At 46.3% G+C, this 144,179-nt stretch overlaps 1 protein-coding gene across 2 annotated transcripts; it reads right to left on the bottom strand.

Annotated features, from left to right (window-relative positions):
• Nucleotides 1-38,720: 38,720 nt before the first annotated feature.
• Nucleotides 38,721-97,578, bottom strand: RNF19B (ring finger protein 19B). 2 transcript variants are annotated; one of them, XM_063954128.1, is made up of 9 exons: nt 96,938-97,578; nt 84,508-84,713; nt 84,030-84,174; nt 83,785-83,947; nt 83,561-83,675; nt 83,345-83,482; nt 82,892-83,114; nt 81,757-81,888; nt 38,721-39,464 (listed from the first exon to the last, which is right to left on the bottom strand). In XM_063954128.1, exons 1-9 carry the CDS (start codon nt 97,486-97,488, stop codon nt 39,071-39,073), a joined length of 2,067 nt encoding a protein of 688 aa, XP_063810198.1. In that variant the 5' UTR covers nt 97,489-97,578; the 3' UTR covers nt 38,721-39,070. The 2 variants fall into 2 exon arrangements, with proteins under 2 accessions (XP_063810198.1, XP_063810199.1); XM_063954129.1 differs by lacking the exon at nt 38,721-39,464 and adding an exon at nt 49,491-49,556 and having other exon boundaries at nt 96,938-97,526.
• Between the last annotated feature and the right edge of the window lie 46,601 nt (nt 97,579-144,179).

The raw sequence follows: 144,179 nt of genomic DNA, 5'->3' as shown, positions 1-144,179 counted from the left end.
CTCAGATCCGTCGTCCACATTGATAATCCTGAGGCAGGCGTCATTGCTGCTTGGGAAAGGTTAGAACGAAGCTTTGGAAGTCCTGAAGCCATAGAGAATGCTCTGTTCAAACGGCTGCGGGATTTTCCAAAAATATCCGGCAAGGACAATGAGAAATTCCAAGAACTCAGTGACCTACTCTTTGAACTCCAGCTGGCCAAAATGGACACTCACTTACCTGGCCTCAGTTACCTGGACACAGCTCATGGGGTAAACCCAATAGTTTCCAAGCTGCCATACGGTATTCAAGAAAGGTGGACTACACTTGGGTCAAGATATAAAAGAGAAAATCGAGGCTCCTTTCCCCCCTTTTCTTACTTCTGTGAGTTTGTCAAGAACATTGCGGAATCCAAGAATGACCCAAGCTTCTCCTACAGTGAGTCAAGTCATCCTGGTTCACCTACCCCAAAGTTTGACAGCCCACGCTCTAACTACAAGAACCACAGAGATCCAGTATCAGTGAAAAATACTGAAATCCTTCACACACCAGCATCAGCTCCTGCCAAGAGCAACCAAGGTGATAGGATCGAAAACCCCAACCGCATGTGTCCCATTCATAAGAAGCCACATCCCCTCAAGAAATGCATTGGTTTCAGAAAGAAACCCCTCCAGGAACGCAAGGAACTTCTAAAGAATTTTGGGGTATGTTTCAGATGTTGTGCTTCTACTGAACATTTTGCTAAGGACTGTAAAACTGCTATTAAGTGCATAGAGTGCAGCTGTGAGGACCATGTGCAGGCACTGCACCCATCTCAACCCAATACTACACCCCCTGCACATTTCCCCTCTGCACCAAGGCATGGCGGGGAGAATGCAGATCAAACAGCAAGTCCTACTACTGTATCTTCTTCATGCACCAGAGTCTGTGGGGAAGATCTCCGGGACAAGTCTTGTGCAAAGATATGTCTAGTCAAAGTATACCCCAAGGGACAGCCAGAAAAGACTCTAAGGGTGTACACCATCTTGGACGACCAGAGCAACCAATCACTTGCAAGATCAGAACTCTTTGATCTGTTAAACTTAAAGGGAGATGCTTACCCTTACACCTTGGGTACCTGTAGTGGAATTACAGAGGAATCTGGAAGAAGAGCCAGTGGACTGGTTGTAGCTTCTCTCAAGGACAATCTTGAGATACCCTTACCCACACTTGTTGAATGTGATGAGATACCATCCAACAAAGAGGAGATTCCTACGCCAGAGACCGCTCTTCATCACACTCACCTAAGGCCTATATCCAATGAAATACCAACCCTTGACAAAAATGCAAAGATCTTACTTCTGCTCGGTAGAGACATTCTCAGGGTACATAAAGTACGTCAACACACCAATGGACCAAATGATGCTCCATTTGCCCAACGTCTTGATCTAGGCTGGGTTATCATAGGCAATGTCTGTATAGACAAGATGAAGACGCCTACCAAGATTTCCTCATTCAAGACAAACATCTTGCTTAATGGTCGCAGCACCTGTTTTCAGCCATGCCCACATCATTACTGGGTGAAAGAGAAGCTGGGCAGCAGTAATTTGCAGCATAGCCATCAAGATAACATGAACATGGTCCTGTCTTGGGACGACAGTCTCGGATCGACAGTGTTCAATTCAACAAGTGAGGACAACAAGTTAGCATCTGCGAGAGAAGATAAAGAATTTCTCAAGATAATGGACAAAGATTTCACTCAAGATGATTCCAACAGCTGGGTAGCACCTTTACCCTTCCGCTTTCCAAGAGTTAAACTACCAAACAATCTACAGCAAGCAGTTGCTAGATTTTCCTCTCTAAAACGAACCCTAAAGAGGAAACCAGAGATGGAAAAACATTTTGTGGATTTTATGCAAAACATATTTGACAGAGATCATGCAGAACCTGCACCACCAGTAAAGGAAGGAGAAGAATGCTGGTACCTTCCATCCTTTGGCGTGTATTACCCACGGAAACCCAATCAAATTAGAGTGGTTTTTGATTCCAGCGCTCAGTGTGATGACGTCTCCCTCAACAATCTGCTCCTTACTGGGCCAAACCTAAACAACAGCCTCATAGGAGTGCTAATTCACTTTAGAGAAGAGCCTGTGGCAGTAGTAGCTGACATCCAGCAAATGTTCCATTGCTTCATAGTCAGGGAAGACAATCGGAACTACCTGAGGTTCCTGTGGCATAAAGACAACAACGTCAATAATGAAGTCATAGATTACCGAATGAAGGTACATGTATTTGGCAACAGCCCTTCTCCTGCTGTAGCAATCTATGGACTCAGGAGAACAGCCCAGGAAGGTGAGAAGGACTATGGATCTGACGCTCGTCATTTTGTTGAAAAGAACTTCTATGGTGATGACGGACTTAAATCCCTACCCACAAGTGAAGAGGCAATCGATCTCCTCACCAGAACACAAGAAATGCTTTCTGTAGCAAACCTCAGGCTCCACAAGATTATCTCCAACAGCCAGAAAGTAATGGAAGCATTTCCTTCTGATGATCATGCCACCAACTTGAAAGATCTTAATCTTGGTTCTGATGTTCCTCCCATACAACGCAGCCTAGGCTTGCTCTGGGACATTAAACAAGACATATTTACATTCCAAGTATCAGGCTATGATAAACCTTTCACCAAACGAGGAGTTTTATCTGTCATAAACAGTATCTATGATCCTCTTGGATTTGTAGCTCCAGTCACCATTCATGGCAAGATGTGGCTGAGACAGTTAACCAAGGTGAACTTAGACTGGGACACTCCATTACCTATTGAGCAACAACAAAGGTGGGAGACGTGGAAGAAGTCGTTGAAGATATTAGAACAACTCCAAATACCACGTTGTTACACTCCCAGCTCCCTTTCAGCTGCCACCAGGAGAGAAATCCACATTTTCTCAGATGCATCGATGGAAGCCATAGCCGCAGTAGCCTACCTGAGGATCTTTGAAACCAACAACAAACTACACTGTGGATTTGTCCTGGGTAAAGCCAAATTAACCCCAAAACCTGCTCACTCTGTGCCAAAACTCGAGCTTTGTGCAGCTGTGCTAGCAGTAGAAATTGCTGAAGTTATAAAGGATGAACTGGACGTTCCAATTGATTCATTTGCATTCTACACAGATAGCAAAGTCGTGCTTGGTTATATACACAACCAAACAAAACAATTCTATGTATACATCAGCAACAGAGTGGAGCGCATCAGAAGTTTCTCCACTCCTGAGCACTGGCATCACATCACCACTAGCCTTAATCCAGCTGATCGTGGAACAAGACATGTGGTTGTCACCTCCAAGATTCTTATATGATGATCCCTGCTTACCTCCTACCAATACCAACTATGGGCTGGTCGATCCTGAGTCCGACAAAGAAATTAGGCCTACAAGCTCCACTCTCTACACTACCGTGACTACAAAACTGAAGCTGAAGTCACACCGTTTTGAGCGCTTCTCAAGTTGGTCATCCTTAGTACGAGCTGCTGCTCGCCTAATCCACATTGCTCACTGCTTTTCAAAGGTAAAATCCCCAGAGTGTCATGGTTGGCATGTCTGTAAAGAACACCCTACAGTTGCAGACCTCGAACATGCAGAGGAGGTTCTCATTCGGTGTGTACAACAGGAACTATACTGTCAAGAAATTGATGGAATCGCAAAAGGAGTCAATCTGTCCAAGAACAGTGCACTCTTTGAACTGAACCCAGTAATGGATCAGCACAAATTGCTCAGGGTGGGCGGCCGTATAATGAGATCCGATCTATCTAGCAAGGAACACAATCCTGTCATCATACCAGGTTGACATTATATTGTTACGCTGCTAGTTCGACACCATCATGAACGAGTACAGCATCAAGGCAGACAGTTTACTGAAGGTGCCATCAGGTCAGCCGGCTTGTGGATCATAGGGATGAAGAGATGTATCTCCTCTGTGCTCCACAGATGTGTGAAGTGCCATAGGTTAAGAGGGAGACACCAACAGCAACAAATGGCAGATCTTCCAGCAGATCGTCTAAGTACAGATCCGCCCTTTACCTACGTTGGAGTGGATGTCTTTGGTCCATGGTCGGTCATTACATGAAAGACCCGTGGTGGAGCCGCAAACAGCAAACGGTGGGCCGTGTTGTTCACCTGTCTTAGCATCCGTGCAGTACACATAGAAGTAATTGAATCTATGGATTCTTCTTGTTTCATCAATGCCCTCCGAAGATTCTTCTCTATCCGTGGACCTGTCAAACAACTGAGGTCTGACTGTGGCACTAACTTTGTGGGGGCCTGCAAGAAACTGCAATTATACAATTTCTTATTTAACAATGGGTGCACTTGGATTTTTAATCCCCCGCATTCTTCCCACATGGGAGTATCTTGGGAACGTATGATTGGAATCGGACGTAGAATCCTCGATTCAATGTTGCTGGACTACAAATCATCTCTTACCCATGAAGTTTTAGTTACCTTTCTTGCAGAAGTATCTGCCATAATCAATGCAAGACCACTCGTCCCAGTATCCTCAGACCCGGAGTCTCCAACCATTCTTACTCCAGTTACTCTTCTTACCCAGAAGATTGGAGCTGCTTTAATTCCTCCTGAAATCTTAGACCACAAGAACATTTACAGACATCAGTGGAAACAGGTTCAACACCTGTCCAATGTGTTTTGGCATCGTTGGAAGACAGAGTATTTACATATGCTTCAAAGTCGTCACAAATGGCAGATGTCAAAACCCAACCTCCAGATCGGTGACCTTGTTCTTTTAAAGGATAAAGAGGCCCATCGCAATGAATGGCCAATGGGACTTATCACCAAGGTTGTTCCCAGCGACGATGGAAAGACTCGTAAGGTAGAGATTAAAGTGACCAAAGGAGGCTCTGCCAAAGTTTTCTTCCGTCCAATCACCGAACTAGTACTTCTTCTTCCAAAGGAAGATATCACATAAAGGACATGGTTACTAGATTCACCTCATGATGGGAAGTATTCTACCTCAAACTTCCAGTTATGATATACCATCGACACCTTATTATTTGGATCATACTGTAGGTTGGTGGAAGTGTTTGCAAGTTGCAGCTTCCCCAATCCGAAGATGGGTTTATCACTTGGAACTTGATCTAACATTTTCGTACTGTTATGGATTACAAGCTTCAAGACCTTCAGTCACAAGACTTCGACTGAACTTATTTCTTGTTATCGTTGTTTATAGTTACAGGTTTTCTCTCTGTCTTACAGGTCGCAAGATTAGTTCTGGACTTCATCTAAGGACATTACTATAATGTTTGATTTATCGTGAAATCTAAAGATTTCAGACGGGAGTGTCATGTCCCACGATATATGTGTTTCATGTGTTGTCATGTTTTTTTTTTTGTATAATCTGTTTTTATTTAGAACAGCATAGCAGTACAAAGATTGCATCACATTTCAACAGATGAGGAAGAAAGTCGTCAGGACACAAATGAAGGTCTAATACATCATAGCCTTGAAAAGTAGGAAGGCGCATCTTTCCCATTGCTGGGGGGTTAATGTAGGCATTAGCGTAAGTAGGTGTTTCTATAACATTTATCTGGTATCCCTTCGCCAGCTATCCATGTTATGGTGTAATTGCAATCTTAAATGGCATTGTATAGAAGCTGTAGAAAGAAGAGAGGAAAGAAATGAGGGGAATAGTAGAGAGAAAACATAATGTGACCAAACTAGTGGGGAAACAGTTGAATTGGGGAGGGAATGTGGTACAATCTATCCATTTGATCGATTGTGCGTTGAGATCATTTGGCAGCATAGACATAGTCCTTGTAATCTTCAGAGGACACATACTCTAACCAGGGCATCCACATGGTCATAAACTCCGAGAGTTTATCTCTGGAGACCAGGAGAATGTTTTCCATATTCATATAATGATTAATTCTGTTAAACCATAGTTTCCTAGTGGGTGGGAGTTGTGATCTCCATAGTGTGGGGATGACTGCCCTCGCTGCATTAGACAGGTGTCGAAGTAACGACGTGTTATATTGAGCCAGTGAGATTGGGGAATGGGAAAGTAACCAGAATGCTGGGTCTGTGGGGACGGGTGTGTGAAGTATATCTTGAGAAGTGGATATAACATCCTTCCAGAATGGTTTTAGAAGGGGGCAGTTCCACCAGATATGCATCAGGGAGCCTGTAGCACCGAGACATCGCCAGCATCTGTCGATCACTCCAGGATACATGAAGTGGAGGAGAGAGGGATGTCTGTACCATCTCATTAAGAGCTTATATTGGGTTTCCCTGACTTGTATGCAGACTGAGCTCTTGTGGGATTTAAGAAATATCGTCTGCCAGTCTTTATCTGTCAGGGAGATCCCGAGATCTCTTTCCCAGGCCAGCTTGAAGGGTGTGGGCATCTGGGCGTTTGGGGACTGTAGTAGTTTATAAAGTGAGGAAACAGTGTGCTGGGGGGGGGCATATGGCGACACACATCCTCTCAAACTGTGTTAACTCGCGTGAGGCTCGGGGGTACCTATGCTCTAAAAGTAAAAAGTGTCTAAGCTGTGGGTACTTCCAAAAGTCGCGTTGCGGGACTTCCCATTTTAACCGTATTTCTGAAAATTGTTTAACGCCTGTGGAGGTTGTCATCTGGCCTACTCTAAAGAGGCCTTCGAGGGCCTATTCACGGAAGTGGGAGGGAGTCAAACCGGGCTGAAAGTCGGGGTTTGCTAAGAAGGAGGTCAATGGGCCAAAATCGGAAGAGAGAAAGGGCCAGCGGCGCGCCTTTTTCCAAAACGATTGAGTCGCCGTAATAGTTGGGTGGGGGGAAGGGGGTTTAGGCAGGGAGGGGAGCCAGGGAAAGATCTCTGGGAATTGTTGCATATATAGCCCCTCTATATCCACCCATTGCTTTGTTTCTCGACTCCTCGTCCAGTCCAGAACCCGATTGAGCATTATTGCCCAATAGTAGCCTCTGATGTCAGGCAATTGGAAGCCGCCATTTCGGGTGGAGCGGATCATAATGGATCGGCTTATTCTTGGCCGTCTCCGAGACCAGATAAACTGTTGTATTAACAGTTGGATGGACCTGAACCAGGAGTCTGGGATCTGTATGGGAAGGGTCTGTAGTTTGTAGAGTAGTTTGGGGAGGGTATTCATCTTTACGACATTAACCCTTCCCAGCCAAGAGAGTGGTTTGAGGTACCATCTGCTATAGTCAGCTCTGAGTGTTCGAAGGAGGGGGGTAAAGTTTAAGGCATATAGATGAGATAGATCGTTTGGCAACTGTATTCCTAGGTAAGACAGATGAAAAGTGTTCCAATTAAAGGGGAAGGATCGTTTAAGTTTAGCTACGGTGTCGGGGGGAGAGGAAATGTTTAAGGCGCATGATTTGGACATGTTGATTTTAAAATTGGAGAATGAACCGAAGTGGGATAGCTCTCGCATAAAGTGGGGGAGGGAGGAGATCGGGTGTGTTATTGTGGCTAGCAGGTCATCCGCGAACAGGGAAAGTTTGTGTTCCGTATCGCCAATCATCAAGCCCGTTATGCCGTCATTGGCTCTAATGGCTCTAGCGAAAGCTTCGATACAGAGGACAAATAGTAGAGGGGATAATGGACAGCCTTGTCGTGTCCCATTACCTATGGGGAAGGAATCAGATAAGGATCCATTTACGCGGACCCGTGCTGTGGGAGATCTATAAAGGCCCATTATCCTATTAAGCATCCGGGGACCCAATCCGATATGCTCCAGCACAGACCTCATAAAGCCCCAACCAACCCGGTCAAAAGCCTTTTCGGCATCAGTGGATAATAGCACTGTGGGTGGGCCGCCCCGGGACGCGATATGAATCAGGCTCAGTACCTTAGTGGTATTATCTTTGGCCTCACGGCCCGGAACAAACCCCACTTGGTCGTTATGGATCAGGGAAGGCAGGAATGCGTTCAGTCTGTTTGCCATTAATTTTGCAAAGAGCTTGACATCGACATTTAGGAGAGATATGGGTCTATAGCTGGAGCATACCGAGGGATCTTTGCCGGGCTTAGGCAACACGGAGATGTGCGCCTCTAAGGATTGGTTGGAGAAATGGGTGCTTGCGGATATTGAATTAAAGGCCTGGAGGAGATAAGAGGATGTGAGGTCCTTAAATTGTTTATAATAGGTGAGGGTGTAGCCGTCTGGTCCTGGGCTCTTACCGGGCGGGGTCGAGGCCAGGGCAGTCTCCAGTTCTTGTTGGGTGAAGGGTTGTTCCAAAGCCTCCCTGTCCAAAGGTGACAGGACGGGGTAGGACACTTTTTCTAGGTACGCCTTTGCCCGTGATATGTCATTTGGAGAAGCGGGATTATCCGGTTGATTTTCTAGATTATATAAAAGGGAGTAGTATTGTTTAAAGCTTGCCTCAATTTCTGGGGTTTTGAACCGGGGGATATTCCCAAGGTCTTTTACCGTGTTAATATACAGGGAGGAACGCTGGGCCTTGAGGGCCTGGGCCAGAAGGCGACCAGGTTTATTACCCCACTGGTAGTATTTAGAGTTACATTTTCGGATAGACAGTTGTATACTATCGGTGAGGGTTTTCTTTAGTTGGGCCCGTGTATCTAATAGAGCTAGGTAATCAGTCTCCGAGAGGGTCGATTTGTGTAGGGATTCGAGGTGGTGTAGTTGGTCTAATAATTTAGTGATTAGTGCTGACTTCTGTTTCTTCACAAATGTCCCCAACTGTATGAGTTTACCTCGTATGGTGCATTTATGCGCTTCCCATAGGGTAATTTTTGAGACGTCTGCAGTGTCATTTATGGAGAAGAAATCAGCCAGAGCTTTTTCTATTTCGCCCCTGCAATACTGGTCTTGCAACAATGATTCATTGAGACGCCAGGTCCATTGACCAGGGGTAGTTTGCGGGGTCGAGAGTGTCATGTGTACAGGGGCATGGTCGGACCAGGTTATCGGGCCGATGGAGGAGTCTATCAATAAGGGAAGATGTCTGTGACCCAGAAATAGATAATCAAGACGGGAATATGCTTTGTGTGGGGGGGAGAAGAAGGAATAGTCTCTGGTTGAGGGGTGGAGGACCCGCCAGGAGTCAGCCAGTTGGAGGTCATGAAACAATCGTCTAACCTGTCGGTACTGGCGTTGAGAGGTCCGGGGGGCGTTGGAAGATGAATCCAATGATGGATCCATTATCCAATTCAGGTCACCTCCAAGAACAGTCACACCTGAAAGGAGTGGTTCTATTTGGGAGAGCGCGGCGCGGAAGAATGGGACCTGATCCTTGTTTGGGGCGTAAAGTGCGATAAATGTATATGGACAGGAACCTATTTTACAACGCACCATCAGAAGACGGCCCGGGACCAATTTATGGACTGACATGTCTGACAGCTGGAGGGTCCTGGAGAACACTATCGCCACGCCCTTTGATTTAGAGTCTGGATTGTTATTATAAAAAGCCTGGGGATAGCGGTAGTTGGTCAAAGGGGGGTTTTTAGCTGAAATTTTAAAATGCGTCTCCTGGACCATTGCTACATCTACTCTATCAGCCCACAGGGACCTCAAAAGGGATGATCTTTTCTCCGGAACATTAAGACCCTTCGCATTGATCGAAGTGACTTTAATTTTGCCTGCGGACGTCATGGAGGGTAAGTATTATGGTGGAATGCGGTGAGTCTAGAATGGTCAGTGAAAGGGAAGAAAGAGAGACAGGGAGGAAAAAGAAGGGGACAGGGCATGGAGAGAAAAAGATCAGTTAGAACATTCAAAAAACATTAAAAAAAAACCCGCGTTGGGATAACCATTCCGTCTAAGGGTTGGGCATCCAAGAGGCTAAACAGCCAGGGGCGGGTGTGGGGCGGACAAGGGAGCCACCACCAAAGGCATAATGAAAATGAAAGAAGACATTATATTAAGCGATATACTTATATAAGCTAAACTGAGTGTACATAATAAACTGTAAACCTTATACCTCATCAACAAGAGGAAATCTTCAAATAGTGAAATATGCGAGAAATCTCGTATTATATGAACAAGAAATAGTAATGATAATCAACGACCCAAAACGTGTGGGGGGGGGGAGAAGCCAGAGCCTCTGTTACAACGAAAGTTCACATGTTAGTTCTTCAGTAGCGTGTAATGATATTGTGCTGCAATCTATGAACAGTGACACTTTGTAACCTGTAGAGGTATTTAAAGTATAACTTGGACGAACAAGGGGTCCAGGATATTCGGTCAGGTGACAAGTGATTCTTTGTTGGGGGGAGGACTTTTAGCGCCCTTCCCTCCACCTTTCCGCGCCACCTGCCAAGGTGGTCCTAGGTTCAGGGGCTGGATAGATGGTAGCTCTGGAATAGGGAAGTCCCAATCGCGTAAGTCAGGTTTCGGTATGCCAAGTCCCGTGCAGAACTCTGGAAGGTCCAAGTAGGAGTTGAGGGTGTGGGTTTTTCCAGCTGAGGAGACCTGGAGGCTGAAGGGGAAGCCCCACCGATATTTCAACTGACGTTTGCGGAATTCTTCCGTCAGGGGTTTAAGGGCTTTTCGTTGTTGTAATGTGTGCCAAGACAAGTCTTGGTAAATTTGTATCACGGAGCCGTTGAAGTCTACTCCATCAAGTTGGCGGACTTTGCGCATGATATCCTCTTTTTGGGAGAAATAATGCAACCTGCATATGACATCACGTGGTCTATCCGCGGAGATGCCTCTTGGTTTCAGGGCTCGATGGGCCCTATCAAAGGTGATGATATCATTGGGGTCGTTTCCCAGGATCTCGTTAAAGATCTTCGTAAGGGCGTCGATCAGCCCTGTTGGAGGAACCTCTTCTGGTAGGCCTCGCACGCGGATATTGTTTCGTCTCCCTCTGTTGTCCAAATCTGTCAGCCGTAGTTGTAGGGAGCGGATCTCCGATGATTGGGTTTCGATTACAGTCGCCAATGATTTTAGAATTGTATCAGAGGAGGTTTGGTGATCTTCCAGGTTCGATACTCGTTCAGATATGTGTGAAATGTCCTGTCTCATGGCAGCCAGCTCGCGTCTCACCGTATCTTGTAAGTCTTGTTTAGTGGGTAGGGTCTTCATATATGCCAATATATCTTGTAGATCCTTGCCACTCGATGAGGGGGCTTGCGATACATTTGCGTTTGAGGGAGATGAGTGGGGGGTTAGTGAGAGAGAGGGGGGGGTTGCTGCAGGGGGGTTGTCAGTTGGAGCAGGAGAAGTGGGTTGTAGGAAGGGCCTCATTGCAGATTGTGACATGTTCCCCCTAAGGGTCGGTTTGCCAGTCTTCTGAGAAGATTTCTTGTTCTTGGGCATCACTCAAGTAGCTTAATTTCCCTGTTTCAAGTTGACGAGGTGAGATATGATCACATGTTTAGCATGAGAGTGCCTTCAGCGGTATGGCTCCCCGTGGGTTGGCTTCAGCAGCACATTACGGCATCAATGGTCGCGGTAGCCAATTCAGGTGCATATCTTATAGCGTCATAGGCTCTGAGATATCGAGGTGAGACCATTTAATTTCTTTTGTATAAGCAGAGGTATATTTCACCAGTAATTTGCCCCAGGTTAGCCACTAGAGGGAGCCTGTGGCTTGGGCTATACTATAGAGCCTGTGGTTTGTGGAGTCCTGATGCCTGCCGGGCAGAGTGTTTAAAGGGAGTCCCCGGACTCTGGATGGGAACTAGGCCGAGGCCTGCAGAAAGGCAGTGGGGGTCTCTTCCAGTCCTGAGGTCACGAGGCAGAGGGGTAATTAGACCCCTTTAACAGCTATGCGGGAGTATAGTAGTAGGGAGAGAGCGTGTTAGCATGTGTCCGACGGGGCAGTGATCCTCGGCCGGGACCCTTCAAGGGCAGGTGTTTAGGAGTGCAGCGGGCCCCGGGGTCCGCGCGGCGTGTGGCGGGTTAGGACGGCGTGTCTCCCCTCTGAGGCAGTCAAGCAGTCAGGCGGTTCGGGCGGGTGGAGCCGCCGCGTCTCGGAGCTGCAGGCGGGAGGCGGCCAGCACGCGAGGGACCTAGCGGCTCAGAGCAGGCAGCAGTGCGACGATCGCGGGGTGAGCTCCAGACATGGAGCGAACTCACCGCTCCGGGAGGGTCCGTCTTCAGGTCTCACGAGCGGGTCCCGGTGGGTACAGGGGGGGAAGCTCGGTCTCAGCAGGGTCTCCGTGTACGCCGCGCGGACTCGTTCGGCTTCCGCTCCACTCCAGCCCCCGGCTTCCGTCCGGGGAGGTAGGCCGCAGTCCGCAGGAGCGCTGAAAAGCGCTCCCCGACTCCGCGGGCTCCCCAGGTGTTGGGAGCAGGGCCGGGCAAGCCTCTGGAGTATCCTTTGGCTGGGTAGGGATGGGGATATAGGGAGTTGTAAGGCTTTATAAGTGCCGTTTGGGGAGAGCTGAGCTGCCGCACTTCTTCTCCAGTTGCCAGCCAAGCCACGCCCCTCGTTGTCATGTTTTTATTGCAGAGCTTTGCATTTTGTTAAAATTTGTCCCTCCTGATTTCCTGTAGCCAGGTTCTGATGTCATTAGTCCTGCCCACATCCTGTCCTCAGCTCTGTGTATGTCTGCCATTTTAGATTCTGACCAGCTCTGGTAAATCATCATCTTTTCACCTACTGCTGTTTTGTGCATAACTACAATAATATCAGCTTGAAATAAACCCTCATCTGGATTATTCTCACATGTCTCGGGAGTTGAGTTGACACTATCTGATAAAGTCTCTTGGTGTGAGTACTGGTTAATGTAGACATATACCTAGAGTAACTGTCTGAAGAACACTACACTTACAGCCTAGTTATTGAGTCAGAATAGCCTCCCTAGCTGTTTTTAAAGTACATGGGGCCCCCTGAAATAAGAGGCCTGGAGGTACTTGCCCCGTGCGCCATCCCAATTAATCCAACTATGGGCCTAATTCACTAAGGATTGCAATTGCAAAAGCTGTTTGCAGCAGCTTTGCAATTGCAATCCTTAGCAATGCAAATGCAGGAGGAGGTGATTACATCTGAGATGAACATTGTGACGCTGTTCATCTGTGATAGCAGGCTGAGTAAGCTTAAGCGGCTTCCAAGACAAGGAAACTTCAACACAAGACGCAGTCCTTGGCCTTATCACTCCCGGAAAATGGGGATGCCCCCGTCCCTCCCTTTGAAATGCCTCTGTCTGTAAACCAGGCAGAGGCATTCTCATACCTGTTTGTGAAACTTTCAGGGTTCTAGACCCAGGAAGGGGGGAGGTTGATGCATATGTCCCCAGGCAGAGACCTGCTCTTGGCAGGAAGGGATATGTGTGGGAGTAGTGGTGTGGTGGTATCTTGCTATGGCTTAAACCTGCATGATACCAATTATAATGAAATTACTTTTTTACAGAAGACTCAGTGTAGTTTGTTTCTGAGATCCCGCAGCAGACTACAGAGGATATGCAATGATTCGTGGATCCTGCTTGTGTGGGTTGCCTTTTCACCCCACTACATGCTTACCAAACCCAGTCCCCGGTATTGCCCTTCACAGGCTTCTGAGGCCGCCACGGTGAGAAAGGACATACAGTATTCTCAGGGCCGGTGCTAGAGTATTCGGCGCTTCCATCCCCCCACCGCAACTATAATTTTTTTCCGTACCTCCCTTTGACGCGTGTTTCAAAGAGGGGTGTGGTCTCACAAGGAAGGTGTGTTGCCACATAATAGTACCAAATTACGCCACTCAATAGCACAATCTTATTCAGTTTACACCGCACATAGGGGGTCATTCCGAGTTGATCGTAGCTGTGCTAAATTTAGCACAGCTACGATCAGGCACTCAGACATGCAGGGGGATACCCAGCACAGGGCTAGCCCCCCCCCCGAAATGCAAAAGCATCGCACAGCGGCAATGCTTTTGCATTTGAGGAGTAACTCCCGGCCAGCGCAGCTCCTGTGGCTGGCCGGGAGAACCTCTTTGCTGCCCGGGTCGCAGCAGCTGCGTGACGCCACGCAGCCGCCGCGGCCCGCCCCCCCCCAATGGTCCGGCCAGGCCTGCGTTAGCCAGACCGCGCCTCCGTCCAGCCCCCTCCCACCCAGCGACCGCCTCTGCCTGTCAATTAGGCAGAGGCGATAGCTAGGCAACGACGGCCTTCAGCCATCTGGCATGCGCCGGCGCACTGCGGTGCTGGCGGATGCGCAGTTCCGACCCGATCGCTGCGCTGCGATAAACTGCAGCGAGCGATCGGGTCGGAATGACCCCCATAGTTCCCTTGATTCACAATTCACCACATAAAAGTGTCCCATTTTACACAAAGTAAAGCCTCTTATTCACGTTATGCTATACAGCAGTACCCCTCATACACAATGCCTATAGTAGTGTCCCTTATACACATTGCCCACAGCAGTACCCCTTATACACATAATGCCTCCAGTAGTAGGTCCGCTTATACCGCAGAAATTACCGGTAGAGCGATCACTTTACTCTTCACTGATCACAGGGATGGGATACTATCAAAGCCCCTGTCTCTGTGATGCAGAAATGTTACATCTTGGTGAATATGGATCCCTTATTATTGGTGGCAGACTACAAATTATAACAAATATGCCCTAATTTATAATTTTATATTTTTTGTTAAAAATTCCTCTGAAATGTAAAATGCTATTCCATAAAATGATAACCTAAAACAAAGTGGCAGGCTACAAGAACCTGGCTGAAAGCTATCCGTTACCACGGTTTGAATACTAAGATCACCTCCAATGATAACTCATATCCTCCACAATTTTAAGGACTACCATGGCAACAACAATAACACAATGGGCACCAGAGGATCCAAAATGTACCCAAGCTCTGTCCCCACTGTAACATCCTATCCTCCCTCTCCCCCTCTTTGACCCCAAATCAACGTGCACTCTGCATAGTGGAAGTGGAACAGTGAAAGGGATACTGTAGAAGGTGTACAAGAGAAGGGGTACAGTGGTGGTACAGTAGAAGGAGTAAAAGGGAAAGGGCAAAGTGGTGGTACAGTAGAAGGGGTAGGCATACAGTGAAGTGTTATAGTGGAAGGGGTACAGTGGTGACACAATGGAAGGGGTACAGAGGTGGTACAGTAGAAGGGATACAGTGGAAGTACTCACCCAGTATGCTGATGAGGAATTTGGAATTCCCTTGGAATCTCAGTGATATCCTGACCCAGGTGCTCTTCAACTGTACCAGCAGCAGCACCCAACTCTCCAGTCAGCCTTAAAAGTTCACTCCAGTCAGCCTTAAAAGTTCACACAGCCTGCCTCAACCGTCTTGCTACCTTCATGCACTTCACATTGGCAGCCTGGAAGTCTTCTGGAAGTCCTGGTAGTGCTGGCTGCCCTTTTCCACCTCCCCTCTCATGTCATCCAGTCAGCAAAGCAGAACTAAGGAAGGAGAGGTGGAGCCAGCCAGGGTCAGGCAGTTGAAAGGGAGCCGGGGACAGCCGTGGCCGGGCTCCACATCACATAACACAGCGGACACCAAGCTATTCGGGTATTGGCCTTTGGCGGCAGCTGAGTTTGGCGGGCTGCGGGCAGAGCGGGCATACCTCTCTGCCTAAGGTCTTGAGAGGGGCCGCGGAGCACAGTCAGCCTGGCTGCAGCGCACGCATGTGAAATAGGAGGAGGGAGGATCTAGCTGCCTGGGGAGGAGGGAGAGGACTATGCTGCTATTGCTGCTGCCTACCCTTCCAGGTCAGACTTCAGTCCGAGGCAGCAGCAGTCCACTACATGCAGCTACTAATAAACAAGTTGAAGCGGCTCTTAATAACAGTGGGGGTCATTCCGAGTTGTTCGCTCGCAAGTGGATTTTAGCAGATTTGCTCATGCTAAGCCGCCGCCTACTGGGAGTGAATCTTAGCATCTTAAAATTGCGAACGATGTATTCGCAATATTGCGATTACACACCTCGTAGCAGTTTCTGAGTAGCTCCAGACTTACTCGGCATCTGCGATCATTTCACTGCTTGTCGTTCCTGGTTTGACGTCACAAACACACCCAGCGTTCGCCCAGACACTCCCCCGTTTCTCCGGCCACTCCTGCGTTTTTTCCGGAAACGGTAGCATTTTTTCCCACACGCCTATAAAACGGCCTGTTTCCGCCCAGTAACACCCATTTCCTGTCAATCACATTACGATCGCCAGAACGATGAAAATGCAGTGAGTAAAATTCCTAAGTGCATAGCAAATTTACTTGGTGCAGTCGCAGTGCGGACATTGCGCATGCGCATTAAGCGGAAAATCGCTGCGATGCGAAGATTTTTACCGAGCGAACAACTCGGAATGACCCCCAGTGGCCGCATGGGTGCACTAGGGATGGAAGAGCCGCCTGTGGTGTTTCAAGCTGCTGGCGCTGTTGCCTCTAATACAGTGTGATAGGTGCAGCGGCAGCTGGCAGCAACAGCGCACAGCACAGGAATGTACAGCAGAGAGAGCGCCTCTCCAGCCTGGCGCCTACCTGCTTTGCATCCCTTTGCTGAGCGGGTAGCGCCAGGCCTGAGTATTCTGCTGCACCCACTTTCTCCACCCCATTTTGCTCTCTTCATCCCTTTCATTCCTACTCCTCTGCTACAGAAGTTTCTAGACTGCTGCTAGCAGCTGATTAGAAGCAATGTGGTCAAACCTGGGGATGGCAAGCTAGTGCTATGTCCTGATTTTAATCATTTTTGCCCTTTAATCCTCTTGTCGCTGGCAATAACCCTTAAGATTTTAATCTATTTCCAGTGCACACATCCCATGCAAAATGCACAAGTATTATGGAGCTGAAGTAATGCTGTAAATAGATTAAAATCATATTGAAAAGGGCGTGGCCTGGATAAGGAGCTGAGGGGACGCACATTGTGAGGGCTCTTGCATTCCTGTCTCCTAAAGCTGGATGTTATCCTTTAATTCTGGTCCCAACAGCTGCACTTTGTGTTGACTCCATGTGGGGACCCTTGCTGCCTATTCTGGCTGCTGTCGCGGAGCCGGAGGACTGAGAGATCTGTCCCTGCAGGTTGCGGCTTACCTGGCACGGGAATCTGTAACATCCAGGACCTGGATTCTGTGCTCCTTGTGACGGCGGAGCTCCCTGATCATGATCGTGGGTGACCGGGAAGGCGCACTGCACTGAGACACCGCCGGAGCACTGCCGCTGTCTATGTAAAGTGGAGTGGCCTCTCCCCCCTGCTGTTCCCAGGTGCTGGCTCGGAGGGAGACTGTGGCAGCTGCCACTTCTGAGTCTGCTCTCGGCGGCCATCTTTGATGCGGTAAGATGCTGCTGAGCGCTGACAGCTGTAGGTGCCCAACCTGGATTGATTAGAGGATTTAGGGCATACTTGCCTACCCTCCCGGAATGGCCGGGAGACTCCCGAAAATCGTGTGACCCTCCCGGCCCCCCGGAAAGGTGGGCAAGCCTCCCGCTTTCCCCCTCGGCCGCCCGCAGCAGTGAACAAGTAGGCGGGCCGAGGGGGTCCGATGACGCGATTCGCGCTGAATCGCGTCATCGTAGCTCCGCCCCCCGCTATGCAGCGCCTCGTTTCTCGGCACAGCACAGCGGGGGGTGGAGTCACGATGACGCAACCCTGATGCAACGCCCCCGGACCGCCCATCCTGCTGCCGGCCACGCCCCCGAACCACCCGTCCTGCTGCCGGCCACGCCCCCCATTCACCTACAACGCTGCCTCCTCCCGGAGGAGGAGGCAGCAAAGTAGGTAAGCCTGATTTAGGGGGACATTTACTAAGCAGTGATAGGAGTGGAGAAGTGAGCCAGTGGAGAAGTTGCCCCATCAACCAATCAGCAGCTCTGTATAATGTTATAGTATGCAAATTATAGATGTTACTTCAGTGCTGATTGGTTGCCATGGGCACCTCTCCACTGTCTCACTTCTCCGCTCTTATCACTGCTTAGTAAATGTCCCCCTTAATGTGGAGGAGCTGCCATGCTCACAGACAGCCATACTACTTGAGTGCCCATTGTGGCTCCTGTTAACACCTGCCGCAGCTTGGCCGAGGTGGGTGGTGCCCTGGAGTCCCCTTTATCCACCCTATGTTACCGGAGGTCACCGGAGCTGGATCCAGCGCTGTGAGGTCCCAGACCCGCGTGGAGGCCCTCCTACTGCCACCCGGAGGTCCCGCTGCCGCTCCGGCTGCTCCCGACTACCTGGACACCAAAATAGAGCTGTTATATTCACACTTGTCTATATAGCTGATCCAGAAGCATATACTGGTAGCTCCTGTGGTATGAACGCCTACAAACCCTGGGGAACGTGGCCACTCCCTGACCTTTGCACAAAGTTCCGTACTGGTTTAACTGTGCTGCCCATGTCTCACTGACAAGACCTGTGTCCTGCCCTGCAGTGGTATATCTTTTTTGGGCCTTTTGATTTTTACTTTGAATCCACCAGCCACTTGTATATGTCTGATTCTTTGTGTACTTGACTCTCACAAGGAGTCCCACCATGAGTAAATCCAACACCGCTGCTAAAACTTGAGCACGTGGCGACATTTTCCAACATTTTTCTATAAATGATAAAAGCGTCAAATTGTCTTTGTCGCAGGATCCTCCCTCGCCTTGCTTTTCGCAGCCGGACAAGGACGACCTGCCTCCTTCACCTGTCCCTGCTGGCAAGGAAGACATTATGGTTCTATGATCCCTTATAAGGACTTTTAGCAGTACCTAGAATCTACCGTAATTCATCTGGGGGTCGAGCTTTTAGTCATGCGGCTCCGACTCTATGGAACTCACTTCCCCGCACAGTGCGAGAGGCCCCAACTATAGAATCCTTCAAAAGTAGACTCAAGACTTTTCTGTTTACTCAAGCATTTCCATAATGTCCCTTTTAGTATCTTCATGCTTCTGTATTTTATGAAAATGTACTTCATTATTTTCTGTACTATATTATGCTATGTATCTGTTAAGCGCCTTGGGTCCTATTGGAGAAAGAGCGCTATATAAATAAAATTATTATTATTATTATAATGGATTTCAAGGATTCTATGGAGTCCAAGTTGTCAAGGCGGTCACTTCCATTAGATCGGACTTATCCTCACTGTCTTCCAGAACCTCAAAACTAGAATCCTGTCAGGACTCACTCCAAAAAGTGCAGAACGAGACCTCCAGAGACATGGGGCCTAATTCAGAGTTGATCGCAGCAGCAAATTTGTTAGCAGTTGGGCAAAACCATGTGCAGTGCAGGGGGGGGGGGGGGGGGGGGGGGGCGATATAACACGTGCAGAGAGAGTTAGATTTGGGTGTGATGTGTTCAAACTGAAATCTAAATTGCAGTGTAAAAATAAAGCAGCCATTATTTACTCTGCACAGAAATAAAATAACCCACCCAAATCTAACTCTCTCTGCAAATGTTATATCTGCCACACCTGTAGTGCAAATTGGACCTAATTCAGATCTGATCGCAGCAGCAAATTTGTTAGCTAATGGGCAAAACCATGTGCACTGCAGGGGGGGGGCAGATATAACATATGCAGAGAGAGATAGATTTGGGTGGGTTATGTTGTTTCTGTGCAGGGTAAATACTGGCTGCTTTATTTTTACACTGCAATTTAGATTTCAGCTTGAATACACCCCACCCAAATCTAACTCTCTCTGCACATGTTACATCTGCCCCCCTGCAGTGCACATGGTTTTGCCCATTAGCTAATGTTAAAGCTGAATAATGATGATAATAATAATAATTGAGAGTTCTCCGTTGTGAAGATATTCAGCATATAGAATTTATTATAAAAGAGGGAACTACACCCAATATTCTGAGCAGAGGAGTGTGGACCAAGACAGAATTTACCATGAGCCTGTGTCTTTAGAACACTGACTTTACATTATTTATACCATAATATTATACAGTTATTCATAGCTTATTTACAAACAAGGCGTACATATAGATTAAATCATGGAGATACATTGGTTGATGAACAATAAGGGGAAATGTCAAATATGGTCAGATTAGCTAATTAAAGAGAGTGGTTCTATCCATAATATGGCAGACTTGTCCATGAATCTTGAATCTCCTATACATAACAATTAGGTTCTCTAATAGGCTTAGTTGTCATAAAGGTAATTCTTGTTCATAATAACGTGTTGTTGTCCAAAGTGAAGGTTCATCAGATCTTCCATAATATGTCCTTCTTGTTCTGCCACAAAGTCTCGTACAATGGGGGTAATTCCAAGTTGATCGCAGCAGGAAATTTTTTAGCAATTGGGCAAAACCATGTGCACTGCAGGGGAGGCAGCTATAACATTTGCAGAGAGAGTTAGATTTGGGTGTGGTGTGTTCAATCTGCAATCTAATTTGCAGTGTAAAAATAAAGCAGCCAGTATTTACCCTGCACAGAAAAAAAATAACCCACCCAAATCTAACTCTTTCTGCACATGTTATATCTGCCCCCCCTGCAGTGCACATGGTTTTGCCCAATTGCTAACTTTCTTGCTGCTGCGATCAACTCAGAATTACCCCCAATATCATTGAGCACTCGTTATCTACACAAAAGGCCTTGCTTCTAGCCACGTAAACACCTAATCAAATGTTGTTCAAGGGTTGAGGAAGAATATTACTCTGCATATTAACTTAATAACTAGAATATAATGCTGGTTAAGGGAACATAGAATATCAAGAAGAATCATAGCACAGTAATGAGACAATACAGGGTATTTGATTTAACTTCAACACTAACAAATTTGCTGCTGCGATCAGATCTGAATTACCCCCATTGAGAATATTATTCAGATAAAATAGAAAACTATTTAGATGGTGCTTAATAATGCATATACAATATAAATGACAAATATTGTTTAATATACAATACAGACAATAAAATCACAAATGACACAAATTAATAATATATGAATACGGAAAGGTTTTGCTGCTGGAGAAAGGCACCAGGCAGCACAACAACAGCGGGCTGATGCGCAGGTAGGACTTCTTAAAAGAAGCTTTCCCTGTGCATCAGCACTCTGTGAATCGTTCCTGCAGATCTGCATAGCGCCACCTATATGTAAAGTCACGATGTGTGACATCACATAGGGGTGGAGCGGTGCGGCAGAATCTTTATTTTTGAGGGGGGCCCTGTCTATTTTGTCAGTCCAAGGCCCCACAATTTCTGATGGCAGCCCTGTATTGAGGTTCTGAAATTAGACCACTAATTAATTGTGCAGATCAGGAATGCTGAATAGTGGGTATATGTATATTTACCAGTTCCTCAGACGGGCAGAGATTCTCAGTTCTTAGGCAGTCAGTCTCAATGCCCATACAGTCCCGCTTGGTTGTTGTTTGTGCTTTAGTTAGACTGTAAGTAGCATTCACACTACAGCGTATTATCACAAATGAGGAGGATGGTGTACTGTACCAAGTAACAGATTTAGATGGTTGTGTCTGTAATGCAGGTAAGGTGTATGTAAATTAAAGCTGTAGTTTTCAAGCAATCAGCGCCAGGCAGCGTTCAGATAGTGGGGTCCCCAGCGCACACAGCCCCGCTCACCGACGCTTGCTGCACGGCCGGGATCGAATGGACATCTCTGTAGTGCAGGTGTGAAAATGCGAAACGGTCGGCGTCGTGCAGCGTTACGATTCAAGAGATCACCAGCGCACACTGTCCTGCTCACCGGTGCTTCATGAGTAGTCGGAGTTAGGCATTAATCATCAATCACTCCTCAGAAGAATGCTTGCAGGTAAGCAGGAAACACAGTCAACGGCTCCAGACCTTCAATACTCCGTATCGCTGGGGATTTGCCTTTAAACTCCTAGTCTATCTTCATGGCAAAACAATTGTTATTAGGGATCCGAGAGAAGGCAGGGACCTCCTGATGCAGTTGGAAGATTTGGGCCCCGCGCCTACGCCAACTTCCGCCTCTTCGCAGGACTAACTCTAATTAAGCTTTGCTAACGTATAGAACATTCCTCTCATGACTTTGTTACGGATGCCGCAAGTATATGCCACATTGTTTTGATTCATAGTTTGAGTAGATTGTGTTATGCGACTGTTTGCCCCCTGATATATGCCGTGTACTGTTTCATTTCTTTCTCCAGGTGCCCTAGCGATATTGACAATCCCCCCCCCCCCCCCCCTATTTTTGTAGCGCTTGTTTTTTTTCCACTCACCTAGGGCCTTCGGCTGATAATTGCTGTTTACCCCACACCTTGATTAGCAGTGTGCTTTACAAGTGTATAGGCCTAGATTCATCCTCTCCCTGCTAGGCCCGCTCTCTTGATGATATGGTACTTGTTTAGAGTTCGCTACTCACCCGTACCACTGCTTATTTAGACTTTAGCGTATATTATCTTTTACTGTGTAGGTACATCTCCTTGTGGATGCCTTGGACACGTTGGGGACTTTCCATCTCTCCCATCCTGGAATATTGGATTGTTAAATTGTACCCACTGGGAATTGGTCGTCAGCCTACTCCGGGGCATCCCGGCACAATTTACAGTGCCTTCTTACCCTTATTCATACCGATATGACATATAAGTTAATAATTATGTCTTTCTATCTTAAAATTAAACGTTTCTCATTCCCCCCCCCCCCCCCCCCTATTGTTTGTTATCTAGTATTTTACTGTACTTCTGCAGCATTTTCTGATTTTTTTTTATGGCCTCCATTTTTTGGCCTTTATCCATACCTTTCTGTTTTACGGAACCACTGGAGGGTCTAGACCCTCTACTCTGTAACTTTTCTCCTTACGTTTGCTACTTTTGCACTCTTAACTCCAAGCTCGACCCCTCAATATTCTCCTTCCCCTTCCCATGAGGAAGTACGGAAGTTCTCTGGCATTCTCATTTCGAACCGTAAGGGCCTAAGATTAGTATTTTCCTCCACAGGTCGTGAGTAATTTCCACAGAGTCCCCTCCTCTCTCCTCCTTCTTTCTCTTTCCCTCGCCCCTGATTGATCAGGCACCCCCCCCCCCCCCCCACAATGCCCCTAGTCTTGGCTTCTATGAATGTGAAGGGTTTAAATACCCCGCAGAAGCATTCCTCTTTGTTTCACTCTCTGCTAACTCTTAAGGCTGGGATTGCTTTCCTACAGGAGACCCACTTTAAAGCTCCCCTCCATTCCACATTAATTTCTAAGCGATATCCCACTGTTCATCACTCTTCTAGCCAATCCAAACACAATGGGGTGGCAATCATGATTAATAGTAAAGTTCCATTTATTCTCCACTGTGCCCACAATGACTCTGGCGGCCGCTATATCATTCTTACGGGTAAACTGGGACACCTCGATTGCACGATAGCCAATATCTATGCCCTCAACTCCTGCCAGGTCTCCTTTTTCAAGGTCTATTTATTATTGGGGGGAGATTTCAATGCCGTGCTAGACAACCATTTAGACAGGTCCTCCTCCCCTTCCCACACACAACACAATGCTTCAACACGCTCCTTAAACAGACATCTTAAGGAATTTGGAGTCTTCGATGTCTGGCGAGCCCTAAACCCTTCATCTAGAGACTACACCTTCTATTCAATTCTGCATCAATCTTATTCCCGGATAGACCTTTTTTGCTGTACCTTGGCCTCTAAGTATATCTCGGGTTCATCTATCATCACTAATAACACATGGTCGGACCACTCTATTCTCACTGCCACTTTTGACTCCTTGGACACGTAAACGTCCCGCCCCTCTTGGCATTTAAACAAAACTCTGCTGAAAATCCCACAGTTCCAAGAAAAAATTACATCAACTATCACTGACTATTTCTCTTTGAATATTTCTGACTCCTCATGTACTCCGCTAGTATAAGAAGCACATAAAGCAGTTATCAGGGGCCTCATTATCAGTTATGCCTCCCATAGAAATAAAGAACACAAGCTCAAATTGGCTTCTCTCACAGAAGAGGTCCATGCTCTGGAAACTCGCCATAAACAACACCCCTCGCACACTCTTCACGCTCAATTTACAACCGCTAGGGAAGCTCTTAACGCCCTTTTCTCTGATAAGACCAAGAAGGCTCTTCGTTGGTTTAAACAGAGATTTTATGAAAAGAGCAACAAGGCTGACACCCTACTAGCCAATAGATTGAAAGCTCAGAGAGCATTGACGCCCATTTCAGCTATTAAGGACTAATCAGGGTATTTGCAATATAACCCGGTCACTATCAACACTTTGTTTAAAGAATATTATAATAGGTTCTATAATCTCTCAGGCTCCTCAGTCCCGGCAGCTCCCACTGACCCCACTTATCTCTCTTCCTGCAATCTCTCTCATATAGACTCCAAGACATTTCTTGGTCTGAATAGGCCCATTACTGAAGAAGAAATACATTTAGCTCTTCGAACACAAAAGCCCTCTAAGGCACCAGGTCCGGATGGCTGCCTTATGTCGTACTATAAACCTTCCAATCTTCTTTACTTCCTCATCTCTGTACAGTATTTAACCTTATTCTTGAGGGCACACCTTTTCATTCCCAAACTACTAAGGCCACTATTACCACTATTACTGTCATCCCAAACCCCACAACTTCTGTCTAACTATCGGCCCATATCACTTTTGAACACGGACCTAAACATTTTCGCTAAAATTTTGTCCAATAGACTCAATCCTACACTCCCCTCCCTGATCCACCCGGGTCAAGTGGGGTTTGTCCCGTCCAGACAAGCACTTGACAACACCAGATGCACTATTGACATTATCCATTATATCATTGTTCATAGAACTCCTTCTCTGGTGCTTGCTCTGGACGCAGAGAAAGCCTTTGATAGGGTCTCTTGGCCATTTATGCTCTAGGTTCTCCAGCACTTTGGTTTCTGAGGTAAATTCCTTCAAGCCATACAATCCTTATATCACAATCCCTCAGCTATGGTACTTACTAATGGCCTTTTATCCGAACATTTTCTAGTTGCTAATGGGACAAGACGGGTACCCGCTATCCCCCCTCATTTTCGTGCTCATAATTGAACCTCTCACATGTCGCATACGAGCCAACCCGGATATTACTGATATCTCTGTTAACCACTCCCAATATACCTTGTCTCTGTTTGCCGATGATATACTCCTTACATTAACTAACCCGCTCATCTCCCTCCCTAACCTGTTCCGCAAACTTTCAACATACGGTAATCTTTCGGGGTACAAAATTAATCGGACAAAATCAGAAGCCTTACCTATTCCTGGGACCACTAAAACTCTATTGCAATCGAATTTTGACTTCTCTTGGCGTAAAAACTTGCTTATATATTTGGGAGTCCTTCTGACCAAATCTTATGATTCTCTTTACCGTACTAATTATCCCCCTCTTTTTAAATCTATCCTCCAAGATCTTCAACACTGAGAATCCTATTTTTTATCATGGATTAGTCGTATCAATGCCATAAAAATGAACGCGCTCCCTAAGCTTTTGTATTTGTCCCAAACCCTCCCAATTCAAATCCCCTCCCACACTCTCCATACCCTTCGAACTGAATTTTGTAAATTTATTTGGAACCACAAAAAGCCACAAATTAGGCATGATATTTTAGCTAAACACTCTCAGAATGGGGGGTCTCGGGCTTCCCATCCTGCAACGCTATTTTCACACTACTCAGTTAAGTCAGTTAATAGTCTGGCATGCTCCGCGTTACACCAAGTGATGGGTCGATCTGGAGAGTGATTTAATAGGCGTCCACTCAATTTCCTTTCTGCCATGGTTACCACATAAATTCTATCCACAATCTAACTCTCCTTCCCCTACAGTCGAGTTGACGCTTCACAGTTGGGAATCTCTTAACTTGAAACTAAAGCTGTCTTCAAATCTGTCTCTCCTTACTCCCCTTTGGAATAATCCCACTTTTGCCCTGGGGCTCTCCACTGGATCTCTGCAGGCATTACTAGAGATTGTCATGTCATAAGCACTCATGCCATCCGATCATTTGCCGAATTGCAGGATAAACATGGTATCCCTAATTCCCTACACTTTCAATACTTGCAAATCCATCATTTTATTCACTCATTACGTCTCTCATACCCGCTGCCTGTTCCTTCCCAAATGGTAAGAGTATGCTTATATAACCCTACTGATAGGGGTGTAATCTCTGTCCTCTATAAATCTGTTCTGGCATTGGAATCTCCACACTGGAGCCTCACGAACGGGCTCGCAAAATAGACTTCGGGCGACGGCTAGAGGAGGAAGTTTGGGACACGATTCGCTCGGCAGTATCTAAATGCTCTATCTAGTGTCACCATACGTGAAAACTCATACAAAGTTTACATATGATAACATCTGGTACCGGAGCGGCTACACCATATCTACCCTAATACCTCTGACCTATGTTGGAGAAATTGCGGGCAGATAGGTTAGGTACAATCCCCGTGATTGTACGCTACTGGAACATGGTCCGTCGCCTTCTAGCCCACTTGGTTGATGTCTCGGAGTGCCTTTCCCCTGTTAACCTACTCCTTTGTGCTCCTGTGAACCACGCCTCTAAGGATTCCAATAAACTGGTTTCTCATGTGTCTTGCACAGCTAGATACCAAATTGTCTGTAACTGGAAAATAGACGTTATGGTAAGAACTTACCGTTGATAACGTAATTTCTCTTATGTCCACAGGTATCCACAGGATAACATTGGGATATGCCGGAGCGACAGCGGAAATGGCACCAAACGGTCACGAGCTTTCTGGCCTCCCAGGATGCATCGGGGCTTCACCATATAATCCCGCCCACTGACTCAGTCAAATCAGTTCTTTCCACAGCAATTAGGCAGGAGCATCAGGTAGAAACCTATTTAGGCGATAAGAACACACATGCACACCCTTCCATACAAGAGGGAAGAGGTTTAGTGATTGTCAAGATCCTCAAATCAGGTGCATCAGGGTGGGACCCCTGTGGATACCTGTGGACATAACAGAAATTATGTTATCAACGGTACGTTCTTACCATAACATCTATTTCTCTGGCTGGGTCCACAGGTCATCCACAGGATAACATTGGGATTCCCAAAGCCAGTTTTAGTGGTGGGGACGCTCCTGATTACACAGGAGGACCTTTCGTCCGAAGTCTGCGTCATGAGAGGCAAAAGTATCCAAGGCATAATGTCTGATGAATGTGTTTATGGAAGACCATGGGGCTGCCTTTAAAATCTGTTCTGCTGAAGCACCCTGTTGTGCTGCCCATGAAGGACCTACCTTACGTGTAGAGTGAGCAGAGACATTAGCCGGAGTAGGGAGATCTGCATGAGAATAAGTTTCTGATATTACCATTCGGAGCCATCTTGCGAGAGTCTGTTTACTAGCAGGCCATCCTCTTCTATGAAATCCGTAGAGGATGAAGAGAGAATCTGTTTTTCTGATGGCACTAGTACGATCTATGTAGATTCTTAATGCTCGGACTACGTCCAGCGACGCTTCTCCAGCAGATAGTCCCGATACCTGAAAAGCTGGGACTACAATCTCCTCATTAAGGTGAAACTTTGAAACCACCTTCGGAAGATAACCAGATCTATTTCTGAGAACTGCTCTATCTGGAAAAAAAACTTAGGAAAGGAGACTTACACGATAACGCTCCTAAATCTGACACTCTTCTGGCTGACACCATTGCCAGTAGAAAAAGTACTTTAGCCGTTAACCATTTAAGATCTGCTTTATTAAGTGGTTCAAACGGAGGTCCCTGGAGGAATTTAAGAACTAGGTTCAAATCCCAGGGAGCTGCAGGAGGAACAAATGGAGGTTAAATATGCACAACTCCCTGAAAGAAAGTACGTACATCCTGTAAATCAGCAATCTTTCGCTGAAACCATACAGTTAACGCTGATACTTGAACTCTCAAGGAAGCTACTTTCAAACCCTTATCCAATCCTACTTGAAGGAAATCCAAAATCCTTGATACTTTAAATGATCATGGATTCAAACTTTTTTCAGTACACCAATGAATATAGGCTTGCCATATTCGATGATAAAACACGAGCTGAAGAAGGCTTTCTTGCTCTAAGCATAGTTTGGATTACTTGTTTTGAAAATTCTCTAGCTTCTAAGATAGAGGTTTCAACAGCCACGCCGTCAAAGACAGACGATCCAGATGGCTGTGACAACAAGGACCCTGCATTAGCAGATCTGGACGCTGAGGGAGCAGTATCGGTGCTTCCACGGACATTCCCAGTAGATCTGACTACCAATGCCTTCTTGGCCAAGCTGGAGCTATTAAAATTATGGCTCCCTTTGCTTGCTTTATTTTTTTTCATCATGAGATCTATCTCCGTTAGACCCCATCTGTTCACTATTGTCTGAAACACAAATTACGTCGGGTGTAATGCCCATTCGGTTTCCTGATTGGTGTGACGACTGAGAAAGCTTCCCAGTTAAGTACACCTGGGACAAACACTGCTGACAATGCTTGAAGATGAAGTTCTGCCCATCTTAGAATGGGAGTTACTTCCTCCATCAATCTTTTGCTGTGAGTTCCTCCCTGATGATTGAGGTACGCTACTGCTGTCGCATTGTCTGAGCGAATCTGGACCGGTCTTCTTTGCAGACTGTCCTTTGCCTGAACTAGAGCCATATAAATGGCCCTTATTTCCAACAGATTTATTGGCAGGCGACTTTCCCTTATGGTCCATTTTCCCTGGAACCAAAGGCTTCCGAGTACCGCACCCCAGCCTTGAAGACTGGCATCTGTTGTCAGGACTTGCCATTCTTTTATCCAAAAGGGTCTGCCCTTGTTTAAATGGTCTGTCTGTAGCCACTACGCTAGAGACCTTTTTACGTTTACTGGAAACTTTATCATCTGCTTTTTTATTGTATGATGATTTCCGTTCCATTTGGTCGGAATAGGGTGCTGTAATGGTCTGGAGTGGAATTGCGCATATTCCACCATGTTGAAGGTTGATACCATCAGACCCAAAGGTCGCATTGCTGCATGGACTGACATTGTCTGGGTGTGCAACGCTTCCTGAGTCATGACCTGCACCTTGACTATCTTTTTCTCTGGTAAGAAAACTTTCTGTAGACCTGAATCCAATATGGCCCCCAAATGAACCATCCGCTGTGACGGATTCACAGACGACTTTTCCCAATTATGAGCCACCCGTGTCTCTGTAAACAAACTACTGTCTGTTGAAGATGGCTCAAAAGTAACTCCTGCGAATGTGCTAGGATTAACAGGTCGTCGAGGTATGGGAATATTCTTATCCCCTGTTTGCGGAGATAAGCTGCCATACCCACCATAATTTTGGTAAAACACCCTGGGTGCTGTAGCTAGCCCGAAGGGCAAGGCTTGGAACTGAAAATGTTCCTGAAGGATGGCAAACCTGAGGTAACACTGATGAGACCGTGCTATAGGCACATGTAGGTAAGCATCCTGTACATCCAGAGATACCATGTAATCTCCTGGTTCCATAGCCAACATTATGGAGCGTAATGTCTCCATGTGGAACCTTGGAATCCAAATGTATTTGTTTAACATTTTGAGATTGAGAATTGGTCGAAATGACCCATTTGGCTTCTGAATCAAAAATAGGTTGGAGTATAACCCCTGTCCCTTTTGTGATGGAGGTACTGGGACAATCACACCTGACTGCAGTAATTTTTGGACTGCTTCTTGCAGGGCATTGGCCTTCGACTCTATATGAGACAGGCTGGTGCAAAAACATCTTTGAGGAGGCTGCCTCCCGAATGGGAACCCATACCCCTGAGATACCACCTTCTGCACCCAAGCATCTGTTGTCGACTGTTGCCATATGTGTGCAAAATGAAGGAGTCGGACCCCCAACCCTGGAATCCTCCAGGTGGAGGCCCGTCTCTTCAGGCTGATGGTGTCTGTTCAGGCTTGGAACCTGGCTTTCTACTAGCCCATTGCTTCCTACTCCTGGCCGATCTATTGGACTGGGGTTGCTTAGTCTCCTCTTTAGCTTTCGCTTTGCCTTGCCATTGAAATGGCCGAAACTTTGAACCCTTAGTCTTAGGGTTATAACTAGCCGGAAATCTGACCTTCTTCGATTCAGCTTCCGATTCTAGAATATCAGACAATTGTTTTCCAAACAATATATTACCAATGAAAGGCAATGCTTCCAATTCTTTCTTGGATTCAGCATCTGCTTTCCAGGTACGTAGCCAAACTGCTCTATGAGCGGCTACTGTCAAGGCTGAAGCTTTAGAAGCAATTGTACCCATATCAATAGCTGCTTCTTCCAAATATTGGGCGGCTTGTCTCAAACAGCTCAAATGATACTCTTGCTCCCTATTAGGAGGAGAGAGGCCATTCTCTAGTTCCTCTATCCATTCGTCCATTGCCTTTGCTATCCAGGCCGAAGCCATAGCAGGTCTTACCACTGCTCCTGAGAGAGAAAATATATTTTTCAAGAAGCTATCTACCCTTCTGTCTGTGACATCATTTAATGAGGTAGATGACAGTGGTAAAGCAGATTTATGCACAAGTCGCAGTAGATGTGCATCTACTTTCGGAGGAACTTCTCTTTTCGAACAATCCGCAGCTGGAAATGGATAATAAGAATCCCATTTTTTCTGAATCTTATACTTTTTACTGGGCGTCGGCCAAGATTCATCCATCATTTCCATCAGCTCATCTGACGCTGGGAATTCAGTTTTAACTGTCTTTGTTCGTTTAAACACAGGTGCTTTAGATTTTGACACTGTTTTGGCTGAATCTTCCAAAGAGAGAACAGCCTTCACAGCATCAATAAGTTCAGCTACATCCTCTGAACTAAAACTCTGCGACTGATCATCATACGGAGTATTTGAATATACTGTATCATCATCTGTTGTATCATCTTGTGTAGTCTGCCACATAGACGCATCTGTCTTAGTCTTACCTGTCCCTTGGTTACTTGATGAGGCTACTGGAACCAACCCGTAGGAAGGGAGCTGCATGTATGGGTTAATAGTGTTACCTAACCCCTGGGGTGGTGCTGCCGGAGTTAACCTCTCCGCTATTGAAGACAAAGTCTGTGCGAACATACTCCATGGAGGCTCTGCTGGTTGTTGAACCAAATCCTGTTTTTTACTTTGCTGAAAAGCAAAACAGTTCGCACACAACCCCTCATAAGTGACCAGCTGGCCTATACCAATTAACCCTGGTTTACAAGATAAACATGTTAGGGATGTAGGAGTGCCTGATAAATTCTCCTTGTCACTTTTGCCGCTCACAGACATGGTAATATTCTGTTAATAACTACACAATTTATGACTGAAAATCACCTATATATGGATACATAGAAGTGAGATCAATATGACCACAACCGTGCACCTGAATTGAGGGTCAGAACAGGACTGACGACATAAAAAAGTCAGCACACATACTAGCAGTCAGTCACATGTTAAGGCATTAAACATTGTCATATGAGAATACAACCCCCATAACAACTTACAAGTAAGTAGGAAAATTGTACTTCTGTTTTTAACTGTTTTTTTCAAATATAACATGCAGAAACAACAGTAATATACAGGTCTCATATGCAATATGTACTAAAATTAACAATTCATACTAACAAGTAGAGAGAATTTTTAGTACTGTATACCCTTCCTCCATAGAGCGGGATACAGAGAGACTCACCACACTTCCATATCCAAACAAATACGCTCGCAAGACGCTGAGTGGATTCAGACGCTACTGGTGTACACTGCCGTTCTGATAACTGATGCAAGATACGGACGCTCACTAACGGACACGGACGCTCAGTGAAATGCCACGTGTATGCAGACGCTAAGGCCTGCGACTCGGTCCGGCAATCTCTAGTGTACACAACTGCGGCGTCTAAGCTGCGACTGAGTACCCTCGTGGTAGCGTCTGAGACGGAAGTGAGGTCATTCAGTTCATGGACAGGAGACGCGCGGAAACTGGTCATGAACTCGGGGGAGGGGCGGCCAGGAGAGCGTCTGAATCCCCCTGTTGACTTAAACTCTAAGGATCGCGGCCTCTACCGAGTCCTGGCGCCTATGATCCCTAGAGTGTAGCGCTGTCGCACCAGAGAGTGTTCGGCATCAACACACTGTTTGTAGTCTCCACCAAAAGCAGTGTAGCTGTGTCCGTACCCCCCTAGTAAGAGGAAATCCATAGACTTACCTTCCTCCCATGCTCCGGCCACAGCCTGGTTACGTCTGCTGGACATGCTAGAACATCCGACACAAGACGCCCGTCGAGACAGCACTGTACCGCGAAGGTAAGCGTTGTTTTGACCCGGTGGGGAGTTGTTGAAGCGACTCTTTCTAATATGCATTTAAGACGCTGTTAAGAAAAGTCAATCAAAAACATAGTAAGACTAAAAATAACATAAAAAAAGTCAGTGGGCGGGATTATATGGTGAAGCCCCGATGCATCCTGGGAGGCCAGAAAGCTCGTGACCGTTTGGTGCCATTTCCGCTGTCGCTCCGGCATATCCCAATGTTATCCTGTGGATAACCTGTGGACCCAGCCAGAGAAATATCTGTTGCGCCCAGTTGTCAGGAACTAATAAATAGACTATGGTTCATTAACAAAATGGAATACATTACCAGTCTACAACACAATACAGTTAAACAATTCCACTCCGTCTGGCGCCCCTGGTTTAGATTTCATAATGCTCCTCTCCCAGGTCTAATTTTATACCTGAACCTGTAAGCATTTGCTTTATTACCCTTTTTTTTTTGTGTGTTTCCCGATTCGTTAGGGGGTTCTTACCACCCTCCACTCCCTTTCCCCCCATATTCCAATCTTTTTCCCATCTCTCCTCTCTTCACCATGCTATCTTTTTTTGCACATCTGGTAATACTCAGATTTATATTCATGTTTATATATCTATGCGTTTCCTTGTTAGATGTCTCAGACGTCTCGCTGAGTTTGTGTAACCGCCGCTGACTCTCATTACAGTTTTGTTTCTGCTTACTGTTCTTTGTTTTATATATCTCTCTCTCTTTTGCTTCACGGTTACTATCGTACATTATCTCCCACCTCTTTTCTGTATTGGTTTGGTACTTGCTTTTTCTTGTATTGTTCTTTCTTTATGTGTATTTCCAACTCAACACAATAAAAATGTACATAACTTTAAACAAAAAAAATCATATAAATTTTTTTTTTATTCCTTGGATAAAGCATTTTTACTGTATAAATGTATTTTTGCTTTTTATCAAATTTAAAATTATTTCCACTATAGTGAAAATGAAAGAGAAATCTGGCACTCTAGCTGGATTGTCAAAGCCTCAAGTCAGTAACACTGAAGTATCTGAGTATCACTAAGTTACCCCAACAATAATTTATTGATAAATTGTGTGATTAGGGATTTTTTTTTTTTTTTTTATTAAAAGTGCTTCAGATCTCTTATAGAAGATGTGTTACTGGTGACAATTCTTGCTGACCCTGTAGTTGCACTATTTCATTATTCTACGCAGCGGCTTCTTGGCGGTGATGCCTATCTTTTAGGGCACATCCTGATATATACTAAGGCTGCTATAGCACAATTATGGAAATCAGCTTCCGCGCCATGTATAAAGGATATTGAGACTAAAGTCCACAAACATCTGTTTGAAACAGCTGCTTGTAAATATTCTTCCTCTGCCTTTTCTATACACATGAAGTGGTCCAAGTGGAGGGAATACCAAGAGAGTAGGGGTCAGTCCACTATATATAGTGGCCCTGTGGATCTGACGGTTTTACATTCACCAGATCAGGGCCGTAACTAGGTGTGTGCCGATGGTGCCTTGCCAACAGCGCAAATGCACTGCAGGCGCACCATCTGGCAGCACCATCCCGTACGGCCGTTGTACCCAGTGAGGCACTAGTGAAAGTCCCGCTCCGCCGGCGTCTGTCTGCTACCTCTGCAGCTGCCTGTGCCATTCTCCCGTCTATGAGTCCTGTCGCCGCCTGTGAAAGGGATGAGGAGTGGTGCCGCAGCTGCCATGTACCTCACAGCCCCTGCTCCGTTCTCCCATCTGTGAGTTCCGTCGCAGCCTGTGGAAGGGACGGGTAGCGGTGCTGCAGCTGCCATGTAGCTCACACCCCCTGCTCCGTTCTCCCATCTGTGAGTCCCGTTGTCGCCTGTGGAAGGGATAGGGAGTGGTGCCGCAGCTGCCATGTAGCACACAGCTCCCAGTGTGTGAGTCCCTCCGCCGCCACTGTAATGGAGCTAGGAGTGTCTGTGCCTGAAATCGCTCCAACAGGTGAATAACACACACACTCACACACACACACACACACACACACTTGCTCACTCACTCACACTCTCTTATGGGTAAAAAAGGGTCTATGTTGCTCTAATATGTAAAAAAAACGGGGACTCTGCTGCCTAATGTGTAAAGAAGGGGGACTCTGCCTGCCTAATGTGTAAAAAAGGGGGACTCTGCCTACCTAATGTGTGAAAAAGGGGGACTCTGCCTACCTAATGTGTGAAAAAGGGGGACTCTGCCTACCTAATGTGTGAAAAAGGGGGACTCTGCCTGCCATACTGTGTAAAAGGGGACTCTACCTGCCATACTGTATAAAAGGGGACTCTACCTGCCATACTGTATAAAAGGGGACTCTACCTGCCATACTGTATAAAAGGGGACTCTACCGTGCAAATGCAAAAGGAGACTCTGCCGTACTGTTTAAAAGGGGACTGTCTGCCGTACTGTGCAAAAGGGGACTCTGCCTGCTGTACTGTGCAAAAGGGGACTACCTGCTGTACTGTGTAAAAGGGGGACTCTACCTGCCTAATGTGTACAAGGGGGACTCTACCTGCTATACTGTGTAAAAGGGAGCTCTGCCTGCTGTAATGTGTAAAAGGGAGCTCTGTGGCTACGCCCATTCCCCATGAAGCCACACCCCTATATTACGATGAGCGTTGGCACTGTTTTGTATATTGGGGGGGCGCCGATGCTGTTTCTTGCACACAGTGCTAAAATGTCTAGTTACGGCACTGCACCAGATCGTTCTGTCCCATAATTTTCCCTAAACCCACTCTACTGTACAAACCTTAACTGACATGCACAATGTACTGTCTATGTTTGTTCCCTTGTCTACCCATTTGTCTTTGTGTAGCCCTCGTTTCCCTTCCTTAATCGATTACTTGATTAATGGATGGTTCCATTTCATGCACTGCACAATGCAATATGTTACTGTCTCTGTACCTATGACCCTGTGAAATTTGACCTTACCATTGCTTGTATTCTGCTTCTAAATTATGCAGTGTTTCTGTTTTTATTAATAAAAAAAAAAGAAAGTGCTTCAGATCACCACAAAGGGCAAAGGGGGGATTTGATATGACGGCTGTCGGAATCCCGACGTCTGCGTGCTGGTGCCGGGATCCCGACAGCCAGCATACCGCCAATTATTCCCCCTCTTGAGGTGTCCACGACACCCCTGGAGGGAGAATAAATACTGTGGTGCTGTTTTGCGCTCGACCCGCTGCCGGCATTCTGGCGGTCGGGATCGCGGCGTTGGTATGCTGGGAGCTGGGATCTCGATCGTCTGTAGAACATAGTACACCCCACAAAGGAGCTGTTTATGGTAAAACCCCTATAACTTTGAATTGGATCTCTTGCTGTAATAGGAAAAAGTGGAATTTCTACCATGGCTTGGTCTACAACTGCTATGTAGATGATACACAACTGTACCTGTCCTTTGCTCCGGGTACTGAGAACCCTATAACAACCCTAAATGGCTGTCTAGCTGAGCTCCAGGAGTGGGTGAGTGCCAAGTGGCTGCAACTGAATCCTGATAAAACGGATCCTTATGATGGGACCTCAACATCAAAAGACAAGACTACAGCATAACCAAGCTATGCTTGGGGGTTCAAAATTTCAAAACACTGATTATGTGCAGAATCTTGGTGTTGTCCTGGATGGTGACCACATAAACATCAGATATCAGCCACAATCAAATCCTCATTCTTTCATCTGAGGAACATATGCAGAATCAAGCACTTAATTCCCTCTGAGGATGTGCCAAAAGTCATACATGCATTTGTATCATCTTGATTAGACTACTGCAATGCCCTCTACCTTGGTCTCACAGCAAAATAATTGCACCACTTACAGCTGGTACAAAACACAGCTGCCAGGCAGATTAGCTTACCAACTTCCAAACACTGCATGACCAGGGCCCAATGTGCCTGAAGCAGCTTCTGACCCCATACTGCCCCGCTCGATCACTGCGATCTGTAGATGAAGGATTTAGCAATACCTAGACTCTCCCGTAATTCATCTGGGGGTTGAGCTTTTAGCCATGCGGCTCCAACTCCCCGATGAATACGTGCTGGTGACAAATTAAGGGTCCAATAAAGAAGACATGCATGTTTATTATTTTTTGATCCTTTATGATCCACCTCCTATGGTATAATATTCATATTGTATGATGATGATGCAATTGCATATGAAATCAATATATGGGTGTTAATATTTGTATTGCTTAATTGTAATAATATAAAAAAATAATCCAACTAGCTTTCATTGTGAATTTGGAGATCTTAGGGGTGGCTCCAGGTAAGTTATCTCTCAATTTGGATATATTTTTAAGGTGCCATTACCATGTGGCATTATATTATTAGCTGACCCGGAAGGGCTGTTATTATTATTAGTGCTGAGGATGGGACTGGTGTGGGTGGTTCCCCCTGGATTGGAGTGGCCGGGCTGCTGTGGGGTAGCACACTATAATATTTATTTAGCACCCCCTTTCACAGTTTCATTAATCCTTTAGGTCTTTTAATCACACCTTCACTAATGTATCCCTTTTTGTATACAGATTTTGCTTTCCTTTTATTAAAAAATATATATTTATTGAATATTTTCAGAATTTTTACAAAAGGAAAACGACATTGTGAAAATACACAACAGGTGTACATGCTTACATATAAAGGCAAGTACTATGGAAGAAATCAGTCGCTACCATAAGATGACTTTCCAGAAGGCGAAAGTGTCAAACGTAATTAATAATGGGAGGTGACATATCATGAAAATTTGCACATTAATAAAACATTGTGAGCCATGAAAACGGACGTGTGACATGGTTTTACCCATTAGCTAACAAATTTGCTGCTACGATGAGATCTGAATTAGGCCCATTGTGAAAACACTACTCTCCATGAACCAATCCGTAATATATCGAAAGATGAGTGCTCGGGAATATTTAAGAGATCTGGAAAACCCAATCCACCCTCACGTCTGGGTAGTTGGAGTCTAATCTTCGAAATTTTGGGTTTATTGGTTTGCCAGATAAACTTCCTAAACAATTTTGTGGCTTCAGTAATACTCGAAAAGGAAAGAGTAATGGGCAACATTTGCTTTATATAGGTGAGTTTTGGTAACATGGACCTCCACTCTACCAGAAGAGAAATAGGCAGGTTTTGCCAATTATCCAGTGATTTCACTAAGGAAAGTAGCACTGCTGTGTAATTAAGTTTATGCAAAAGTGAAGTTGTGCGGGGAACATTAAATACCTAGATATTTTAAATACGTTGGCATTATTTTGATAGCGTCCAGTTGGTCTTGCGGCGGCAAAGAAGGGGGAGGGCATTTAAGGATCAACATTTCAGATTTGTTAACGTTTATTTTATATCCCGAGAACATACTAAATTGTTTTATGATATCAAAGACTATAGGAATGGAGTGACTAGGGTTAGATAAAAACAGTAACATATCGTCTGTGAATAAAGCAAGATGGAGAGCAATATTCCCAATTTGAATTCCCTTTGCTTTCCTTTTATTAACACATACTAACACTTTACCCTCTCACATATGTGCTGCCCTGTGGTGGCTGGCCTGCGCCAGCTTCTGGGGTCCTGCATCTCAGATGTAGATACAGTATTAGAAACCACCAGTAATCAGAGGAGCCTTGTTGGGGCCTGGTGGCTTGCCATATATTTGCAAATACATGTAACTAAGACTTCTGGATTTCTATTATATATAGTTTTCAAGTCATGTTACCAATATATATTTTGGTGTGCTGGGGGACACCAGGGGTTAATACCCATTCTGTCTATTGCATTCATCATGTCCATACAGATGACATTTTGACATGATAGAATATTGACGTAACGTCCTTGTGGCCAGCAGTCACTTACCTGGTACTGACATATGCAGTGGCTCTAGCGCAGCTTCCGGCAGTCATGTGACCATTACTTCTGGCGCAGACCTCAGAGTGGTAGTTTCTGTATTTTCTGCCTATCCCTAACCTCTTGACATTCTGAGCATGTTAACAGTGTTAATATTAACATTTTAGTTTCAATATTATGAAAGTCGACATGGTAACTGTCAACAATGTGACTGAATCCCCTTAGTAAGACACAGCAAATGGAATATTGTGCCATTGACTTCTTACAATTAGTACTGTGAAGTTACAATACAGAGGGCTGTATCCAATTACTAGCTGTAATTTACTGTGGTAATTGATCCCCTGGGGGCTATCCAATTAGCCCCACAACACCAGCAGTTACCAGGGATTTTTTTATACACCTGCCAGAGGCAGGCGGGAAAAAACATCTGCAATGACGACACCCATCAGCACAGTTTTTTTTGCAAAAAATCCTGGATCCTATGTGTTTTCTGGTGAAAATAGAATATTTTTTTGGTCGATTAAAAAAATAAAATAAAATAAAAATTACAAAAAAAATGGAAAAATGGAATTGGATAGGTCTAAATAAATAAACAGCAGAGAATGCAAAAAGAAATACGAAAATTGCAGGCAAAATGTTTTCATGGATAATTGGTCCGCCCCAGGTGCTACGGAGGAAAAAGCAAGCACTGGACACTTGCTCTACTGTAGCTAGCTCATTTAAATCCTTGTGTACTGCACCTATGAAGTTGCACACTGCATAGTGAAACAACGCACTATTAGCTTACTACTTTTCTGCATGTTTTGCGTTTTCAGTCATCTAGTACTGATCAAATCAATACAATTTGATTTCCCCAAAAAATAAATAAAATATTGAAACCTCTGACTTCAAAGCAAAAATCAGCAGAAATTAAAAGATTTTTAAGAAGTTTTATTTTTATCAACAATTCCTTACAAAGGAAAAAAAAAAAAAAAATCTGATTCACCAAATCCCTTTGTAAATGTTCCACAAAACCAAAATTAATTCTCTATACATCCAGTCAAAGTCAATAAATTAAAGGAATTTACAGGAGCGAGACACAGGCCTTTCACAGTGACGGGCAAAATAGAATATAAAGGTCCAAGACAAAGCATTTATGGAGCACAGCAGGAGGGTGCATTGATTGGCCCTGTCCACTTATAGCAGTGTAACGAATTTCCCTTCCTGGGAAAAGAAGAAAGAAAAGTTGGAAACTCTAATGACGGTAGAAGCTGCTTTCTTCAGACTCTCACTTCTATGAATTCCAGTTTGGAGAGGCCCCCCTCTCGTGCACACAGACCTTCTTGGTGTGCACACATGCGTGGTGGGGGGCTTTCATGACGCTGTTCAGGAGGAGATGGTGGGAGAAGATGGGGGGAATCATACTCCTCGGATGCCAGGTCAGGCACATCATCAGATTGCGCATCGGAACTTTCCAAGTCACTGCGAATGCTCTCGGGTTGAGCTAGCGTAATGTCACGAGGAGCTATTTGGCCTCTGTAAGCATCATCTTCCTCCCCTTCCACAAGAGGGGCTGCAGCATGAAGCGATTCCTCAGTGCTGCTCTCGCTCATCAACTGGTATCGGGAAGGTTTGGCCTCTATGTGAACTTGAATTTCCAGGTTATTGACCTCCCTACACAGAACAAATAGTGGGAAAGCAAAAAAGCAAACAAAAAAAAATTAAGACACAATGGCAAGAAGAGTTATGCAAGCAACACAAACCAGTAAACTGGATTACAAGTAAATGAAATATAAATATCTGGTTTAATATAATGGGGGAGATTTACCAAAGCCTGGAGAGAGAGATAAAGTAACATCCATGCAAACTGTGGGGTTGATCTTATACCCACCTTTAAAGCTTCGTGCTTCACCTCTTTACCGAGGCGAAGCATGAAGCAGCAGCGCAGATATGTAGTAACATACTCAGATGCCGAAGTGGGGCAGTAAAACCCCCCCACCTTCGGCGATCTCTGCCAGTGTCTCACAGTACACCAGCCTAACCTGATGCGCTGTGTCTCTCACCCAGCTGGTTCCAGCACGCATGCATGAGATCTCGCTACTCTTGCGAGATATCACATGCAGGCCAGATCCAGCAGCCACCACAGCCAGGAACGGTGTTCCTGGCTGTGGTGTATGGACAACTACACCTGCCGAAATGGATAGCTACAGGTGTTGGAACGGTCAGTCCAACTGACCGTTCATACATTGCCCCTCATATCGGCGTGCTATCTTGTAGACAGCGGCGCCTAGTGCCCCTTGTCACTGAGCACAGTTCCCTGCATTTGTACATGGGAGAGTAGCGGTGCTAGTGCACATTATGGCGCGGATACTGCTTCTCCTCCATAACGAGCCTACATACATCTACCCCCTTGTTTGAAAAGGGACAGTTAGAAGCTGAATGGTTGGTACTTTATCTTTCTCTAAGGTTTGATAAATCTCCCCCAATATCTTAATATCAAGTAATGTTCTCCTTGTCCTATCTATTCATCCCCTTTGTATGTACTAATAGTTTCTACAACATATGAATAGACCCGTATGTCTCACTATGCAATATCTTTTATTTGCCATATTAAACTTCAAATTGTCCTCCCCCCGATTCTCTTTTGTGAACGTCTGTCCTTGTCTGGTTTTTACACCAGAAAGAGGCAGCAAGGAATACAAGCACAATGCTACAGGATGTAACCGATAGTAATTATACTGTTGTAGAATTCTATCACGCAATGTGAAATTTTCAAAAGCATGCAGCTGTCACCCTGCTGGGACACTATCAGCAGCTCACAATCACTTACCCTTTAGTTGCCCCTGGCAGCTAATCAGTAAAAACACAGCTAGCCACAAGCAAAATAAAACCTCAGCAGAACTTCATCTTTTATGGACAATATTTGTGTAGTTGCAAAGTTCTTAAATGTCCCTCTAAATATCTGAATTGAGCGCTCCTGATGAAAGCAAAAGCCGACTTTGGCTATGATGATAAGGTTACATGCTTGTGGAGCATATTTTGTTACATTATATCAAGACAGGTTAAAGGTATGGGTATGAGGTACCGTATGTAGTCAATTGTGCATTAATCCAGCACATAGGCTCAGAATAACTTTACAAGCTACACTGGCATTTTAGCTGTGGCATACTGCTAACCACTTCATGACCAGACTAATTTACATGTATTCCAATAGGGAGGAAATCAATTAAAATTAGTCATAGGACTACATCTATGAAGAAGAAGTGGCTTTTAAAAGCAAACATGTGAAATTTAAAGCAGCTCTAATAGTAAGTGCAAAGCATGGTGTGTTTTGCACTTAACATTAGTGCTACGTTAAAGGTCAAGCTCACAACTGGGACTTCGTCAATCTAGCCCTTAGTGAAGACAAGCTAATTTTGTATTGTAGTTCTCACAACAGACAGCATGAGAATAGTTTATTTGTGGGTGATTACATTTGGTGTAAAATAAAAATATTAAGAGGATTAAAGGTGATCCCAACACCACATAGATCTGATGTTGCCCTGATGTTATATTTATATATATTCGTGCAACTCCAAAAATGTTAAAATAATTATATCACACACACACACACACACACACACACACACACACACACACACACACACACACACACACATTATATACAGAAATAAAATCACTGAGCCTGTTAATTGTGGGTAAAGGGACTGACCAGGAAGGCACTAAGTGTTAACTGAAAATACGGCCCCATCTACCCCCCCCCCCCCCCCCCCATCCCTTATGAAAGCTCAGATTGGTCTAACCAAGCTACACAAGGAAAAATGAAACAAAAACAAGAGCAAAACATGATTCACAACCAGAACATGGAACAAACAAGACAGGGAGGGATCGCAGTGTCCCCCAGATGGATTCAGATGAAGGGAGTTTACAGTGATTTCAAAAATCCAGTTTCCTCTTTCATCCAATCTAGGGAACATGCATCTGTTGACTGTGAGACTTCAAAAGCAAGCCAATCAGGCGGATGTCTAGTCCGGCAAAGCCGCAGGTAAGACCTTACACCCGATACTAGCATCACATGAACCTAAAGTATGAGATCTGTAAAAACTTCATACAGGGTAGGTACAGAGGACCAGGTAGACCCACTCTGCACAGTTGCTCCACCAAAGCGACATGTTGAACCGCCCAGGAAGCCCCGACAGCACAAGTTGAATGAACCCAGAGAGAGGTAAGAACAAGCTGCTCCAAATGGAGGTAAACCAGACGGACTGTGGAAGAGATCCACCAAGCAGTGAGTTTTTAGATGCCTGCCAACTATGTTTGGGAGCAATCAATCAGGATCAATAAGGAGAGACAATGGGGGTAATTCAGAGTTGATCGCAGCAGCAAATTTGTTAGCAGTTGGGCAAAACCATGTGCACTGCAGGGGAGGCAGATATAACATTTCAGAAAGTTAGATTTGGGTGGGTTATATTGTTTCTGTGCAGGGTAAATACTGGCTGCTTTATTTTTACACTGCAACTTAGATTTCAGTTTGAACAAACCCCACCCAAATCTAACTCTCTCTGCACATGTTATATCTGCCCCCCCTGCAGTGCACATGGTTTTGCCCAACTGCTAACAAAGTTGCTGCTGCGATCAACTCTGAAATACCCCCATGTACGATCCAGATAAATCCAACGGTGTACAGATCACATCCAAGAGAGCCAATGATGAAGACTGAGATGTCGAAGACGACCCTGGAAAAGCTGCAAGAATGATATCCTGATTCAAGAGGAGCTTAGAGAACACCTTGTGTAGGAAGGAAGGCTTAGTCTGAAACACCACCCTTCCAGAATGAAAGATGAAGGGGCCTTACAAGATATTATTATTACCAGTTATTTATATAGCGCACACATATTTCGCAGCGCTTTACAGAGAATATATTGTCCATTCACATCAGCCCCTGCCCCAGTGGAGCTTACAATCTATATTCCTTACCACATGTACACAGACACATTCATGCTAGGGTTGATTTTTTGATTGGGAGCTAAATGACCTACCTGTATATATATTTTTGGATTGTGGGAGGAAACCGGAACACCCGGAGGAAACCCACGCAAGTACGGGGAGAATATTCAAACTCAAAGATAAAGTGGCCAATTCAGAAACCTGTCACACGGACGTAATAGCCAGCAGAAAATAGACGTTATGGTAAGAACTTACCGTTGATAACGTGTTTTCTCTTATGTCCACAGGTATCCACAGGATAACATTGGGATATGGTTGAGCGACAGCGGAAATGGCACCAACACGGTCACGAGCTTCCTGGCCTCCCAGGATGCATCGGGGCCTCACCATATAGTCCCGCCCACTGACTCAGTCAGATCAGTTCTTTCCACAGCGATTTAGGCAGGAGCATCAGGTAGAGACCTGTTTAGGCGATAAGAACACACATGCACACCCTTCCATACAAGAAGGAAGAGGTTTTAGCGATTGTCTAGATCCTCAAATCAGGTGCGTCAGGGTGGGATCCCTGTGGATACTTGTGGACATAAGAGAAATCACGTTATCAACGGTAAGTTCTTACCATAACGTCTATTTCTCTGGCTGGGTCCACAGGATTATCCACAGGATAACATTGGGATTCCCAAAGCCAATTTTAGTGGTGGGGACGCTCCTGATTATACAGGAGGACCTTTCGCCCGAAGTCTGCGTCATGAGAGGCAAAAGTATCCAAGGCATAATGTCTGATGTATGTGTTTATGGAAGACCATGTGGCTGCCTTACATATCTGTTCTGCTGAAGCACCCTGTTGTGCTGCCCATGAAGGACCTACCTTACGTGTAGAGTGAGCAGAGACATTAGCCGGAGTAGGGAGATCTGCATGAGAATAAGCTTCTGATATTACCATTCGGAGCCATCTCGCCAGCGTCTGTTTACTAGCAGGCCATCCTCTTCTATGGAATCCGTAGAGGATGAAGAGAGAATCTGTCTTTCTGATGGCACTAGTACGATCTATGTAGATTCTTAAAGCTCGGACTACGTCCAGCGACGCTTCTCCCGCAGATAGTCCAGATACCTGAAAAGCTGGGACTACAATCTCTTCATTCAGGTGAAACTTTGATACCACCTTTGGAAGATAACCAGATCTCGTTCTGAGAACTGCTCTGTCTGGAAAAAAAACTTAGGAAAGGAGACTTACACGATAATGCACCTAAATCTGACACTCTTCTGGCTGACGCCATTGCCAGTAGAAAAAGCACTTTAGCCGTTAACTATTTAAGATCTGCTCTCTTAAGCGGTTCAAACGGAGGACCCTGGAGAAATTTAAGAACTAAATTCAAATCCCAGGGAGCTGCAAGAGGAACAAATGGAGGTTGAATATGTACAACTCCCTGAAAGAAAGTACATACATCCTGTAAATCAGCAATCTTTCGCTGAAACCATACAGTTAATGCTGATACTTGAACTCTCAAGGAAGCAACTTTCAAACCTTTATCTAATCCTGCTTGAAGGAAATCCAAAATCCTGGATACTTTAAAAGATCTTGGATTCACATTTTTTCCAGTACACCAATGAATATAGGCTTGCCATATTCTATGATACACACGAGCTGAAGAAGGCTTTCTTGCTCTAAGCATAGTTTGGATTACTTGTTTCGAAAATCCTCTTGCTTCTAAGATAGAGGTTTCAACAGCCACGCCGTCAAAGACAGGCGATCCAGATGACTGTGGCAACAAGGACCCTGCATTAGCAGATCTGGACGTTGAGGGAGCAGTATCGGTGCTTCCACGGACATTCTTAGCAGATCTGTGTACCAATGCCTTCTTGGCCAAGCTGGAGCTATCAGAATTATTGCTCCCTTTGCTTGCTTTATTTTTCGCACTACTCTGGGTAACAGGGATATTGGAGGGAACAGATATGCCAAATGAAATTTCCATTCTACTGACAGTGCGTCTACAAGGACCGCTCCTGGGTCCCTTGTTCTCGATCCGTACCTTGGAACTTTGTTGTTTAGACGAGACGCCATGAGATCTCTCTCTGGTAGACCCCATCTATTCACTAGTGTCTGAAATACCTCTGGGTGTAATGCCCATTCAGTTTCCTGAATGGTGTGTCGACTGAGAAAATCCGCTTCCCAGTTCAGAACACCTGGGACAAACACTGCTGACAATGCTGGAAGATGGAGTTCTGCCCATCTTAGAATGGGAGTTACTTCCTCCATCAATATTTTGCTGTGAGTTCCTCCTTGATGATTGAGGTACGCTACTGATGTCGCATTGTCTGAGCGGATCTGGACCGGTCTTCCTTGCAGACTGTCCTTTGCCCGAACTAGAGCCATGTAAATGGCCCTTATTTCCAACAGATTTATTGGCAGGCGACTTTCCCTTGCGGTCCATCTTCCCTGGAATCACAGGCTTCCGAGTACTGCCCCCCAGCCTTGCAGGCTGGCATCTGTTGTCAGGACTTGCCACTCTTATCCAAAAGGGTCTCCCCTTGTTTAAATGGTCTGTCTGTAGCCACCACGCTAGAGACCTTTTTACGTTTACTGGAAACTTTATCTGCTTTTTTATCGTCTGATGATTTCCGTTCCATTTGGTCAGAATAAGGTGCTGCTATGGTCTGGAGTGGAATTGCACAAATTTCACCATGTCGAAGGTTGATACCATCAGACCCAACAGTTGCATTGCTGCATGGACTGACATTGTCTGGGCGTGCAACGCTTCCCGAGCCATGACCTGCACCTTGACTATCTTCTTCTCTGGTAAGAGAACTTTCTGTAGGTCTGAATCCAATATGGCCCCCAAATGAACCATCCGCTGTGACAGATTCAGAGACTACTTTTCCCAATTTATGAGCCACTCGTGTCTCTGTAAACAAACTATTATCTGTTGAAGATGGCTCAGGAGTAAATCTTGTGAATGTGCTAAGATTAACAGGTCGTCGAGGTATGGGAATATTCTTATCCCCTGTTTGCGCAGACAAGCTGCCATAACCACCATGATCTTGGTAAACACCCTGGGTGCTGTTGCTAGCCCGAAGGGTAAAGCTTGGAACTGAAAATGTTCCTGAAGGATGGCAAACCTGAGGTAACACTGATGAGACAGTGCTATATGCACATGTAGGTAAGCATCCCGCACATCCAGAGATACCATGTAATCTCCCGGTTCCATGGCCAACATTATGGAGCGTAACGTCTCCATGTGGAACTTCGGGATCCAAATGTATTTGTTCAACATTTTTAGATTGAGAATTGGTCGATATGACCCATTTGGTTTCTGGATCAGAAACAGATTGGAGTAAAACGCCTGTCCCCTTTGTGATGGAGGTACTGGGACAATCACACCTGACTGCAGTAATTTTCGGACTGCTTCTTGCAGGGCATTGGCCTTCGACTCTATACGAGACGGGCTGGTGCAAAAAAATCTTTGAGGAGGCTGCCTCCTGAATGGGAACCCATACCCCTGAGATACCACCTTTTGCACCCAAGCATCTGTTGTTGACTGTTGCCATATGTGTGCAAAATGAAGGAGCCGGCCCCCAACCCTGGAATCCTCCAGTTGGAGGCCCGTCTCTTCAGGCTGATGGTTTCTGTTCAGGCTTGGAAGCTGGCTTTTTGCCAGCCCACTGCTTCCTACCCCTAGTTTTGAACTTGGACTCCTCTTTGGTTTTCGCTTTGCCAACAAAATGAGCAAAACTTTGAACCCTTGGACTTAGGGTTATAAGTAGCCGGAAATCTGACCTTCTTTGACTCAGCCTCTGATTCTAGGATATCAGATAATGGTTTCCCAAACAGTATATTACCCATGAAAGGCAATGCTTCCAATTCTTTTTTGGATTCCTCATCTGCTTTCCAGGTAAGTAGCCAAACTGCTCTGCGAGCGGCTACTGTCAAGGCTGAAGCTTTAGAAGCAACTGTACCCATATCAATTGCTGCTTCTTCTAAGTATTGGGCAGATTGTCTTAAACAGCATAAAAGGTACTCTTGCTCCGAAGTAGGAGAAGAGATATCATTTTCTAGTTCCTCTATCCATTCGCCCACTGCCTTTGCTACCCAGGCCGAAGCCATAGCAGGTCTCACCACTGCTCCTACTAGAGAAAATACATTTTTCAAAAAACTATCTACCCTTCTGTCTGTGACATCATTTAGCGAGGTAGATGACAGTGGTAAAGCAGATTTATGCACAAGTCGCAGAACATGTGCATCTACTTTTGGAGGAACTTCTCATTTCGAACAATCCACAGCTGGAAATGGATAATAAGAATTCCATCTTTTCGGAATCTTATATTTCTTACTGGGCGTCGCCCAAGACTCATCCATCATTTCATCTGACGCTGGGAACTCAGTTTTCACTGATTTTGTACGTTTAAACAAAGGTGCTTTAGATTTTAACACTTTTAGCTGTCTCTTCCAAAAAGAGAACAGCCTTCACAGCATTAATAAATTCAGCTACATCCTCTGAACTAAAACTCTGCGACTGATCATCATACGGAGTATTTGAATATACTGTATCATCATCTGTTGTATCATCTTGTGTAGTCTGTCACATAGAGGCATCTGTCTTAGTCTTACCTGTCCCTTGGTTGCTTGTAGAGGCTACTGGAACCAAGCCGTAGGAAGGGAGCTGCATGTATGGGTTAATAGTGTAACCTAACCCTTGAGGTGGTGCTACTGGAGCTAACCTGTCCGCTATTGAAGATAGAGTCTTTGTGAACATATTCCATGGTGGCTCTGTTGGTGGCTGAACCAACTCCTGTTTTTTACTTTGCTGAAAAGCAAAACAGTTCGCACACAAGCCCTCATAAGTGACTAATTGATCCACATCAATAAACCCTGTCATACAAAATAAGCATGTTCGGGATGTAGGAGTGCTTGATAAATTCTCCTCGTCACTTTTGCCGCTCACAGACATGGTAATAACAGGATTTTAATATCTACCGGTAAATCCTTTTCTATAAGTCCGTAGAGGATGTTGGGGACACCAAAAGAACCATGGGATATAGACGGATCCGCAGGAGACAAGGGCACTTTAAGACTTTCAAAGGGGGCGTGACCTGGCTCCTCCCTCTATATCCCTCCCCAGACTCCGTTTGGAACTGTGCCCGGAGAAATGGACATTTTGAGGAAGGGAATTAACAAGGTGAGCATCATACCAGCTCACGCCATAAACATGCCGAATAACATGGCATTCAACTGAACACATGCCAACGGACATGAACAAAACTCAGCAACAAGCTGAAGAAACCATAACACAACCTGCGTGTAACCAGAACTAAACTGCAGATACAGTACGCACTGGGACGGGCGCCCAACATCCTCTACGGACTTATAGAAAAGGATTTACCGGTAGGTATTAAAATCCTGTTTTCTATTACGTCCTTGAGGATGTTGGGGACACCAAAAGAACCATGGGATTATACCAAAGCTCTATACTGGGCGGGAGAGTGCGGATGACTCTGCAGCACCGATTGACCAAACTTTAGGTCTTCATCGGCCAAGGTATCAAACTTGTAAAACTTAGCAAACGTGTTTGACCCCGACCAAGTAGCAGCTTGGCAAAGTTGTAATGCCGAGACACCCCCGGCAGCCGCCCAGGATGAGCCCACCTTCCTAGTGGAATGGGCTTTTACCGATTTAGGTAACGGCAAACTTGCCGTGGAATGAGCCTGCTGAATCGTGTGACATATCCAGCGGGCAATGGTCTGCTTGGAAGCAGGATACCCAAGTTTATAGGGAGCATATAGCACAAACGGAGACTCTGTTTTTCTAACTGGAGCCGTTCTGGCAACGTAAATTTTCAAAGCTCCGACGACATCCAAAGACTTTTCCTCAGCCAAAGTGCCAGTAGCCACTGGCACCACAATAGGTTGGTTAATATGAAAAGAGGAAACCACCTTTGGCAGAAATTGTTGCCGAGTTCTCAATTCTGCCCCATCTTCATGGAAGATCAAATAAGGGCTCTTGTGAGACAAGGCCGTCAATTCAGACACCCGCCTTGCGGATGCCAATGCTAACAAAATGACAACCTTCCAAGTGAGGAATTTCAACTCCACTTTACTTAAAGGTTCAAACCAATGTGATTTTAGGAATGTCAAAACCACATTAAGGTCTGATGGTGTGGGAGCTTCCTTTCTGAATGGCAAATATATATTGATTCAAGCTTTTTCACATTAACTAAGATATTTACTGCTCCTCACTTCTTTAGGTTCGTGTTTCCTTAGAAGCTTCACAGATATATTATAAGCAACATTGTATTTCAAAGCATGAATTGTCCATTGTTATAACACCAGATGTATTGGCCAAGGCCAGTCAAGCATATCACCAAAAGTTCTGAACATTGGGGAGGATTTTGACCTGTCCTGACCTCCAGAAAGGATGTTCCGGGAAAGCTGATAATCGCAAAGCAATAAATATATTTTAATTGCAAATTATAATCTTGTTTGACAGATGACGTGTTTCAGTTTCCAAGACATACATGGTGTATTTTGATTGGCTAAATGTATTGGCACACATGAATCCTTTGTTCTTTTGCTATAAAATAAAGCCATGATGGCCCCTAAGACAGATTAACTATGAACTGCTTAGGTTACACAATGATCCTGTGTCACCTTTCCATTCACTGATCTCCAACCGGTTGCTAAGGGGAACAGCATTCTGACTGATGACTGAAGAGAGTTCATAATCAGACCTGAATAGGTTAACATACGCTATCATTTGGGAGCATCGTCCGGGATATTCCAGCATCTCCTCCACTGGCAATAAATCCTCTGATCTTTCAGGAACCGCTGATAACAAAAAAAAAACGGTAAGTGAGATTTATTGTGTAGATTTCTACCTGCTCACTTGAACTCAGCGCTTCTTGTGTAAATCAAGGGGAAGTCCAGTCGAGAAGGTCAGAGAATATCTTAAAGAGCCCAGCGTCAGTCAGAAGAATTTTTTTTAAGGTACCATGATGTATGTTATATTGTTGAAGTATGTTATATTGTTGAATTATGTTATATTGTTGAATTATGTTATATTGTTGAATTGTGGGTAAATAATTTCAGATAATTTGTCACAAGTGCACAGGGGGAATTAATCAAGTATGCAGAAAACTTTAAATTGTGCAAGTACTAATGCATGTTTATTAAGAAAATAGAGCCGTTTTATAAAGGTGGCGCATGGCCAAGATATGTTCTAATGCTGATAACCAGTTTGAATTGATAAATAACCAAAGAGGTATATGCAAATCTTGTACCTGTGTTGTTGTGTTAAGAAAATACAAAGGGTCTGTAGCACCAAGATTGCTGGCAATTACAAGCACTGCAGTCTCATTTGGTTATGTGGAAAATGATGATGAATTTTATTGTACAAAAGGGTGTCATTTTAAAAAGAGAATTGTTGGAACATTACATTAAGAATGATTGATTTAACATCATAACCTATTGGCCTAGGAACCACATAATTCCAGGTCTAAGACCCATGTGCCGTGCAGTCTCAAACAGCTGCCGTGCACGCAGATAACAGATATAGGATTTACTGTCATCTTTGTTTTTGTATCCTTGCACTGTTATATGTACTCTGTCAATATGCTTTTGAAAAGGTGGGGGGGAGTCGGGTTGTCTGCTGAATAATGAAACTAGATTCTCCTACACACACTGATAGGTATTTCTCACATCCAAGCATTCCCGGTGTTAGCTGTTACTTTCTGAAGAGAAACAAGCATTAAACTACAACAGGGATACTGATACAAGCAGGAGTCTATATAGGCAGGGGGATAGACCCTTGGAGTAACTTAACAATAATATTAGGGACGCATCTCAGTGATCCAGAAGAAATAATCTATTATGCAGGTCTCACTTGGGGAGCAGTACTAACAAATTCTCCACCAACACAGGGAAGAAGGGGCAACACTACAACCCCAGTCATTTGTCCACAGACGGATTGAAGAAGCTCTTTTAGAGATTCTTTAACAGGAGATTTTAATTCCCTCATAAGGAGTTATTAAAATACCACATCAGGATGGGTTCAAACCCGTGGATATTGTTAATAACAGGAAGGGTAATGAATCTCTGAAAGGAATTTCAAAAGAGCAGGCTTCCCGTCAGAGGGGACACTTGACCTAGAAAAATTTGCCTCCTGTAACAAAAGTAGAGAAATGGGACAACCCCAGTCATTTTTCCACAGACGGATTGAAGAAGCTCTTTTAGAGATTCTTTAACAGGAGATTTTAATTCCCTCATAAGGAGTTATTAAAATACCACATCAGGATGGGTTCAAACCCGTGGATATTGTTAATAACAGGGAGGGTAATGAATCTTTGAAAGGAATTTCAAAAGAGCAGGCTTCCCGTCAGAGGGGACACTTGACCTAGATAGAGATTCTTTAAAAGGAGATTTTAAGTCCCTCAAAAGGAGTTATTAAAATACCACATCAGGAGGGGTTCCGCGCACGTTCACCCAGGCATGGGAGCGCGGTCTGAAAAGATGTCAGGGCCCGACAAACCCGTGGATATTGTTAATAACAGGGAGGGTAATAAATCTCTGAAAGGAATTTCAAAAGAGCAGGCTTCCCGTCAGAGGGGACACTTGACCTTGGATAATTAAGCATAATAGTAGAGATCAAGCATCCATCTGGATCACTGTAGCAAAAGAATTAGGAGCAGAGAATAGAAGAAGAGATGAGGAAAATGATTTCCCCATTGTACCAGAGTACTCAATAGCACCACAACCAGCGTTAAACTCACTGCCTGTAATTGCAGCAACAGCACCTGCACACTATACCCCACCCCTATACCCAGACATGCATGCACACCAAGGTACCCCTAGTATGAACAGAATGCAATTACCTACAAGCTCACTAACAGTGAAATTAAAAAGATACGAGCAAGGAAAAGAGCGACGAATAATCAGCCCTATCTTAGAAGGATCTGTGGTTGAAAATTCAAATGATTTACCTGAGCTATGTGTACAGAGTATGCCCCAGTGTCCTGATACTTCATCACAAGAAACCCCAACAAGGTTAAAGCAAAGAAATTTTCTACCTAATGCTTCCCTCATGTTTAAACGAGTGGTAGACACCTGCAATCAAGCTGAGTCCAGTAAACAATTGTCCACAATCAGGAACTATAGGCGAAAGGGTGCAAATCAGGTGAAGAGGAGAAGCAAGGGGTTAAGACACAGCCTCTACAGCTTTTCATGCCCAGGTGCATAATGTACAGAATAAACTGACATATTTTCCCAACAGCAGTTTATGCCTATATGGAAAGAATTCAAACCATATGGACACCGGCATGGGTCGACTACCACCAGTTGTGTGAGGCTATACTAGGACCAGCAACTGCCCAAACAGTAAGCACCATGTTAAAAGCAGATGCAGTAGATGATTGCCCAGCCATAACGGACGTTCCGACAGAGAAAAATAGAACAACGTTTGAAAGTGGAAAGATGTACATGACAAGACTTAAGAGATGGTGTCATGCACAGACACTCAGGGCACCAGCAGCCCCAGACTTGAAACAGGAAAAGACTGAGTCCATCAGAACTTACTATGATAAAGTCACTATACGACACACAAGATGATAGAATATGAAGGTGTGCAACTCCTGTGTCGGCAACAGTGTACTCAGTCACCACTGGCAGTTCGATAAAAGTGACTTTACCCACAGGAGACCCAAGGGTTTCAAGAGCTGTTTTTATGCACAACCAGATTCCTCTACGTTTACTTACAGATCAAGCCATTGCAACGACTGGATTGAGAGGTTAAGCCCTACCCTTGCAAGAAAGCAAAGATGTAACCTGAAATACAAGCTGCTATACAAGACTATCTCTCACAGGAAAAGTAAGACAAAGAGGAACAACAACTCCCAGCATAAACATCATTATGTTAAACACCAGCCTGGGTGGACTTGGACTAAGAAAATGACATGCCAGCAGCAGTGAGAAAGAATATGCAAGTAAAGAAAGGACAAAGTATGAAGAATAATGAATGAATCATAAAGAGAGGTGATTGGAAAAAAGAAAAGTTGAGAAACAATATGAAGGTTGCATGAAAGTTTGGAGACTAAAGGAAGTCTGCTTTAAGAAGGACAAAGAAAGACATCTGACAAGTGGTCAGTACTACCTGGCAAGATTACAGAGATAATGCCATGATTTAAAGCAACAGAAGCTCCGGGGTTTAAAGCAAATAATAAGGAACAAGACAGAAAAAGTTCCAGAAAACAAATGAATGATGCTTCTTCTGCCAATATGAAGTACAAGCTTCTTCAGGTACTCCCCAGTGAACATAATGTCTCCAGAAGAAACAGCAGAAGGTATGATTACAGTCACCTTGCCCACTGGAGAAATACGTCTGTGCCTAATGAATACTGGAGCACACGCAGAAGACAGCAGAGGGAGATACCACAAGAACTGATGATATCAGAAATTCTTAAAGGGACAGGAGATGAGAGAAATGCAGTCACCAATACCAGCCCAATTCTTGACCTCGGAGTACATGTCCAGTGACTTTGCTGAAGCACAATGTACTAAAGCTTATCCAAGGAGAATACAGTACACACCAGCAGAAGTTTAACTTTCCAGCAACTTATCAAAGGAAAGAACAAAAAGCCATTTAGAAGCAAGTTAAAACAGAAGTTCAGTATTGACTCATTCCAGCAGTACCAGTTGTAGAAGAAAGGAAGCAATACTACTGGACCGGAATAGCCCTGTGGAGGGGCTATATCACCAAGTGATATATCCACAAAACACACAGCTAAATACAGGATGTGAATGAACTGCTGATTGCCACCACCACTAAAAGAAGTACCAAGAAGGGGCAGTGTCCTTAGTGAAGTTTCTGGAAGACCAAGACTGCAGAGCCTCAGAAGGAGAAATTGCAGCTAGTCAAGCAAGAGTTAATCTTCCTAGGACACTCAAGGTACCAGACATCTAACAAAAGTGAAAAGGAAAAGATTCAGACTGCAAGCTAAGATGCCAACTAGTGTCAAGCAAGTCAGATGATCATTCCTGGGCCTAGTAGGATACTACAGAACACGGATACCTCTAGCACCAGTCTACATGCAAGCATTGTATGACAACACTGAAAGGGAGGAGGGTCCGCATCCTACATACAGCAACAGATGAATTAGGCTATTGAACAGTTGGAAACAGCAGTTGCCTCATCTCAAGCCCTAGAACTAACTGACTATTAAAGAAGGAGGCCATACATAGAAGTCCTTATGCAAAATCATGGACTGAGGTGAAGACCAGTGGCCTACAACTTAAGCAAGCTTGACAGCGGTAATCAAAGAGCACCTACCGGCATCAGAGCAGTGATAGCAGCAACAGCCCTAGAAGAGTATAAGAGCACAGACACTGATGAATCAGAAGTCCTAGAAGAGGACAAGAGCACAGGCATAGTGCTGAATCATGAACTTATCATCCAGGGTCCACATGCAGGTACAGAGAAGCTTCAACAAGCAAGAACCAAACACCTGTCAGTGGCAAGGCTGACCATGTATGAAGTAGCATTGCCAAAATGCGACAAGTAACCATCAGAAGATGTATTACCCTCAACGCAGCAACCCTTTTCCAACATTAATCAATAAAGGTGTTGAATCTCAAGATTCAAAAGGAGGGAAAATCAGATTATCTACTGATGAATGGGAAAGCCAGAAGTTTCTAATATTCACTCACGAAGGTAAACAATATGGTTGGACACAATTACCCCAAGGGGGAGCCACTAGTCCATCAGATTTCTCAGAGGCAATGGCATTAATCCTGCAGAAATGGAGACCACACTTGACAGACACCCAGTTAGTTCAATATGTCGATGATCTGCTTATTGCTGCACAGACAGAGGAGAGGTGCAAAAAGGAAACAGTATCACTATTCATCTTTTTGGCAGAAGAAGATTGCAGAGTGTCAAAAGACAAGCTTCAGCTAGTACAGAAAAAAGTTGTCTTCTTAGGACACTGCATATCTCAAGGAACAAGGCATCTTACTGATAAAAGAACAAAGGCAATAACTCAAGCTAAAACCCCAAGAACATTAAAAAGGAGGCGTCAGCAGAAAACAGGGACACCATTGAAGAAGCAGTAAGACAACTAAAGCAAACCATAATAACAGCCCCAGCATTGGGATTGCCTGATTACACTGTGTATACAAGTACCTCACGCTGTAACAGAAATATTAAGTCAAGAAAATAGCAAGCATCTTTCTGCAGCCAGACTTACCAAATATGAAGTGATTGCCTAGCCTCATGGAATTAGAGACTTTACCTCTTCCTAAATGTCCAAGATACACCACTGGACAATCCAGACATGAACCTGTTCGTCGATGGATCAAGATATTATGATAATGGATCCCCAAAGACAGGATATGCAGTAACAACTGAAACTGAAGTCATAGACTCTGGAGCATTGCTACCAAGTATGTCAGCACAAGAAGCAGAACTCATAGCAATGACCAAAGCCTGCATACATGCTGAAAACATGACAGCTAACATCTAGTCCCAGGATTACGCTGTTATATGGAAAAGTAGGGACTTCAAAAGTGCAAACGGAAAACCCATCAAACATGCCAGTTTGATTATGGAACTCTTCAGAGCATTGGAACTACCTAAAAGAATTGGAATAATCAAGGTACAAGCACATACTAAGAGCCAAACCATGGAAGCTAAAGGAAATGCATTTGCAGATGCAGAAGCCAAGAGAATTGCCTTACAATCAAAAGAACCTGAGCAAGTCTTCGTAGCTCAAGATGTGAAGCAAATGCCTAGTGAACAGGAGCTGATCAAAATTCAACAACAAGCATCACAAGGAGAAAAGGAGAAATGGAGACGATTGGGGGCAGAAGAAGATGAACATGGACTTTGGAAGTCAAGAGAATTGAAGTACTGTCTACCAGCAGCTCTATTTCCACCTATGTTACAAGTAGCTCATGGACAAGTACACCATTCAAAGGAAGCCACGGTGAATAGAGTACAAGAGCATTGGATAGCTCCAGGCTTCAATAAAGCTGCAACAAACTTTGTAGCAGGATGCTGGATCTGTGGAATCAGCAATCCAGGACAAAGAACCAAGACACCTCTAGGAACTATACCCAAAGCCTCTTACCCATTTGAAAGACTACAAATTGACTATATACAGTGGCGACGAAGCAGTCCATATGAATATGTACTAGTAGCAACGGACATGTTTAGTCACTGGGCCGAAGCCTGGCCAGTAAGCAAAGCCACAGCAAAAACCACTGCAAAGAAACTGATAGCAGAAGTAGTATGTAGATTTGGGATACCTGAGGTTATAGAATCAGATAGAGGTACACATTTCACAGGAGAAGTCATGCAGCATATAATGAAAGATTTGGGGGTACAGCAGGCCTTCCATGTGCTTTTCCAGCCCCAGGCGAGTGGGAGGGGGGACATCTGAACTTTGACCTTAAGCTAAAACTACAGAAAATGACAGAAACCAAAAGAGCTTGTCCAGAATGCCTACCTATAGTCTTGTTTAATATTAGGACCACACCCATGAAACCTAGTAAACTGACTCCATATGAAATATTGTTTGGGTCAGCTCTAAGAACAGGTTGTTATTATCCACAACAATTACAACATAATCATGATGATTTTTACAGGTTATGTACAGGAGGTCTGTAAAACATTGACTAACCTCCATTGCCGAGTGTTTTCTTCCATTCCAGACCCAGAAGGATCAGCTACGCATAAGCTAAATCCAGGAAATTGGGTCTATTTAAAGAGACATGTGAGAAAGACCTTTGAACCAAGATATGATGGTCCATATCAAGTGCTGCTAACCATGTCTACCTTAAATTAAGATGAAAGGTCGTGATACTTGATTACGTGCATCCCACTTGAAGAAGTTGACAGTGACTCTCCAGCCAGAAGAATGAAGTTGCTTATCCTTTGATTGTTGTTAGGGGTAATCCCCAAGGTTTGGACTATAAGTCCAGGGGACTGGTTTACTGAAAGAGAATAGTTCAGGCCTAGATAGTGTAGGTAGATATTAGGGAGAAAAAGTGGAATCAAAAAGAGGGGAAATGATGGTGTGGGAGCTTCCTTTCTGAATGGCAAATATATATTGATTCAAGCTTTTTCACATTAACTAAGATATTTACTGCTCCTCACTTCTTTAGGTTCGTGTTTCCTTAGAAGCTTCACAGATATATTATAAGCAACATTGTATTTCAAAGCATGAATTGTCCATTGTTATAACACCAGATGTATTGGCCAAGGCCAGTCAAGCATATCGCCAAAAGTTCTGAACATTGGGGAGGATTTTGACCTGTCCTGACCTCCAGAAAGGATGTTCCGGGAAAGCTGATAATCGCAAAGCAATAAATATATTTTAATTGCAAATTATAATCTTGTTTGACAGATGACGTGTTTCAGTTTCCAAGACATACATGGTGTATTTTGATTGGCTAAATGTATTGGCACACATGAATCCTTTGTTCTTTTGCTATAAAATAAAGCCATGATGGCCCCTAAGACAGATCAACTATGAACTGCTTAGGTTACACAATGATCCTGTGTCACCTTTCCATTCACTGATCTCCAACCGGTTGCTAAGGGGAACAGCATTCTGACTGATGACTGAAGAGAGTTCATAATCAGACCTGAATAGGTTAACATACGCTATCAGGTCCCAAGGTGCCACAGGTGGCACAAAAGGAGGTTGGATGTGCAGGACCCCTTTTACAAAGGTCTGCACCTCAGGAAGTGAGGCCAATTGTTTCTGAAAGAAAATTGACAAAGCAGAAATCTGCACTTTTATGGAGCCTAATTTAATGCCCGCATCCACTCCATTTTGTAGAAAATGGAGAAAACGTCCGAAGTCAAACTTCTCCACTGGAGCCTTCTTGGACTCGCACCAGGAAATATATTTCCTCCAAATACGGTGATAGTGTTTCGACGTCACACCCTTCCTAGCAAGGGATAAGAGTGGGGATGACTTCATCGGGAATACCCTTACGGGCTAAAATCTGGCATTCAACCGCCATGCCGTCAAACGTAGCCGCTGTAAGTCTTGATAGACGAACGGCCCCTGCCGCAGCAGATCCTCGCGAAGAGGAAGAGGCCATGGATCTTCGACTAACAACTCCTGAAGATCCGGGTACCAAATTCTCCTTGGCCAGTCTGGAACTACAAGGAGCGCTGGAATCTGATTTTCTTAGGATTCTCAGAACCTTTGCAATGAGAGGAAGCGGAGGGAAAACGTACACCGATGGATACACCCAAGGTGACGTCAGTGCATCCACTGCCACCGCCTGAGGGTCCCTGGACCGGGAACAATACTTTAGTAGTTTTTTGTTGTGGCGGGACGCCATCATGTCTATGTGGGGAACCCCCCATAGATTCGTTAGTAGGGAGAAGACCTCCTGATGGAGGCTCCACTCTCCTGGATGTAGATCGTGTCTGCTGAGGAAGTCTGCTTCCCAGTTGTCCACTCCCGGAAGGAAAATTGCAGACAGAGCGCTTACCCCAGTCTCTGCCCAGCAAAGAATCTAGGGCTTCTGCCATTGCTGTTCTGCTCTTTGTGCCACCTTGGCGGTTTATGTACGCTACTGCTGTCACATTGTCCGATTGGATCAGGACAGGCCGGTTTCGAAGAAGATGCTCCGCTTGTAGAAGGCCGTTGTAAATGGCCCTCAACTCCAGCACGTTTATGTGAAGAAGAGTTTCCTGACTTGACCATCTTCCTTGGAAGGTCACCCCTTGTGTAACTGCTCCCCAACCGCGGAGACTTGCATCCGTGGTCACTAGGATCCAGTCTTGGATCCCGAATCTGCGTCCTTCTAAGAGGTGAGAGCTGTGTAGCCACCACAGGAGTGAGATTCTGGTGTTGGGGGATAGAACTATCCTCCGGTGCATATGAAGGTGGGATCTGGACCATTTGTCCAACAGGTCCCACTGAAACACTCTGGCATGGAACCTCCCGAATTGGAGGACCTCGTATGCCGCCACCATCTTCCCCAGCAATCGAATGCATTGATGAATGGAGACAGTTGGTGGTTTCAGAATGAGTTTTACCAAACTCTGAGTTTCCAGTGCTTTCTCCGGAGGGAGGAACACTCTCAGCTGGACCGTGTCCAGAATCATACCCAAAAATGCCAACCGGGTTGTTGGAATTAAGTGTGATTTCGGCAGGTTCAAGAGCCAACCGTGCTGTTGTAGAAGCGACAGAGACAGTGCAATGTCCTGTACCAGTTTTTCCTTGGACCTCACCTTTATCAGGAGATCGTCCAAGTACGGGATAATTGTAACTCCTCTTTTTCTGAGGAGAACCATCATTTCTACATGACTTTTAGTGAAAATCCTCGGAGCCGTGGCCAGGCCAAACGGCAACGTCTGAAATTGGTAATTAGTATCCTGGATTGCAAACCGGAGATAACTCAGTTGAGGGGGATAAATAGAAACATGAAGGTAGGCATCCTTTATGTCCAAAGACACCATGAATTCCCCCTCCTCCAGGCTAGAGATCACCGCTCGGAGAGACTCCATCTTGAATTTGAATTTCTTCAGGAAAAAATTTAGAGATTTTAGGTTGAGGATTGGTCGTACCGAGCCATCCGGCTTCGGCACTACAAATAGGCTTGAATAAAACCCTTCCCCTTGTTGCGCCCGGGGGACCGGGATCACAACCTGATTTTGACATAATTTTTGTATTGCTCCACAGACTAGAACTCTGTCTGGAAGCTAAACTGGTAAGGGCGATTTGAAAAAACGGCGAGGGGGAACGTCTTGGAATTCCAGTTTGTACCCTTGGGTCACAATTTGTAACACCCAAGGGTCCAGGTCCGAGCGAACCCAAACCTGACTGAAAAGCCTTAGACGTGCCCCCACCGGTGCGGTCTCCTGTAAGGGAGACCCGGCGTCATGCGGTGGATTTGGTGGAAGCCGGGGAGGACTTCTGCTCTTGTGAACTCAAGGAGGCGGGAGTTCTCCTCTGCCTTTTCTATATTTATTGGGCCGAAAGGACTGCATTTAATAGTGCGGTTTCTTCTGTTGCGCAGGAGCATTCGGTAAATAAGTAGATTTACCCGCTGTGGCCGCTGATACTAAATCAGCAAGGCCGTCACCAAACAGTTCCCCACCCTTACAGGGAAGGGACTCCATATTTTTCTTGGAATCAGCGTCAGCATTCCATTGATGAGTCCATAGCGCACGCCTAGCTGCAATTGACATAGCATTAGCCTTAGCCCCCAGGAGGCCAGCCTCTTTCAAGTACGCAGCAGCGTCCCTGATATAACCAAGCGTCACTAGGATGCTATCCCTATCCAGAGTATCTAAATCCGCAGATAAACTTTCAGCCCATTTTTCAATGGCGCTACTAACCCACGCGGACGCAATAAGCGGTCTAAGCTGCGTCCCCGTGGTAGTAAAAATAGCTTTTAAAGTAGCCTCCTGCTTACGATCAGCTGGCTCCTTAAGAGTCGTCGACTGAGCCGCAGGGAGCGCAACCTGTTTAGACAAGCGTGCTAGGGCTTTGTGTACTGTGGGTGGTATTTCCCACTTATCCCTATCCGCAGCGGGAAAGGGGTATGCCACCTTGATCCTATTAGGAATGAGAAATTTCTTATCAGGTGTATTCCAAATGCCATCAAAAAGGTAATTTAGTTCAAAACGAGGAGGAAAAGAAACCGAGCGCCTCTTTTCTTTGTAAATAAGGACCCTCGTTTCTGGTGTAAAGGTGTCCTCGTCAATACGTAATATGTCTTTGACAGCCACAATCATATATTGAATACTCTTAGCCAATTTAGGATCTAACCTAGAATCAGCATAATCGGCACCGGTATCAGAGTCCGTGTCGGTATCAGTGTCATCTAATTGGTCAACACTATGTTTCAGTGACCCTTGAAATAAAGTGTCATCTACTTATTTCTTCCAAATCTGCAGTTGAGTCAGATTCAGTAAACTTTTGATTTAACAGTGTAACATTAGCATTTAAAGCAGTTAACCAATCAGCCGTCGGCGATGCCGACAGGACCCCCAAAACATTTGGTGTCCCCAATAAATTATCCCCTTGAGAGGAAAATTCTGCCTCAGACATGTTGTCTCCCTAACAGCACCCAAAGAAAAGCCTATGAGGGAACAAAAGGAAAGGAGCCAGCTCACACTCCAGCGCCAAAGTGCAGGTCTGAAATAACCCTCAAGTGTCACAGAGCTGCATCGCTATATATCTGTATAGAAATAATCTGCCCCCCCCCCCCCCCTCGTTTTTATAGCCCCTGGTACTTGTCTGCTGTGAGGAAGGACCAGCGCTGCTGCTTAGAGGAGCAAATGGCACCGAGTGAGCCTGGAGGAAGAAGCCCCGCCCAACATGGCGCGCTTCTTCCCGCTTATTTTTACATGTTTACCCTGGCGGGGGTTTGCGGGCAGTGCCAGGGCACTGTACAGATATGCCAGCCTTTTTTAGGAGGTATTTTTAGCTCCCCAGGGTGCCCCACCCCAGCGCCCTGCACCCAGCAGTGTGTACAGTCCAGGAGCCTGGCGCGCACTGAGCATATCATGCTGCGCGGTACCTCTATATGCCGTCTTTGTTGAAGAGAAGATGTCTTTTCCTCACATACTCACCTGTCTTCTGGCTTGAAGAGGGGGGACGGCAAGTTGTGGGAGCGAGCATCCAGGAGAGCCCGGCATTCATCTCCCCTCAGGAGCTGAAGGCATGCTGTCAACAGCAGCAGAGCCCTTAAACTCAGAAGTGGGTCTAGACTGCTCTCCCCTCTTTCCCACGAAGCAGGGAGTCTGTAGCCAGCAGATCTCCCCAAAATAAAAAACCTAACATTAAGTCTTTTCAGAGAAACTCTAAAAGCTCCCCCGAGTGCCTCCATCTCGCAGGGCACATTTTCTAAACTGAGTCTGGGGAGGGATATAGAGGGAGGAGCCAGGTCACGCCCCCTTTGAAAGTCTTAAAGTGCCCATGTCTCCTGCGGATCAGTCTATATCCCATGGTTCTTTTGGTGTCCCCAACATCCTCAAGGACGTAATAGAAAATCTGTTAATGACTACACAATTTGCGACTGAACATCACCTATATATGAGTATATAGAGATCAATCTGACCACAGTGCACCTGAATTGAGGGTCAGAACAGGACTGATATTACACAGAAAAGTCAGCAGTCAGTCACATGTTAAAGCATTAGACATTGTCATATGAGAATAAAACCCCCATTACAACTTATAAATAAGTAGGAAAATTGTACTTCTGTTTTAACTGGTTCTTTATCAACATAACATGCAGAAAACACAGTAATAAAAAGATCTCATATGCAATAGGTACTAAAAATTAACAATTCATACTAACAAGTAGAGAGAATTTTTTGTACTGTATACTCTTCCTCTGGAGAGCAGAATACAGGGAGACTCACCACACTTCCATATCCAAGCAAATGCGCTCGTGAGACGCTGAGTGGATTCAGACGCTACTGATGTACACTACCGCTCTTGGTAACGGACACAGTCGCTCCTGCGGACACGGACGCTCAGCGACTTCCACGTGTATACAGACGCTAAGGCCTGCGACTCGGTCTAGGCGGGATCTCTAGTGTACACAACCGAAGCGTCTAAGCTGCGACCGAGTACCCTCGTGGTAGCGTCTGAGCCGGACGTGAGGTCATTCAGGTCATGAAACGAGAGACGCGCGGAAACTGGCCATGAACTCGGAGGAGGGGCGGCCAGGAGAGCGTCTGAATCCCCCTGTTGACTTAAACCCTAAGGATCACGGCCTCTACCTAGTCCTGGCGGTATCCGTTCACATGGTCGACCATGTTATGGTCGACAGTCATTAGGTCGACCACTATTGGTCGACATTGACATGGTCGACATGGACGACACATGAAAATGGTCGACACATGAAAATGGTCGATATGAGTTTAACTTTTTTTTCTTTTGGGGAACTTTTCCATACTTTACGATCCACATGGACTACGATTGGAACGGTAAAGTGTGCCGAGCGAAGCGAAGGCACCATGCGAAGGGACGCGGTGCACTAATTGGGGTTCCCAGTCACTTTACGCAAAAAACGACACCAAAAAAAGTTAAAAAACTCCTGTCGACCTTTTCATGTGTCGACCTTTTCATGTGTCGACCATGTGTCCATGTCGACCAAGTCAATGTCGACAAATAGTGGTCGACCTAATGACTGTCGACCATAACATGGTCGACCATTCATACCGGAACCAGTCCTGGCGCCTATGATCCCTAGAGCGTAGCGCTGTCGCACTCGAGATGTTCGGCGCATCAACACACTGTAGTCTCCACCAAATCAGTGTAGCTGTGTCCGGACCCCCCTAGTAAGAGGAAATCCATAGACTTACCGTCCCCCCATGCTCTGGCCACAGCCTGGTTACGTCTGCTGGAGCTGCTAGAACATCTGACACAGACGCCCGTTGAGACAGCACTATTACCGCAAAGGTAAGCGTTGATGCGACCCGGTGGGGAGTTGTTGGAGCGACTTATTCCAGTATGCGTTTAAGACGCTATTAAGAAAAGTTGCTAAAAAAAAAAAAAAAAAAAAGTAAGTCTATAAAAATAAAATAAAAAGCTTGAGGCTGCTTTATTCACAGCAGCCCTGTGACCATGCGGCTTCCTGCCGCACCAAGCAAAAAACTGATCTGAGTCAGTGGGCGGGACTATATGGTGAGGCCCCGATGCATCCTGGGAGGCCAGAAAGCTTGTGACCGTGGTGGTGCCATTTCCGCTGTCGCTCAACCATATCCCAATGTTATTCTGTGGACCCAGCCAGAGAAAACAACCTTCATGGTAAGATAGTTATTCCACTGTATCTGCCTGGGAGCTGTGTGAAGAGCTTCCAAGACAAGATTAAGATTCCAAGGAGGAATCAGAGGGACATATGGAGGCTGGATGCAGAGCACACCCTGTAGAAAAGTCTACACCTTAAGATTGTTGTTAGCTAAACGCCTTTGAAAGACATCAAAAAGGCCAAGACCTGGCCCTTGAGACAGAACAGACAAAAGGCCCTGGGAGAGACCCTTCTGGAGTAAGGACAAAGACTCTGCAAATAAAACAGATCTGCCCAAACGGTCAGCTGTTAGATGATGTAAAAGGCACCAGACCTGCTAGTAAATCTGAGCAGTGACCAGTTTTTGGGCTCAGATCATTGTCTGGATTACAGATCTAGAAAACAACACTCTCAAGACCTGGGTCTTAAGAGCCATGCTGTTAAAGACAGATGACTTAAATGTTGGTAACGGCATAGGCCCGAAGCAGTAATTATTGCCGTAGAGGTAGAAGGAAGGGAACATCCACTAGCACAGGCCTGGCCAACCTGTGGCTCTCCAGATGTTGTGAGCCTACACATCCCAGCATACCCTGGCACAGTTTTAGCATTCCCTAATAGCAAAACTGTGGCAAAGCATGATGGGACTTGTAGTTTTACAACAGCTGGAGAGCTACAGGTTGGCCAGGCCTGCACTAGCATGTCCTTAAGGTGACCGTACCATTGTTGGCGGGGCCAGACTGAAGTCACAAAAACGACCCGGAAGCCTTCTCTGTGAACCCATTGAAGAACCTTTGCTAGAATGACCAATGGCGGGAATAGTTAGTCCTGGTGGAAAGACCATGACTCCATCAAGGCATTGACAAAAACGTCTGAGAGTCTTTTGAGCTAGCTCTGTACCCGGGGAGCTTCTTGTTCAAGCGGAAAGCTATTATTAGGTCAATGTCTGCCTGTCCCACCTGTTGATAATCAGCTGAAACACATCCTGATGGGAGCACCCATTCTATGGGACGGACTGTGTGACGACTGAGGAAATCCGCTGGATGGCTGGAAATCAACGCTCTGCCCACTAAAGAATATGGGCCACTTCAAGCATTGCCGGATGACTGCTCGTCCCACCCTGCTTGTTTATGTATGCTACCATGATGGCATTGTCCGATTGAATCTGATAGGGTTGACTCTGGAGCCGTGATTTGGCTTGCAGCAGAGCGTACCTAACCACATCAACTCAATGTTGATATAGAGGGTCAATACCATCTCATAAAAAAAAAAAAAAAAAGACCACAAAAGGTGAAGACCTTGCGTAACTGCACACCAGCCTGTAAGACTGGTATCTGTAATGAGTAACACCCAATCCTAGATTGAGAATGCAAAGCCCCAAGAATGATTTGGGGTGTGGAGCAAAGTAGCATTTGGGGTGTGTCAAAGGAGAGAGAATTGTCTGTCCAGATGAGATCTCATCCTGGACCATCTCTTTAAAATCTGATGTTTCAGAGTCCGAGCATGAATTCTGGAGAAATGAACTGCCTCGAATGAAGCAACCATTTTTCCCAGGAGCTATATACAGTGTAGAACAGATACCCGAGGTAGAAGAGACCTCACTAAGGACTGAAGATCATGAACCTTCGAAGGTGGAAGGTAAACCTTCTTACAGCAAGTAACAAATACTAGGCCCAAGAAAATCATTCTCTGAAAAAGGGAAGTAGGTTGAATTTCGGGTAATTCAGTATCCAACCATGGTTTTCCAGAGTGGAGATCCCAACCTGCTGGTGTCGTCAGAGAAGAACCTCTGAAAGTGCCTTTATCAGAAGGTTGTCCAGATAAGGGATGACAGTAATTCCCTGACTACTTAACAAGGAAATCATGTGGTCATGACCAGACCAGAACGAAGGCCTGAAACGGATAATGGAGATTATTTACCGCAAACCAAAAGGTGTGGTTGATGGCCTTTCCAAATTGGAACATGAAGATAGGCATCCTTATGTCTATGGATGTGAGAAATTCCCAATCCTCCATGGCACTGATGACCGAGAAGAGAGATTCGATCTTGATAAGAGGAAGAAACAGATAAGTGTTCAACTGGTTGCGGTTAGGGCTGAATGTAGGGATCCATCCGGTTTGCCCACTAGAAACCGGTTGGAATAAAAACCCAGTGGAAGGTAACTAAGAATTTCCCCGGAATCTACTAGAAACCAAACTGCCTTAAACAGAGTAGCCCACCTGGAGGAACCGGAATTGGGAGGTACTATTTGCAATAAGGGCTTTTATAAGGGAACTGCAAACAGAAAAAAAAAAAAAAAAAAATTACTGACTTTGGAAACAATTTGGACAATCTTATAACACAAAACACTTCATTACATGTAATTCTAAATATGCTGTGTATGCAATCAAATGTTCCTGTAATAAAGTCTATGCAGGAAAAATCACTAGGGCTCTTGAAGTCCGGTGGTCTGGAACATGTCAGGAATATTAAAAAGGGTGATGAAAATCACCCTTTTTCTTTGCACTTCAAAAATGGACATAATTACCTTTGAGGTGACAATTTATCTTTACTGTACATAGTGTATGTCCTATAGGACTTATTTTGCAGGATTACATATTGACACAGTAGCAAATGCTACTATGCTGAGCACCATTTAATTTTATTTTTTGTCCATATAATGAATATGTATGGAGATGCCACATCTGTACTTTGATGTTACCTTTGGTCCTGGTCTTATAAGAAGATAAGAGTATTGATAATAGTAATATTACATGCCACTTAGGCAATTGGATACATGGATGAGGTTTAACCACCTCGTTACCACAATTCCACACATAGTTGGCTGGATGTCTACGGCTTAACAATGAGAAGTAATGTATATCACTTCTGCACCTGGTTGGCTGGTTGCCAGTGGTCCAGTAACTGGACACCGTGACGCTCACTTGTGTGCCTGGATGGCTGGCAGGCAGAGGCTAAGTTACATACTCTAATAGATAACAATCAATCACCCTACTTCAAGTTATTATTAGATTGGCAGTGGCGTGTCACCAGAAATGTGCTGGTAGGCTCATACAGTGGATGGCCACATCCAGACTCATTAACACTAATACGCATTACTAAAAATTGTACAAAGGGGTCAGTCACTCTCTTACCTTGATAAAGACTTAAGCAAAGTCAAAACGGGGTTGCAGAGAGACTGACTATTGTGAAACACCTATTCATACTTGGGAATGCTATTATCCTGAGCTGCGGCTATCAAGCGTTCCACCACTGTTCAGGTGATATGCTTATATAATACCATCTTCTATGTTTCAGTGACCTGTATTCAGTTTGATTATTTTATTAAAATTAATTGACCTCTACTGAAATGGCTATCCTTTACCTCCATGCTTCTATTTCTACAAGGGAGAGAGAAATCTATTATTCAGGAGGAGAAGGAGATACTTATGAGTATCACAAAGAAACTGCTATATGATTGTCCACAAGTAATGCTGTGTGAGTACAGTACAAACATTATTTAGAGAAATTATCACACGCTGGTGACCATCTTTAACGCATGGTTGGGCAACTGTGAAAGATACCTTTATGTGCACAACTTTCATTCTATAACAGAGTCTGGTATGCCATTTTATTTCCATATACATTGGAACTAGTGGACTGGACTTTTACATGTATCCGTATACTTTCCTGTGGATGATTTACACTGAAGGGTGTTCTATTCATTATAGACATACTACACTATGAGCGTTTTCTGTATTTTTGTATATGAGCTGCTTGTATTGCGGGAGACAGAGGCAACACATACAGCCCCTGAATCATTGTGGATGGACTAAGCATTCATGGACTTTGTGTTCTGTATCCTATTGTATTGTTTGAAACTGAGCCTTGAGACATATTCATATTGTTTAGCGAATACACGATAAAACAAATGCTCCTGCCCAAAACCATGCAGAATTAGTGCAGGGAAATGCAGAGGCAGTAATGCATATAATGAACCTGCCTAAACTTTAAAAAAAAGTGCAGGGGAAATTAATCAGTAAATAATGCAGACCCACTAAATAGCCTAACCACAGTTTACACCTCTAATGAGGCTGTAAGGAGAGAACCCCCCCCCCACCCCAGAGGCTAGTGAAAACCCCCAGCAGTTTGCTACTGCATACAGGAAGGATTGTAATTTTTTGATGCCTAAATGCGAGTCCCCCCAGACTACTTGCAGCCTCTGGAGAGCCCTGTGAAGATGGCACCTCAGCTTGAGGTCCCACTGTGAAAGCCTGCCAAGAAGTATGGGGTAGGAGCTAAGCGCCATGCATTCCTGGGAGAGAAATAGCGCCTTAATGGTCCGGAGCTCTTCACATTACAATGGTGCCAGTCCGAAGGGTAAACACTGTAGTTCCAGTCACTGACCCAGCCCCAGAAGCCCAAGAGTGTACTGGGAAACCTGCGTGTGGTGCAAAACACAGCTCAGTGCTAGCTTAATGGTAGGCTCTGGCTGCCCTACCTGAACTCAGCAGTCTCTGCATCTGCTTGTTGTGCAGTAGGAAGGAGAGACCTGGACACTGTCCAGTGAAGTGGTGACCGCCTTCACCGTTAAGGTAGAGTAGGAGGACCTTCCAGCAATGCTTCCTATTTAGCCAACAGCAGCTCTGCCTAACGATCTAAACCAGTGATGGCTAACCTTGACACTCCAGCTGTTGTTGACCTACACTTCCCAGCATGCCCTGCTATAGTTTTGCTATTTGGCCATGCTAAAACTGATGCAGGGCATGCTGGGATGTGTAGTTCAAACAACAGTTGGAGTGTCAAGGTTAGCCATCACTGATCTAAACCCTGCCAGCAGAGACTGAAGCGCAAGAAAATTCAATAAACAGAATAAGAGAAAATAAGAATTTACTCACCGGTAATTCTATTTCTCGTAGTCCGTAGTGGATGCTGGGAACTCCGTAAGGACCATGGGGAATAGCGGGCTCCGAAGGAGGCTGGGCACTCTAGAAAGATCTTAGACTACCTGGTGTGCACTGGCTCCTCCCACTATGACCCTCCTCCAAGCCTCAGTTAGGTACTGTGCCCGGACGAGCGTACACAATAAGGAAGGATTTTGAATCCCGGGTAAGACTCATACCAGCCACACCAATCACACCGTACAACTCGTGATATGAAACACAGTTAACAGTATGAAACAATAGAGCCTCTCAACAGATGGCTCAACAATAACCCGATTTAGTTAACCATAACTATGTACAAGTATTGCAGATAAACCGCACTTGGGATGGGCGCCCAGCATCCACTACGGACTACGAGAAATAGAATTACCGGTGAGTAAATTCTTATTTTCTCTAACGTCCTAGTGGATGCTGGGAACTCCGTAAGGACCATGGGGATTATACCAAAGCTCCCAAACGGGCGGGAGAGTGCGGATGACTCTGCAGCACTGAATGAGAGAACTCCAGGTCCTCCTCAGCCAGGGTATCAAATTTGTAGAATTTTTGCAAACGTGTTTGCCCCTGACCAAGTAGCTGCTCGGCAAAGTTGTAAAGCCGAGACCTCTCGGGCAGCCGCCCAAGATGAGCCCACCTTCCTTGTGGAATGGGCATTGACAGATTTTGGCTGTGGCAGGCCTGCCACAGTATGTGCAAGCTGAATTGTACTACAAATCCAACGAGCAATAGTCTGCTTAGAAGCAGGAGCACCCAGCTTGTTAGGTGCATATAGGATAAACAGCGAGTCAGATTTTCTGACTCTAGTTGTTCTGGAAACATATATTTTCAGTGCCCTGACAACGTCTAGCAACTTGGAGTCCTCCAAGTCCCTAGTAGCCTAGGCACCACAATAGGCTGGTTCAGGTGAAACGCTGACACCACCTTTGGGAGAAACTGGGGACGAGTCCTCAATTCTGCCCTATCCATATGGAAAATCAAATAAGGGCTTTTACAAGACAAAGCCGCCAACTTTGATACTCGCCTGGCAGAAGCCAAGGCCAATAACATAACCACCTTCCACGTGAGATATTTCAAATCCACGGTTTTTAGTGGTTCAAACCAATGTGATTTTAAGAAACTCAACACCACGTTGAGATCCCAAGGTGCCACAGGAGGCACAAACGGGGGCTGACTCTGCAGCACTCCTTTTATAAATGTCTGAACTTCAGGTACTGAAGCTAGTTCTTTTTGAAAGAAAATCGACAGAGCCGAGATCTGTACCTTAATGGAACCCAATTTAAGGCCCATAGTCACTCCTGCTTGCAGGAAATGCAGAAATCGACCTAGTTGAAATTCCTCTGTTGGGGCCCTTTCGGCCTCACACCATGCAACATATTTTCGCCATATGCGGTGATAATGAGTTGCTGTAACCTCTTTCCTGGCTTTAGTAAGCGTAGGAATGACTTCCTCCGGAATGCCCTTTTCCTTCAGGATCCGGCGTTCAACCGCCATGCCGACAAACGTAGCTGCGGTAAGTCTTGGAACAGACAGGGCCCCTGCTGCCGCAGGTCCTGTCTGAGTGGCAGAGGCCATGGGTCCTCTGATATAAATTCTTGAAGTTCTGGGTACCAAGCTCTTCTTGGCCATCCACGAGTATCGTTCTTACTCCTCGCCTTCTTATTATTCTCAGTACCTTTGGTATGAGAGGCAGAGGGGAGAACACATAAACCGACTGGTACACCCACGGTGTTACCAGAGCGTCCATAGCTATCGCCTGAGGGTCCCTTGACCCGGTGCAATATCTTTTATAGCTTTTTGTTGAGGCGGGACGCCATCATGTCCACCTGTGGCCTTTCCCAATGGTGTACAATCCTATTGGAAGACTTCTGGAGGAAGTCCCCATTCTCCTGGGTGGAGGTCGTGTCTGTTGAGAAGATCTGCTTCCCAGTTGTCCACTCCGGGAATGAACACTGCTGACAGTGCTAACACATGATTTTCCGCCTATCGGAGAATCCTTGTGGCTTCTGCCATCGCCATCCTGCTTCTTGTGCCGCCCTGTTGGTTTACATGGGCGACTGCCGTGATGTTGTCTGATTGGATCAGTACCGGCTGGTTTTGAAGCAGAGGCCTTGCCGGCCTCAGGGCATTGTAAATGGCCCTCAGGTCCAGAATATTTATGTGTAGGGAAATAACCTGACTTGACCAAAGTCCCTGGAAATTTCTTCCCTGTGTGACTGCCTCCCAGCCTCAAAGGCTGGAATCCATGGTCACTAGGACCTAGTCCTGTATGCCGAACCTGCGGCCCTCTTGAAGATGGGCACTCTGCAGCCACCACAGTAGAGATACCCTGGTCCTTGGAGACAGGGTTATCAGCCTATGCATCGGAAGATGCGATCCGGACCACTTGTCCAACAGGTCCCTCTGAAAAGTTCTTGTATGGAACCTGCCTAATGGGATTGCTTCGTAGGAAGCTACCATTTTTCCCAGGACTCGCGTGCAATGATGCACCACTACCTATTTTGGCTTCAGGAGGTCTCTGACTAGAGATGACAACTCCTTGGCTTTCTCCTCCGGGAGAAACACTATTTCTGGTTTATGTCCAGAACCATCCCCAGGAACAGTAGACGTGTCATAGGAACCAGCTGTGACTTTGGACTGTTTAGAATCCAACCATGCTGTTGTAGCACTTTCCAAAATAGTGCTACCCCGACTACCAACTGCTCCTTGGACTTCGCCCTTATAACGAGATTGTCCAAGTACGGGATAACTACAACTCCCTTTTTTTTGAAGGAGTATCAACATTTCGGCCATTACCTTGATAAAACACCCTCGGTGCCATGTACAGTCCAAACGGCAGTGTCTGGACTTGGTAATGGTAATCCTGTACCACAAATCTGAGGTACTCCTGGCGAGGATGGTAAATGGGGACATGCAGGTAAGCATGCTTGATGTCCCAGGATACCATGTAATCCCCCTCGTCCAGGCTTGGAATAACCGCCCTGAGCGATTCCATCTTGAACTTGAATTTTTGTGTTCAAGGATTTTAAATATAAAATGGGTCACACCGAACCATGCGGTTTCGGTACCCCAACCCGTGTGGAATAGTAACCCCGTCCTTGTTGAAGTAGGGGCACCTTGAGTATTACCTGCTGGGAATACCGCTTATTAATTGCCTCTCGCACAGCCTCCCTGCCTGAGGGAGTTGTCAGCAAGGCATATTTTAGGAAACGGCTGGGGGGAGACATCTCGAATTCCAGCTTGTACCCCTGAAATACTACTTGAAAGAAACAGGGATCCACCTGTGAGCGAGCCCACTAATTGCTGAAATTTTTGAGACGGCCCCCCACCGTACCTGGCTACACCTGTGGAGCACCCGCGTCATGGTGTGGCCTCACAGGAGGCGGGGGAAGAATCTTGATTCTGGGAACAGGCTGACTGGTGCAGCTTTTTTCCCTCTACCCTTGTCTCTGTACAGAAAGGAAGCGCCATTTGTTTCTGAAGCCGAAAGGACTGTACCTTTGTCTGTGAGGAAACCTGAGGTAAAATTATTTCTTCCCAGCAGTTGCTGTGGATACGAGGTCCCAGAGACCATCCCCAAATAATTCCTCACCCTTATAAGGCTCTCTATGCGCTTTTTAAGTCAGCATCACCTGTCCAGTGACAGGTCTCTAATACCCTCCTGACAGAATGGACATTACATTTATTTTGGATGCCAGCCGGCAAAATATCCCTCTGTGCATCCCCCATATATAAGACGACGTCTTTAATATGTTTTTATGTTTGCCAACTAGTATCCCTGTTTGACAGGGTCACCGACCACGCTGCAGCAGCACTATCTGCAGGTCTCAGTCTAGTACCTGAGTGTGTAAATACAGACTTCAGGATAGCCTCCTGTTTTTTATCAACAGGTACCTATTAAAGTGGCCGTATCCTAAGACGGCAGTGCCACCTTTTTTGACAAACGTGTGAGCGCCTTATCCACCCTAGGAGATATCTCCCAGCGTAACTTATCCACCTGGCGGGAAAGGGTACGCCATCAGTAACTTTTTATAAATTACCAGTTTCTTAACGGGGGAACCCACGCTTTCACACACTTCATTTATTCATCTGATGGGGGAACAAAACACTGCCTGTTTTTTCTCCCCAAACCTAAAACCCATTTTTAGAGGTGCTTGGGTTAAAGTCAGAAATGTATAACACATTTTTTATTGCCGGGATCACGTCACGGATGTTCCTAGTGGATTGTGTATATGTCTCCACCTTGTCGACACTGGAGTCAGACTCCGTGTCGACATCTGTGTCTGCCATCTGAGAGAGCGGGCGTTTTTGAGCCCCTGATGGCCTTTGAGACGCCTGGGCAGGCGCGGGCTGCGAAGCCGGCTGTCCCACAGCTGTTACGTCATCCACCCTTTTATGTAAGGAGTTGACACTGTCGGTTAATACCTTTCACCTATCCATTCACTCTGGTGTCGGCCCCACAGGGGGCGACATCACATATATCGGCCTCTGTTCTGTCACCATATAAGCCTCCTCATTCAACATGTCGACACAGCCGTACCGACACACCGCAGACACACAGGGAATGCTCTAAACGAGGACAGGACCCACAAAAGCCCTTTGGGGGGACAGAGTAAGAGTATGCCAGCACACACCAGAGCGCTATATATATACAGGGACTAACTGAGTTATGTCCCTAATAGCTTTTATATAATATACTGTATACAGTGCCAATTTTAATGCCCCCCCTCTCTTTTCCCTCTTACTGTGCAGGGAAGAGCCAGGGAGCTTCCCTCCAGCCGAGCTGTGAGGGAAAAATGGCGCCAGTGTGCTGAGGAGATAGGCTCCGCCCCTTTTTCGCGGCCTATTCTCCCGTTTTTTATGGAATTCTGGCAGGGGTATTTACCTCATATATAGCCCCTGGGGCCATATATTGAGGTATTTTAGCCAGCCAAGGTGTTTTTATTGCTGCCTCAGGGCGCCCCCCCCAGCGCCCTGCACCCTCAGTGACCGGAGTGTGAAGTGTGTGAGAGGAGCAATGGCGCACAGCTGCAGTGCTGTGCGCTACCTTGGTGAAGACAGAGTCTTCATGCCGCCGATTTTCCGGACCATCTTCTTGCTTCTGGCTCTGTAAGGGGGACGGCGGCGCGGCTCCGGGACCGAACATCAAGGCTGGGCCTGCGGTCGATCCCTCTGGAGCTAATGGTGTCCAGTAGCCTAAGAAGCCCAATCCGGCTGCAAGCAGGCGAGTTCGCTTCTTCTCCCCTTAGTCCCTCGCTGCAGTGAGCCTGTTGCCAGCAGGTCTCACTGAAAATAACAAATTCTAAGACTATAACTTTCTAAGAGCTCAGGAGAGCCCCTAGTGTGCATCCAACCTCGGCCGGGCACGAAATCTAACTGAGGCTTGGAGGAGGGTCATAGTGGGAGGAGCCAGTGCACACCAGGTAGTCTAAGATCTTTCTAGAGTGCCCAGCCTCCTTCGGAGCCCGCTATTCCCCATGGTCCTTACGGAGTTCCCAGCATCCACTAGGACGTTAGAGAAAAGAAGAATCTAGCCAAGCAAAAACATGCTTAACTCCAAGGCACTAAAAGAAAAATGGAGGCGTCATTGGCGGAGTTTCAGATAACACTCCGTGCCTACAACCACAGCTAACACACTGAATTCACACACTGTATGTGTGTATATAATATTTTTAATTTAAAGGTTGACATTTTCAAGTACATCTTAATGAGGGCATGGGAAGGAAATTCATGGCAAAAAAAAATAAGAATTTACTCACCGGTAATTCTATTTCTCGTAGTCCGTAGTGGATGCTGGGACTCCGTAAGGACCATGGGGAATAGCGGCTCCGCAGGAGACTGGGCACAACTAAAAGAAAGCTTTTGGTCTAACTGGTGTGCACTGGCTCCTCCCCCTATGACCCTCCTCCAGACCTCAGTTAGGATACTGTGCCCGGAAGAGCTGACACAATAAGGAAGGATTTTGAATCCCGGGTAAGACTCATACCAGCCACACCAATCACACCGTATAACTCGTGATACAATACCCAGTTAACAGTATGACAACAACAGAGCCTCTCAACAGATGGCTCAACAATAACCCTTTAGTTAAACAATAACTATATACAAGTATTGCAGACAATTCGCACTTGGGATGGGCGCCCAGCATCCACTACGGACTACAAGAAATAGAATTACCGGTGAGTAAATTCTTATTTTCTCTGACGTCCTAAGTGGATGCTGGGACTCCGTAAGGACCATGGGGATTATACCAAAGCTCCCAAACGGGCGGGAGAGTGCGGATGACTCTGCAGCACCGAATGGGCAAACTCTAGGTCCTCCTCAGCCAGGGTGTCAAACTTGTAGAATTTAGCAAATGTGTTTGACCCCGACCAAGTAGCTGCTCGGCAAAGTTGTAGAGCCGAGACCCCTCGGGCAGCCGCCCAAGAAGAGCCCACCTTCCTTGTGGAATGGGCTTTCACTGATTTAGGATGCGGCAGTCCAGCCGCAGAATGTGCAAGCTGAATCGTACTACAGATCCAGCGAGCAATAGTCTGCTTTGAAGCAGGTGCACCCAACTTGTTGGGCGCATACAGGATAAAATAGCGAGTCAGTCTTTCGGACTCCAGCTGTCCTGGAAACATAAATTTTCAGGGCCCTGACTACGTCCAACAACTTGGAAGCCTCCAAGTCTTTTGTAGCCGCAGGCACCACGATAGGTTGGTTCAGATGAAAAGCTGATACCACCTTAGGGAGAAACTGGGGACGAGTCCTCAATTCTGCCCTATCCATATGGAAAATCAGATAAGGGCTTTTACATGACAAAGCCGCCAATTCTGATACACGCCTGGCCGAGGCCAAGGCCAACAACATGACTACTTTCCACGTGAGATATTTCAATTCCACGGTTTTAATTGGCTCAAACCAATGTGACTTTAGGAAATCCAACACCACGTTGAGATCCCAAGGTGCCACTGGAGGCACAAAAGGGGGCTGAATATGCAGCACTCCCTTAACAAAAGTCTGAACTTCAGGTAGTGAAGCCAGTTCTCTCTGGAAGAAAATCGATAGAGCCGAAATCTGGACCTTAATGGAACCCAATTTGAGGCCCATAGTCACCCCTGACTGTAGGAAGTGCAGAAAACGGCCCAGCTGAAATTCCTCCGTTGGGGCCTTCCTGGCCTCACACCACGCAACATATTTTCGCCAAATGCGGTGATAATGGTTTGCGGTCACTTCTTTCCTAGCTTTAATCAGCGTAGGAATGACTTCCTCCGGATTGCCCTTTTCCTTCAGGATCCGGTGTTCAACCGCCATGCCGTCAAACGCAGCCGCGGTAAGTCTTGGAACAGACAGGGCCCCTGCTGCGGCAGGTCCTGTCTGAGCGGCAGAGGCCATGGGTCCTCTGAGATCATTTCTTGAAGTTCCGGGTAACAAGCTCTTCTTGGCCAATCCGGAACAATGAGTATAGTTCTTACTCCTCTTCTCCTTATTATCCTCAGTACCTTTGGTATGAGAGGAAGAGGAGGGAACACATAAACCGACCGGTACACCCACGGTGTCACTAGAGCGTCCACAGCTATCGCCTGGGGGTCTCTCGACCTGGCGCAATATCTTTCTAGCTTTTTGTTTAGGCGGGACGCCATCATGTCCACCTGTGGCTTTTCCCAACGGTTTACAATCAGTTGGAAGACTTCCGGATGAAGTCCCCACTCTCCCGGGTGGAGGTCGTGTCTGCTGAGGAAGTCTGCTTCCCAGTTGTCCACTCCCGGAATGAACACTGCTGACAGTGCTAACACGTGATTTTCCGCCCATCGGAGAATCCTTGTGGCTTCTGCCATCGCTGTCCTGCTTCTTGTGCCGCCCTGTCGGTTTACATGGGCGACTGCCGTGATGTTGTCTGACTGGATCAGTACCGGCTGGTTTTGAAGCAGGGGTTTTGCCTGACTTAGGGCATTGAAAATGGCCCTCAGTTCCACAATATTTATGTGTAGGGAAGTCTCCTGACTTGACCATAGTCCTTGGAAGTTTCTTCCCTGTGTGACTGCCCCCCAACCTCGAAGGCTGGCATCCGTGGTCACCAGGACCCAGTCCTGTATGCCGAATCTGCGGCCCTCTTGAAGATGAGCACTTTGCAGCCACCACAGCAGAGACACCCTGGTCCTTGGCGACAGGGTTATCAGCCGATGCATCTGAAGATGCGATCCGGACCACTTGTCCAACAGGTCCCACTGAAAGGTTCTTGCATGGAACCTGCCGAATGGAATTGCTTCGTAGGAAGCTACCATCTTTCCCAGGATCTGCGTGCAGTGATGCACAGACACCTGTTTTGGTTTTAGGAGGCCTCTGACTAGAGATGACAGCTCCTTGGCCTTCTCCTCCGGGAGAAACACTTTTTTCTGTTCTGTGTCCAGAACCATCCCCAAGAACAGTAGACGTGTCGTAGGGACCAGCTGTGACTTTGGAATATTTAGAATACAGCCGTGCTGTTGTAGCACCTCCCGAGATAGTGCTACCCCGACCAACAACTGCTCCCTGGACCTCGCCTTTATCAGGAGATCGTCCAAGTACGGGATAATTAAAACTCCCTTCTTTCGAAGGAGTATCATCATTTCGGCCATTACCTTGGTAAATACCCTCGGAGCCGTGGATAGACCAAACGGCAACGTCTGGAATTGGTAATGACAATCCTGTACCACAAATCTGAGGTACTCCTGGTGAGGATGGTAAATGGGGACATGCAGGTAAGCATCCTTGATGTCCAGTGATACCATGTAATCCCCCTCGTCCAGGCTTGCAATAACCGCCCTGAGCGATTCCAACTTGAACTTGAATTTTTTTATATATGTGTTCAAGGATTTCAAATTTAAAATGGGTCTCACCGAACCGTCCGGTTTCGGTACCACAAACATTGTGGAATAGTAACCCCGTCCTTGTTGAAGTAGGGGCACTTTGACTATCACCTGCTGGGAATACAGCTTGTGAATTGCCTCTAACACTGCCTCCCTGCCTGAGGGAGTTGTTGGTAAGGCAGATTTGAGGAAACGGCAGGGGGGGGGGGGGGAGAGACGTCTCGAATTCCAGCTTGTACCCCTGAGATACTACTTGAAGGATCCAGGGATCCACCCGTGAGCGAGCCCACTGATTGCTGAAGTTTTTGAGACGGGCCCCCACCGTACCTGGCTCCGCCTGTGAAGCCCCAGCGTCATGCGGTGGACTTGGAGGAAGCGGGGGAGGACTTTTGCTCCTGGGAACTGGCTGTATGCTGCAGCTTTTTCCCTCTACCTCTGCCTCTGGGCAGAAAAGACGCGCCTTTAACCCGCTTGCCCTTATTGGCCCGAAAGGACTGTACCTGATAATACGGTGCTTTCTTTGGCAGTGAGGGAACATGGGGTAAAAATGTAGACTTCCCAGCTGTTGCTGTGGAAACGAGGTCCGAGAGACCATCCCCGAACAACTCCTCACCCTTATAAGGCAAAACTTCCATGTGCCTTTTAGAATCTGCATCACCTGTCCACTGCCGAGTCCATAACCCTCTCCTGGCAGAAATGGAAAGTGCACTTATTTTAGATGCCAGCCGGCAAATATCCCTCTGTGCATCTCTCATGTATAAGACTGCGTCTTTAATATGCTCTACGGTTAGCAATATAGTGTCCCTGTCTAGGGTATCAATATTTTCCGACAGGGAATCTGACCACGCAGCTGCAGCACTGCACATCCATGCTGAAGCAATAGCTGGTCTCAGTATAATACCTGTGTGTGTATATACAGACTTCAGGATAGCCTCCTGCTTTCTATCAGCAGGTTCCTTTAGGGAGGCCGTATCCGGAGACGGTAGTGCCACCTTCTTTGACAAGCGTGTGAGCGCTTTATCCACCCTAGGAGATGTTTCCCAACGTGACCTATCCTCTGGCGGGAAAGGGTACGCCATTAGTAACCTCTTAGAAATTACCAGTTTCTTATCGGGGGAAGCCCACGCTTCTTCACACACTTCATTTAATTCCTCAGATGGAGGAAAAACTACTGGTAGTTTTTTCTCTCCAAACATAATACCCTTTTTTGTGGTACCTGGGGTAACATCAGAAATATGCAACACATTTTTCATTGCCTCAATCATGTAACGTGTGGCCCTATTGGAAGTTACATTAGTCTCATCGTCGTCGACACTGGAGTCAGTATCCATGTCGACATCTGTGTCTGCCATCTGAGGTAGCGGGCGTTTTAGAGCCCCTGATGGCTTTTGAGACGCCTGGGCAGGCACAGGCTGAGAAGCCGGCTGTCCCATATTTGGTAAGTCGTCAAACCTTTTATGCAAGGAGTCGACACTGTCGCGTAATTCCTTCCACAAAACCATCCACTCAGGTGTCGACCCCGCAGGGGGTGACATCACATTTATCGGCATCTGCTCCGCCTCCACGTAGGCCTCCTCAAACATGTCGACACAGCCGTACCGACACACCGCACACACACAGGGAATGCTCTGACAGAGGACAGGACCCCACAAAGCCCTTTGGGGAGACAGAGAGAGAGTATGCCAGCACACACCAGAGCGCTATATAACACAGGGATTAACACTATAACTGAGTGTTTTCCCTTATAGCTGCTTAGATCATATATTGCTGCGCCTAAATTTAGTGCCCCCCTCTCTTTTTTACCCTTTTGTGCTTGAAACTGCAGGGGAGAGCCAGGGAGCGATCCTTCCAGCGGAGCTGTGAGGGGAAAAATGGCGCCAGTGTGCTGAGGGAGATAGCCCCGCCCCTTTTTCGGCGGACTTTTCTCCCGCTTTTTTTATGGATTCTGGCAGGGGTATTTATCACATATATAGCCTCTGGGACTATATATTGTGATTTTTTGCCAGCCAAGGTGTTAATATTGCTGCTCAGGGCGCCCCCCCCAGCGCCCTGCACCCATCAGTGACCGGAGTGTGAGGTGTGCATGAGGAGCAATGGCGCACAGCTGCAGTGCTGTGCGCTACCTTGTTGAAGACCGAAGTCTTCTGCCGCCGATTTCCAGAACCATCTTCATGCTTCTGGCTCTGTAAGGGGGACGGCGGCGCGGCTCCGGGACCGAACGATCGAGGTCGGCTCCTGTGTTCGATCCCTCTGGAGCTAATGGTGTCCAGTAGCCTAAGAAGCCCAACCTATCTCCAGTCAGGTAGGTTCGCTTCTTCTCCTCTTAGTCCCTCGTAGCAGTGAGTCTGTTGCCAGCAGATCTCACTGAAAATAAAAAACCTAACATATACTTTCTTTTCTAGGAGCTCAGGAGAGCCCCTAGTGTGCATCCAGCTCAGCCAGGCACAAGATTCTAACTGAGGTCTGGAGGAGGGTCATAGGGGGAGGAGCCAGTGCACACCAGTTAGACCAAAAGCTTTCTTTTAGTTGTGCCCAGTCTCCTGCGGAGCCGCTATTCCCCATGGTCCTTACGGAGTCCCAGCATCCACTTAGGACGTCAGAGAAATAAAAATAAAAAGTAAAACCTTTACAAAGATCATTCGACGACCTAAATCTCCGCAAAGCTTCTGGTGCTGAATTTGCGGTATGGTAAAACAATTTCACCAGTAACACATGTCCTTATAAATTTTATGTAAGTTTGAATTTAAAGGTGCAAACACACAGTGAGATCCATGCTATGTCCGATTTTGACTATGCGATTTCCCTTGAACTCCCCAGAACCCAGATTTTGACTATCTGTACTTTCAATTTTGTCTATGTATGATTTTGACTAAGTGCCAATTTTGACTATACTTTGTACTAGATAGTACACTAGATAGTCAAGATTGACTTGCCTGTACAGTCTATCTAGCCCACGGGAGTGCGCATCGGGATCGAATCGGTATCGCAAGCTGCCCAACACCTTGAGATATGCACTAACTTTCCTTAAGATTTTGTCTATATTGTCAAAGTCTTACAGATTTATCTCACCCTGTGTACACATCTTAAGACTAAATGAGAATGAAAAAAGCGGTGAGAATGTTGTTTACTGTAAAAAGTGGTAAGGAAGATGTGCTAAAGGAAATGTGCATATCTGATACCTTACAAGCGGAACTCATTTTTATTCTCAGGGTGTAGGTATACACGTGTGCAGTTTATATAAGGTTTAACAGTTATTAGGCCAAAGGTGTACATTGTAGGGGTAGGCAATGTGCGTCACTCCTACTGCTGTGGAACTAAATATCATAGCATGCAAAGCCACACGTTTAATAGACCCTAACAGCAAAACTGTGTGTGTGTGTGTGTGTGTGTGTGTGTGTGTGTGTGTGTGTGTGTGTGTGTGTGTGTGTGTGTGTGTGTGTGTCACAGGACACCTTCAGAGATCTTGTGGGGTCCATGTCCAATGGTGATCACATGAAAGCAAAACCATATGATAGTGTAATACTGCAGATAAAATCAGTAACACCGACTGGTGATTGAAATATAAAGGGATATTCAGGTTTCCTCCTTCCTTTAGGTAGACATCAGAATAATCGATAGATGCAAGCTATGTATATTCTTACATGTATGCTTACTTGTGACAAACGGATATGAACCACGTAAAGGTTTCTTTGAACTTCTATTGGGTACTCTCTGGATATTAATGGGAGCAGATGTCTCTCATGTCACGTGGATATAACCAGAAAAGGACTGTATTAGAATCCAAAAATATTTATTAAAAGATATTGCATATAGACAAAATTGGACAAGACAACCATACCATAATGATGTTACATAGAATCCACTGAAAGAGGATGTAACCAGAGTATCAATATGCAGTGGGCTCAGAAATATGGATCTGGGTTGTCAAACCAATTAAAAACAAAACATTTTCTACATGTTTCGACGCTCTGCGGGTCTTTTTCAAGCTGATAGCAGTGTTTGTGTCAATTATCAGCGTAATCCAAAATTAGTGTGTCCGGATGTGTTTGCACATCCCTTTATATTTCAATCACCAATCAGTGTAATACTGCAGATAAAATCAATTACACTATCATATGGTTTTGCTTTTCATGTGATCACCATTAGACATTACTCCTTTAAACCGTGAGGACATTTTGAAAACATCGCACAAAGGACCATTATAAATTTGGGACTTTTGGAGCGCAAGTGAGATAGGACCTTTTTCTTGTATCTGCCTTTGTAATAGGTTGGTGACTTATTTTGTACTTGTGCTGCTTCATTGTACAGTGCCATAGGAGGAATTGTTTTATTATACTTGTGGAGTCCATGCCTCGATGGGTCAGAGCTGATCTGAGTGCAACAGGGGGGACCTACACAATATTAAGCAGGGGGTTTTAATGTTATGACTGATCCAAATATATAAATAGAAGTCCTGTAAGTGTAAGTTGTAAGGCTTCAGAATGTTGACACTAAAATGTATTCCATTAATAAGTGTTTACCTTTCCTGTGGGTTGTACGAGCTGATGATTGAGCCAGCCATGGCTCTTGTGCTGGCACTATCACTGACTGCTCCCAGACTAACAGAGTCCTTCTGGCATGTGTCTTTCTGGACATCTGCCTGAACTTCCAACCTGCATCAAAATCATTAATGTCAGATTAAAGAATGAAGCACAGCAAACTATACTGCCCGGTATTCACATCCTATCACACCAGTATAATACCGTTACATACTAAACCAGCAATCATAAAATGGTTCATTTAAATTAGGGGAAAAGACTAACCAGAACAGTAAAAACAAGAAAATAAAGCCTATAGCAACAAACATTATTATAAATGTGTATATGAAATAAAAATTAATTAAACCACTTGTTTACTTAAAGCGGAGTCCACTACTCAACTTGCTAGCATTACTGAAGGACGTCATGGATAAATATTCATGAAGTACTAGCTCTTAATTAAATTAATAGGCTGTATTTTTATTAATATTGGCTCAACTCTCACAATATCTGGCTGTATGTTGATGACAAAGTGCACATTAAATAGTTGCTTTTCAAGGAATTAGTAAATTAAGCTATTAAAACACTTATCTCTAACTAGCTCATTTAAAAATGTATTGTCCAGTTACAAAACAGCTTAGAGCTCATTATACGTTTCCCCCTCTCCAAATAGAAAAGAAGGAGGGATCTCCTCAGATATTACAGTACAAGGAAATAAGGTGTAAAAAACAACATGAGTTTTACATTTACCGTTACACAAATGTCAATTCAAATAAAAACTTAATAAAACAAGGTAAATATCTGTTTTAAATGTATCTAGCTCAAATGAAGAGTACACCTAAACCTATGTTCAAACAGAGGTTAGTCAACAATAAGAAGCCTGAAATTCCAGTCTCTACTAATTTTCTGGAAAACCCTAGGGGACTTCTGCTCAATCTACTCTTCAGGCAGCCAAGAAATGTTCCATAATGAGCAGCGATAGTGGTCATGGTGGCCTGATCAGTACTGATCGTACAAGCCAGGTAGTGTTCTTTAATGCTCATTTGTAAGTGACCCTCCATAAAATCAAGCAAAATAATGGATATTTCATTCCTGCCCTACAATTTTTATGGTCTTTTAGATAAACATGTCGAGATACCTGCAGTATTTGGCTCTGCCTCCACTCAGCATGCCGCCAGTTAATGTGCCACCTGTTAAGGTACCCCCAGAGAGAGCAGCAAAGCTGGCAGTTTCACTGTAGTTTCCCTGCAAAACACTTAATCCATCTGTGGGGCTTCCACTTGTGCTCAGGACACTAGTCAGACCCTCCATGCTACTTTCCCCAATGCTTGGGTTCTTCAGGGCCCGCCATGCATCTGCCACTATGTAGAGAGAGAGAAAGAGAGAGAGAGAGAGAGAGAGAGAGAGAGAGAGAGAGAGAGAGAGAGAGAGAGAGAGAGAGAGAGAGAGAGAGAGAGAGAGAGAGAGAGAGAGAGAGAGAAAAAAAAAAACCCCATGAGATCACATAATTGATGTCTAGACGCTTACAGAAAGTACTGAAATTTTAAGTTTGCAAATAAATATACAAAATAATATATTTACAAACTATTACCGGTGATTGGTCCATCTTCTTCAAAGTCAATTTTCACTCCTTTGCCATTAGCTGTGCTAACGCCACAGCCTCCTCCTCGGCACAATGATACTGGTACCACTCCATACACATAAGCCAGCATGATGGGAACACCGATCCCTAAGAAGATACACAGGGACAATCAGGAGAGTAAAGGCTATGTTACGCGACGCTGGCTTCTCATTTCCTAGCACTTACCGACACTGACTGCTGCAACTACAGGAGATGCAATTACAGACAAAATAACACCTCCTGTCACAGCCAAATTCTTCTTGTGTTTAGAAGTTTTTTTGTTCTCAAAGCGGCCATGGATCTATAGAAAATGAATACAGAATAAGATGAGACCAGCCTCATCTGTTAATAATACACACAGGCCCATGGATCCAAAGAATCCATATCTATAACCCCACAGTTTAACCAACCTTTCTTCCCACGTAAACTGGGATCCCAATGACCATAGCAGGAATGGCAATTCCAGCAATTAAGGATATGCCAACTGGAGCTCCAATCAGAGTGCCCAATTGCCAGATGATTTTCTTCTTCCTGCTCCATGGCTTTTTACCCCAAAATGTACACCCTGAGGGGCTGTAATGGTGCAAGAGAATACATTTAATGGTGGGCTATAAATGTTCTTGGAACATAAGGTAGCATTGTATTGTATAATTACCTGAGGTAGTGGAGGTCTGAGATCTCCTTCATACACAGCCAACAGAATTCACAGCCGCACACTGCACAGGTCATGTGATTACAGCTCCCATCATTCATCTTGATGATGTAAGCACTGCATCGGGGGCAGGATTTCATATCATCAGCTGGGAAAATGAGATATTTGTTAGAAGGACACTCCTGCTAACAATCTCCCTAGTTTAACATCTAACCTTTGGTCTGACCATGCCTTACAACGTTCTGTGCAAATTGTGCTACAAATACGGACTGGACAGGATTGCAGTTGAAGCCAATTATAATGTTTGCATTTACAAGCATGTTATCCCCATTTAGCGATTTTACTTTAGGAACTGTTACTATCATACAATCATTCATACACAACAAAATGTGCAAGTTGCAAGAATCAACCTTGTAAGACTGCGTAAAGTTAAAAAAAAAAAAAAAAAAAAGTTATACAACCATCATATTAAAGTACACACCTGAACCAGACTCTTGGCCATAGCTGATCCCAGAGGGGTGTTTTCGTCGCACACCGAATGATGGTGCCCGCTGCTGACGTGCCATGTCACAGGTTTGATTTGGGTGCCACACATGTTTGCAGTGGTAACAAAATTCTGTTTGGCAGCCTTCTCTTTCACAAGTCAGCCTGGGGCAGCTGGCACACCCATACGCAATCACTGCATAACTAAAACACATGTACTTGGTCAGCAAACCTTTATTAGAGATGAGCAGTATTTAGGAAACAAAAAAACAGTTCTTCTTAAAAATAACGATTGATATTCAACATGCTTACATTTTTAACATAATATTCCTTATTATTGGAAATCAATGGCATTAACGTTTTTACAAATTAGACTATACTTATGTCTATATGTACTGTATTCAGAAATCGGTAAATATATGTTATATTCAAAAGTGACCTACAGTATAGTGAAAACAGTAAGGGGGGTATCCTCTTAAGTCGCAGGAATTTATTGCAGCTAACTGGTTGCCCGTGTGCTATCATATTAGCCCCAATAGCCGGCACTTATCCTCCGATGCACTTATCAGCAGGAAAAGCCAAATCCTAGATAAGGGACTATTTTTTTTACCACGATAAGTGACACAAAAACACATCACTATGTAATTGGATACTGGTAATACAAAATTAAAAAAAAGATTTAAAAAAATATATAATAATAATAAAAACCACAACAGGGGCTTTTCATGACCACAGTATTATCGCCACTAAATGGAGACCCCACTAAGTATTTTAGGAAGACGCCACCTGAAATATATAATTTTTCCTGTCTGCTCTGGTTGTGCAATTCAGAGGTGTTCTTTTTACTAACATTTTTCGAAGGCACAATGGGTCACTTGCAGATAGGCAATGCCTATGAATTGCTCACAATACAGAGCAAGTTAAAATGAATTTAGGCCAGTGGTTCCCAAACTCGACCCTCAAGGCACCCTAACAGCCTACGTGTAAAGGATATCCATACCTAAGTACAGGCGACAATTAGTACCTGAGTTTGATCATACCATCTATGCACAAACATGGATATTCCCAAAGCCTGGACTATTAGGGTTTGGGAACATTGATTAGACAATGGTCCTAAATTATTCATCCACTTAAATAGGCTCAGCAGATATGATCCTCTGGACATATAAACAGAAACTAGTGTGAACTGCTGCCTACAGTAGGTCTCTAATTGACTCGCTCCAGACACTTTACCCTGGAGAAGAGACAGCGTGACAACTTGCAAATAATTGAAAGTGCTCCAGAGAATCCACAATTAAAGGCATACTGCATCTAAAAGTGACTGATAAAGTGATATATTGGTGACTTATACTACCTATGTTTAGCTATCCCAATCTAACTTGACTGGTAATTTATATAATGCTCGTTTAGGCCAAACAGAGAACGCTCTAGGAACTATGGAACAGTGAAAATAGCACTAACCACAAGCAATAGCTCCAGCAATTCCACAGTCAACATCACTTTCAATTAGAGAAGAGCGGGTTTGGATTTACTCGGTTCTTAACGCCAGAATTATCACAAGTTCTTTTTTTCTGGATTTTTCTTATTGGCTAACCAAAACACGTGACGTCCGTGAGCCAATAAGGAGATTCGGGTAAATCGGAGTAAAACCGAACCCGCTCATATCTACTTTCAATGCACCATGAGTACTTCCTCGAAGAAACAGAGCACTATTGCCCTCAAGTATGAGCTGTATTCAAAAAGAGTGTGGTACAGCAGATCTACAGGCATTAGGTTGACCCCATATGTTCAACAGTCACTAGGTTGACATGGCAAGGGTGCATTTTTGGGATTAGAATGGATAGTTTTTGCACCCGGGACCACCAATTTTTGAAACGCTTAGCTCGCCACACTTCGGGCACGGTGTCTCGCTCCACTTGCCACAAGGTTACGAAAGCTTATGATGTGTGTCACACAGATAGGCAAGTAAGGAAAAAACAAGAATGTGCCGACTATCATCATGTCAACCATATGAACCAAGCGACCTTTTCCAGCGTCGACCAGTTGTCCATGTTGACCTTGTGTCTGTTGACCATATGGGGTGACCAATAGTCCAGATACCAATCAACAAGCATCTTTCTAACCTTACAATACCAAGCATACCAGGTTAAAGAGGAAAGTACAGTTCCTTGTTTAATTGTGCATCATCATTACTTGCCATAGAGGAGCTTGGACACACAATAAGGCCTGATTTAGCAGGAAGAAAAAAAATAACCGCCCAGTATGTTTTTGGAGAACCCAAACGAAACCCTTAAACATTGATGGAGAAACATACAACTGTACAGAAAGCACTCTAGTCATATTAAAAACAACCACACCAAAGATGCTAACCACTGTGCTACCCACTAAAGAAAAAAAAAAAAAATTGGCTGAAATATCTTAATTCCATATAGAGTGACGTCTAACATCACAATCATACAACTGGGTGTGATTCATTGGGTAGACCCTAAAAAGGACGACAGTGTCTGGGTTGACCCCAAAAAGTCGACACAGGGAAAAGGTACATGTGAAAAAGGTCGACATGTTTTTTTTAAATGATTTGTTTACTTTTTTTTGGTGTCGTTTATGCCGTAAAGTGAACGGGAACCCCAATTAGTGAACCGCATACCCTCGCATACTTCAGGAAAGGTGCCTCATTCCGCTACCGCTGCATGGATGGTAAAGTATGAAAAAGTGGTCGACCTTAGTGTGGTCAATCCAACAACCGCATACCCATGCAACTGTACCACCATCTAATGCTCAGTCTGTGGCCTCACTTGTTTTCACTACGCTCTTCCCACAATGGCACTTGCTTGGTAAAAACCTGTCCTCACTAAAGGCCCATATATACGGGCCGATGCGGGAGAGATGTGTGCTGAGCGAACCGCTCAGCACACATCTCTCCCGCCGCTCAGCACGATCTGTGCTGAGCGTGCGGGGGGAGACGAGGGGCCGCTCATTTCACCCAGCAGGTGAAATGAGCGACCCGCTAGATTGGCCTGCACAGCAGGCCAATCTAGGAGCAGCGACAGCGATGCGCGGGGCTGCGCATCGCTATCGCTGTAGGGGGTACACACGGAGCGATAATGCTCAAATTCTAAGCAGTCTAGTCAGATTGCTTAGAATATCGCTCCGTGAGTACCCCCCTTAAGAATCAAATAAGTGACCAGACCAAGGTCAGGAAGCAGAATGAACATTAATTGCAAGTACTTACAGTATATAATTATAAAACTTTAAAATATTTTTCATTTAAATGATTGCATTAGATTTTGCAGAGTAATGCAAATAGGATTTTGTGCTACTTAGTTTAAATCAGATGCTGGCTTTGTGTCAACCAATAGAGGTTAGAAGTTAAATACACTTTTATCCCTTTCACATCGCCAATGCCGGATCCCACCCAGGAATTGGAAATGGGTCCTTCCCGGGTGGGATCCGGCATTAGACTCTAACTGCAGGTTTACCGACCTGGCAGTTTGCCGAGTCGGTTGCCATAGCGGCGGGGGGCGGAGCCGGCACTGGTAGATGAGCTCATCTCCGTGCCACCTCTCCCTATGTAGTGAATCCGTTCACGCTGCCACTGACCCGGTATTCGACCCGGGAATAACATTGCTTTATTCCTGGGTTGAATTGCCGGGTCAGGCGATCCGGGACTTCGACCAAGGCGCTTTCACACCGCACAGCAACCCGTGTCGACAAAGCAATATGCCGGGTTGATACCTGGTTATTTGTGCGGTGTGAAAGGGATATTTAATAAGGTAAGTATTCATACATTTAACCTGTAAATTAAAATGGAATATTTTTCTTTTAACTGAACAGTTAAATAATCTTTAGGCTAAATATAGGAATAACAGGCATGCACAAACATGGATGAGCTTCAGGTCTACATTTGCTCTCCATACCATATTATCGCTTCTATCAGCCTACATGCGATGTTGGATGTTGTATGGTGATGATATATGTTGGTATGTGGTGTTTTGAGCTACACACATTTTTGTGATAGGAACGGCATAATGTTACTGTGGAAGTCGCCGCCACAGGGATCGACCTGGGAAAAATCCGGGTTAAATGTGCTGTGTGAAAGATGGTTAGGAGCCTTAACCCGGAAATTTGCGATTTTTCTGTCTTATAGTGGTATTAGACACACATTACATAATTCACCACACAATAGAAGTTCAGGGGTAAAACAGCATGACCTCTCTTTTCTCCTTAATGAAGTCCTATTGTATGGGTGAAACGCATTCAAGCTCACTGCATACATTGGCAGAGGAGTATCCATACCATTCATTTCACTCTAGTCTGTGGGATCCAAAAATGAACCAGACTGCAAAGGTGAAAAATACTTAGTAGGGTTAGGTCAGAGGTTCTCAAACTCGGTCCTCGGGAGCCCACACAGTGCATGTTTTGCAGGTAACCCAGCAGGTGCACAGGTGTATTAATTACTCACTGACACATTTTAAAAGGTCCACAGGTGGAGCTAATTATTTCACTTGCGATTCTGTGAGGAGACCTGCAAAACATGCACTGCGTGGGCCCCAGAGGACCGAGTTTGAGAACCTCTGGGTTAGGTGATCCAATCATGCTGCCATGTTTGTTTGGCTGAACTGAAAAGAATAGTCTAGGCAGATTAATAGGGTGGTTTGGGAATGTGCCTTAGAAAGCCAAGTATTCCCAGAAATCTTTTAATCTTGAAGGCTAGGGATAATCTTTGTTCTATGAGGGATAGAAATACGTATGTTTAATATTAAAGGGAGTTAGACATGCAAAATAAACCCCAGCAGGGAATATTCTGTAAGATTTACTAAAGTTTTTAGACAAGTGTTGGTGTTACCCAGAGCAACCAATAAGATTCTATCATTTTGTAGCATGCAATAGAGAAATGATAGCTAGAATTTTATTGGTTGCTATAGGCAACACCACTTGTCTCTTTTAGAGACTATATTCAATGGGTTGCATTCTTGCAACAGTCTGTCCGCACAAGTGCAATGTAATGGAATGGAAATGGAGTACTGGGTTAGACAGGTGGTATACAGTAGGTCACAAGATGAGGTAGTAAAGGAGGTTTTGCACTTTTTATGATAATCGTCCAGCGTGTACGCACAGTATTGTTAACAATACGTGCTCCAGCAGGTCGTTAACAATATCACCTATCGTCCGAACATGCAGGTCAATCCAATAATATCGTCCAAAACTGCATGTTCATGGTTGTGGCAGGATGAGGTCACTGAACAATATCATTAGCGATAGCGTTCAGTGTGTATGCACGATGTCCTTTGCCTGGGAGTTCAAAGGCAAACACTGACGATATCACTCATGGAGCATATCGTCTAGGGGATCCGGTCTGTAGGTCGACAATGTTTAGGTTGACCACTATTGGTCGACAGTCACTAGGTCGGCATAATTTCTAGGCAGACATGACTTTTTCAATTTTTTTTCTTTTTTTGAACTTTTTCATACTTAACGATTCACGTGGACTACGATTGGAACGGTAATCTGTGCCGAGCGAAGCACCTTGCCCGTGTGAGCGGACATGGTGCACTAATTGGACTTCCTGGTCACTGTACAAAGAAAACGACACCAAAAAAAAAAACATGAAAATCTCATGTCGACCTTTGGAACTGTCGACCTAGACCATGTCGACCCAGAACCCCCGTCGACTTTCCAACCCTGTTGACCTAGTGCCTGTCGACCTATAGTGGTCGACTCAAACATTGTCAACCTAGAAACTGTCGATGCAATAATTCACACCCATTGTCTAGTGTGCACCCAGCTTTAGAAGCAAAGAAATTGACTGTAGCAAATGCAAGCGGTTTGATGCAAAAGGAGTTGTAAGAAACCCATAAACAGGTTTGTATTTCATAACGCATATGTGTGTTACAGTTTCACAAAATGTTCATTATAGCACATCAAATCCTGTTAAGGCTTATTCAAGTAATATTTTCATTTTGTCATTTTTGCATGCCGTTCATGTGTCTGACTCTAAAGGTGCATACACACGGTGCGTAGTCCATATCGCAGGAAAATAGAGAGCATATTGCCCTGTGTGTATACATCTTGCAATGCTGATGCGCGTTCCCGCGGGATTGGCATCGCAAGAAAAAAAAAATAAGATTTTACTCACCGGTAAATCTATTTCTCGTAGTCCGTAGTGGATGCTGGGGACTCCGTAAGGACCATGGGGAATAGCGGCTCCGCAGGAGACTGGGCACAGCTAAGAAAGATTTAGGACTACCTGGTGTGCACTGTCTCCTCCCACTATGACCCTCCTCCAGATCTCAGTTAGGATACTGTGCCCGGAAGAGCTGACACAATAAGGAAGGATTTTGAATCCCGGGTAAGACTCATACCAGCCACACCAATCACACCGTATAACTCGTGATATGATACCCAGTTAACAGTATGAACATAACAGAGCCTCTCAACAGATGGCTCAACAATAACCCTTTTAGTTAACGATAACTATATACAAGTATTGCAGACAGTCCGCACTTGGGACGGGCGCCCAGCATCCACTACGGACTACGAGTAATAGATTCTTATTTTCTCTGACGTCCTAGTGGATGCTGGGGACTCCGTAAGGACCATGGGGATTATACCAAAGCTCCCAAACGGGCGGGAGAGTGCGGATGACTCTGCAGCACCGAATGAGAGAACTCAAGGTCCTCCTCAGCCAGGGTATCAAATTTGTAGAATTTTGCAAATGTGTTTGCCCCTGACCAAGTAGCAGCTCGGCAAAGTTGTAAAGCCGAGACCCCTCGGGCAGCCGCCCAAGAAGAGCCCACTTTCCTCGTGGAATGGGCTTTTACAGATTTAGGGTGCGGCAGTCCAGCCGCAGAATGTGCAAGTTGAATCGTGCTACAGATCCAGCGAGCAATCGTCTGCTTAGAAGCAGGAGCACCCAGCTTGTTGGGTGCATACAGGATAAATAGCGAGTCAGTCTTCCTGACTCCAGCTGTCCTGGAAACATATACTTTTCAGGGCCCTGACTACGTCCAGTAACTTGGAATCCTCCAAGTCCCAAGTAGCCGCAGGCACCACAATAGGTTGGTTCACATAAAAAACTGATACCACCTTAGGAAGGAATTGGGAACGAGTCCTCAATTCCGCCTTTCCCATATAAAATACAGATAAGGGCTTTTGTATGACAAAACCGCCAATTCTGACACACGCCTGGCCGACGCCAAGGCCCACAGAATGACCACTTTCCACGTGAGGTATTATAGCTCCACGGATTTAAGTGGCTCAACCCAATGCGACTTCAGGAAATCCAACACCACGTTGAGATCCCACGGTGCCACTGGAGGCACAAACGGGGGCTGACTATGCAGCACTCCCTTAACAAAAGTCTGAACTTCAGGCAGTGAAGCCAGTTCCATTTTGGAAGAAAAATCGATAGAACCGAAATCTGGACCTTAATGGAACCCAATTGTAGGCCCATAGTCACCTCTGACTGTAGGAAGTGCAGAAATCGACCTAGCTGAAATTTCTCCTTTGGGGCCTTCCTAGCCTCACAGTACGCAACATATTTCCGCCATATGCGGTGATAATGGTTAGCGTTCACTTCTTTCCTAGCTTTAAATAGCAGAGGGATAACTTCCTCCGGAATTCCCTTTTCCTTCAACCGCCATGCCGTCCAACGCAGCCGCGGTACGTCTTGGAACAGACAGGCCCCCTGCTGCAGCAGGTCCTGTCTGAGCGGCAGAGGCCATGGGTCCTCTGAGATCATTTCTTGGAGTTCTGGTTACCAAGCTCTTCTTGGCCAACCCGGAACAATGAGTATAGTTCTTACTCCTCTCCTTCTTATTATTCTCATTACCCTGGGTAAGAGAGGCAGAGAAGGGAACACATACACCGACTGGTACACCCAAGGTGTTACCAGAGCGTCCACAGCTATCGCCTGAGGGTCCTTGACCTGGCGCAATATCTTTGTAACTTTTAGTTGAGGCGGGACGCCATCATGTCCACCTGTGGCCTTTCCCAACGGTGTACAATCATTTGGAAGACTTCTGGATGAAGTCCCCACTCTCCCGGGTGGAGGTCGTGTCTTCTGAGAAAGTCTGCTTCTCAGTTGTCCACACCGGAAAAGAACACTGCTGACAGTGCTAACACATGATTTTCCGCCCATCGGAGAATCCTTGTGGCTTCTGCCATCGCCATCCTGCTTCTTGTGCCGCCCTGTCGTTTACATGAGCGACCGCCGTGATGTTGTCTGACTGGATCAGCACCGGCCGGTGTTAAAGCAGGGGTCTAGCCTGACTTAGGGCATTTAGTTCCAGAATATTTATGTGTAGGGAAGTCTCCTGACTTTTCCATAGCCTTGGAAGATTCTTCCCTGTGTGACTGCCCCCCAGCCTCGAAGGCTGGCATCCGTGGTCACCAGGACCCAGTCCTGTATGCCGAATCTGCGGCCCCCTAGAAGATGAGCACTCTGCAGCCACCACAACAGCGACACCCTGGCCCTTGGAGACAGGGTTATCCGCAGATGCATCTGAAGATGCGACCCGGACCACATGTCCAACAGATCCCACTGGAAAATCCTTGCATGGGACCTGGCGAATGGAATTTCTTCGTAAGAAGCTACCATCCTTCCCAAGGCTCGCGTGTATTGATGCACCGACACCTGTATACGTATTAGGAGGTCTCTGTCTAGAGACGACAACTCCTTGGACTTCTCCTCCGGGAGAAACCCTTTTTATCCTGTTCTGTGTCCAGAACCATACTCAGGAACAGTAAACGCGTCGTAGGAACCGGCTGCGACTTTGGAATATTCAGAATCCAGCCGTGCTGTTGTAGCACTTCCCGAGATAGTGCTACTCCGCCGAACAACTGCTCCCTGGACCTCGCCTTTATAAGGAGATCGTCCAAGTACGGGATAATTATTTCGGCCATTACCTTGGTAAATACCTCGGTGCCGGGGACAGACCAACGGCAACGTCTGGAATTGGTAATGACAATCCTGTACCACAATTTTGAGGTACTCCTGGTGAAGAGGGTAAATAGGGACATGCAGGTAAGCATCCTTGATGTCCAGTGATACCATTAAATTCTCCAGGCTTGCAATAATCGCCCTGAGCGATTCCATTTTGAACTTGAACCTTCGTATATAAGTGTTCAAGGATTTCAATTTTAGAATGGGTCTCACCGAACCGTCTGGTTTCGGTACCACAACATTTTGGAATAGTAACCCCGGCCTTGTTGAAGGAGGGGTACCTTGATTTCACCTGCTGGAAGTACAGTTTGTGAATTGCCGCCAGTACTACCTTTCTCCGAGGGCAGCAGGCAAGGCTGATGTGAGGTAACGGCGAGGGGGAGTCGCCTCGAACTCCAGCCTGTATCCCTGTGATACTATTTGCAGAACCTAGGGATCCACCTGTGGGCAAACCCACTGGTCCCTGAAGTTCCCGAGACGCGCCCCTACCGCACCTGTATCCACCTGTGGAGCCCCAACGTCATGCGGTGGACTCAGAGGAAGCGGGGGAAGATTTTTGATCCTGGGAACTGGCTGCTGGTGCAGCTTTTTCCTTCTTCCCTTGTCTCTGTGCAGAAAGGAAGCGCCTTTGACCCGCTTGCTTTTCTGAAGCCGAAAGGACTGTACCTGAAAATACAGTGCTTTCTTAGGCTGTGAGGAAACCCGAGGTAAAAAAAAATTCTTCCCAGCTGTTGCTGTGGATACGAGGTCCCAGAGACCATCCCCAAACAATTCCTCACCCTTATAAGGCAGAATCTCCATGTGCCTTTTATAGGCAGCATCACCTGTCCACTGCCGGGTTTCTAATACCCTCCTGGCAGAATGGACATTGCATTAATTCTGGATGCCAGCCGGCAAATAACCCTCTGTGCATCCTTTATATATAAGACGACGTCTTTAATATGCTCTATGTTAGCAAACTATTATCCCTGTCTTAGAGTATAAATATTATCTGACAGGGTATCAGACCACGCTGCAGCAGCACTATTTATGCTGAGGCAATTGCAGGTCTCAGTATATAACCTGAGTGTGTATATACAGACTTCAGGATAGCCTCCTGCTTTTTATCAGCAGGCTCCTTCAAGGTGGCCGTATCCTAAGACGGCAGTGCCACCTTTTTTGACAAACGTGTGAGCGCCTTATCCACCCCCTAAGGGATATCTCCCAACGTGACCTATCCTCTGGCGGGAAAGGGTACGCCATCAGTAACTTTTTAGAAATTACCAGTTTCTTATTGGGGGAACCCACGCTACTTTACACACTTCATTCATTCATCTGATGGGGGAACAAAACACTGGCTGCTTTTTCTCCCCAAAAATAAAACCCCTTTTATGTGGTAATTGGGTTCATGTCAGAAATGCGTAACACATTTTTCATTGCCGAGATCATGTAACGGATGTTCCTAGTGGATTGTGTATATTCTCAACCTCGTCGACACTGGAGTCAGACTCCGTGTCGACATCTGTGTCTGCCATCTGAGGTAACGGGCGCTTTTTTGAGCCCCTGATGGCCTTTGAGACGCCTGGGCAGGCGCGGGCTGAGAAGCCGGCTGTCCCACAGCTGTTTTACGTCATCCAGCCTTGTAAGGAGTTGACATTGTCGGTTAATACCTTCCACCTATCCATCCACTCTGGTGTCGGCCCCACAGGGGACGACATCCCATTTATCGGCCTCTGCTCCACCTCCACGTAACCTTCCTCATCCCACATGTCGACACAGCCGTACCGACACACAGCACACACACAGGGAATGCTCTGACTGAGGACAGGACCCCAGAAAGTCCTTTGGGGAGACAGAGAGAGAGTATGCCAGCACACACCAGAGCGCTATATAATGCAGGGATTAACACTATAACTGTGATTTTTCCCAATAGCTGCTTGTATACACAATATTGCGCCTAAATTTAGTGCCCCCCCTCTCTTTTTAACCCTTTGAGCCTGAAAACTACAGGGGAGAGCCTGGGGAGCTGTCTTCCAGCTGCACTGTGAAGAGAAAATGGCGCCAGTGTGCTGAGGGAGATAGCTCCGCCCCTTTTTCGCTGACTTTTCTCCCGCTTTTTTATGGATTCTGGCAGGGGTATTTATCACATATATAGCCTCTGGGGCTATATATGGTGATATATTTGCCAGCCAAGGTGTTTTTATTGCTGCTCAGGGCGCCCCCACCCAGCGCCCTGCACCCTCAGTGACCGGAGTGTGAAGTGTGTATGAGGAGCAATGGCGCACAGCTGCAGTGCTGTGCGCTACCTTGGTGAAGACTGATGTCTTCTGCCGACGATTTTCCGGACTCTTCTTGCTTCTGGCTCTGTAAGGTGGCCGGCGGCGCGGCTCTGGGACCGAACATCAATGGCCGGTTCCATACGGTCGATCCCTCTGGAGCTAATGGTGTCCAGTAGCCTAAGAAGCCCAAGCTACCACCAGTTAGGTAGGTTCGCTTCTTCTCCCCTTAGTCCCTCGCTGCAGTGAGTCTGTTGCCAGCAGATCTCACTGTAAAATAAAAAACCTAAAATATACTTTCTCTCTAGGAGCTCAGGAGAGCCCCTAGTGTGCATCCAGCTCAGCCAGGCACAGGATTCTAACTGAGATCTGGAGGAGGGTCATAGTGGGAGGAGCCAGTGCACACCAGGTAGTCCTAAATCTTTCTTAGCTGTGCCCAGTCTCCTGCGGAGCCGCTATTCCCCATGGTCCTTACGGAGTCCCCAGCATCCACTAGGACGTTAGAGAAAAGGACTGTGCAGGCAAGCCATCATTGATTATATCGGTGGTGCCGGGCTCCAGCCACATCGCATAGGCATTTCCTGCATCGCACCGTGTGTATGCACCTTAACCACTGCAGAACAGCTCCCACCCAACAGGACCTAAGAAAGGAACCCACCAATATAAAATAATGGTAGAGGAAAGCACTGGAAGGAGAAGATGAGCACTAAACAATAAAACAAATGTATTACCCCGAATAAGGTAGGACCAATAATCTAATCCACAGTAAGCAGATATGGTTTTCACTAGATTGACAATTGCTAAATACTGTTCTGTGAATACAGTCACACACCAAATCATTGCCATTTACACCGTTACCAAATGAGCCTGATATATAAAGCTGTATCACTCTTCTGTTGCTGTTTATCAATGGCAGACATAGCTAATGTTCTAAAATTGAAAATGTAAATATACACCAAGCAGCTATAACACATCCATGGTATTTATGCAGTGTGTTTGGTCCCTCTATTGTAGACACACTGGCACACATCCTGGCCTGTTCCACTACATACTGCTGCCATATTCGCGCTGCCATTCACTGCCCGTCACTTTGCACAATGATGAGGGGTGAGCAGACCCCACCATTATCCGTGAGAGGCTGCACCCTATGTACACCCCGACTTATACCATCATGCTGCTGCTAGTGCTGTGCCTCCCCCATCCCCCCGGCAGCCAGGAGCAGCTCTCACCCGCAGTCCGGGGCAGGGCACCATCTGCAGTCCGGGTCGGCAGCCAGGCAGCGACGCAGCAGGAACTCCTCGTACTTTCGGGTGAGCGGGGGGTCGCGCAGGATGGCCCGGACATGCTGGGGGCTGAGCCGTTCGGCGCACTCTGGACACCGCAGGTTCACCCGGCTCTCGGTGATCTCAATCCGCAAATACTGGCGCAGGCAGCGTAGGCAGGAGCGGTGCCGGCAGCTCAGTATCTCGGGCAGCTCCTCCGGGGGCTGACGTATTAGGCACAGTGGGCACTCGAGGAGGGAGTCCTGGCCTCCTGGGGATGAGGGTGGCACCGGGGCCGGCACCGCCGTCGGGGAGGGAGGTGATGGCGGGGGAGACGGTGCCGGAGGCTCGGGGACAGAGCGACTTCGTCCTGGGAACACATTGGGCAGTGACAGCAGCAGCCGGCGGCGCCGGGCCCCGGGGCAGGGGGGAGGCTCCGCGGAGCCCTCTGTCATGGTGAGAGAGGACCGGAGACTCCAAACCAGGAAGTGATCAGAGTCCCGGTCCGTTCTGCGCATGCGACGCTACGCCCAGGTGAGACCTGTGACAGGCACAAATGAGAGGCGAGCATGACGTCACCCAGTGAGGACTGTGCGCACGCACACAAGGGAGACACGGTTCCTACTGGCGGCTTTGAAGAGTTACGTCATGTGACGCGCACGAACCCTGCGTTGCTTTTACTGTGTGTACGTTCTCTGCTGTCACTGTTGTAAACATGCAGAGAGTTATTATATTAGTAGCGTTCAACTGGTACTTGGCTTAGTGTATGCCCTCGATAATTAAATGCTGGAGACATGAGTTAAAAACAAATGAAGCACTATAACTCATAGCAATTCCAAATGCCAACAATCAATACGGGGGTCATTCCGAGTTGATCCCTCGCTAGCAGCCGTGCAAACGCATAGTCGCCGCCCACAGGGCAGTGTATTTTAGCTATGCAAGTGTGCGAACGCTTGTGCAGCCGAGCAGTACAAAAACAGTTTGTGCAGTTTCTGAGTAGGTCTAAACTTACTCAGCCACTGCGATCACGGTAGATGCTAGATCCAAGGGACCTTTTACGCCAGGGTGAGGAGCCACAACACAAGGGGGAGGGGCTAGGCCAGCGGGATAGTACCTCTACTATCCACGCCACCAACTATTACCTTTAGTAAACAGGTGGCGAGCCACCGAGCCCGAAGCGTGGCGAGCAAAGTGAGCCCGCGAGGGTACTTTTCGGGTACCCTGTTCGTCCGTAGCTCCTCCCCCTGATGACATGTCTCCTCCCCTAGTGACGTCAGAAGGTCCCTTCTCCCACTCCGATTTAGTACCAACCCTGCGATCACTTCAGACTGTCCGGCCCCAGAATTGACGCCAGACACCCGCCCTGCAAACGCTTGGACACGCCTGCATTTTTCCAACCACTCCCTGAAACCGGTCAGTTGACACCCACAAACGCCTTCTTCCTGTCAATCTTCTTGCGATTGGCTGTGTGAATGGATTCTTTGTTAAATCCATCGCCTAGCAACGATCCGCTTTGTACCTGTACGACGCGCCTGTGCATTGCGGTGCATACGCATGCGCAGTAGTGACCTGATCGATGCGCTTCGAAAAACGGCAGCATGCGATCAGGTCGGAATGACCCCCTATCTCCTATATATTTGCCCAGATCTGTGATTCTGTGACTCATTTCCTAACGCTGGGCGGAGTCAGAGTCATTGAGTCATAGATCTCGGTGGCTGGATGCAGGGCATGATCCCTTAACTTTCTGGTGAGTGGTGAGCACGTTAAATATCGTGGATGACAAGCAGACGCACCTTAGACACAGAGGTCGCGCTCCCTGCCTGACCACACGCTGCTGCATTTATTTCCATCCTGAACCGCGCACCTGCCCCTCCCCCACCCGCGGCACCCCGCACACGCCCCTCCCCCATCAGCGGCCCCACGGCACCTGCCCCTCCACCACCCGCGGCACCACCCGCTTCCACCCCTCCCCCACCAGCGGCACACCCACATCCGCAGCGCTCACGGACCCCTCCCCCATCCGCGGCACCCCCACAGCTGCTCCTCCCCTTCTCGCAATGCATCCAGACCCCCTACCCCTCCCATGGCACCCCCGCACCCGCCACTCCCCCAACCACAGCACCTCCGGCCCCCTCCCCCATCTGCACCCCCCCACCCGAAGCACCTACAGATACCCTACCCATCCGTGGCCCTCCCGCACCTGCCACACCCCCACCCGCAGCACCTCTGGAACCCCTCCTCATTCTGCAGCACCCCTCTGCAACCACCCACCCCTCCCCCACCCATGGCACCACCGGACCCCCTCCCCCATCCACGGACCCCCCCCTCACACACACACTGCCACGTCTTCCCCACCCGCAGCATCTACATACCCCATCCGCGGCACCCCGCACCCACCCGCAGCACCTTTGGAACCCTCACCCAACTGCACCCCCCTTGCACCTGCCCCTCCCCCAAACGCACCCACCCCTCTCCCATGCACAGCACCTCCAGACCCCCTCCTTCATCTGCGGCCCCCCGCACCTGGCCCTCCCCCACCAGAAGCATCTACAGACCCCCTCCCCCATCCGCACCGCCCCCGTGTCCTGCCATCCCCCAGCCACAGCACCTCTAGACCCCTCTTCCATCCGCAGCCGCTACCAGTGATTCCCTGAATCAGGGTAACCACTAACAAAACTAAGAATGCAGGTAATACTCTATATAATACAAATATTGAACACCAGAAAGGCATGCAGGGGTTAACGGGGCATAGCCCCTTGTGACGGTGTAAAGAGCGCTGTAGGGCGCAATGAATTACCTTGTAAACTATCAATACCTAATAATAGAAAAAGGCAAATGCTGGTTAGTGCAGGGGTGAATCTAGGGGGTCATTCCGAGTTGTTCGCTCGTTATTTTTTTCTCGCAACGGAGCGATTAGTCGCTAATGCACATGCGCAATGTCCGCAGTGCGACTGCGCCAAGTAAATTTGCTATGCAGTTAGGTATTTTACTCAAGGCATTACGAGGTTTTTTCTTCGTTGTGGTGATCGTAATGTGATTGACAGGAAGTGGGTGTTTCTGGGCGGAAACTGGCCGTTTTATGGGTGTGTGTGAAAAAACGCTACCGTTTCTGGGAAAAACGCAGGAGTGGCTGGAGAAACGGGGGAGTGTCTGGGCGAACGCTGGGTGTGTTTGTGACGTCAAACCAGGAACGAAACTGACTGAACTGATCGCAGATGCCGAGTAAGTGTGGAGCTACTCAGAAACTGCTAAGAAGTGTCTATTCGCAATTCTGCTAATCTTTCGTTCGCAATTTTGATAAGCTAAGATTCACTCCCAGTAGGCGGCGGCTTAGCGTGTGCAAAGCTGCTAAAAGCAGCTTGCGAGCGAACAACTCGGAATGACCCCCCTAGGCTTTCTAGCACCTTGGGCAAAGACTTTGACGCCTATTTATTAACATTATTTTTGCTAAAAAGTGAAAAAGGGTGTTTTCACACCCTTTCACATCATTTTATTATCACTCAAATGTATTAAAGGGCTTTTGGAGCAGTTTTCGTGAAAATCAGATCACATTCCCCATACCTATAATGGGAAATGCGACCTGGGCAAATTTACAAAATAAAAAATTGTGAAAAAACCCCACAATGAGCCCTGCGATAATTACGCTAGCTCCAGCCAGCGGTATCGCAATGCGAGATCCCTACTGTCTACATCACAGCTTTCTCTGCCCTAGTAAAAAAAACATTTGGCCCAGGGGTACCGTGAAAAAAATACTGATACTCTAGGGCGAAGAGATTCAATAAATTTGGGAATCCCATACTTAAGGGGTAAATGTAATAGCCAGCCTGATTTTTTTAAGGGGGCAATCATTTAAAAGGCAAAACCAGGCTGGTTTTGTCTTTAAATGATTAACCCTTAAAAACATCAGGCAGACATGCCGAGAACTCACAGATACCTGCAGTGTTTTTAGGCTATCACATTATCCCTATGGGTTAGATTTTCTAAAGAGCAGGGTATCAAAGCGGCCAATCATCAGCAGCTTTGACTGATAGTTTTAAAATTGCAATAAAAATACATGTTAGGCCAGGATTGTTAAGCATTTATTCCTTATTATTTTAAAACTTGGTCAAAACCCCCGATGATCATCGACATCTTTGACAATCCACTTCTTAGTAAATCTATCCCTAAGGACGAAACCTATTAGTCCCGATGCCATTTCGGCTGATCGAAATGGACGGATATCGCGATTAATGATCAATGGTCATTATCGCGGTATGCAATTAGATGCCATTTTGATAAGCCAAAATTGGATCCTTGATCACTCGAAAACACATGATACCGGGGATAAGTCCCCGATCCCACGTGTTATCGTGGCTCTGGCAGCCCTTTATCGCAGATTATGCTTCAGGTGCCTGACGCACCCGAAGCATAATCCCTGATAAGGGTCGGCATCGCGTGAAAAGGATGCCGGCATTGGGGCTAATAAGATAGCCGGGCAGTACGGATGGTGTAAAGCAGGCATTCCCAACCGCGGTCCTCAAGGCACACCAACAGTGCAGGTTTTAGTGATATCCAGGTTTCAGCACAGATGGTTAAATCAAAATAACTGAGGTACTAATTAAGTCACCTGTGTTCAAACCGGGATATCACTAAAACCAGGACTGTTAGTGTGCCTTGAGGACTGAGGTTGGGAATGCCTGGTGTAATGATTAACATTACTGCCTCACAGCACTGAGGTCATGGGTTCGATTCCCACAGTGGGCCTAATTCAGACCTGGTTGCACGCAGGCATTTTTTTGCACTGCTAGGACCAGGTAATTGCTGCCTACAGGGGAGGGGGTAAGCGCATTGCTGGGGTGCGAACGGCTATGCAAAGAGCTGCACAAACAAAAGTTTGTGCAGTTTCTGCACAGCCTAGGACTTACTCAGCCGCTGCGACGATCCGGTCCGCTGGTGACGTCAGGAATCCTCTTCCGGAACGGCTGGGCACACCTGCATTTTTCCGGACACTCCCAGAAAACGGTGAGTTGTCGACCACGAACGCCTTCTGCCTGTCAATCTTCTTGCGATCGCTTTCTTCGTTAGTTTCGTCGCTGCCCGGCGACGGCCATCGCCAGCGGCCGACATACCTGCGCAATGCGGGTCACACGCAAGCGCAGTTCAGACCCGATCACGCGGCTGCAAAAACATGCAGCGTGCGATCGGGTCTGAATGACTCCCAATGACCCTAACTGTGTGGAGTTTGTATATTCTCCCCGTACTTATGTGGGTTTCCTCTGGGTACTCCGGTTTCCTCCCACAATCCAAAAATATACTGGTAGGTTAATTGGATCCCAACAAAATTAACCCTAGCGTGAATGTGTCTGTGTGTACATGTGGTAGGGAAAATAGACTGTAAGCTCCACTGGGGCAGGGACTGATGTGAATGGCTAAATACTCTCTGTAAAGCGCTGTGGAATATGTGTGCGCTATATAAATAGCTGGTAATAATTAAATAATCGCCCCCGTCAATCCTATTTGCAGTAGTAAAGTACTGCTACTAATAGGATACCGTCTTAAGGCCCTCATTCAGCTTCAATCGCTGATTAGCAAAAATTGCAAATGAGCAATTTTCAGCAGTCTACGATCGCATCTCTGATGGATGCTATCACACTATGCTTGACAGTGGCGGGCGTAGATGCATAAGGCGTGGTCTGGATAACAGAGGCATATCCGGACCGTTTTCGGGGCGGCCGCATGACAACACACGCGGCCACTGCGACCTGAAAAATAGTGGCCATATGCAGCCATGCTACGCACGCCAGAGGGCATCCCTAATTTCTCGTTCTACAATGTGATCGCAATTGAATTGCGATCGCATTGCTGGGAGGGACTTTGCATGCTGGGCAGCCTTGCCCTATGATAGGCGGCTCCCAGCATGAGATCGAATTTACAACTGAACAGGGAAGATGATCGTAGCTGTGCTAAATTTAGCACAGCTACGATCAACTCAGAATGACCCCCATAAGGTCCAAAGTCTTCAGCAAGAAGGGCTAGATTTACTACCGCATTGCGTGATTTGTCACTTTGACAAATTTATTTAAAGCGACACCACAAATAGATCCCAAACCAAGAAGGTTTAGCATTTATTTCTGTTGCCCAATCCAATGAAACAGTCAAAGCCGTTAATCATTGGTAGACAGGGCCATTTCTTGGGGCAGGCGAGCAGTGCAACCGCACTGGGCGCCCGCCGCGGCACTAACTGTGGCTCCCTGCTTCCCCCTCCTATTTCTCCCCGAGTAACCCGCTCGGGGGGCGGAGTTTCACGGAACGACGCGGTTGCGTCGTTACGTCACGACGCAACCCTGTCACTCCGCGAAACTCTCCCCCCCCCCCCCCCCGCGAGCGGAGTACAGAGGGGGATCCAAGTTAGGAAGAGGGAAAGGCTGGCGCGAGGAGCGACTGGTGAGGCGGGCCGAAGAGCGGTAATCGACTCTGTAAGTATTCTCTCTCTCCCTCAATGTGTAAATTGGGGACACCTGCCGTAATGTGTGAAATGGGGACTCTTGCCTGCCGTAGTGTGGGGATTTAATGTATCAAGGGCATTGCGGTGTGTGGCATAATATGGTGCAGGGGGCATTACTGTGTGGGGCTTAATATGGTAGAATTTTTTTTTCCTGTGGTGGTCGTGATCTGTTGGAGCAGGGTCAAAAACTGGATTGTGAGGTAGTCTTTTCAGACGAGGCCATGCCCATTTAAATGAGGCCACACCCATTTAGATGAGGCCACGCCCCATTGTCGGGTGCGCGCGCGCAAGATTTTTTTTTCTTCCATCTAGGTGTGTGTGTGTGTGGGGGGGATTTTTTATGTCATGGGGGGGCGCATTTTTAAATCTCGCACTGGGAGCCAAATTGGCTAGAAACAGCTCTGTTGGTAGATTTGACAATAGTAAATCTATAGCCTATGCATGTGCTATAGAAATAACGGTTAAGGAATAAAACAATGAATACCCCAAAGTGTTTTGTATAAAGAAATAATTTTACTTAAGAGCTCAGGACAGTTTACCTTGCTGTAAACAGTAGTACCCTTTTTTTCCCTTATGCGACGTCCTGGAATGCATGAGAGACAGCTTAAAAAAACATCAGATTTCCCAACCAGCCGATGATCGGCAGCTTTGTCCGATGTTATTCAAGCAGTAATAGAAATAAATGGTAAACACACCTTATTTAGCATTAATTATTATTGCCATTTGAAAAATATCAGTCAAAGCCACCAATCATAAGCAGTTTTGAAAATCCGACGTTTAATGAAGCTGCTCCATGATCTTTTGAAAACAAGCCCACAAAATTCCCTAGAGCTTGAAAAACCACCAACCTAAACAATAGTGTATTGTAATGGAACTAGCAGCTCACAACTTAAATATACTGTTTGTTGTGAGCACCAGACGGCAAATTATGTTATCCGCTCCAAGGCCCTCATTCCGAGTCGTTCGCTCGGTATTTTTCATCGCATCGCAATGAAAATCTGCTTAGTACGCATGCGCAATATTCGCACTGCGACTGCGCCAAGTAATTTAACAATGAAGATAGTATTTTTACTCACGGCTTTTTCATCGCTCCGGCGATCGTAATGTGATTGACAGGAAATGGGTGTTACTGGGCGGAAACACGGCGTTTTATGGGCGTGTGGATGAAAACGCTACCGTTTCCGGAAAAAACGCAGGAGTGGCTGGAGAAACGGGGGAGTGTCTGAGCGAACGCTGGGTGTGTTTGTGACGTCAAACCAGGAACGACAAGCACTGAACTGATCGCACAGGCAGAGTAAGGTTGAAGTTACTCAGAAACTGCAAAGTAGTTTGTAATCGCAATATTGCGATTACATCGGTCGCAATTTTAAGAAGCTAAGATACACTCCCAGTAGGCGTAGGCTTAGCGTGTGTAACTCTGCTAAATTCGCCTTGCGACCGATCAACTCGGAATGAGGGCCCAAGTTAGCAGCCGCTGCTACCAAGCAATGTTATAATCAAGTTGAGTAGATTTAAGAGTTAGGAGTAGAAGGGTCTGTAGTCTTCTATTTTAATCTCTTGTGGAATATCTGCTTGTGAATCATTACCACTCTCTTCCATTAGATCTATAAGCAAATTGATACCCTTATTATCATCTTCATCAAGAATAATAGGTATTCCTGCAATCTTTTGAAGCTTAAGGGTTTTATTCGCAAAAAAGCTAAAATTTCTTCGGACAGCACCCACCCTATGGAATGCCCTCCCACATACAATAAGACTTTCCTCTAACACTCTGGGGGCATTTGTGGACCTGGCACTCTGGGGGCATTTGTGGACCTGGCACTCTGGGGGCATTTGTGGATCTGGCACTGCAGTATTGGGGGCATATGTGTATCACGTCCCATTTTAATTGGCCACACCCATTTTTGGCATGCGCGCCTTCGATGCGCGCACTCAATACCTCTAAGGGGCAGAACTACTGGGGGGCAGGGTCATTATTAAGTTGAGAATTTTTGTATGGCCCCCAAAGGATTTTATAAATATCCAAATGGCCCTTGGTATAAAAAAGGTTCCCCACCCCTGCTATAGATAGTACCTATCATTGGGGGTAATTCAGACCTGATTGTAGCAGCAAATTTCTTAGCAGTTAGGCAAAACTATGGTGGTCATTCCGAGTTGTTCGCTCGTTGACGATTTATTTTCGCTATGCTGCTATTTGTTGCTAAATGCGCATGCGCATGGTACGCAGCGCGCATGCACTTAGTTATTTAACTCAAAACTTAGCTGTTTTGCTGTTGTCTGTGCGGCGCTTTTCAGTCGCACTGCTGATCGGTGAGTGATTGACAGGAAAGGGGCGTTTCTGGGTGGTAACTGAGCGTTTTCCGGGAGTGTGCTAAAAAACGCAGGCGTGTCAGGGAAAAATGCGGGAGTGTCTGGAGAAACGGGGGAGTGGCTGGCCGAACGCAGGGCGTGTTTGTGACGTCAAACCAGGAACTAAACGGACCGAGCTGATCGCAATCTAGGAGTAGGTCTGGAGCTACTAAGAAACTGCAAGAAAATATTTAGTAGCAATTCTGCTAATCTTTCGTTCGCTATTCTGCTAAGCTAAGATACACTCCCAGAGGGTGGCGGCCTAGCGTTTGCAATGCTGCTAAAAGCAGCTAGCGAGCGATCAACTCGGAATGAGGGCCCATGTGCAGTACAGGTGTGGCAGATATAACATTTGCAGAGAGAGTTAGATTTGGGTGGGTTATTTTGTTTCTGTGCAGGGAAAATACTGGCTGCTTTATTTTTACACTGCAATTTAGATTTTAGTTTGAACACACCCCACCCAAATCTAAATGAGTGTACACACGGGGAGATATTTTCTTTCGATTTCTCAGACGTCCTAGAGGATGCTGGGGACTCCGTAAGGACCATGGGGTATAGACGGGATCCGCAGGAGACATGGGCACACTATAAGACTTTGAATGGGTGTGAACTGGCTCCTCCCTCTATGCCCCTCCTCCAGACTCTAGTAAGATTATGTGTCCAGGACAGACTGGACACACACTAGGGGAGCTCTACTGAGTTTCTCTAAAAGACTTTATGTTAGGTTTTTTTATTTTCAGAGAGACCTGCTGGCTACAGGCTCTCTGCTTCGTGGGACTGAGGGGAGAGAAGTCAGACCTACTTCTGTGAGTTAAAGGCTCTGCTTCTTAGGCTACTGGACACCATTAGCTCCAGAGGGTTCGATCACTTGGTGCGCCTAGCTGCTTGTTCCCGAAGCCGCGCCATCACCCCCTCACAGAAGCCAGAATAAAGAAGCCGGGTGAGTATGAGAAGAATAGAAGACTTTAGTGATGGCAGAAGACTTCCGAGTCTCAGAGGTACCGTGCAGCAATATATACCTCAAGTGAGTCTGGCTAAACATGTATACAGTGCATAGGCACTGTATACGGAACCCTGCCAGCATAAATAGCTATATTAATAGCGGGGCTGAAGCGCTCCGAGAAGGGGCGGGGCTTAGCCCTCACAACAGGATTCAGCGCCATTTTCTCCATGTCCAGTGTTTTAGTGATATATAGAGGGAAATATAGCACTATTTTAGATAATGGGCATGTAATCATTGTGTTGTGCATATATGTCTGTGTGTTCCCTGTCAGATATACCCACTATAGCTTTTTAGTCCACATGTGTCGACATGCGGGAGTGCTCTGTCACAAACAGATATGGGGATCCATGCCGACGCCTGTTGGTACTTGATTCAGTAGATGCAGTGTCAGCAGGTCGGTAGTTGTATGTTTTTTAAAAGTAAACACTGTATGGGAGACACAGTAGTATGTGGGTGACCCTGTCGGCACCAACTGTTATTACTGTGTGTAAATTAACATGCTGTAACTGCCGTATACCTGTATATATATTTATATGTATATGTATGGTACGGTAGCTCGAGCACAGACATGGTAGCATTTGTGGGGGAGTGTTATTAAAATTACATATGTATACTTCCCTCGGACCCCTCAGGGTCGCAAGAATGTTATTTTGCCTGGTTACTACTCCCTGCTGTCAACGAATACTAGGTTTTCTGTCGACCATAAGTTTTCCTGTTAGATCCACAACTGGGGCATTCAGTACATGGTCATACACATTCAGAACACATTAATGTCACTAGGGACCCGACGGTTCCGGACAATCCGATTATATGTATGGTGTATATATATATATATATATATATATATATATATATATATGATATGTGTGTATATGTGTATTACATTATGTATATTCATATTACGATTTCTAATGAATGCTGAAGTAAAAGTATTCCTACTCATGTGCTGGTCGCTCTGTTGATAAAGCTCTAGGTCGGCCGTGACGAGTTGGTCTCAGATCCTCACAAGGACTCCGAATGTTTATTCTTTTCCCGCCGCGGATAGAATACTGTGAAAGTCAACTCCTGGTCGACATGGGGCCCTGTCACAAAGGATCGTACACAGGAAGCTAAGTGATATTTTATTTCTATGCTTTAGAGTTATTTGCATTACATGCACATGGGGGAGTGTTTGTTTTCGGAAAGGCATCCGATAGAATTACCCTAAAGAGAGTAGGGAATGTTTCTTATGTTGATTCTTCTCTATAACATTGCGGCAGGCTGCCGTGCGACGGCAGGAGTTGTGGCCGGGGAAATGCTGAGGCTGACTCCGAGGGATACCGGAGTGTTTCCCTGGGACGGGGTACCGTTGTTTGGGGAGGCCTCAGTTCAGTCAATCTCGGTGGATACCACTGGTAAGTCTAACTTCGTGAGTTAGATTCCCTCACAACGGTTGGTGACGCATTTTGTTGTGGGATGCAGTCATTTTAACCGGTTTGATACCGTTCTTTTTTCCTTTTCGGTACAGATAGTGGAAGGTGAAAAGGTAAGAGTTCAGCAGCCTTGTTAGGTTCGCAGAAGCGGATGGCGTTTTCTGTTTCTACCACATCTACCGCATGTCGCTGGGTCTATCTGGCTGGAGCCCACTCCGGTGGGAACTCGTCTACTACTCTTCAGTCAGTCCGGGAGTGGACTTGGACCTGTGAGTTAAATATACAATCCAAAGGGGGACATACTGGCCTTTACAGATGTTTTCCCTCAATGATTTTTTAAATAAATCTTGCCGTTTCCCCTCTGGAAGGGGAGGTAGTACGCGACGCCATACCAGAGTTGCGTCAGGTTCAGGGCATTGTCCTGCTGTCCCTGTTAAAAAAAACAAAAAAACAAAAACAAAGATTTCTCCTTACGAAGTTGAACTACAGGATGGAATCTCTCAGACCAGGGAGCTCCAGCACGTAAAGGTAGAAAGGGGTTTAGATGTGTTTTTCTCCGCATTCAGCTTACCTGGGTTGATATCCAGGATTGTCTTTGCCATTTCACCGGAGTGATGGCGGTAGGATGGTATTCTTTCAATAGTGAGAGCCATTGTTATTCTGTACTGGGACACTCTCCTGATTAAGGCGAGGTCTAGACACAAGTGGTGCAAATCGTTGTTTCTCTCTGACTGTTCTTCAACACAGGGGAAGGCTGTTGTTCCCAACGACGCAGACGTCGGAGGTGGGTATCAGAGTAGATACTGAACGGTTGAGGTTCTGTGTGTTCCTGTGGAAAGAGGTCTGAGGATCCGGAATTGGATCAGATTTGCAGTGACAATCCATCAATATGTTTTGTTGATGAAGAAGATGGGTGCGGCCTAAGAGGCCTTTTAGGTGAGCAGGTCAAATGCCAGAGTGGTTTTCACGGGACCAGTTGAAAATGTGGTCCGCTTCTCACCTGCACATACGCCGGAATATAATCCTAATGGCAGGATATCGCTCCTGTGGTGTCTGCTCAGTTCTCCCTCCTAGAGGGTCGAAAGTTCGGAATCCAGGATGATATCCTGGTGTCCATGCATGCAGAACTCCGTGACTGGGGAGCAGTCCTTACAAGGGAAGTATTTCCAGAGGAAAAGGTCAAGCTGGGAAGCTTGTCTGCAATAAGCTTTCTTGAATTAAGAGCTTTTTCAATGAACGTATGTTTCGTATCTGCCCGTGTTAATTCTGTCGGACGACTTGACAGCAGTGGTGTAAGTAAACCGCTACGGTGGAACAAGGAGTAAGGCGGCAATGGCAGAAGCCGAAAAAGTTTTCCGCTGGGTGGAAAGACTGGTAAACGTTATATTAGCAGTCTTCGCTCCGGATGTGAACGACGGAGAAATAGTTTCCACTGCAGACGCGATCTCCATCCGGGAGAAATACAGTCGTCATCAAGATGTTGTCACTGAAGCGACAAGTCTTTGAGGAGTGCCTCAATTGGACATGTTGGCATCTCGCCTCAACGAGGGATCTCAGGGATATTGTCCCGGGTCAGGGGACTCTCAAGCTATAGCAGTGGACGTCCTCGGGACACCTGGGGTATTTTCAGTCGGTCTATGTGTCCCCTCCGTTTTCACTATTCTGAAGGTGATAAACGTAAGAAGAACAAAGGTTCAGGCGATCCTCATTGTTCCGGTCTGACCAAGGAGGGCTTGGTATCCAGTTCTTCAAGATTTACTCATAGAAGATCCCTGGCCTCTTTCCTCTACGTGAGGAACTGTTACAGCAAGATCAGGGCGGGTATCAAGACTTACCGTGACTGCGTTTGACGGCGTGGCGGTTGAACGCCATATCCTAGCCAGAAAGGGTATTCCCAGTGAAGTAATTTCCACACTTCTTCGGGCTAGAAAAGATGTAACGGCAAAGCCTTACCAACGTGTTTGGAGAAAATATGTGTCTTGGTGTGAAGCCAGGAAGGCTACTACGGACTTTCAGCTGGGTCGTTCTCCATTCTTTGCAATCAGGTGTGGGTGCAGGCCTACGGTTAGGCTCCATTTAAGTGCGGTTTTGGCCTTATAAATTTTCTTTCAAGAAAGAATTGGCAACCTTTCCGGAAGTTCGGACCTTCGTGAAAGGAGTACTGCACATTTAACATCCATTTATGCCCCCATTGGCACCGTGGGACCTTGAGGTGGTGTTGCGTTTTCTTGTGTCACACTGATTGGAACCCTTATGAATGGTTGTGTTAAAATTTCTCTCTTAGAGAGTGGTCATGCTTTTGACTTTGGCGTCCGCAAGGTGGATGTTGGAAGTAGCGCTTGGTCTCACAAGAGCCCTGTTTGATCTTCCAGGTGGATAGAGTGGAATTGTGAACTCGGATAATAGTTCTGCCAAAAGTGGTTTCGGTGTTTCGCAGAAACCAGTCTATTGATGCCTGTGGTTACTTAAGCATTGGCGGATTCAAGGTCTCTCGATGTCGTCAGGGCTTTGACTATTTATGTCGCCAATTTGGATCAGATTGGGGAAACAGAGGCTCTGTTTGTCCAGTATGCTCCCAGCGTGATTGGGGCGCCTGTGTCTCTGCAGTCTGTTACACGCTAGATCTGTGATACGATTCGGCGTGCTCATTCTATGGCTGGATTGCTGTTACCGAACTCGGTGGTGACCCATTCTACTAGGAAGATGGGCTCTTCTTGGGCGGATGCCCGAGGAGTCTCGGCGGTGCAACTTTGCCGAGAGGATAATTGGTCGGGTTCAAACACTTTTGCTAAGCTCTATAGGTTTGATACCCGGGCTGATGGGGACCTCATGTTTGCTCAATCGGTGCTGCAGAGTCGTCCGCACTCTCCCGCCCGGTCTGGAGCTTTGGTATAAACCCCATGGTCCTTACGGAGTCCCCAGCATCCTCTAGGACGTCTGAGAAAATAGGATTTTAATACCTACTGGTAAATCCTTTTCTCTTAGTCCGTAGAGGATGCTGGGCGCCCGTCCCAGTGCGTACTGTGTCTGCAGTTATTGGTTATGGTTACACTCTTGTGGTGTTTCTTTTCTGTCAGGCTGTTGCTGACGTTGTGCATGCCATGGCTTGCGGTGTCTTATTATTGGTTGTGTTGACACACAGGTTGTGTTACATATTCTCTCAGCATGTGGCTGTGTTTTGTTCATGCCGTTGGCTGGTATTCTATTGAATGCCTTGTTATGCGGTATGTTCGAGATGTGAGCTGGTATGACACTCACCGTGTTTAAACAATAAATTCTTTCCTCGAAATGTCTGTCTCTCTGGGCACAGTTCTCTAACTGGAGTCTGGAGAAGGGGCATAGAGGGAGGAGCCAGTTCACACCCATTCAAAGTCTTATAGTGTGCCCATGTCTCCTGCGGATCCCGTCTATACCCCATGGTCCTTACGGAGTCCCCAGCATCCTCTACGGAGTAAGAGAAAAGGATTTACTGGTAGGTATTAAAATCCTATTTTTGACTATATAGTCAAAATTGCAAGAAAAGTTAGTGCAGATCGCAAGGTGAAAGTCACCTTGTGATCCCGATTCGATCCCGATGCGCGGTCCCGCCAGGTCGGCATCGCAAGAAAAGATAGACTGTGCAGGCAAGTCCATCCTTGCTAGATCAGTGTACTATCTAGTTCATCTCACACAGAGCCGTAACTAAGGGGGGGCTAGGGGGGCATGTGACCTGGGCGCCGGATTGGAGGGGGCGCCGCAATGCTTACACCCCCTCCGAGTCCCGATGCGCACAGGTCCCTTCGCAGGAGCAGCACAAAGCAGTCCAGTCTGTGTGTGATGAAACTGAAAATAAACTACAGCTCCCAGAAGCCCTTGCTGCGGGAGCTGTAGTTTACTTTCAGTTTCTTCTATGCTGACTGTAGTGTGCTGCCTGTTGTGCCCTAAGACGGGGCACATGGAACAAGTTACCCCAGCCCCCCCTGCTGCCTTTGATAATCACAGCAGTGCACTATTGCACTGCTGAGCTGGAAACATGAATGGTCCGAAAAGGGGGCGGAGCTACACGGCACTTTACTCAGTGCCAGGCCAGCCAGCACCATCGAAGAGAGGAGGGGAGAGGAGCAGCAGCAGCACACACCGAAGCTTAAATAGTGAGTGTGACACTGTATGTGTGTGCAACTACTATATGTGTGTGTGTGTGTATGAATGTGTTGTGCATGTGTGTGACTGTATGTGAATAGGTGTGTCACTACATATCTGTATGCGTGCTTGTGTGTCACTGTATGTATGTATGTATAATGTATGTATGTATGTGTGACTATGTATGTATACAGGACAGTATGTGACTATGTACGTGAGTGAATTTAATGTATGCGTGCGTGTTTAGATGTGTGACAGTATGTATGTGTGTGATTTTACATATGTATCAATGTATGGGGTATTATTTCCTTGTTAACTTAATCTGTAGCCCAAATGTCTAACTAAGGGGGTCATTCCGAGTTGATCGCACGTAGCAATCAACTAGACACCGCCTATGGGGGAGTGTATTTTAGCATAGCAGGGTTGTGATCGCTTGTGTAGCCCTGCTATGCTAAAAAAGTTTTGTGTAAAACAAGACCAGCCCTAGACCTACTTACCCTGTGCGAGGGATCTAGCGATGAAGGTACCGGAATTGACATCACACATCCGCCCTCCAAACGCCTGGATACACCTGCGTTCGGATCTCCAGGTCTGGGAAACGGTGAGTTGACACCCCGGAACGCCTTCCTCCTGTCAATCTTCTTGCGGTCGCCGCTGCGACCGCTTTCTTAGTATGCGGCGTCGCTGCCCGGAGACTGCCATCACCAGGCAATGACGCGCCTGCACAATGCGGCCGCCGCACACGCGCAGTTCTGAACCGTTCGCACCGCTGCAATGAACCGCAGCGTGCAAACGGGTCGAAAATGACCCCCTGAGTCCAGCTAAATGTCTAGAAAAGAAGCTATATAGCAGCTACCAGCCCTTTGCTCTCATGGAGTATATATGGGTTGAGGTTACGTGGCCGGTGCACGGTCAGCATACCGACGCCAGGATCCCGGCCACCAGAATGCCGTCAGGGGTGAGTGTAAAAAAGCCCCTTGTGGGCTCGCTGCGCTCGCCACAGGTTCTATTCCCACTCTATGGGTGTCGTGGACACCAATGAGTGGAAATAGCCCGTTAGCTGGTACTGGCTGATGGCATTGTCAGTCTTCGCACAGAGTTACACGTGGTGGTGGTGGGTTGGTTGTCTGTGCGTGTGTGTGTGTGTGTGTGTGTGTGTGTGTGTGTGTTTGTGTGTGGGGCGCCGGATTACTGTTTTGCCCCGGGTGACAAGAATCCTAGTTTCGGCCCTGATCTCACATGTCAATTACATCTCACATAAGCCAAAATCTCACATAATCCAAAATCGTGAGCACACATAGTCCATATCTCAAGAAAAGTTAGTCAAAATCAGTGGTGCTGGCCTCTGGGGAGTTCAAGGGAAATATCATAGTCAACATCGGCCATAGCAAGGATCTCACCGTGTGTACACACCTTAACTCTCTCTGCACATGTTATATCTGCCCCCCCTGCAGTGCACATGGGGGGTCATTCAGACCTGATAGCACGCAGGCTATTTTTTGCACTGCAGCGATCAGGTAGTCGCCACCAGCAGAGGAGGGGGTAATCACTGTGCAGAGGTACGAACGCTTGTGCAGAGAGCTGCACAAACTAAAGTTTGTGCAGTCTCTGCACAGCTCAGGACTTACTCAGCTGCTGAAATAATCCTGGATGGAACTGATGTCCGGAACCGTCCCTGGAAATGGCCGGGCACGCCTGCGTTTTCCTTGACACTCCCTGAAAACGGTGAGTTGACACCCCCGGACGGCCTCTTCCTGTCAATGCGAACGCTTTCTCCGTACAATCCATCACTGCCCGGCGGTCGCCGACGACCGACGTGCCTGCGCATTGCAGACCACACGCATGCGCTGTTCAGACCCGATCGCACCGCTGCTAAAAAAGCTAGTGTGCGATCGGGTCTGAATGACCCCCATGGTTTTGCCCAACTTCTAACAAATTTGCTGCTACGATCAGGTCTGAATTACCCCCATTGTGTATCCTTGCGATTGTCTGTCTGTTATTACCCAGTTTGTCTTATCACTGTTGTTTCCAATTGAAAAGCGCAACGGAATATGCTATGTTATATAACAAAGTGTAAATAAATAAATAAATAATAAGAAAGAGCGTTAACTAAGGTAAGTCTACCATAACTCTCCTTTTCTTCACCAGGATCCATAGGGCTCCACAGGAAATACCATGGGGATGTTCCAAAACCGTTGTTTAAGAGTCAGGATGCTTCTGAGCGAATAGAAGAATAAGGAGTCCAAATGAAGCATCCTGAGAGGCAAATTTCTCAAAGACATAAAACTTAAGAAAGGTGTGTACAGAAGACCACGTGACCGCCTTGCAGAGTTGTTCTGCAGACACGCCACAAAGCAAATAGAATGACCAGAGATTGTAGCAAGCACAAGAACGCCAGCCTACGTAGTAGACCTGTAAGACAGTCATGCGGAGCCATCTGGACAGAGTTTGTCTTTCAGCAGGTCAGCTCCTCTTGTGGAATCCATAGGGTACAAAGAGGGAATCCAATTTACATATGGAACTTGCATGAGTCACAGAGATCCGGAGGGCACACACCACATCCAGGAAGGCCTTCCCTGCACAGAGGTCTGGAGAGTGGAAGGCTGGTGCCACGATATCTTCGTTAAGGCGGAAACAGGATACCAATTTGGGAAGGTAGCTAGGTTAAGTTTGAAGAACTGCCCTGTCCCGCCCCTAAATCTGACACCCATTGGGCAGATGCAATACGCATAGGGTCTTTGCTGTTCCAGAGTTTTCAAGAGGTTCAAACCGAGGCTTGTGAAGTGCCCGCAGAACCACTGACAAATCTTATGGAGCTATTGGGGGGATAAAGGGAGGTTGAATACAGAGGACAGCCTGAAGAAAGGTGCGAAAGGCAAGGAACAGAGAAACACGAAAAACCAGAGGGTCATAGCATCTTGCAGCACACCAGTGGAAGCATGTATGCCACACACGTTAATAGATACAGGCGGAGGCCGGTTTCTTAGCCCTGAGTATGGTCTGGACCACTGAGTGAGAGAAACCTTTGGACCTTAGAAGAGATAACTCAAGAGCCAAGCCATCAAAGACAGACGGACTAGGCCTAGGGGTAGACAGGGACCCTGAGACCACAGGTCTGATAGTAGAGAAAGTGGAAAGGGAGCATCTATGGAGAGACCTTGGAGATCGGAGAACCAATGACGACTAGGCCATGCTGCTCAGCAGACAGCTCGTAGCTCTAGGATATTGATTGGTAAGCAACTTTCTGCGGCAGTCCAATGGCATTGAAGAAGACACTGCACCCCATCCTAAGACTGGTATCCGTTGTAAGGAGGACCCAATCTGGAATCCAAAAGGTGCAACCCTTTTTCAAGTGCGCCGTCTGGAGTCAAGAGGTTAGAGACTGACGAACTTCTGGAGAGAGGACCATAGTCTGGGACCTGATAAGATGTGGTAGTCCATTCCTCCTGGACATGATCAGGTGTTGCATTGGCCTGGGTGAATGTTATGTTCTGCGTACTTGGAACCCAGGAGATTGGGTGGCACCAGGAGAGTTCCAAGTACAGACGCGTGAAGCTGCAACTGGACTGAGATTTGCAGCAACCCCTAATGGAAAACCCTGACTTCGTTGTACTTCCCCAGTGGTCGGTTAACACCTGCAAGACTATGGTTTCTTGGGCCCACGGCAGCCACGTTTGAACGGGCGGATTAGGTCTGCTTGAACTCCGATGCCCCCCGGTCTTAGTTGGTGACAAGGTGTTAACCGAGACACAGAGAGAACAAGGGGAAAACTAAGACAGACACAAAAGCGAAAGGGGAAACCACAGAAAATAATAAACTAATTTATGTACGGCGCGGCCACCAAGAAAAACCGTAACCAAAGTAACGCTGCCCAAATGCCAAATACAAATCCGTCGTAGTTCGGCAAGAACAACAGTGGCGAAACCTACACAGAAAACACAATGGTAAGATGATTAGAATAATATGGCTTCAGCCATAAGGTGCGGCAGAGCCGCTACTCACGACACCACGGAAGGTGCGCACAGGAAATGACCAGAACCCCGAGACTTTGGACACCAGACCACTCCACTGGAAGACAAACTTGGAGGACAGCAGGAAGCGATCCCTCAGACCGTACTCTGGAAACTGGACACAGGACACTGGAGTACACAAGCTGGATGCAGGAACACACCAGAGGCAGGAAGACAGGCTCCACTGGAAGCTGCTGACAGGGACCAGGAACAAGCTTGCAGGAAGCTAACCAAGAACTGGAACATACCATAACAAACTTGTATCACCGGCGCTGTACTGCAGGGCTAGCTGGGTAATAAGGGAAGCACACCCCAATCAGGATGGCTGGAAGCCAGATACAAGGTAATGGCCAAAATACTGGGAGGTGAGGTTACACAGACAAGAGCCAGACTTCAGTACACAGACTCACCACATAATGACCAAATATCTGACAGGTGAGGCTTAACACATAGAAAACAGGCTGCAGTTACACAGACTCACCACCGGCGGCCAACAAAAGTCTTCTAAACAAGTACAAAAGAAAGATAGAAAGAGAGGTTTTCATCCGCACCAGAGACAAAAATCAAGTAAGACTTAAGGGAATGTTGGTCCTTTTTTGAAAAGCTATAATGCTTACATAATTTTGACCACTTTTGTGGGTGCTACTCTCTGATTAAACAACAAGTTAGGAAATTTTTACAAAGAAAGAGAGAATCGGATTTGAATGAGTGCACTCCGTCCCTTTAAATTTTATTGTTTAAAATACAATACAAATACAAATTTATTAAAATTTAGGTATAAACATGCCACCCTTATCTGAAAACCTGTAGGGCTGTATATATTAATATCTATTCAGCCTCATATTGGGCTGAGTGAAGCAAAGTATTAAAGAAAATAGAAAGATAAAAACGTGATAAGAATAGTGTGATGAAAACTATATATGTGTAAGTGAATAAAGTATTAAAATTATTATTTGTATCCCGTTCTATCCTGTGGATGTGATTTATTTAAGGCTGGTCCTGATGACGGTTTCAGGCTCTTGCTATTAATACTTAAAAGCCTAGAGCCAAATGTTTACATGCAGAATGTTCTGTTATTGCTTGATACATTTGTCTCCATAATTGCTTTAATAGCTTGTATGTAAAACCATGTATCCAAAAGTGTGCTTTGTTATAGGGAGTTTAACGCTCCTTTATTAGCACTCTAGGAGAAATATAGCTTTACCTGTATCAATCATAAGGATACTCTATTTAAGAAAGCAAATGGTGGATTAAGTGTATACATGTTAAACCACGATTTATAATAATAAGATGCTTTTTTGAGCAAATAAAGGGCTGTGCTATACCGGCTGTCTATGATAATAACTGACAGTTCTCTTGATGTTTGATGTTAATGGAATGTTATTACACAAATAATGACATCTTGTACAATGCTTTTATTAGCCTGTTAAACACACAGGATTTTATGCACACAGATTTTAAGCACAGTCCCCTCTATGTGCGTTTATTATCTTTTGTGCACATAGATGATTAACTCTGCAATACCTCAACACTTTTGCTGCATATATTACTTATTATATCACTTACAGGCTTTGTATATTAACTGCTCTGACGAAGCTTTAGGAAAGCAAAATGCGCATGGGTAGCATTGTACCCATTCTAGGATCGTAATTATGATTTAGACATCTCTGAAATTGTTACAGGCCTAATGTAAATTTGTATATCATTATACCACCACAGTCACTGCAGGTGTTGACCATGGACGTGCGGTGAGCTAAATAGCTGACGGCTGGAGCACCTGTTATTTAACTCAATACCCATGAACATACCTCAAACGGGATGCAGTCAGTTTACCTCCAATCAAAATCCCGACGTTCAAAATCCCGACACCAATTGACCGATGGTCAAAATCCCGACAAGGTCAAAATCCCGACATGGACAAAATACCGACATTTAAAATACCGACAAGGTCAAAATACCGACATGTGAAATGCCGACAGGTCAAAATACCGACATGAGTTTTTCATGATTTTTTTCATTGAAACCGACTTGTTCATACTTTACCATCCCAGTGGACCTGGAGGGGGAATATAATAGTGTGACGAGGGTAGCGAGGCACCGTGCCCGAAGCATGGCGAGCGCAGCGAGCCATGCGAGGGGACGCGGTACACTTTATATGGTGTCCATGTTGACTTATGTCGACATACACACAAAAAACAACAAGAAAACGTGTGTCGGTATTTTAACCTGTCGGCATTTTACATGTCGGTATTTTGGCCTTGTCGGTATTTTAAATGTTGGTATTTTGTCCATGTCGGGATTTTGACCTTGTCGGGATTTTGACCATCGGTCAATTGGTGTCGGGATTTTGAACGTCGGGATTTTGATTGGAGGTATTTCATACCGATCCCCCTCAAACAGCTCTTGTGCAAGTGGGGACGCCCACCCGTACCAGACCAGTTGATATACAAAGCCTGTTAGTGATATAATAAGTAATATATGCAGCAAAAGTGTTGAGGTAGTGCAGAGTTAATCATCTATGTGCGCAAAAGATAATAAACGCACATAGAGGGGACTGTGCTTAAAATCTGTGTGCATAAAATCCTGTGTGTTTAACAGGCTAATAAAAGCATTGTACAAGATGTCATTATTTGTGTAATAACATTCCATTAACATCAAACATCAAGAGAACTGTCAGTTATTATCATAGACAGCCGGTATAGCACAGCCCTTTATTTGCTCAAAAAAGCATCTTACTATTATAAATCGTGGTTTAACACGTATACACTTAATCCACCATTTGCTTTCTCAAATAGAGTATCCTTATGATTGATACAAGTAAAGCTATATTTCTCCTAGAGTGCTAATAAAGGAGCGTCAAACTCCCTATAACAAAGCACACTTTTGGATACATGGTTTTACATACAAGCTATTAAAGCAATTATGGAGACAAATGTATCAATCAATAACAGAACATTCTACATGTAAACATTTGGCTCTAGGCTTTTAAGTATTAATAGCAAGAGCCTGAAACCGTCATCAGGACCAGTCTTAAATAAATCACATCCACAGGATAGAACGGGATACAAATAATAATTTTAATACTTTATTCACTAACACATATATAGTTTTCATCACACTATTCTTGTCATGTTTTTATCTTTCTATTTTCTTTAATACTTCGCTTCACTCAGTCCAATATGAGGCTGAATAGATATTAATATATACAGCCCTACAGGTTTTCAGATAAGGTTGGCATGCTTATACCTAAATTTTAATAAATATATTAAAATGTATTTTAAACAATAAAATTTAAAGGGACGGCGTGCACTCATTCAAATCCGATTCTCTCTTTCTTTGTAAAAAGTACAAGAGAAATCCTGGCATGCAAACAGAACTATAATATAAAATTCATGAACAGAAAGCAAACAGGAATGAACCACTGCTTGTGGTTCATAACAGTGAAACAGCGTATTACACCATGGTGGAGACCATGGACTACGGCACCTGCATAGCCAAGTGGATGAACACTCGATGACTGCGTAGCAACTTGTGTATTCGTTGTAGTAGTGCTGACATTTTTGTCTGCTGGCAGAAAAAAACTCTGAACCAGAGAGTCCAGGAGAGTTCTCAGATGTAGCATCTGGTGTGAAGGCGAGAGAGATGACTTTTTCCAGTTGATTAGCCAGCCGTGTTGCTGCAGGAAGGCAACAGTCAGCTGAGGATGGCGGTGAAGGCCCACCGGAGAGTTAGCAAGGATCAGGAGGTTGTCCAAATATGGGAGTATTCTGACCCCCCTGGTGACGCAACTGTGATGCCATAACAGTCATAATCAAGGTAAAGACCCTGGGAGCAACAGAAAGACCAAAGGACAGTGCTCAAAATTGGTAATGCTGCTGAAGGATAGCAAACTGCAGGAACTGCTGATGCAGGGCCGGCTCTACAATTAGGCAGCTTTAGGCGGCTGCCTAGGGGCGCCAGTCACTGGAGGGCACCACTGAATTCATCTACCAAAAAACTAAAGTGTGTCTCTGTATGCGTGTTAGTAATGAACTTACAGATGGGGGTTTGAACACCATAAGAAGCATACATGTATATGTATGTGTGTAAATATTTATGTATACGCATATACAATTAAATGGACAGCCGACATCCTGAATGTTAGCATGCCCGGAAGGGTTAGGGTTAGGCTGCGGGGAGGGAGGGTTAGGGTAAGGTTAATTAATTTCATTAAAAATGTCGATATTATGGTGGTCGGGATGCTCCTCTTGGTATTCTGACCGTTGGCATCCCTGACATCCCGTACCCATCCCTAATTAAATATCCACACAAGACCCCATATACAGTATTATACAGTATATAAAGTATAGATGGCACTCAAGGACTTTTAAAGTAAAAGTATATTGTGAACAAAGTCACAAAATTTTGTGACTTGTTTACAATATATTTTATCATTTTAAAAGTCCGTTCGTGTTGTCCATTGTCTCTGTATATGTATAGTGATGCCAGTCACCCCAGCCCACCTAGTGGCCACCTGCATCTCCCCTCTTGGAGGTGATTGTGGGTGGGGTTGCAGGTTAGGGTTGCTAGGCTGAAGATTTGCCTAGAGTGCAGAGAGACCTTGCACCGGCCCTGTGCTGATGAGATGCTATAGGTACATGCAGATAAGCATCCTGTATGTCCAGGGACACCATAAAGTCCCCAGGCTCCATAGCAGGACAATAGAGCAGAAGGTTTCCATACGAAACCCGGGTCCCCTGACAAACCTGTTGAGGGATTTAATATTGAGGATTGGGCATTGAGACCCAATGGGTTTCTGAACCAGGAACAGGGTATTTATTATTATTATTTTTTTAATTAAGTTCCTCACTTACTCAGGAAACTATACATTCACTTTCTGCAAAAACACCTGCAATGCAACTTTTACTCTGACCTTGCAAATACCTGGAAAACAAATGTTTCATTGAGAAGCATATTTAATGAAGTAACACTGACTTGCGGTTTGCCAACACTGTGTAATTTTCCATCTAACATCAGCGAATATTTGACTTGTTAACTTGTAGATACTAACGACAGTTTAAATACTTGCAAATAGTATTTATTTCTGAAAACTTCACTGCTCTCTCATTCAGCCACCACTCCTCCTCCTATTCTCATTTTACTACCACTATTTACCCCATCCACACTATGGCCAGGCTGGCAACATCCCCCATTAATCCTTGTCTTCCTAATCCTTTATTCTGTCCCCTGGTACCACCTCTATCCCTCTCTCCCAGTCTCCTACATCTCATCCTCTCTCCTCTCCTCTATCTGCCTCCCTTCCCCTCCTCTTCTGTTTCCCCATTGCAATTCATTTCTACCCATTTACACCATTTATACCCCACCACTCAACCCTGCTCTCTTCCTCCTCTAACCATTTACAACATTTGTACCCCACCACTCAACCCTGCTCTCTTCCTCCTCTGCCTGTCACCTCACCTCTCCTCCACCACTATCATACTGCACTCCCTCCCTGCCTCACTCCTCCAGTCTCCCTTCCTAGCCAAGGGCCCAGCACCATCATTACACCCTCTTTATCCCTTCCTTCCGAATTATTCCTACCTCAATGCTACAGCAATCCTGATAATCTCATTCACATCTCTCCCACAAACTCCTACCCCCTATCCTGTGCATTCTGGAATGCCAGATCTGTTTGCAACAAACTGGCCCCCACTCATGACCTTTTCATTTCCAACTCCCTGCACCTCCTGGCCATTACAGAAACATGGATTACTCCCTATGACACCACTTCTCCTGCTGCTCTCTCTGCTGGGGGCCTCACATTCTCACACACACCCCGACCCGGGGGTCGCCATGGGGGTGGTGTTGGGATCCTTTTACCCTCAAGCTACACATACCACTTATACCTCCAGAACCATTTCTTACATTCTCTACATTTGAGGTCCATGCAATACGCCTCTACCAACCTACTAATCTTCAAATTGCTGTCATTTACCGTCCACCTGGCATTTCCTCCAAATTCCTCGACAACTTTGCTTCCTGGCTACCTCACTTCCTCTCTTCTGACATTCCCTCCATTATTCTAGGTGATTTCAAAATCCCTATCGATAACCCCACAAAATCACCTGCCTCTAAACTCCTTAACCTCACCTCTTCACTTGGTCTCTCCCAGTGGACCACCTCACCCTCCCATGTGAACGGGAGCTCATTGGATCTGGTTTTCACTCACCGCTGTGATATTTCTGATTTCTCCAATTCCCCTTTTCCCCTCACTGACCACCACTTGCTCTCTTTCAACATATCTATCTCCGATTCCCCATCTCTCCCTCCTAAGGCTACCATCACTAAGCGTAACATTGAGGCTATTGACACCTCATTCCTATCCTCCCCGTTTGACTCACTTCTCTCTCCTCTTCTCTCTCTCACATGCCCTGAACAAGCCAAATCCCAATGCAATGCATCTCTTACTGTTGCTCCACTAACCACTATTCACCCTCGCAGATCAACTCCTCAACCCTGGCACACCAAATGCACCAGATATCTACAAAATGCTCACGTACTGCCGAGCAACAGTGGAGGAAATCATGCTTTAAAGCAGACTTCCTCCATTTCAAATTCATGCTCTCATCCTTCAATGCTGCCCTTTCCCTCGCTAAACAATCATACTTCAAAATCCTCATCTCTACCCAGTCTTCCAACCCCCGGCGCCTCTTTGCCACTGTTAACTCCCTCCTCTGCCCACCACCACCTCCTCTCCCTTCCTCATTGTCTGCTCTTGACTTTGCCACTTATTTCACATCCAAGATTGACTACATATGTCAGGACATCACATCCCACCAGACCAGCAACCAGCCACCACCCATCCCTTGCCACCCCTCCCCTTCCCTCTTACCAACTCTGACATCTTTCTCCCATGTATCTGGCGAGGAAGTCATGGCCCTCATACGTTCCTACACCCTCACAACCTCCCCACTCGACCCTATCCCCTCCCACCTCCTCCGCTACCTCTCTCCTTCTGCCTGTTCCCATCTTGCCCACCTTCTCAATCTATCCCTCTCATCAGGCACTGTCCCCTCTGCCTTCAAGCATGCTCTTGTCTCTCCTATTCTTAAAAAACCTACCCTTGAGCCTAACACTCTCTCCAACTAGTGACCCATCTCCCTCCTCCCCTTTGCCTCCAAACTTCTTGAGCGTATTGTCTATAATCGCCTCACTGCCTTTCTTTCCTCTCACTCACTGCTTGACCCATTCCAGTCTGGTTTCCGGTCTCTCCACTCCACTGAAACTGCCCTCACAAAAGTCTGCAATGACCTCCATGCAGCCAAATCTAAGGACTTATTCTTCTTGACCTCTCTGCTGCTTTTGACATTGTGGACCACCCTCTTCTTCTGCAAATCCTTCACTCTCTTGGTCTGCATGATACTGCCCTCTCCTGGCTGTCCTCCTACCTCTCTGATCGTTCCTTCTCTGTCTCCTCTCATGATGCTACCTCGCACCCACTTCCACTAACTGTTGGGGTCCCCCAAGGCTCTGTTCTCGGTCCTCTCCTTTTCTCTCGCTATACATCCTCTTTAGGTGAACTCATTAGTTCTTTTAACTTTCAGTATCACCTCTATGCTGATGACACTCAAATCTACCTCTCCTCCCCTGATCTCTCCACGGCTTTCCTCACTCGTACCTCCAACTGTCTTTCTGCTATCTCTTCCCGAATGTCCCAGCGCTTTCTTAAACTCAACATCTCTAAGACTGAGCTGATCATCTTCCCAACCTCCTGCACAACCTCACCTCCCACAATCTCATTATCCATTGATGGCACGACTATCTCCTCTAGCCCCCAAGTACGCTGTCTTAATGTAATCCTTGACTCCTCCCTCTCCTTCAAACCACACATTCAGCACCTCTTACAAACCTGACATTTTCATCTCAAAAACATTCCCAGGATCAGACCTTTTCTCACCCAGGATGCCACTAAGATCATTATTCACTCACTGATTATTTCCAGACTGGACTACTGTTTTCTCCTCCTAACTGGCCTCCCTGACAATTACCTCTCTCCACTCCAATCTATCCTCAATGCTGCTACCCGGCTCATCTTCCTCACCAAACGCACTATGTCCACCTCCCCTCTCCTACAAACCCTTCACTGGCTTCCCTTCCCTTTCAGAATCCAATTCAAACTTCTCACACTCACTTACAAAGCACTCACCCACTCCTCTCCCATTTAAATCTCTGACCTTATCTCCCTTTACTCTCCCACCCGTCCTCTTCACTCTGCTAATGCACGCCGACTCTCCTGTCTTCTGATTACTTCCTCCCACTCCTATCTCCAAGATTTTTCACGTGCTGCTCCCTTCCTCTGGAATTCTTTACCTCTCCCCCTCAGACTCTCCACCTCTCTACAAAACTTCAAATGGGCTCTTAAGACCCATTTCTTTACCAAACCCAGCCAAATATCATCCTAACCCTCTGTTCCACGCTCTCTATGTACCCCATCTGTGTCACCCCTGTCTGTCTAACCCTCCCCTTAGAATGCAAGCTCTCACGAGTAGGGCCCTCTTCCCTCATGTGCTTATACTTTTCTTACTTTAATAATCCTCAACTGCCCAAATCCCGCAGTTTTTTGGCCACCTGGAACTTATCTCTATGTCATTTACTGGTGTAGTTATGCTTAGTTACCCTGTACTTGTCCTATATTTTCTTCAACTGTAAGTCACTGTTTTCCTGTTTTGATTATGTGCATATGTACTCTGTAATTGGGCACTGCGGAACCCTTGTGGCGCCATATAAATAAAGGATAATAATAATGATAATATAGCACAGCAAATTCCATTGCGCTTTACAATTGGACACAATGCTTAAACAAAACTGGGTAATAACAAACAGTCATAGAGGTAGGAAGGCCCTGCTTGCAAGTTTACAATCTATAGGAAAAGTAGAAACCTGTCCCGTGTTGTGACCAAGGGACTGGCATTATTACCCCTGATAGCAGGAGGGACTGAATGACTTCCTGGAGGGCCGAAGCCTTGCTTAGGTCTGATGGGGAGCCTGTGCAAAAGAACTGCTGAGGGGGGTATCTCCGGAATGAGACAGCATACCCGTGAGACACTACTTCCTGCATCCAGGCGTCCTCTGATGCCAGCGGTGTGCGAACTGAAGAAGCCGGCCTCCCACCCTGGGATCCCTCAGGAGGAGGCTAGCCCTGTCAGGCTGAGGGCAACCAAGGTTGGACGTCTGGCAACCCAGGGCTGCTTGGTTCTGGGCTTGGTATTCTTTGTGAAGGTGACTGTCTGGGAAAGGACTGCCTTGAGGCCGGGACCGCGGAGTAGAGGCTGAGGATAATAAAGCAGTCTTGGCAGCCACTAGCATAGCCACGATTTTGTCCAACTATGCACCAAAAAGGAGTTCTCCAGTGTGAGGCAACAATTCCAGGGCCTTCTAGGCTTCAATCCTCCTATCCATAGTCTCCATTAGGGAAGATGTCGTAGGCATAGGTAAAGTAGAGAGGTTTTAACCAGGTGTGCCACATGAAAATCCACCACTGGGGGAAGCTCCCACTTAGCACAATCAGCTGCTGGAATAGGGTAAAAAGAACCCAGGTGCTTTGGCAGGTGAAACTTTTTACCAGAGGTATTCCAAGCTTCACGCAGGAGCAATGTAAGATACTCAGACTGAGGAAATTCAGCTTCCACTACCTTATTGCGCTTAAATAGCTGACATTTCTTTGGTGGAGGAGCAGGTTCTTCCTCCTCTATTTGGAGGATAGATCTGACAGCTCTTACTAGTGCAGACGCATCTAAGGTAGACTAACGCTCCTACTTCCCTGAGGGGGACTCAGTGACAGACATTAGCCTCCTTTGCCCCGCCAGATGATGCCTCAGAATCTGAAAGCTGCATACACTGGGAGGATAGCACAGCATGCCTGTAGCATTAGTGGGCAAGGGTCTTTCACCCTGTAACGTCGGTTGAAAAGCAGGAGAGGTAATAGCCAGACTCTGCTAGAGAGCATATCCACCCAGGAAGGAAGCATTGCTGGGACTGGCATAGCAGGATGTACTTTCTAGGGGAACCCCATAGGGGGAGCAACCACAGGGGCTGCAAGGCGGTCAGTTAACTGACCTAATAACTGTGAAAAGGTAGCCCAGGGGGGATCCTGCACAGGGACTGGAGAAGTTGGCTGGGCAGGCGGGATATAGCAAGATGCACATAGACCATCCTGTACAATGTCCTGAGGGGGAAAACCCACTGAACAGGACCTGCATGAGACCAACTGAGGTGCAGCAGCCTCCTTGTGACCCTTGCCTTTGCTAGACATAGCTGCAAAAGTAGCACAGCACACAGTATGGCACTAAGCAGTGTGTAACAATAGCAGTACTGTGACAAATTTCACAAAATAAGGTTGCTGTGAAGTATTAGAAACCCCTAAACACCCGATTGTATAACCTGACTCCTTAAAGAGGTATACAGGGAGACCAGAACCTACGTTCCCGGAGATCTGTAGCTGCAGAGTTAAAATGGCTGCCGTAGGTCTCTGAGAGGGAGGAGGGTGAGAGGAGCAGCTCAGTGACAGTAAGACCACAGTGGAATGGTGCCCTGAGCTTGGGTAAGGGCCGCAGGCAGAGTGCTGTCCTCACCCACCGGTACTCTGGCATCTTAAAGCACGTGCCTGCGCCAGTAAAAAACCCTGGTGGTCTACTGGCGTCCCGGACTAACTGGTGTCCACGTCAGCTCTTCCAGTCCATCTCCGGGGACTGGAGGGCTGCTAACAAGACATGGGTTCCCGTCTTACCTGCCCCCCCTCCCCCGATGCAAGCTTGCAGTCCTGTGGTCTCCCGTGGGAGCTGTGCTAGCCGTCACCGGAAGTACCACACATGGGGCCAGACTTTCAGAGCTATCGGGGGAATGGAGCAGCAGCGCTGGCGTCCACAAGAAAAAAATAGGATTTTCAATTACCTACCGGTAATTCCTTTTCTCGTAGACCGTAGAGGACACTGGGGTCCATTTAGTACCATGGGGTATAGACGGGTCCACTAGGAGCCATGGGCACTTTAAGAATTTGATAGTGTGGGCTGGCTCCTCCCTCTATGCCCCTCCTACCAGACTCAGTCTGGGAAACTGTGCCCGAGGAGACGGACATACTTTGAGAGAAGGATAGATAAGGATAGTGGTGAGATTCCGAACCAGCACACGCAACAAGAGGAAAGACAAGCTAACCAAACCTGAAACAGGAACAGCAACGGCTGAACTGACATTACTTAACCAAGTAACAGTGCAGGAAGAACGAAGCACTGGGCGGGCACCCAGTATCCTCTGTGGACTATGAGAAAAGGATTTACCGGTAGGTAATTAATATCCTATTTTCTCTTACTTCCTAGAGGATACTGGGGTCCATTTAGTACCATGGGGATGTACCAAAGCTCCCAAACCGGGTGGGAGAGTGCTGAGGTTCCTGCAGAACTGATTGACCAAACTGAAGGTCCTCAGAGGCCAAAGTATCAAACTTGTAGAACTTAGTAAACGTGTTTGAACGTGACCAAGTAGCTGCTCGGCAGAGCTGTAAAACCGAGACACCCCGGCAGGGGTGTATCTAGGGATCCGAGCCCCCCTGGCAAAGTAAGGGGCTAGTGCCCCCCCATGAAATAGGGAAGACCTGTGTGATGAAGAGGGATGTGTTCTTGTGGTGAAGGAGCATGGCCACACAATAATACCCATAATTAAAATTACGCCACACAGTAGTGTTCCTTACTCACATTACACCACATAGTAGTGTCCTTATTCATATTACACCACACAATAGTTTCTCTTATTCATATTACACCACACCACACAGTATTGTCCCTTATTCATGTTACGCCACACACTAGAGCCCCTTATTAATGTTACACTACACTGTAGTACCCCTTATTAACATTATGCCCACAGTAGTAGTGGCCCTTACACATTATGCCCACACAGTAGTAGTGCCTCTTAGACATTATGCCCACATTGTAGTGCTGATTACACATGCCCACACTATCAGTGCCCTTTACATATTATGCCCACCCAGTTTTAGTGCCCTTTACACATTATGCAGCAGTGACTGGCCCAGCTGAGGATAGGAGCCACCCGGTAATACCACATGTCCCCAGTGCGTAGACTCAAATAGTAGTGGCAGTACCTGGAGTGGTGTGCTGCCCTGGGTAGTGCCTGTCCTGGAGACTCTCACAGACTTAATGGCACTTGTGTCCAGCACCACATCACACTACAGTGAACAAACTCAAAATGAACTACAGTTCCCAACAGCCCTTGCCAGGCACTGCCCAGGTCAACACACCACACCAGGTACATAGAAACATAGAATTTGACAGCATATAAAAACTACTTGTCCCATGTAGTCTGCCTTAAACTAGAGATGAGCGGGTTCGGTTTCTCTGAATCCGAACCCGCACGAACTTCATGTTTTTTTCACGGGTCCGAGCAGACTCGGATCCTCCCGCCTTGCTCGGTTAACCCGAGCGCGCCCGAACGTCATCATGACGCTGTCGGATTCTCGCGAGACTCGGATTCTATATAAGGAGCCGCGCGTCGCCGCCATTTTCACACGTGCATTGAGATTGATAGGGAGAGGACGTGGCTGGCGTCCTCTCCATTTAGATTAGGGTTGAGAGAGAAAGAGAGAGATTGACCTGAGGCTGTGATACTGTAGAAGAGAGTGCAGAGTTTAGTGACTGACGACCACAGTGACCACCAGACAGTGCAGTTGTTTGTTTTATTTAATATATCCGTTCTCTGCCTGAAAAAAACGATACACACAGTGACTCAGTCACATACCATATCTGTGTGCACTGCTCAGCCCAGTGTGCTGCATCAATGTATATATATATCTGACTGTGCTCAGCTCACACAGCTTATAATTGTGGGGGAGACTGGGGAGCACTGCAGTGCCAGTTATAGGTTATAGCAGGAGCCAGGAGTACATAATATTATATTAAAATTAAACAGTGCACACTTTTGCTGCAGGAGTGCCACTGCCAGTGTGACTAGTGACCAGTGACCTGACCACCAGTATATATAATATTAGTAGTATACTATCTCTTTATCAACCAGTCTATATTAGCAGCAGACACAGTACAGTGCGGTAGTTCACGGCTGTGGCTACCTCTGTGTCGGCACTCAGCAGCCCGTCCATAATTGTATATACCACCTAACCGTGGTTTTTTTTTCTTTCTTTATAGTCATACTAGTTACGAGTATACTATCTCTTTATCAACCAGTCTATATTAGCAGCAGACACAGTACAGTGCGGTAGTTCACGGCTGTGGCTACCTCTGTGTCGGCACTCGGCAGCCCGTCCATAATTGTATATACCACCTAACCGTGGTTTTTTTTTCTTTCTTTATACATACATACTAGTTACGAGTATACTATCTCTTTATCAACCAGTCTATATTAGCAGCAGACACAGTACAGTGCGGTAGTTCACGGCTGTGGCTACCTCTGTGTCGGCACTCGGCAGCCCGTCCATAATTGTATATACCACCTAACCGTGGTTTTTTTTTCTTTCTTTATACATACATACTAGTTACGAGTATACTATCTCTTTATCAACCAGTCTATATATTAGCAGCAGACACAGTACAGTGCGGTAGTTCACGGCTGTGGCTACCTCTGTGTCTGCACTCGGCAGCCCGTCCATAATTGTATATACCACCTAACCGTGGTTTTTTTTTCTTTCTTTATACATACATACTAGTTACGAGTATACTATCTCTTTATCAACCAGTCTATATATTAGCAGCAGACACAGTACAGTGCGGTAGTTCACGGCTGTGGCTACCTCTGTGTCGGCACTCGGCAGCCCGTCCATAATTGTATATACCACCTAACCGTGGTTTTTTTTTCTTTCTTTATACATACATACTAGTTACGAGTATACTATCTCTTTATCAACCAGTCTATATTAGCAGCAGACACAGTACAGTGCGGTAGTTCACGGCTGTGGCTACCTCTGTGTCGGCACTCGGCAGCCCGTCCATAATTGTATATACCACCTAACCGTGGTTTTTTTTTCTTTCTTTATACATACATACTAGTTACGAGTATACTATCTCTTTATCAACCTGTCTATATATTAGCAGCAGACACAGTACAGTGCGGTAGTTCACGGCTGTGGCTACCTCTGTGTCGGCACTCGGCAGCCCGTCCATAATTGTATATACCACCTAACCGTGGTTTTTTTTTCTTTCTTTATACATACATACTAGTTACGAGTATACTATCTCTTTATCAACCAGTCTATATTAGCAGCAGACACAGTACAGTGCGGTAGTTCACGGCTGTGGCTACCTCTGTGTCGGCACTCGGCAGCCCGTCCATAATTGTATATACCACCTAACCGTGGTTTTTTTTTCTTTCTTTATACATACATACTAGTTACGAGTATACTATCTCTTTATCAACCAGTCTATATATTAGCAGCAGACACAGTACAGTGCGGTAGTTCACGGCTGTGGCTACCTCTGTGTCGGCACTCGGCAGCCCGTCCATAATTGTATATACCACCTAACCGTGTTTTTTTTTTCTTTCTTTATAGTCATACTAGTTACGAGTATACTATCTCTTTATCAACCAGTCTATATTAGCAGCAGACACAGTACAGTGCGGTAGTTCACGGCTGTGGCTACCTCTGTGTCGGCACTCGGCAGCCCGTCCATAATTGTATATACCACCTAACCGTGTTTTTTTTTCTTTCTTTATACATACATACTAGTTACGAGTATACTATCTCTTTATCAACCAGTCTATATATTAGCAGCAGACACAGTACAGTGCGGTAGTTCACGGCTGTGGCTACCTCTGTGTCGGCACTCGGCAGCCCGTCCATAATTGTATATACCACCTAACCGTGGTTTTTTTTTCTTCTTTATACATACATACTACTACGACATCTCTTTATCAACCAGTCTATATTAGCAGCAGACACAGTACAGTACGGTAGTTCACGGCTGTGGCTACCTCTGTGTCTGCACTCGGCAGGCAGCCCGTCCATAATTGTATACCACCTAACCGTGGTTTTTTTTTCTTTCTTCTTTATACATACATAGTTACATAGACATCTCTTTATCAACCAGTCTATATTAGCAGCAGACACAGTACAGTACGGTAGTTCACGGCTGTGGCTACCTCTGTGTCTGCACTCGGCAGGCAGTCCGTCCATAATTGTATACCACCTAACCGTGGTTTTTTTTTCTTTCTTCTTTATACATACATAGTTACATAGACATCTCTTTATCAACCAGTCTATATTAGCAGCAGACACAGTACAGTACGGTAGTTCACGGCTGTGGCTACCTCTGTGTCTGCACTCGGCAGGCAGTCCATAATTGTATACTAGTATCCATCTCCATTGTTTACCTGAGGTGCCTTTTAGTTGTGCCTATTAAAATATGGAGAACAAAAATGTTGAGGTTCCAAAATTAGGGAAAGATCAAGATCCACTTCCACCTCGTGCTGAAGCTGCTGCCACTAGTCATGGCCGAGACGATGAAATGCCAGCAACGTCGTCTGCCAAGGCCGATGCCCAATGTCATAGTACAGAGCATGTCAAATCCAAAACACCAAATATCAGAAAAAAAAGGACTCCAAAACCTAAAATAAAATTGTCGGAGGAGAAGCGTAAACTTGCCAATATGCCATTTATGACACGGAGTGGCAAGGAACGGCTGAGGCCCTGGCCTATGTTCATGGCTAGTGGTTCAGCTTCACATGAGGATGGAAGCACTCAGCCTCTCGCTAGAAAAATGAAAAGACTCAAGCTGGCAAAAGCAGCACAGCAAAGAACTGTGCATTCTTCGAAATCCCAAATCCACAAGGAGAGTCCAATTGTGTCGGTTGCGATGCCTGACCTTCCCAACACTGGACGTGAAGAGCATGCGCCTTCCACCATTTGCACGCCCCCTGCAAGTGCTGGAAGGAGCACCCGCAGTCCAGTTCCTGATAGTCAGATTGAAGATGTCAGTGTTGAAGTACACCAGGATGAGGAGGATATGGGTGTTGCTGGCGCTGGGGAGGAAATTGACCAGGAGGATTCTGATGGTGAGGTGGTTTGTTTAAGTCAGGCACCCGGGGAGACACCTGTTGTCCGTGGGAGGAATATGGCCGTTGACATGCCAGGTGAAAATACCAAAAAAATCAGCTCTTCGGTGTGGAGGTATTTCACCAGAAATGCGGACAACAGGTGTCAAGCCGTGTGTTCCCTTTGTCAAGCTGTAATAAGTAGGGGTAAGGACGTTAACCACCTCGGAACATCCTCCCTTATACGTCACCTGCAGCGCATTCATAATAAGTCAGTGACAAGTTCAAAAACTTTGGGTGACAGCGGAAGCAGTCCACTGACCAGTAAATCCCTTCCTCTTGTAACCAAGCTCACGCAAACCACCCCACCAACTCCCTCAGTGTCAATTTCCTCCTTCCCCAGGAATGCCAATAGTCCTGCAGGCCATGTCACTGGCAATTCTGACGATTCCTCTCCTGCCTGGGATTCCTCCGATGCATCCTTGCGTGTAACGCCTACTGCTGCTGGCGCTGCTGTTGTTGCTGCTGGGAGTCGATGGTCATCCCAGAGGGGAAGTCGTAAGCCCACTTGTACTACTTCCAGTAAGCAATTGACTGTTCAACAGTCCTTTGCGAGGAAGATGAAATATCACAGCAGTCATCCTGCTGCAAAGCGGATAACTGAGGCCTTGACAACTATGTTGGTGTTAGACGTGCGTCCGGTATCCGCCGTTAGTTCACAGGGAACTAGACAATTAATTGAGGCAGTGTGCCCCCGTTACCAAATACCATCTAGGTTCCACTTCTCTAGGCAGGCGATACCGAGAATGTACACGGACGTCAGAAAAAGACTCACCAGTGTCCTAAAAAATGCAGTTGTACCCAATGTCCACTTAACCACGGACATGTGGACAAGTGGAGCAGGGCAGGGTCAGGACTATATGACTGTGACAGCCCACTGGGTAGATGTATGGACTCCCGCCGCAAGAACAGCAGCGGCGGCACCAGTAGCAGCATCTCGCAAACGCCAACTCTTTCCTAGGCAGGCTACGCTTTGTATCACCGCTTTCCAGAATACGCACACAGCTGAAAACCTCTTACGGCAACTGAGGAAGATCATCGCGGAATGGCTTACCCCAATTGGACTCTCCTGTGGATTTGTGGCATCGGACAACGCCAGCAATATTGTGTGTGCATTAAATATGGGCAAATTCCAGCACGTCCCATGTTTTGCACATACCTTGAATTTGGTGGTGCAGAATTTTTTTAAAAACGACAGGGGCGTGCAAGAGATGCTGTCGGTGGCCAGAAGAATTGCGGGACACTTTCGGCGTACAGGCACCACGTACAGAAGACTGGAGCACCACCAAAAACTACTGAACCTGCCCTGCCATCATCTGAAGCAAGAAGTGGTAACGAGGTGGAATTCAACCCTCTATATGCTTCAGAGGTTGGAGGAGCAGCAAAAGGCCATTCAAGCCTATACAATTGAGCACGATATAGTAGGTGGAATGCACCTGTCTCAGGCGCAGTGGAGAATGATTTCAACGTTGTGCAAGGTTCTGATGCCCTTTGAACTTGCCACACGTGAAGTCAGTTCAGACACTGCCAGCCTGAGTCAGGTCATTCCCCTCATCAGGCTTTTGCAGAAGAAGCTGGAGACATTGAAGGAGGAGCTAACACGGAGCGATTCCGCTAGGCATGTGGGACTTGTGGATGGAGCCCTTAATTCGCTTAACAAGGATTCACGGGTGGTCAATCTGTTGAAATCAGAGCACTACATTTTGGCCACCGTGCTCGATCCTAGATTTAAAGCCTACCTTGGATCTCTCTTTCCGGCAGACACAAGTCTGCTGGGGTTGAAAGACCTGCTGGTGACAAAATTGTCAAGTCAAGCGGAACGCGACCTGTCAACATCTCCTCCTTCACATTCTCCCGCAACTGGGGGTGCGAGGAAAAGGCTCAGAATTCCGAGCCCACCCGCTGGCGGTGATGCAGGGCAGTCTGGAGCGACTGCTGATGCTGACATCTGGTCCGGACTGAAGGACCTGACAACGATTACGGACATGTCGTCTACTGTCACTGCATATGATTCTCTCAACATTGATAGAATGGTGGAGGATTATATGAGTGACCGCATCCAAGTAGGCACGTCACACAGTCCGTACTTATACTGGCAGGAAAAAGAGGCAATTTGGAGGCCCTTGCACAAACTGGCTTTATTCTACCTAAGTTGCCCTCCCACAAGTGTGTACTCCGAAAGAGTGTTTAGTGCCGCCGCTCACCTTGTCAGCAATCGGCGTACGAGGTTACATCCAGAAAATGTGGAGAAGATGATGTTCATTAAAATGAATTATAATCAATTCCTCCGCGGAGACATTGACCAGCAGCAATTGCCTCCACAAAGTACACAGGGAGCTGAGATGGTGGATTCCAGTGGGGACGAATTGATAATCTGTGAGGAGGGGGATGTACACGGTGATATATCGGAGGGTGATGATGAGGTGGACATCTTGCCTCTGTAGAGCCAGTTTGTGCAAGGAGAGATTAATTGCTTCTTTTTTGGGGGGGGGTCCAAACCAACCCGTCATATCAGTCACAGTCGTGTGGCAGACCCTGTCACTGAAATGATGGGTTGGTTAAAGTGTGCATGTCCTGTTTTGTTTATACAACATAAGGGTGGGTGGGAGGGCCCAAGGACAATTCCATCTTGCACCTCTTTTTTCTTTTCTTTTTCTTTGCATCATGTGCTGATTGGGGAGGGTTTTTTGGAAGGGACATCCTGCGTGACACTGCAGTGCCACTCCTAAATGGGCCCGGTGTTTGTGTCGGCCACTAGGGTCGCTAATCTTACTCACACAGTCAGCTACCTCATTGCGCCTCTTTTTTTCTTTGCGTCATGTGCTGTTTGGGGATGGTTTTTTGGAAGGGACATCCTGCGTGACACTGCAGTGCCACTCCTAGATGGGCCCGGTGTTTGTGTCGGCCACTAGGGTCGCTAATCTTACTCACACAGCTACCTCATTGCGCCTCTTTTTTTCTTTGCGTCATGTGCTGTTTGGGGAGGGTTTTTTGGAAGGGACATCCTGCGTGACACTGCAGTGCCACTCCTAGATGGGCCCGGTGTTTGTGTCGGCCACTAGGGTCGCTAATCTTACTCACACAGCTACCTCATTGCGCCTCTTTTTTTCTTTGCGTCATGTGCTGTTTGGGGAGGGTTTTTTGGAAGGGCCATCCTGCGTGACACTGCAGTGCCACTCCTAGATGGGCCCGGTGTTTGTGTCGGCCACTAGGGTCGCTAATCTTACTCACACAGCTACCTCATTGCGCCTCTTTTTTTCTTTGCGTCATGTGCTGTTTGGGGAGGGTTTTTTGGAAGGGACATCCTGCGTGACACTGCAGTGCCACTCCTAGATGGGCCCGGTGTTTGTGTCGGCCACTAGGGTCGCTTATCTTACTCACACAGCGACCTCGGTGCAAATTTTAGGACTAAAAATAATATTGTGAGGTGTGAGGTATTCAGAATAGACTGAAAATGAGTGTAAATTATGGTTTTTGAGGTTAATAATACTTTGGGATCAAAATGACCCCCAAATTCTATGATTTAAGCTGTTTTTTAGTGTTTTTTGAAAAAAACACCCGAATCCAAAACACACCCGAATCCGACAAAAAAAATTCGGTGAGGTTTTGCCAAAACGCGTTCGAACCCAAAACACGGCCGCGGAACCGAACCCAAAACCAAAACACAAAACCCGAAAAATTTCAGGCGCTCATCTCTACCTTAAACACATGTACATGCACACACTAGGGTTCATTTTTGTCTGAGCCAATTGACCTACTACCAGTATTTATTTTTGGATTGTGGGAGGAAACCGGAGTACCCGGAGGAAACCCACGCAAGCATGGTAGAATATACAAACTCCATGACCTCAGTGCTGTGAGGTAGTAATGCTAACCATTACACCATCCGTGCTGCCCAAATTGCCCATATTGCTCATCCTTCTATGGCTGGACAACAAAAATGCTGTTTCCAATGGCAGGAAATGTAGGAGTGTGTCCTCATAACTCGTTATTTTTTAATATGCTACTAAAACAATACAGTCTACATCTTGGGGAGAAAAAAAACCCTACAATTTTGCATTGTAGAATACGAAATTAAGAGGACAAAAGCAATAGTAAAAAAAAAAAAGGTTTCTATCCACTTTTGTGTTAAAAGGATTAATGCTGGAGAGCTGCATTTTTACCTGTTGCTTCTGGTAAGCTGCGCTGGGGTTAATTTTTGATTCCAACAGCAGTGAGCCGTTGCTCTTGGCCCTCACCAGCAGTGACATACCTTCAGTCTCTCCACGTAGCTGTAGGACACATGGCTGGTGCCCCGGTCGTCCCACTGCCGGTCCTCATTGAGCGTGTAGACCTTCACCCGTCTCTGGGTGACAGTCATCATGACGCTGGGAGGCCCGTCCCCATCTCTCCTGTCAACTGTTCCCCGTTCAGAAGCACCTGGTCCCCTGGTCTCCTTACACTCGTGCCCCCTCCTGCCAGCCAGGGCAGATCCCCGGGCTTTACGGACACCCGTAAGTGCTTCTTCCGTCCTCAGCCCAGACTGCAAACCCGATCCTCTGACTCTCCTTACAGAAATCACTGTGTCATCACGGGAAATATCCCTGTGAGGGCAATGGTCCCCAGCGCAGTGGGTGTGGTGGGCCGAGCCCTGGGGTCTCCTCTAGGCACTGCCACTACCTATTTTTTTCTACCCCCGAGCCACAGTGCCATCCTGGTCACTCCCCTGCTTTAGGGTCCAGAATCTCTCTACTGTGAGGGTATTTATGTACACTATAGTATAGATTTCCTACCAGAGCTGTTCCACTGCCAGCCATACTATATATTGACAGGAAGCAGTGGAGCAGGTGCAACATCAGAAAAGCCTGCTCTTTGTATCATCACTGAGTTCACTGACTTTGACTACATGCTGCATGGACTTGTGATAGGAAGTACTGGTTGCTGCGAGTCGGATCACCCCCAAACCCCCCTCCCCTCCTCCTCGGATGATGCGATGCTATAGAGGAAGCAGACAGTGACAGACAATATGGACTGCTGGTCTAAAGCCATCCACATCCCCCCACGGGTGCCCATCTCCTCGGCTGGTGCAATGCTATGGAGAGAGCAGACAGTATTAACTGCAGGTCTGCTGCCCGCCCACTTCCCCCGCGGGTGCCCCTCCCCCCTATCCTCAGCTGGTGCATTGCTTCAGAGAAAGTAGTGACGGACAGTACTCGCTGCTCCCCCATCTTCCCCCTCGGCCAGCGCTGATGCTCCTGAAAGAGTAGCACTAACTTTTGACAGAGAGAACTTTGCACGGGTGGTACCGCCAGGTGGCACCCCTCCTCGGCCGGCGCCCCTGTCGAGTGCCATCCTGGCCAAGGGCTAGATATGCCCCTGCACCCCGAGCAGCCGCCCAGGAAGAACCCACCGACCTAGTAGAGTGGGCCTGTACAGATTTTGGACACGGCAAACTTGCTGTGAAATAAGTGTGCTGGATAGTAAGTCTGATCCAGCGTGCAACTGTCTGCTTTGAAGCAGGACACCCAATCTCATAAAGAACAATCTCATAAAGAACAAACAGCGAGTCTGTCTTTCTGTGACGATCTGTTCTTTTCACATACACCTTCAAAGCCCTCACAACATCCAAAGACTTTGAAGTAGCAGAGGTGTCGGTGACAACCAGAACCACAATAGGTTGGTTGATGTGAAATGCGGACACCACTTTAGGAAGAAATTGCTGACGAGTTCTGAGTTCAGCTCTGTCCTCATGGAAAATTAAATAAGGACTTTTGTGAGACAAAGCCCCCAGCTCCGACACATGTCTTGCTGAAGCCAAGGCCAACAGTGTGACGGTCTTCCACGTAAGATATTTTACGTCCACCTCCTGTAATGGTTCAAACCAGTCCGATTGGAGGAACTGCAGCACTACATTGAGAACCCAAGGTGCCGTGGGAGGCACAAAGGGAGGTTGGATGTGCAGAACACCTTTCAAGAATGTCTGCTCCTCAGGGAGAGAAGCCAATTGTTTCTGAAAGAAAATGGACAAGGTCGAAATCTGGACTTTTATGGAGCCCAGATGCAGGTCCACATCCACGCCTGCCTGCAGAAAAGCAGGAAACGTCCGAGATGAAATTCCACTGCAGAATAATTTCTGCTCTCACACCAAGAGACGTATTTCTTCCAAATACGATGGTAATGCTTAGACATTACCCTCTTCCTGGCTTGGATCATAGCTGGGATAACCTTGTTAGGGATCCCTCTCTTGGCTAGAATCAGCCGTAAAACTTCCATGCCGTCAAACGTATCCGTGGTAAGTCCTGATAGACGAACGGACCCTGTTGCAGAAGATCCCCGAGAAGAGGTAGAAGCCACTGATCTTCGAGGAGCATCTCCAGAAGGTCTGCGTACCAGGCCCTTCTTGGCCAGTCTGCAGCAATGAGTATTGCTTGAACATTTTCCCTTTTTATTAGTTTTAAAATTCTTGGGATCAGAGGAAGTGGAGGAAACATGTACACCATCTGATAGACCCATGGAGTTGTAATGGCGTCTATCACCACTGCCTGTGGATCTCTCAACTTGGAACAATACCGCCTGAGCTTGTTGAGCCGAGAGGCCATCATGTCGATCTGTGGATATCCCCATTGACTTGTCAAGCACCTGAATACTTACGGTTGAAGGCCCCACTCCCCCGGGTGCAGGTTGTGTCTGCAGAGGAAGTCTGCTTCCCAGTTGTCTACTCCTGAAATTAAGGCCGCTGACAACGTCACAGCGTTTCTTTCTGCCCAGAGGAGAATTTTTGACACCTCTGACATTACTGCTCTGCTTTTCGTTCCGCCCTGTCGGTTTATGTACGTTACTACCGTCACATTGTCTGACTGGACCTGAATGGCCTGATCTTAAAGAAGATGTGAGGCCTGCAGAAGGGCATTGTATATGGCCCTAAGTTCCAGAATGTTGATTGGAAGGATGACTTCCTGACATGACCATCTTTCCTGAAACTGCACCCCCCGATTGACTGCTCCCCAACCTCTGAGGCTTGTGTCTGTGGTTAACAGAATCCAGTTCGGAATTCCGAACCTCCAGCCTGCGATGAGGTGAGAATACTGTAGCCACCACAGAAGGGAGATCCTGGCCTTTGGCGACAGACGGATCCTCTGGTGCATGTGAAGATGCAATCCGGACCATTTGTCCAACAGATCAAACTGGAATGGTCATGCGTGAAACCTTCCGTATTGAAGTGCCTCGTAAGAGAACACCATTTTCCCCAGAAGGCGAATGCACAGATGCACCAACACCTGGGTTGGCTTCAGGACATCCCGAACCATCGACTGGATTACAAATGCCTTTTCCAATGGAAGGAACACCTTTTGTGACTCCGTGTCCAGTATCCAGGAATGGGAACCTCTGTGTTGGCTCTAGGTGAGATTTCGGAAGGTTCAGAATGCACCCTGTGATCCTGGAGGAGTTTGGTTGAGAGAGCAGTGCTGTCCAGCAACCTTTCCCTGGATGGCGCTTTTATCAGATCGTACAGGTACGAAATTATGGTACGGAATAACCAGGTATTCCAGATACGGAATAACCAGGTATTCCAGGTACGAAATAAACTCCCTGTTTGCGGAGTAGAAACATCTCTGCCATCACCTTGATGAACATCCTCAGTGCCGTGGAGAGACCAAATGGCAGGACTTGGAACTGGTAGTGACAATCCTGCTGTGCAAACCGGAGATAAGCCTAATGAGGCGGCAAGATCGGAATATGAAGGTACACATCCTTGATATCCAGAGACACTAGGAATTCCCCCTCCTCCAGACCTGAGATCACCGCTCTAAGAGACTCCATCTTGAATTTGAACACTCGTAATTACGGGTTCAAAGACTTGAGGTTCAGAATTGGTCTTACCGAACCGTCCGGCTTCGGTACTATGAATAAGTTGGAATAGTACCCCTTGTTTAGTAGATGAGGTGGAACTGGAACAATGACCTGAGTCTGTACCAGTTTTTGGATGGCATGCTGTAAAGTTATACTTGCCTCTTGTGAAACTGGCAAGCCTGATTTAAAGTATCTGTGAAGTGGGAGCTTTTGGAACTCCAATCTGTAGCCCTGGGAAATAAGATCTATGACCCAGGGATAATGGCACGAATTTGACCAGATCTGACTGAAGAATTTTAGTCAGGCTCCCACCTGACAGCCTTCCAGGCACTGCGGTCCACCGTCATGCTGAAGTCTTTGAGAAGCAGAGCCTGAGCTCTGTTCCTGAGCACCTGCTGTTGCTGGTTTGCGTGGTTTACCTCTTGCACCGCTGGAGGATGTAGAAGCACCTCTGGATTTGCCCTTGAACTTGGCCGTCCGAAAGGACTGTAACATAGAAGCTGAATAAGTCTTCTTGGTTGGGGGGGCTGCGGAAGGAAGATACGTAGACTTATACGCAGTAGCTGTGGAGATCCATTGTCTAATTCATCTCCAAACAAGGCCTCTCCTGTGAATGGGAGGCCTTCTATGCCTTTCCTGGAGTCTGCGTCAGCAGTCCACTGGAGTAGCCACAAGCCCCTGCGTGCCGACACTGCCTTAGCGGTGGGACGTGCGTTAAGCACGCCTATTTCCTTTATGGCTTCCACCATAAAGTTTGCAGAGTCCTGTATATGCTGCAGGAGTAAAACAACATCCCCCTTAGGCAAGGAATCTAACCCCTCAATTAGGTTACCTGACCATTTAGCAATGGCTTTAGTGATCCACGCACATGCAATAGTGGGTCTTTGGGCCACCCCAGCAGCTGTATACACTGATTTGAGTGTAGTCTCAATTTTACAATCAGCCGTGTCTTTCAGGGAGGCTGCACTAGGGACGGGCAATACAATTTTACGTGATAGCCTAGAGACTGATGCGTCCACTATCGGTGGATTTTCCCATTTTTTCCTATCCTCCATAGGAAAAGGAAAAGATGAGAGCAACCTTTTAGGGATCTGAAACTTCTTATCAGGATTAACCCATGGTTCCTCTATTCCCTGTGACAGAGCTGCATCCCCCTGAGTCCACCTCCCCCTCCTCGATGTCTGACATGTCAGTGTCAGACTGCAGGATATGGGCCAGAGATCACTTTTGCGGACAAATGGGAGGGGATTGAGACACTGTTTTGGGGACTGTGGGGGTCATTCCGAGTTGATCGCTGGCTGACGATTTTCACAGCGCAGAGATCAGGTAAAAAAATGGCAAAACTGCGCATGCGTATGCACCGCAATGCGCATGCACGTTGTACAGGTACAAACAGCATCGTTGCTGTGCAATGCGTCTAGCGACGAATCCATTCGTACAGCCGATCGCAAGGAGATTGACAGGAGTTTATGGGTGTCAACTGACCGTTTTCTGGGAGTGGTAGGGAAAACGCAGGCGTGTCCAGGCGTTTGCAGGGTGGGTGTCTGACGTCAATTCCGGCACCTCCGTCGCTAGGATCATCGCACAGGATAAGTAACTTCAGGGCTGGTCTTGTTTTGCACAAAATGTTTTTGTACCGCTCCGCTGCACATGTGATCGCACACTTGTAAAGCGAAAATACACTCCCCCGTTGGCGGCGACTATGCGCTTGCATAGCTGTAAAAAGTAACTAGCGAGCGATCAACTCGGTATGAGGGCCTGAGTCTGTTTATAAACTCATCCACAGTCTGTTTTAAGTATTGCGTCCCTTTCTCATTACGGGACAATTTTGTAGAAAGAGTGGCGATCATTCCTTTAAGAGAATTAACCCACTCCGGTTCAGCCCCGCTATTCTGTGAACCCTGAGTACCCAGTAGTGAGCCCCCTGGTGAAGAGGAACACTCCGCTGTACAAACTCTTTGCCTGACATAATGACACACAGGAAAAGGTTAAGCACAATTAACCCACAAAGCCCTTTAGGGAGACACAGAGTTGTTTGGAGCCAGCCCCCACCGCGCCCTTACCGCTAATGCCAAGCTTCGCCGGGTCGCTGACTAAGTACCCTGATAGGGGACTTAGTACACTAATAGTCGCTCCCCCCTGCTATGACACCCTGGTACCGCTAAGGTAATTTGGAGTTACACCGGAGGAGCTACGCATCCCTGGCAGTCAGCGTCTGTGTCCACTGCAGTGGGAAACTGGCGCTGGTGAGCTGCTAAATCTCCTCATAGTGAAGCCCCGCCCCTTCAATGGCGCGCAGTCTTTCTGCTTTTTTTATACTGGCTGAGGTAATTTTTGTGCTTAAAATGGAGCAGAACAGTTTTCATCTCCGTACCCTCGTGCCGCCAGTATGGCCGGCGCCCCGCTAACCGGGATGCCGGCTCACTACTCATCACTCTTCATTCTTCTGGCTCTGTTAGGGGTGGTGGCGTGCTGTGTGAATGTACGCTCGCCGTGGTGGGGCTTGCGAATAGTTCCCTCAGGAGCTCAGTGTCCTATCAGGGGGAACGGGACCATTAACCCTTCAAGAGGTTGGGCCTTTAACCCCACCCCACCCCAATTCCCACAAAATATCAAACATAGAATAAATGCAGAAAACTCTTCAGGGGCTTCCTTCAGCGTCACTGGCTCCACCGGGCACATTTTCTAAACTGAGTCTGGTAGGAGGGGCATAGAGGGAGGAGCCAGCCACACTATCAAATTCTTAAAGTGCCCACGGCTCCTAGTGGACCCGTCTATACCCCATGGTACTAAATGGAACCCAGTATCTCCTAGGAAGTAAGAGAAATAGGATTTTAATTACCTACCGGTAAATCCTTTTCTCGTAGTCCATAAGGGATATTGGGGAGACTTAGTACGATGGGGTATAGACGAGGTCCAAAGGAGCCAGTGCACTTTAAATTTCTTTACTGCGTGTGCTGGCTCCTCCCCTCTATGCCCCTTCCCACAGTTAGTTATAGGAGAAGGAGAAAGGACATACTTGAGAGAAGGAAAATAACAACAAAAGGTGAGATTTACACACCAGCACACCATCAACATAAAACAACCAGCAACGGCTGGAAACAACAAACAGCAACAGCTGAACAGGTAACCATATAAAGAGAACCTGCAGAAAAGTCAACGCACAGAGGCGGGCGCCCAATATCCCTTAAGGACTATGAGAAAAGGATTTACCGGTAGGTAATTAAAATCCTATTTTCTTTAGCATCCATAAGGGATATTGGGGAGACTTAGGAGGTCATTCTGGCCCAATTGCACGCTGCAGTTTATCGCAGCGGCGTGATCGGGTCAGAACTGCGCATGCCCGACGACCGAAGGATGCCGTTGCGCTGCGATCGCCTCTGCCTGATTGACAGTGGCGGAATGGCGGCGTTTGGCCCCCGTTTCGTGGGCGCAGTCCTGTCAATGCAGGCGTGGCCAGACCGTGCGGGGAGTGGACCGCAGCGGCTGCGTGACGTCACACGCAGCCGCTGCGGGCCAGGGAGCGACGAGTAGCTCCCGGCCTGCACTCTAAAGTTGCGCTGGCTGGGAGCTACGCCTAAAGTGCAAAAGCATCGCCACTGTGCATCCTCTCCTGAGGGCAATTTTTTCTAAACTGCCTGTGGGAGGGTGTATAGAGGGGAGGAGCCAGCACACCCAGTGAAGACATTTAAAGTGCTCCAGCTCCTTTGGACCCCGTCTATACCCCATAGTACTAAGTCTCCCCAATATCCCTTATGGATGTTAATAAAATAAGGCATAAAATTAAAAGCTTTGGGGTCCTTAATAGCAGCCCCACTGTTAAAGGTGCATCCAGCTAATGGTGGCACCAAAACAAAACTGAATACCCTGGGCTGGGGGCGGGGTATAGGGGAGGAGGACCAAAGGCTCCTGG

Source organism: Pseudophryne corroboree, chromosome 2 (genome assembly GCF_028390025.1).
Source record: "Pseudophryne corroboree isolate aPseCor3 chromosome 2, aPseCor3.hap2, whole genome shotgun sequence".
NCBI lineage: Eukaryota > Metazoa > Chordata > Amphibia > Anura > Myobatrachidae > Pseudophryne > Pseudophryne corroboree.
Note: the sequence above shows the minus strand (reverse complement) of the source record. Positions and strands in the feature narration are given on the sequence as shown.

What these genes read in the sequence shown, in the direction of transcription:
- RNF19B (XM_063954128.1), bottom strand. Translation starts at nt 97,488, where the DNA reads ATGCGCAGAACGGACCGGGACTCTGATCACTTCCTGGTTTGGAGTCTC. An exon ending in CAGTTTACGTGGGAAGAAAG is followed by an intron (nt 83,676 to 83,784) that starts GTTGGTTAAACT and finishes CATTTTCTATAG; the next exon opens with ATCCATGGCCGCTTTGAGAA. An exon ending in AGAAGATGGACCAATCACCG is followed by an intron (nt 83,115 to 83,344) that starts GTAATAGTTTGT and finishes CTCTCTACATAG; the next exon opens with TGGCAGATGCATGGCGGGCC.